A 144,179-nucleotide genomic window follows, 5' to 3' on the forward strand; every position below is an offset into this window, starting at 1 on the left:
CTTCGACTTGGGTTAAATGAATTGGAGTCGCCACCGACCATTTTAAAACGAATTTAGGCGGGCCGGGCACCATCTTACCTGATTTGCGTTTTACCAGAAATGTGTCGGGCTCGGGAGTCGGTTACGGTCAAGGAAGGATTAGCACCCTTGAACCGCCCTTTCGGTACCAATTAATTTATCGGTTGTCTTTAATTGCGAGAAATTAGAAACTTAAATTAAAATTTAAAAACCGATTCAGATTACTTACCTTTGATCAGTTGAAAAAGACCCTTAAAAAATGAAAGTGTTAGATTTGTAAAGAAGCGCAAAACCAACTTAAGATAAAAAATGCATAAACACGAAATAAATAAACAACATAAAAAATGATAAAGTCAAATAGAAGGGAACAAAATAAATAGAATGATAAAATAAACAAAAATAAAATAAAATATATAAAAAAGGACCGAATTGAAATAACCAGAAATCAGAGGGTTAATTTGCGAAATGCAAAAAAGCATAAACGGTGACCAAATTGAATAACTTGAAAATCCAAAGGCCAAATTGCATGTAGTGACCGGATTGTAAAGCGATTCAAACTCTTAGGGATGGCGGAGAGAGTTTAACAATCATATAATTGCACAATGGTCCCCCGTATATAAAAGGTCCAAAAGACCAATGCTCAGTTCATTTCTCCCATTCTCAGAACTCTCATCTCTCCAAACGAGAGAAACACTCTCAGGCTCTTCCTCAGCCAATGGCCGGCCGCAACCCGACACCCCGGCCGCTGCAAGCGGCGGCCGGACAAACTGAACCTCAGCAAAATACTCCCTTTAACCCCGTACACCCAAATCCGAGACCTAAAACACCAAAACTTATCCCTACCAGCGTGGATCTAGGTGTAAAGTTTCGATTTTTACCCTTAAACCGTCGGTGTCCCTTCGTTTACCCAAGTTCTTCGGCTTTGTGGTTGGTTCTTTGATATTTTATGTGTGGCTGGGTCTTTTGCGTTTGTGTTGACGTGATATTTTTGGGGTTTTGCTTGCTTGTGTTGATGGCTTTTGTTTACTGTTGGTATCTTGGTTTGATGATGTTTCGTTCCAGAAAATGGTTCTTGGTTTTGTTGTTCTTGCGTTTGTGGTTCTTTCTCGTGTTTGATGTGTTGGTACTGTGGATTCGTTCGTAGTTGGCTGGTAACCCTCCCCCGTACTGCGTTGGTCGTGGGTTTTTTATAACCCCCACCGGCCGTTGGGAGTCCCGACGATCTCGGGATCGTGGTTGGTTGGCCGGGGATTTCGGGATGGGTCAGTCCCGATCCCCTCGGCCGGAAATCTCGGCGACCGGTGTGTGGTGGCGTTCAGGCTTCTGGTAACCTTGATTTGATCTTGACCGTTGGATTGGGTCAGATCCAACGGTCCAAGATCGGCCGCGGCTGATAGCTCTTTGTGGGTTAAACAAACCCTGATTCCCTTGCTATGTTGGCCGTTGATCTCTTTGTTGATCCAACGGTCCCCTGTTGTGTGGCGCTGACATATACTGGAACCCTAATTTGACCTCTGGGCTGGATCAGGCCCGTCTGACTTATTGGACTGTTTGGACCCTGAAAAAAACATAAAAAGAAAATAATAAGAAGAAAATAAATAATTATAATACTGATATAATATAAATTATATAATACATATATTTCAAAAATATTTTTTAAACTATATATTATATTTAAAAAAAGTTTTCAAAACTATATTATATAGTTTTCAAAATGTTTTAAAAATATTATATAAGTTTTAAAAAACGTTTTTAAAACTATATATTATATAATTTATTCAAAAATGTTTTTAAAACTATATATTATATAATTTATTCAAAAATGTTTTTAAAACTATATATTATATAAGTTTTTAAAATGATTTTAAAACTATATGTTATCCATATTTTCAAAATGTTTTCTTTTTAAAAACTATATATTATATATATATTTTCAAAAACCGTTTGCAAACCATATAATATATATAGGTATATATGTATAAAATAATAATAAAAAATATGGACGAAAATTAGTGTCTACAAATAGTTCATTCCAACTCTTGTTACCATACCAAAATATTATTTTTAAATCCACAAAACATTAAAACATCAAACTGTAATTTCTCTAAAAAAAACACTTGAAAGCACGATTCTTTGTTTCAACAACGTACTGCTCGTAGGGATCTTGCGATCTCCTTTTGATCAGATTACCCATTAATGCATATGATTCCATATAACTATTCAAATGATATTAATAGACTATTTGAACACATGCAATGAATACCATATTAGTCTCTATCAAATGATTCTTTCTTTTAAAGTCATAAATCAAATGTAGATTTTAGAAATAAAAGTATACACTGCATCAATACAATTAGACAAAACACCAACAATCTTCCTTAATTTAAGTATTTTCTAAACAACAGCTCCCGCTACTCTTATTATAAATAAATGCAAAGAAATTAAATACAAAATTCAATGTCTCTTGATGAGAAATACACCGGAATTTCATCAACGTACGATACTCTGATCTGATTGCAGGAAAAGATGTTCAAAAATAAACTTGAAAAAAAGAAAACAGACTCGATTCAAGGATAGATAGATATATACGACCGCTCTTTCATCTGATTTATGAAAATAAATAATTCCTAAAAAAACTATGTAAATAAATAAAACCTTATCAACTAAACCCTTAACCAAAGTGTTTCAAGAAATTAGTAAGGCAATACAAATTCAAAGGAAGAATTTAAATTCGAATTTTGAGACTAAATTGTTTTGTTAGGAGGGATAAACATGAACAGTAACTAGGCACGAAAGTTTCAAGCTCTAGCTAATGAGTTAATTTAATATTAAAATCAACCAATCCTTGATGCTCAAAGCTAACTTTATGTTTCAATTTCTTCCCATGGGATTGTAATACCAAGGTGCAGTATTTTCCTGAAATCTTGGTTCCACTTGTAGTCCTTTCCCTGTAAACTTCTCAAGAACTTCCATGAAAGCAGCATCACGAGCTTCAACCCAACCTCTCTCCTTGACCCAGAATTTGTGTTCCTTATCAAACAAAGCAGCCTCTTCTCTCCTCCATTCTTCCTCTTTGGATATCCTCTCTTGCTCTTTATCTTCAATGGCCTTCAACATTCTCTCCAGCAAAAAATCTTGTGAGTCCATCAACTTTTTCATCTGTGACTCCACCAGCTCCTTCACCTTCGTTTTCCATCCCTTCTTATCAATGGCTGAAACATCGCCATCGTGGCCATTGTTTTCGGACGACGATGAAGTCTCGATTTCAGATGCATCGGAGAAACTAAGGCTGCCGCTTGGTTTCTCTTCCTGCAAGGAACAATATTGCTGACAATTCCCTTGGTTCATTGTGTTGTTTGAAAACTGACAAAGATGAGTCCTTTGGGAAAAGTTGGCTGAACTTTGATTTCTTGTTTCACCGTAAAGGAGTTCGAGTTGTCGGAAGAATCTGTAATTTTTGCCATCTTGTCTCCCAGCTTTACGTTGCTTGGTTTTCTTGTAGTATTTGTAGAGGTTCTCGAATTTCTCTCTACATTTCTTCCCACTTCTCTGGTACCCATATTCCTCCGCCATTATTCTATAACTCAAGGTATACAACAAAAAAATCAAACACGTGAAAAAACCCTAAAAGCTAACACAAATCTTAAAACCAAAAACAAACCCTAGTTTCAGAATTTAAACCAAAAGAAGAATATACCTAGATACTTCATCCCACAATGGTCCTTTTTGATTGGCCTCCTTGAACTTGGAATCGAGTCTGATTCTGATCTCAAGCAGAGTGAGAGTCTCTTGCCTCGGCCATCGGCTGTTTCCACCATTGATATTCGTATTTCCCATTTCAACTCCGTATAGTGTTGCACAAGGACCAGAAGCTGAACCACTCGATAAATGATCATGGCCGAACCTAAGCAAACCGCTGGGCATTGCCATCCCGGAGTTCAACATGAAGGGTTCATGATGGTATGGAGTTAATGGAGCCATGTTTATATGAGCTAAGAATGGTACAGAAGGTTGAGGCAGGGTCGCCGGTGAATGGGTTGTCGTAGATAGCGACCGCCGGAGTTCGGGCAGGCCGTTCTGGTCTCCCATTTCCATCAGGTTATCGTAGAGTGAAAATGAGTGATTCTATTCTGAATGGGAAGAGAGAGTGAAAGGAGAGATTTTGTTTTCTTTTTTGATTTTTTCAATTGGGAGACAGGATCCGAGTCTACCGCAACTTTCATCACTTGAGCTTTTCTGTCTGTCTCTCTCTCTCTCTCTCTCTCTCTCTCTCTCTCTCTCTCTCTCTCTCTCTCTCTCTCTCTCGGGTAATAGAATTGTGGAAAGTATACGTAAATTCAGAGCCAATGAGATGTCGAAAAATATCCAACCATTGCACGAGGACGGATGAAAGAGCCAGAAAACTGATCAAAGGACGCGTGTTGCAGTGCTTTCTATTTGTTTTTTGACCCACCATGTGCAGGCAATGACTCTTCCACATTATCGAAAACACAAATTATTTAAATAAAGTGCTAAAGTGCAGAAAACGTCCCCCACCTATAAGACAATGCTTTTTAATTCTCCTAATTATTAAAAGTTATAAACTAATCCTCTAATTATTGAGCATTGCTTTATTGAGTCATTTGACTATTAAAAGTTATAAAATGATTATTTGACTATTCATATGTTCCAATCTCGTCAATTTTTATTAAAAATTTGATGACGATATGAGTTGTACGTTAGCATATAATATGAGATATGATAGTCGTTTGAGATTTTAGGATCATATTTTATCATATCACAATTAGTAGGTTAACCTCCAACTCAAAATGCCGACAAATCTTAATATAAAATGATAAGTCTAGAACATATGAATAGTCGTATGATAATTTTGTAACTTTTAATAGTCATGGGACTCAACAAAATAATATTGTATAGTCAATAGACCATATTAAAAACTTTAATAGCCGGTGACTCAATAAAATAGTATCATATAACCGATGACCATTTATGTACTACCTAAGGTATATTTAATTTAATGATACTTAAGGTGCTTATTTAAAAAAAATCAATTATGATTTTAAAATTTCTTTTCACTCAACTCTTAAAGAAAAAAATTAATATGAACTTTTAACATATATAATTAAATGTTGATATTTTAAGAAATTGACATTAAGATTTCTAGTGTTAGCGTAATAATATATAATAGATGATGATGTGATAGATAGACTTAATTTATTTTTTTTAATTAAATTCAAGGCATAATTATTTATAAATTTTTTTTTGAAGGTTTATTCAAGTTTTTAGAAAAAATAAGAATTATTTTAATTTAATATATATACATAACTAATATAAAAATATTAAAAATAAAAAATAAATTACTAAAAAATAAAAATACTAAAAATATAAAAAGTAAAAATGTATTATAACCTACAAAATAATGAATTACTAAAAAATAATACTAAAAATATATATTACATAAAATATATACATATAACATATAAACATACACAAATTAAATATATTCTTATGGTCGAATTAACAAAATCAACATAATTGTAATTTTGTATACATTCAACAATCACTACAAATGAATACATTTTCATATCATACTAAAAATGCTTTTACTATTATCCAATCATATCATTAACATTTATACAAAATATCCTTACTAGATCAATTGAAATTAGAGATGGTAACTTGCCGTTGAGTTGGGCTTTTGATCAATCCGATTTGATTTGAAAATATATGTTCTCCATATGAATTCGACCCAACCGAACACAAAATAATATATAAAATAAGAACTTAATTAAAAAAATAATAGAGAGCGCATATTATTGCAATTACCCATAAATTTATTTGAAGAAATTACACTATTATCTCTAGATCGTATCCAGGCGGAGTTTTTAACCCTCCACCAAACTTTACAAAATCCTTTACAAAATTTGATCGACTCGATCCAAATTTAATTTTTTAAAAAGAAATATGACCCTGTCAATTTGGTTCAAGTTGCCATCCTTTATTGAAATTGACATATTTTACATCTAAATAATTAATATTTTATCTATTTTTAAAAGCAATCAAGCGACCCAATGATCAAAAGAAATGTTTTCTTAAAGATCTCAAGTACGAACAACTACCTCGAACAACTACCTCTATAGAATGTGTATTATCATCGAATAAGAGAATTTATGAATATTCAAAAGTTAAACGCAATTCAACTTACCATAGTTTTTAAACAAGTACACGAACATTTCGGTTTGATTTTCAATTTGGTGAACTTTTTCTTCTCAGCCCTAACTATTACTTTACCAAGTGTTAAATGTGTGCTAAACAAAAGCATAGATCATTTGTACATCGTAATAACTGATATCTTTGCTTTTGGATGGTGAGCATTGGCATCTATCCAAAGCAGCGGCATAAGCTTTTGGCTCACTAGGGTCCCTTCCCTTCAATTTTATGCCATAAATAAACATGCAGAAAGAAAACAAAATATTTTGATTCCAACAAGGGTCTTACAGGATCCAACATTTTAAATGTAAAAATTCCTTCCTGGTTATAAAGCTTGCTTGTAAACACCACTACAACATTAAACTGCAAATTTGAGCTCCTCAGGACAAAGTGTTGTGCAAGCCATTGACTTCATAGTTCACCATTTGTATTAAAGCTGTCGGCATTAAATTTTAACAATTAGAAACTTTCCTAAAACCAAATCCAAATTGTTTCAGCTCGCTAAAATAAAATACCATGGATTCAACAGAATAAAGCATATCTACCTTATCAGTGCCTACTCTTCATCAAACTTTATCTTCTTCGGTGCAAGCTGAACACTGCCCACCTGCAAAAACTAGCACATGCAAGCGACACAATATTGGAAAATCTTGTGATTGATCAAATTAGAATTACAGACAGAGATGCAATATTTGGGCTTTTGGCACTTGGCAGACTACGAAGTTATATCACAAACAGCCAAACTACACCCATAACAATGGTGGTTGTCACAGCTAAAATAGAGGAAGTGCATGGTTAAAATACCCCTTCAACTAAAATAGTAAACCACATCTTCAATTAAATGGAAGATTGCATTAAATATTAGATTGCTCTCCCTTCATAATAAGTAAATCATCCTTCCAAAAGGGAAGGAAAAGAAGCATACCAAAATCTAAAACAGGATAAATGTCAAGTTCTTTGTCCATGTTCATCTTCCATGTCAAATCCATGAAGGATTGGACTAAAGTAAATTAGCTCTAAGCAAGTGCTATAATACTAAATGATCAATCATCTTCAAACTATGTTTTCCTAAAGATTGTCCGATTTCAGCGATACAGACTAAAGCAAGTAAAGATTCAGATGCATATTCTTACAATTTCTGGGCACTCGTAATCAATGCCAGCAGCCTCTATCCTCTTTCTACGCCTTGCATAGTGTTTTAGGATCTTCTCCACAAACTTTTTATGCTCTTCTAATGTTCTTACCTGTACAGCCAAACATAAGTTTTTTTTTCCTTCGAAAAAGAATCAAACAAATCAACTAGCCATTTAAACAAAAATATGCCAGACAAGTTCCCTAATATGATGATTACCTTATTATGCTTCTTTCGTTCGATTTGCACATAGTCCACAGGCTTGTATTTATAATTGAAACCTCTCCATCTGTATACCAAAGAACACAGAAAGGCCAATTTATCAAAAAATGCACAGAAAATGGCAGCAGTAATAATCAGATATCACCTGACAAGCTACCTTCCAATTCTATAATTTGCTTGGTGGGCCGATGTATATACAAATAAATTACAGTAAATAAAGCATAACGTCTGCATGATTATGTTATGTTTCCGGGTCAAATAAGAGAGAATTTTAGGGATTTAAGAAGTGTAGAGAGAAATAGATACAGAAAACTTGTAATTCATTCATATGATAACCCTTAAAGGATTGGTACACATTATTTATACTCAGTACCATCTGTCATAATAGCAATCTAACAAAATAACGGTTTGAAGATGACTCACCCTCCAAACATCTCTCCTAAAATGATTCTATCCAGCAAGCCCAACATAGAAGCCCACCTGAACTCATATGGGTTGAGTATTAAAACCCATTATCCTTTCCTTTGCCCAAGTCTTCAATACCGTCTCATACTCTTCCTTTTTTCCCCGATTCCAATCCCCAATTCCTCAAATAGGATCTCAATCCCTAGCATCCCTCTCAATCTCTAACTTCATTCGATCTTCCCCTAATTGCTGCTGTGATTTCCTAATTCTTCCCTTCACCATTTCCCCCAAATCAACACTATCCAACCCTAACTTTCCTGTCATCATAACAATACCCCCTTCTCCAGGCGATTCTTGTCCCCAAGGATCGAACTGAGGAAATTATTGTCTCAGTACGATATAATCCTCCCATGTTGCTTCATTTGATCCCATATTTGTCCACTGAATGAGCAGTTGAATGACTGCTCGATTCTGTCTTGTAACCACTCGCTGATCCAAAACTAGGGCTGGATAAATCTTCAGTTGTCCATCTGAAGCGACCTCTGGAGGATCGATCGAGATAAGTCCTTTGTCTCCTACTTTCTTCTTAAGTAAACTGACATGAAAAACTGGATGTATCTTTGAATTTGCTGGCAACTCCAGTTTATAAGCAACCTGACCCACTCTCTGTTGTATCTTGTAGGGTCCAAAATAGCGAGCAGCAAGCTTCAAATTTTGTCTTAGGGCTAGTGATGTTTGTCTGTATAGCTGGAGCTTCAGGTAAACTTCATCACCAATTTGAAATTCCCTATCTGTTCGATGTTTGTCACTCATTTGCTTCATTCTATTGGTAGCTTTAAGTAATTGCTCTCGTAGTTATGCATTTAACGGTTCCCTGTGCTGCATAACATTCTGCACTGCCTCCACTCTAGAATCTGTTGTCCATGTCACATTAGGAGCTTTATATCCATATAAAGCTTCAAATGGTGTCATTTGAAGAGCAGAGTGGTAATTAGTATAGTACCACCACTCAGCTTGAGCTAACCATTTGGACCAAGTCTTTGGTTTCAAAAAACACATACACCTTAAATATTGTTCTAAACACTGATTCAACCTCTCTGTCTGGCCATCTGTCTCAGGATGATAGGCAGTACTGAATAAAGTAGTTGACCCCAATTGCTTCATTAATTCTTGCCAAAACAGACTAGTAAAAGACTTATCCCTATCAGATATAGCCACCTTAGGAGGACCATGTAACTTGTAAACCTGATCAAGATAAACTCTAGCAACCTCCACTACTGTATAAGGATGAGATATTGGCATAAAATGAGCATATTTAGTGAATTTATCAATCACCACCAAAATGCAATTATATTTTGTTGAAACTGGCAAACCTTCAATGAAGTCCATTGTAATCACTTCCCAAGCATTGTTTGGAACTGCAATAGGCTGTAATAATCCTGGTTTAAAAACATGTTCTATTTTTGTTCTCTGACACACATCACTGCTGTATATGTTCCTGAACTTGAACTTTCATCCTTGGCCAGAAAAAATAAGACTTAATTTTCTGATAAGTAGCTTGAATGCCTGAGTGACCTCCTTGTGGTGAATCATGCAAAGCCTCAATTATATTCTGCCTCAATTCCCCTCTACTGCCCACATAAATTCTATTTTTGAAATGCAAAATTCCTTTCAATAATTTCCAGTCTTGTAATTCATTTGGATTAATAACCAGAATAGGAATTTTTGCTTGGGCTATAACATCTTCTTCATAACTCTTTTCAATATCTTGTATCCAAGTAGGAGTTATAACAGTAACTCCCATTTGAACAAACTCACCAGAATCCATTTGCTGTCTAGAGAGTGCATCTGCAGCTTTGTTAGACTTACCCTTTCTGTACTGAATAATATAATCCAACCCTAATAACTTTGTAAGTCCCTTCTTCTGGATAGTTGTAGTTAACTTCTGATCAAGTAAGTATTTTAAGGATTTATGGTCTGTTTTAATGACAAAAGATCCACTCTCCAAATAATGCTTCCAATGTGAAACTGCCATCAAAATGGCCAAATACTCCTTCTCATAAATTGAAAGATCTGCATGCTTAGGACCCAAAGCTTTACTCAAATATGCTATAGGCCTCCCTGCTTGAGAAAGAACAGCTCCAATCCCTTTAGAACTAGCATCAGTTTCCAGAAAAAATTTCTGCTCAAAATTAGGCAAAGCCAACACAGGAGCATTACACATAACTTTCTTTAGCTTTTCAAAAGTTGTTATGGCTTCCTCTGACCAACAAAACCCATCCTTTTTCAACATATTAGTGAAGGGCTTACTCAGTTCTCCATATCCTCTTATGAATTTCCTATAGTAACCAGTTAATCCAAAAAATCCTCTTAAAGCTTTCAAATTCTTAGGCAAGGGCCACTGTTGTATAGCTTTAATTTTGTTAGGATCTGTTGCCACCCCATCAGCTGATATTAAATGCCCTAGATATTCCACTTGTTGCTGTCCAAAGAAGCACTTACTCCTTTTAGCATATAACATGTTTTTCAACAGAACCTCCAATACAATTCTTAAATGTTGTTTATGCTCTGCCAAGCTAGGACTATAAATCAATATATCATCAAAAAATACAAGAACAAACTTCCTTAAATATGCTCCAAACAAGTCATTCATTAAAGCTTGAAAAATAGCTGGAGCATTAGTAAGACCAAAAGGCATTACTTTAAACTCATAGTGTCCTTGATGAGTCCTAAAAGCAGTTTTATGAATATCTTCCTCCTTGATTATAATTTGCCAATATCCCGACCTCAAATCAATTTTTGAAAAGAACACAGCCCCATTCAATTCATCTAACAAATCCTCCACTATAGGAATAGGAAACTTATTTTTTACTGTAGCAGAATTAAGTTTCCTATAATCCACACAAAATCTCCAAGTTCCATCTTTCTTCTTTATAAGTAAACATGGAGAAGCAAAAGGGCTTTTACTCACCTGAATAATAGAGGAGGACAGCATTTCAGTAATTTGTTTCTCAACTTCAGCCTTATGATGATGAGCAAATCTATAAGGTCTCAGGTTTACTGGTGGTGTCCCCTGTTTAAGTATAATTGCATGATCATGTTGCCTACTAGGAGGCATTCCCCTTGGTTCTTCAAAAACTTCTTTAAACTCTTCTAGGAGTTCTTGTAATGGTAGAGGAACTAAGTTATCTTCCACTTCAGCACTTAGCAAATAAAGCTCCCCACTTAGTTCAGTGTCTTTTTCTGCTAACTTTTGTAATTTTTCTCCCGTGATGGATCTGAGTAAGGGTAGTTTTTGAGACCCTTTTATAACCACAGTTTCTCCATCTTTCTCAAAACTGATGGTTTTAGTTTTAAAATCCATCATTATAGGGCTAAATACTTCCATCCAATCTACCCCCAAGACCATATCACTACCTCCCAGAGATAACACTCTGAAATCATGCTGGAAATCATAACCCTGCATCTTCCAACTCACCTTATTGCTTCTAGCCGTACTAAACAGTTTCTCCCCATTAGCTACTGTAATAACTAATGGTTGGGTATGCACCAATTCAACCCTTCTTTGGCCATTGAGGAGTTACAAAACTATGAGTGCTACCACTGTCAATTAGCACATTAATAGGTTTTCCCTTGATAAAACCTTGAATCCTCAAAGTAGTATGTCCCACGCTCCCTGTAATTGCATTTATAGAAATTTCCAGAATTTCTTTAGCTTGATCTTCTACCTCTCTATTCTCTTCTTCTGTTAAACCCTGTACAACAGAATCAATAGGTTCCTCTTCCTCCATACAATTCAGCTGTCTAACTTTGCACTGATGCCCTGGAACAAATTTTTCTCCACATTTAAAGCACAAATTGTTGGCTCTCTTGTATTCCAACAAATTCTGTTTTTGATTAGTATTAGGAGGAACTGACTTAGGTAAGAAACTCCTATTGCCACTGTTCTGTTGACTGTTTTGAAGGAGTATAAGACAAAAATTTACTAGGAGATTTGTACTTCTTTCCTTCAATCTCATTAGCTAACTCATATAGTTTAGCTTGCCTATAAGCTTCAGCTAAGTTCTTAGGCTCCAACACTTTCACCTTATGTTTTAATTCCTCCTTCAGACCACTAATAAAGCTGGACACAAAATAATTCTCCCCCAACTGCATGTTCTGTTGCAACAAATAAGGCCTTAATTCTTCAAACTTTTCTTGATACTCCTCCACACTCCCCTTCTGCATCAACTTATTGAATTCTTCAATAATATCAGAATAATTTCTATCACAAAATCTGTGACACAAATCAACCTCAAATTCATGCCATGTCACTTTATTCTTCTGCATAATGTACACATCAAACCACGTCTCAACCTTCCCAACTAAATACATAGCAGTTATTTCCAGTTTCTGCTCCTCATGTATTCCGAACAGATTAAAAAATTTCTGACATTTCCTGACCCAACCCCTCGGATTATTGCCTTCAAACAATGGTAATTCCACTTTTGGTCTAGGTAATACAGAACTAGGATTCCCAAAAGGGGTTTTACAATAGTTTCTAGTATCAACATGCTTATCTCCTCCCCCCTTACTCTCACTAGAACTACCCATAATCTTCTCTTCTTGCATCTTCTGATTAAAAATTTGAGGTCCAGTAAACCCCACAGGTTTAGCAGCTAATATCCCCAGCTCATTAGGTTGAAAAGTATACTTCTCATGCTCACTAAGAACCGTAATCAAACATGGTTGTTTACCTCCATTTTTGTTCTGTTTTTCAGCTACTGTTGGTTGACTCTTCACTGACTTAGGTGAATCTTTCTCCTCAGCTGCTTGATTGACCAGCTGTAGGATCCTCTGTAAATACCCCCCTGTTTTCAGTCATTCCATCCTCCAATTCTTGAATCCTCCCTTCCAGCTCTTCTTTCTGCTCCGCCCACCAAGAAGGTAAAGTCTCCTCCTTAGCCTCCACTGCTGATTGTTCTGGTACTTCTGTGATTCCAGTTTTTTTTTCATTTTTCTTGTCTTTCCCAGCGTGAAAAATTGCTTTTGGATCACTAAAACTCAGCTCTGATACCAATTTGTTATGTTTCCGGGTCAAATAAGAGAGAATTTTAGGGATTTAAGAAGTGTAGAGAGAAATAGATACATAAAACTTGTAATTCATTCATATGATAACCTTTAAAGGATTGGTACACATTATTTATACTCAGTACCAGCTGTCATAACAGCAATCTAACAAAATAACCGTTTGAAGATGACTCACCCTCTAAACATCTCTCCTAAAATGATTCTATCCAGCAAGCCCAACATAGAAGCCCACCTGAACTCATATGGGTTGAGTATTAAAACCCATTATCCTTTCCTCTGCCCAAGTCTTCAATACCGTCTCATACTCTTCCTTTTTTCCCCGATTCCAATCCCCAATTCCTCAGATAGGATCTCAATCCCTAGCTTCCCTCAATCCCTAACTTCATTCGATCTTCCCCTAATTACTGCTGTGATTTCCCAATTCTTCCCTTCACCATTTCCCCCAAATCAACACTATCCAACCCTAACTTTCCTGTCATCATAACAGATTAAAACCAAGCACTATAAATTTTCTGAAAAACATGATCGGACAGGAAACTGACGTTATTGAAAAGTAACTCATTGCTTACAATCTTGGATGAACATGCTCAGGAGGAATAATATGGACTTGCAAGAGATGCTCAAACAACATATAATTATGCATACAATCAGCTACAACTTCAGCCACCTACAGCCAACAAGAATTATTGTCAAAAACCAAAATCACGAAAAGCATAATTTTATTAGACATCAAATAACAGAAACTGTCTATGAGTCTATGACCTGTGGATTCTCAAATTCGATGAAACCATAGTGCTTTGATTTTCCTGTCTGTTAAGCATCAATGAAAGATTGCAGAAGAGAGAAAGCAAACACTTGGTAATTATATTGTGAAATGTTAGTAAACAATAAAAACCTTGAAATGACAACATTATATCTATCAGATACCATATTCAATTAAACAGCAGAGAAATTCACAAACTTCAATCATGAAATTTCAGAACCAAAGAAGCTACAACTCTAATATTCAATCGTTATTAAAAATCAAACAAGGGTAGGCATTTAACGCCCAACAACATATAAGGTCCTCATTCTAAAGCATTTTTCCCAAAATGTACTCACAAATAAAAGAAACCCCCCTGTGATCCATGAATGCAAATATGCTAACAAAAACAGAAATGTAAACGGATGCACATAACAGTGAAATTGACGCAATTGCTTAAGAGTTAAGACCTTTTTATTTCTTGCGATTCTCAATCTCTTAATGGCACCAAACTGCTTAAAATAAGCTGCAAGAAAATACACAGTTATCAATAATTTAAAAAAAAAGCTTATGCAACTATTCCCTTCTTTTATGCAAAATTCATTTACCTTCCATTTCTTTCTCATAAAAACCGTGTGGTATTCGACCAATATATAAGACAGTAGCTTTGTTTTGTAGGGGTTTGGTTTCTGGAATCTCAAGCGATGGATCGCCTTCCAATGGCTTTTATTCACATATATATGGAGCAATCAAACCCAGTTTAGGGTTACAAAAAGCAAGGAAAAATCAAATCAGATAAAAAATTAATTCTAATAACAAAAACATACTAGGAAATCCGAAGATGCAGTTTTGGAATCAGAATTCAGAAATTGAGAAGAAGCCTTCTTTAAAGCTTTCTTCGACGCTTTCCTCACCTTTGCCCCCATCTACTCAAAACCCTTAGTTTTTTTTTCTTTTTTCCTGAGGCTGCTGTTTTTGGAAAGGAAAAAAATATGCTTATAACTAAAACCCTACCACAGGAGCTGCCGGGAAAGATATGTGTGTGTATATATACCAGGCTAAGTTTCATGAGCCCTATACTACATTTTATTAAGGTTCAAGCCCATTAATACTTCGGGCCTTAATTTATTCTCAGTTCTTCCATGTCTTCTACAATTATTTTGGGTTGATTTAGGGATGAATATTTCTTCATAATGTAATGAGTTTTAACCTGATCCGCGTATTTGAAAATTTGTGTTTAGTTAAGTTTTTTTAAAGTTTAGTTTAGGTTTTTTTAAGAGTGAAGTTAGGTGAAATTTTAATTTTGGATGAAAAATATTCTGATTCGATCTAATGTAATATTATAATTATTATTTATATAATTAAGGATAATTATAATAATACTTATTCTTTATATTATTTTTTCAAATTATATCATTATTTTATTTAATAAAAATAAATTATATATATGTTGGTTGAGTATGAGTTTTGACCTTAAAATCGGATTGGATCTCAAATCGAGTGGAACTCTTCTAAACCAAAATAATGTTTAATTTTCGGGTCAGTTTTAGATATACTAAAAACCCAACCCATCTATGACTGTCCCTAATTATATTGGATTTGAAAATACATTAATATAAAACTAACAATAATAAATACTTTTTTTTAAGTATACGAGTAATTTTGTTTGAAGGGTAATGTAATAATCCCAGAATCAATCAGTACAATTATCAAATACTAATTCATATGGAAAATCAAGAATTTTTCTTTCAAATACAAGCGAAATCTTGCATTGCTCATTATTTGGCACAAAAACCTTTCCAAACCCTTTTTACACGAAAACAAACCAGCAAGTATCTATATTTCCTCATCATATACAGCACATGAAAGATCTTCCTGCGATGGGGAACTCAGGGAAGTCGTTTCATGGACAGACTGTTCTTCTCATTCGTACCGAATGTTTCTCCATTGTATGTAGACCAAAAGGAAAGTCCACCCTTGTGTGGCATGTAATACTCGAAGCAGGTTTCGGAAAATCTGAGCCGCTGCCTTGGTATGCTCATTGACCTTGCATTCGCTTTTGCAGATTCTGTTGCAGCCATATATGTTGGAAAAACTGGGGAACTTGGAACTGAAGTCTCGTCTCCGGCACGGCAGAACGATCTTCTTGGAAACGAAAATGGCGAGTTGAAGTCTCGTCTCCGGCACGGCAGAACGATCTTCTTGGAAACGAAAATGGCGAGTTCAGTCCGTCTAGCATGTCTTGCTTTTGTAAATTTCTAAATCGAATATGAGGTAGACCATGTACTTCCCCCATGTACCCGAGTTCAAAGTTTTGTTGGATGTCAAAATCATCACACTTTCATTTCTATTTCCCTCGTCATTTTCTTCTGCTTTCACAAAGCTGCTCCTTCCGGTTTCTTTGATATGCATGGATTCATCAAGCATTCGAGTACTCGCTTTCTCCTGAAGGAAATGAGACGATATCAATGGCAATGAAGCATACGATGTGTACTCAATAGCAGAATAAAGTTTACTAGAAAACACGATAGAGACGAAAAATTACCCGATGAGAACACGAGTATTTCTTCATACGCTCTCTTTTGGCCGTTGCTTCCTTCCTTCTTAAGGATATGGCTTCAGCTTCTTCTTTACAAACCGCACTGTCATTCCAACCCCTTTGACTACAGTAATCATGCTGGCCACGACAAAATGTCTAGCGATTGAACTAAAGTGTGAAATTTAGAACCAGAGATCATACAAGGAAATAATGAAGCACATTATACATGAATTTTTACAGCAAATATCCTCATCCATGTAATGAAGACCAGAAAAAGAACAGTAAAGAAATGGTTTGGTTTGAATTATCAAACATACTTTAATGATGTCCTTGTCCTGCAAGGCTGCAACTCATCTTTTTGTGTGAGGCTCTGATTTTTCCTGGTGTCTGGACAAACAAGTTTTGGTGTAGAAATGCCCTTCTCCTTTATCTCTGGGTACATTTTTGTACCAGATTGCAAGCACTTCATAGTTTTCATTGCTTGATGTCGCACAACTTGGCCGCGGATGATGGCTTGGAGTTTCACCAGTCCCCCTTAGTGCCCGTAGGGCTTTCCTTGCCTGCTCAACAGCAACATCAAAATCATATCAGTCCAAGTTGAAGAACATCTAATAATGACAACAATTCCCACAATCAAATTCAACATGATCGAAAAAATGATTTTAGATAACAGAAGAGCAAGGAATTCAAAGGTAAGCTGACCAGATGTGCCCGGAAAGCGGCTTGGATCTTAATAGCAGCTCGATTCCTATCCTTTGTTGTGAAATGATGGAAAGATTTAGAGGCTCCCACAAAACGGACAACCTCTGCCGCAGCTTGTGCGGCTTCAACCGCAGCTTGTGCGGCTTCAACCGCGGCCTTGGCTACAGCGGCAGTAGCGATGGCGACGTTCAAAGCATGCTTTCGTTTCTCCTCCGTTGCTTGACACAATGATCTCCGCGGTGGTGCCGCCAGTGCAGGCTGGTATTGCTTGAGCTTCAGTCTTCCAAAAATCCATCTACACCTCTTTGATTTCTGGAAAATACAACCCAACTATTTACAAACAACAAAGAGAACAAAGAGAACCAAAAAAGATGAATCAAAGCTATCAATTATTCAAAAAAGGAACAAAAATTAAGGGGAAAAAAAGTAGGCCGTGAATAAACCTTTTCAGTTTTTGGTTTTGCATCAGAAGCGAAAATCTTCTTCACCCAACTAAACCAGCTCCTTTTCTTTCCCATTGAAAGAACTCATGGAAGCACTCTAATTAACTCCATTCCACATCATCTTTTGTACTTGAACTCAAACCTTATTTTAATGAAAATAAGAATCAAACCCGGAATTGAATATACACTCACAGATGTGTGTGTGTATATATATACACTCTATAAACTGCATCAGAATGTTACAAGAATCCTACTTATCCATAAGCTCAATCATAAAAACAAAAGCATTATGAAGATTAAAGAAGAAGCAAAGACAGCGCTGAATTAAATTCTTTGTTTCATGATATTGACATGACTGAATAAAAAAACACAAGGACAACTATGAGCGTGTATATTGATAATCCAAGGGGGTCTTGGTCATTGCTCTCGACTCTTTAACTTAGTATATTATTATATAAATTGGTTTTGATGAAGCTAAATCATTGCGGGTGATGTGGCAAATGCAGGCAGTTTGATGAAGAGTGAGTCATGATGTTTAAAGACGGAGGGAGGGTGTGTGTGTGTTCACTTTCTAATCCCAACTGTCGTTATCACGAAACTGCCCCATCGCCTCTTCAAATGTCTGTTTTCAATGGAACATGTCTTTAGACTCGCATGCTTTCACTTTCTTCATGGAAACTCAGCACATTGGCTCATCACCACCTTTCCCTTTACATAATATCATAAATCCAAGAATTCTAAAGAAATATATATCATAAATCCACCCCCATCTGCCTGTTGCTCTTCCAATCCTTTCTAACTTCCCCATTTTCCCTTTTTACTCTACATTTTCTTCAAGTTTTGTTAATTTATTCCATGCTTAACTAAGAAATAAGTGCTTAAATATAACCGGCCCTATTATCCAAATTCTTAAAATTTTTGTCTGACTTTATTATTATCAAGAGATGCAGTATTACAAGTGATCACTTTAAAATTATTATTTATTTGGAATTTAGTTCTTTATATTGAAATATTGATTCAAACGAACATATTAAATTATTTTAGTAGTAAAAAAATAATTATTTTACTTAAATATTCTGAGTTCAAACATATATATTGATAGAATATGTACATGTTGTCAATGGTTAATTTTTTTTTAACTAAATATTGTATTATAACTACTTTGAAAAATATCGATATTTCGAAAGAATGGTTTTGAAATTAATATTAATTTGTTTTAACATTCAAAATTATAAATATATATAATTATTGTTTTAAATTAGAATAGCATAACATTTAATCTTTTAATTTACTATTTTTTCACAATGATCCTTGAGCTTTTAGCCACCGAATTTGCATTATACAACACGAATTTATCCTTCCTTTAACATCGTTACCTTATAGAGGACTAATACAATTTCGCCGGGTGGATTTAACTTTAAAAAAAATCTTTATTAAAAAAAAGGTAAATTTAGATATTTTATTTAAACAAACATTTATCGGTATGGGATACAATTAATTTTAGTTATTCTTTGCTATTGAGGCTGACAAAGCTTCCCATGAACAATATGTGTAAGAAAAGGACGCCACTTCGTTGTCGTATGCAGCATGGGTTAGGAGGAATGAGACATCCATTGATCCATGTTCAGCACGACTTTGGCTAAATTAATCTTGAGTTGGTTTTTTTGTTTGTGTTAATTCTAATATGATTCTATATGGATTAAATTCAAACTTGATTCGATTTTAATTCAATTTATTTTAAGTTTTAAATTAACCCTAAACACTTGTTCGAAATATTTTAAATTTTATTTAAGTAGTCGAGTTAAGATGAAGTTTTGCGGGTCTAACCTCGACCCTGTCCGGTAACAAGTGAAGGGTCTCGAGGGATGGGCAGGATTTGACCTGTTAAATGAAGTCGAGGTGAATTTAACTGTAATTTCCATTGACCCGTGAAAGTAATACAAAATAGAAGTGTTGCAGTCACTTGTTTGGCAAATATTAGCCAAATGGAAGGATTAATTGATTTCTAATCGTGAATTAAAAAAAACACTCCAAGTTGGAAAGCAGAATGATCCGTGCCTAAATTCTAATGCTTCCATGAACGTGGATCAATCAGTCATCTGTTTGCCATCATTTGTCTCTTTTTTATAACACCAAAAACTGATGATCAACAACATTGAAAACTGAATAAAAAAGCCACTTTCTAACATTAATGTATGTCTTCCCTTGACTGCATGCATTGATTGTATGGAACAACTGAGTAATTTAATGGACGTGATGTGATTGTATATCGTTTTCGTTTCTGGAATCGTCTTCAACAAATTGGGCTGCCCTTTGATAATCATACCGAGGAGAAAAGGTTCGACGATGTTAATAAAAAATTATTTTTAATAATCATATCAACTTATGAACAAATAAAACAATGACAGAGGGATGCATGCCTATGAAAGAAAACCCTAGTTGAGATAAATTTAATTATTTAAATTTAACTCAACTAAACTCTTTTATATTATTTACATGCTTGAACTAAATTATAACAAAAGTATAAATTGAATATCAACTAAATTATTGATTTTTAGTCGAAATCTACATTTATTAGATTGTCAATTGGGTCCGTAGAGTTAAAGAGGCCCAGGGCAGACAAACTCACCTTATTGGGAAATATGCAGAGTCCAGGAAACTTTTCATTGGCCCGTAATAATGGAATTTGGGTTTATGTGGTTTTCAAGCCTGAGAATTGAATACTTGGGATGAATGCATCATTGTTAACTGCGAAGAACCCCCCCCCCCCTTTTTATATGCTTTCAGCAGAGAATGGAGATGGATCATTCGAATTTATTAATAAATTAGTAATTTCTGTGGGATCTTCAAAACACTATTATCCGAATTTTTCAGAACACTACGTATGCATGATTTTGTGACTACTTAATTTTATAATTGTTAATTTGTATTAATAAGTGGCACGAATTAAGTGGTCTATGTGGTAAAATAATTATTGTTCTTTTTTTAGGATCGAGGTTCAAGCACCGAGAATGTCAGGAGTATGAATGTTTAAGGTTGAGAATTACCTTTGAACCGTTGTACTTACCCCGTATAAGTCAAAATAATTTGTATTAATAAGTGTAAGGTGACATGATAACATATATAACACTCCAAATTAAGGAGATAATTCAGATAACATAGACGATTATTGCCTCAATACCGATGCTTCGATTGATAGTAACACTGGTTTTGCCACTGTTGGAGGAGTTATGCGCACAAACGAAGGGATATGGCTTGGCGGCTTCCATAAGAGTTTGGGAATAACCACTCCATTGATGGCTGAGCTCTGGGGCATTTTTACCGACCTCCTTTATGCTTGGAACTATGGAGTTGAAGCTCTACAAATCCAATCCGACAGTTACCAAGCAATCCAGTTGCTCTTGGACTCAAATGCTTGCTCCTGGACACTGTCCCTCGTTCGCGCCATCAATTCCTTGTGTGCTCGTAGCAGGTAGACGAATTTTATTTGGGTTCCTCGTGAGGAGAACATGATCGCAGATGGTATGGCCAAACTCGATCAACCACGTGATTTCTTGCTGCACTCTTTCCACACTGCTCCAGACTCAATTCTGTCGACTGCTGACCGAGATGTCCAGGGGCCCTCTATATCAAAGTTGTTTGTAATTAGTTAGGCGTATGCCTTCTTTCCGATTCAAAAGAAGAAGATTTATATCATGTAATTTATGTACGTGATACTCTTTTAAAATAATATATTAAACATTTGATTTAATTTTATTAATATATCGGGTATTGTTAATATTTTCTGTAAACAATAAAATCCTCTCTTATAAATAATATTTCACTATCATTTAACATACATAATTAGTCACGATACGTATTCTCTCGTTATAAACAATCGTCGGTAATGGATTAAGATTTTTTTTTGAAAAGAAAACGATGATTCAAATTAAACATTTTATTTTTATCCTATTTTTCCATGTACACAAGAGTCGGGACATCTTCATCTTATTCTCAATTACAATATTAGTTTGAAAATAAAAATTTCGTACTTCATTGTTGGAGGAAATCAGTTGCGTATCTATCTCGATAAATATTTATTTTGAAATTTAAATTTTTTATATTTAATGTTAATTTTAGTGATTGTATTAACTTTAAAATTTTATACATGTTGACTACATTTAAAAATAATATATTATTAAAATATAAATTTTTATTCTTGAAAATATTTTTAAAGTTGTCATTAAAAGGAATTAAAACTCGGGCAACTTGAGTCTATGTCTCTTTTGTCATTAAACCGGGCAGGGTATGCCTTTTTATTGCTAATTTTATATAGGGTGGCCCACGACCTGGGGGAATTTTCTAGGGATAGTCTCGGTTTAAACCGAGTAGATCCAAGACTCTTCCATTTCATTCAATCGGGTTAGTTTTGGACGTTTCCCACATTATCCTGGTTAGTTTGGTCATTATTGGAAACCTAATTAACATAAAATATTATCTTGGGCCAAACAAAAGATAAGGCAACACTTGTACCAATTGAATTAAAAAATATAAATAAATGTAAAAGGGACTGGTATTGGCGGCAATTCTAAAAGGCGGCGAAGCCAGTTTTGAAAGTAGAGTGTTCGTTCCATGAGGCACGTTTCCAAATCAAAGTATTCGAAATCAGTCGAATAGACCAATAAACCCACACCCTCTAATCAAAACTACAAAAATTCTTTGGCTTAATAACGACTACTGTACTTTTGAAATGCGAGGGTATAAATGCAAATGCCACGAAAAATAGGTGTCGGCATTAAGAAAGTCATTTTTTTTTTGCTTTGCTGGCTACTAAAGCAAACGCGCTAATTTCTAGATGGTTCCTACCAAATTAACATGTGGCAGCCGCGCCAAAAACTCAGAAATAAAGTTTAGTCAAATTTTGTTGTAACATATTTATACTAATATTTAAATAAGATTTTGGTCGTTTTGGATGGTGCTCCCACTGTTTGCTCTACGGAAGTTAACAAAATTCTTTTAGGTAGTTTTAAAAAATTCTTCTTTTATTGTAGAATATGTCTAAATAAAAACAGTTTAATATAAGATTAAAAAAAATATTGATAAAAATATTAATATTTTTGGTAGAGCGTTACATAAGATATTTTTTTTATCGAAAATATTAATATTTGACGCTAGTTAAAATGTTATTTTTTTCTACTTAAAATGAATATTTTTGATATTAACATTTTCGGTAGAAAAAAATTTAGGTAGCGCTCTACCGTAAATATTAAAAAAATATTAATATTTCCTTTTGCGTCTTTCTTTAACCTTATATTAGGCTGCCATACAACAGAACTACCCTTATAGTAGAGGTGTTGGTCTTTTCTGACCATAACTTATCATTTTTAGTTATGTTTTATCGTATTTATTATAAATTATACTCTTGGTCATTTCTCTAGTAAAGAGTATCATAGCTACCAGTGTTTTTGGACTCTCGGTGCAAATTTTTTATTGGTCTTATTTTCGGTTTTTTATTTTCCCTGAATATATGATTGTTGTTTTCCCGATACATGGTTACTCTATTCGTTTGTATAAGACGATTCATTAGTTATTTCCCTGAATATATGATTGTTGTTTTCCCGATACATGGTTACTCTATTCGTTTGTATAAGACGATTCATTAGTTATCGTATATATGTGTCGGATGAAATTGATATTAAGGAGAGATCGCTTTTTCTTATTCTTAAAGTATCACTCCTTCATGATGCTTGGAGTCGTTGGTGTGTTCAGTTTATGTACGTTGTTGCTTCACTTGTTAATGATTTTATTTATTTTTGATAGTCACAACTGTATTTGTTTAATATGTAATTAATAAAATATTTGTTAATATAATTTTCGATAAATGAAATCTCTTAGTTATTTTAAAAAAAAGATTTTGAGTGCTTTTTATCTCAAGCTTTATGTAGTTTAGGCCCAAGCCATGTGGTGGGGAAACAATTCCCATATAACGTTGCTGTGGAACTATTTTCTTAAATAGAACAATCGTTATAGTATTATTAGAAATTGTATAAATAATTAAATGATTTTATAAAAATATTTAGAAAATGGAGCAATTTTGGTATAATAAAAAAAAATAACAAAGTAAAAATATGAGCAGATGATTTTCCAAGACTATGAACATAGTTCTACCGCTTTACTTCTTCATGAAGTTGTCTGAATTATAAAGTTAATTCTTTCATATCAACAGATGATTATAATATTTTAAACGTTCAAGTAAATATGATATATTAAAAAATATTATTTCTTTGAGCACATCATATTAATACATGCTTAAAATTTAATCAACGTATTTTAAATATATTTGACATTATATCTAATTTAACAATGAAGGTAAAAGATCTACACTGATAGAAGGAATCGATACAATATTGATAATTGAATGATTTAATTTAAATTTTTTAAAGTTGGATTAATTTAGAATATAAGTTACGCTTGGAATGTATAATGGAATTAACAATGGCGATAGCTTGTTTTATATGCTGGAAAAGTGCAGAAGCATCTGAATTACAAACAGCACTAGGCGCGTGAACATATGACAACTTCCACTGCGGATGACTCGGTCCTTATCAACGAAGCAAAGCACTAAACAGGTCCAATCTTGTAAATTCAACGAAAACCACGGGCAATTAAGAGACTCGAATTGTTTCCTTAAATTCTCCTTTGAAACCGTTTCTTTAAACATATACAAAGAGAGAAAAAAACTTTCCTAGTTATCATAACTTTCCCCATATAATACAACAACATATCCCCTTCAAATTCCCGCAACTTTTCAACCAATCAAAATCCCTCAAGTTTCAGATCATATTTTCTGGCTCAAATTATACATAACCCAGATTTTTCTTTTCGATTCTTTTCGGTTTTGGTGTCTGAAAACGCCGGTCAATTGCCACTGCGTATTTTTTTGTTTTTGTTTTTCTAGGTTATTTTTTTAATAATTTTTTTTGGTATTCTTAGCTTTTTCTCTGGGAGATTCTGGTTGTGATTATGAATAATAACTGGAGAAGACAAAAAGGTGAAATCCATCATCAAGGAATGCAGGGGACAAGGTCATACAGCCGAAAGCCATCCCCAGGTATTCTTTTATTTTTCTTTTTTGTTTCTTTGTTTTTCTCTTTAAGCTCGTAATCTTTTTAAGTCTTTAATTGTTATTTCTTTTAAAAGAAAACCGTATGTCTTCTTTTTGCCGCCTCTTGAGTTTTATATTCTGGAATTTGTATTTCCTGAGCTTTTAATTCGGTATAATGTATTAAAAAGCTTTGATCTTGAAGCCTTAGTGCTAATTAATTATGTTCTGTTGCTTTTAGTTAAGAGCAGAGCTGTTAAAGCTTTTAACATATTTGTGTTTTCATGAGTTATAATGGTTTGTCTGTTAAACTAGTAATATTTTCTCTGGGTTTCTCGTTTTTTTTTTGTTTCTTTTATATTCTCTTGAGATGTGGGTGTTGTGAGTTTGTAATTTAATCAAATTCAGATGGTTGTGTAGTGTAATTTGCTGCAATTTTCTACTATTTTTATTTAATCAAGTATTTGTTCTGAAAGAATGTTTATGGAGAGCATGGGTGCGAGGGTAAAATTGAAGCATAATTCAAGGAATAGTTTAGTCTGGAAATATATATATATATAGGGTGATGTTCCTTTTTCTTGAGGATTTAGGAACTTGCTTAAGTTCTAACCTTTTGTTGCATTTGGCAACAGTTGAGTGCCAAATGCATGAATTGATATGGAAACCCACTCTGGCATTTCATTTGTTATTTTGAGATCAGGATGTGAGAATTTTTCCATATGAACAATACATTTCCTGAAAGAGTATGTGGAATTATTCCACCAGCAGCACCCAATATGCTTGGATCTTTCTTCTCACCAATGTGCACATGGCGTTGAGTCCAAATTTGTTCAGCTTTTGCTTGTTTATTCGGTTCGGATGTTGTTTTCTAATTTTTATCCATAAATAGCTTACCAATTTTCAATATCATTTTTGATGTCCTTTCTGGAAATTGTTGAATTTTGTTTGTGTTTCGTTACTTCTATGGTGGTTGATTATATATCTGACATTCTTTAATCACGTATCCCAGCAACCTGGCAGCCTACTGTTCCTTCATGGGAGAAGAAGTTTTGCATTCTGGTAGGCTCTGTTCCGTGGCGGAAGCTTCTCGAAACCAAGAGATCTATGTATCTTTATGACAACGTAGTCCAGTGGAATGACTCGGCTGGTGAGGAGGCATTCCATAATGCTAAGAACCGATTTTGGGCTGAGATTAATGGCCTTCCTTGTGACATAAGACTCCCCGATCCAGATAGTTACATTGATAAAATCGATTGGGACTCAGAAATTGATCCCGAGCTGCTTCTGGACTTGGAGAGAGAGCCCACGGTCCCTGACGAGAAGGATAAAAGTGATCACGTTGTGATTCTTGGTAATTCTCTTCTTTTGAATCAACCATTTGTCTGTGGTGGTGGTTGGGGGGATGCTGAAGAGGGTGCAGTGAAGGAGAATAACATGTCTTTGAATTGGAGAAACAATGACAACGAAAATTCTTGGGAGCCCAATAATGGCTACATGAAAGATTCTGGATATGGGAATTGTTGGAATAACTCCTGGGAATGGAACCAAAGGGGGAACCACTATAATGGTTGGGACAATAACGACTCCAGCTATGTGGACTATAGTAGAACTGGAGATTGGGGAACATGGGATGTTACTGGAAGAAAGAGAGTAGACGCTGATCAGTACATGTCGAGGTATAAAACCACGAGATTTCATGATGATAACTCGCATAATAAACGAAGATGGAGGAATCCAAGGGGGAGGCAGAGGACAAATTTTGCGAATGAACAGCCAACTGTCAATCAGACACAGTGGAACTCGGTGAATTATTGTGGCTGGGCCAATTAAACCATGATGAATTCGGCTGTGCACTAGAGACTATGGAAAATAGGAAGAGGCAAGATTTGTAAGTATAAAGGTATAAGCATATATATAATGCTGTAGATGTAGGTATCGATATTATTTGATTTGTTATGTTTGGGAGTGGATGGTGCAAACAAGGACCAATTCAGCTTGGCGGAGCCCCTATTATGTTCAGTTTATCTCGCAGTTTTGTAGTTTGTTTCTTTAGGTCTGTGTGAGGTTTTGAATTCTAGTCTTTTGAGAGTGATTGTTGCCTGATATGCTTGTTTATGCAAACGTATTGATGTATATATATCATTGGCATTCTATAGCTTCTGTTTTTTCGGAAATGGTAGCACTTATGGTTAAACTGTGGGTTTGAAAGGGCTTTAAAAGTATTCAAAACTGAATGACCTTTCTTAGCTGTGTGCTGTGTATGATGAAAAAAAGTGGTGGTTTCTTCCACCTGAATCTTGGTTTAGACATTACTTTAATGTTTTCCTTGTCAATGCTGTGCTTTATCCTTCCACTTTTAGGACACTTTTTTTTCATCTTCTATGCTTTTCCAGTCTGATCTTCTGAAAAGTATAATGCCGGAAGATGCTAATTTATGGGCAGTGATTACTTTAGAACTCTAACTATACCCAACAAACAAGGGAAGGATTTCTCTCCGGGAAGCTGAGATCTTGAGTGAAACCAATATTGAGAAAATTGGTCTATATTGGCAAAAGGACATTATATTTAATGGAAATGACAGCTATGCCATCCGCCATTAACCAGATCGTGGGTCACTTGTGTTCATAAAAGTAAGATGGGAAGTGTAGCTCGGGTTTCTATTTTCAGAAACATATGTATGAATAATGTTTTGATTGTAGGGTGTACAAGCAAGCAATGCAAGTTTAGACAGTAAATGTAACATCCAAATCCAGTCTAAGTGTAGTTATGTAACATTCAAATCCGGTTTAGACGTTACGATCGGATCATGATTCATGAGTGTCATTAATAGTCTTTTGTTCAGTATTTTCACCCAGAACAGAATTTAGGTCGGGCTATTCAGGCCTGTTATCTCGTGCTAACTTGCCGGGGTGAAACATGTACCTTTGAGACTCCTACTGCCAGACTAACATGCTGGTGCTTGCTTTGATTCTACTTACGCCAGGAACTCCTTGCTCGTTTGCTACAATAAAGTTTGGCCTTTAATAGATTGATGGCTTTGATTTGATTAGCAAAGTAGCTCCTATCACCTGCACATGAAAGATGATTCTGAGGAACAATGAAGAGACGAAATATGGATAATGATCTATGAATTCCCAGAGGAAATTAAACACCTGAAGATTGAAAAGTTAAAGCAGTATGGAAATGTTGAACACAGACTGTATATCAAACTCAGCTTTGTTTATTTCCAAATGACAAAGCGCGGATGAAGAATCAAATCGTGATAACTGAATTGGAGGTCAGGAGTTGTTCCGAGTAAAGGTGGAGCAAACTAACCTCCCGAAAGAAAACCATAAGCATATCAAATTTGATAGTTGCTGACTTGTTCATAGAAAGGTTCTTCTCAACCATTCTATCACCCTCGCTTCTTCGCTCACTTGATATACATGCTAAGGTGTTCAGCTCACACCTGAACGCGAACATCATCAACAAACATGCCTATTTATAGGCTATGATTGTCTATGTATCTATCCAATTTGACCATAAAGACATTCACACATAAGCAGAGGCAAAATCCCGAAGCCATATGATTCTTCCATTGAAAAGGGTCAAGCATTCGACGTTGAATTCAAGAGAGAAGAAAAGGAAGTGTGGGGGTCGAAACCTCGGATTCTTTTCCGGGGACCAGCTGTAATAAGGACACATGCCCCCTCCATCTCATATGGGCTTCTAAGGAGCTTATATACCTCATATTTATTCCAACAAATCATTAGTAACCAAAGATGCATCATATGTTGCTCAAAGAGGCTGTAATTAACGCCATCTATCTCGACTAATTGTGCAATCAGCTTTGCTTCTTCAGCGTTGCAGAAATAAAGTGAAGACTGAAGACTGCTATAATTTACTGAAAACCTTCAGTTCATTAGAAGATATAAAATCAGACAAAGCCTCTCTCTGGTATACACCACCTGCTATTTTAGATATTTGAGAGCATCAAGCACTTGGACAACATCGGCCAACTTGACAAGAATTTCATTGGATCTAGCAAGGTCGTTCATAGATCGTTATCGTGTACCACCTCTTCTTGCAGTATCCTCCTTGCTTCTTCACGTTCCAAGGCAGTCGGTGCCAACATTTCGGCTCGGAGAATGACATCTTCAATCTTCTTTTTCAATGGAAATAGACCTAATGCAAGTAGTGATAAAACGATGTTAACTCAGAACACGGAAAACAAAGATTGCAAAGAATTAACCAAAAGTTAAAACCATGGAGGTCTCTTATGGAAGCTGCTTTCAACCTAGTGTTGGGGGCAACCTACTATCTTACCTCCCCCTACCCTATTACATATGGGAACAAGGGACAACCATTTTAAAACCACAAACTCTTCCGATGAATTTTAATTGAAATACGCCATAAATGAGCAGCATTTAACATAACAGAACAATTAAACCTGAGACCCACTGAGGGCAGTCTTGGTATTATATACTTAAAAATCAGTGACAGCAACATGCAATCAGTCTGGAAACGTGGATAATACAGTAAGGCATCGATTTGAAAAATCGATGGTACAGTGCATAATACTACTTGAGAAAACATCGAAAAGTTACAAATTAAATGTTGAAGCTACATAAGCATCATGGGGGCATTTTATTCTCAGTTTCCCCCCTTTTTTCAGCTTTAAGGTCTATAAACTAAAAATATGTATACAAGGGCAATAAAGGTAAAAATCAGAGTTGTTAAAGGATCTTTTAGCCGAAACCCAATTCGAATTATAACACTAAGACAAAATCCTGCTCAAATAAAAGCCATCAGCCATCTTCTCAAATAAAAGCCTCCTTTTCAAAATTAGACAAAATCTCCGATGTATCCCAGCAACACAATGAAGAATTGTTCATCCATGAGTGCGATTATACCTTTTTGATTCTATAAAATGTTAATCAGTCCTTTATCCAAACAGATAAAATATGGAAATTGACCCCCATGGCATTTGTAAAAGGCACCTCAAGAAAAATATACATATACCTTCACAAAAATTCTAATACAGAATGCATCAAGTGAACTGATTCAATTGCAAGTCCGACGACTATATTATGACAATAGGGTTACCTGAGTAGGAAGGTTATGAAGCTTTGCTACTTCTTTGAAGAGAAGCGATGTTACGCCACTGGTAGCATACCGCTGGTTTGCGTTGTGCTTGATCACAAGACCTTTATGCATTTCTGGTCGATGGTGTTCCTCGTGCTTATTCATGAAATTTGGATGAACCCCATGGGCCATATCAGCAGGTACTGTTTGAGATTAGGGAAAAAAAGGAAAGGATTAAAGAGAACATTGAAACAGTAGATGATAAATGCAAATATGTGAAACATAACACCTGAATGCAAACACAACCAGAAATTTGACAATTTATGTTCTGCCAAGCAACAGTCCTGAGTCAATCCATTACGTGTATTAAGATTGCATTTTTTTCCATATTAACATATGTTACTTAATCTCATCTTACATGCGAGTCTTCTACATATTTCAACACAAGCATGGCTCTTGGTATTCTTAGAATACTAGGTAGGATTATGCGCACAACAATATTTGATGTACCGGTAGCTGAACTTTAAGAGATTAGAAAATAGAAAGCCATTAGAATCAAAATGGTAAGGTAATCAAGAAAACAACACCCTTGAATGAGTGGTCCCTAATTCAACCAGTTTAAGGGGTTCAAACAGGATGCACAAATATTACATTTTTTTTTATATTTTTTATAATAATTAGAGGCCTCGTTAAACCTCCTTCATAATCATCAACATACTCAACCATATGTCAACGAAAATTGGAAGGAGTAAAAGAGTACCTCATGATATATTAAATAATCAAACCGGTACACCTTAGAGGAAAGAACGCACCAATCTAGATACAGACACCAAATCAAGAAAAATCAGAAAACCTCTAAAAAACCCCCTCAAACAGCCAAATAAAACAAGGACAGCCCTATCCGATACCAACTCATACCTATCCCGAGCCTCACATCACTAAAAACCAAAATAACCGAAAGCAACACCCAAATCCATTGATGTGAAAAAAACATAACCGACTCCAAGAGGTGAACCATCTACATATTTGGAGAAGCAACACATTCCAATCAATTAAAAGTCCTTCAAAAACCGGTAACAGACCAAAGCCCAAGCTACATCCGAGACACTTAAGCAACCTTAGCCTTTTGCTTGCTCTTTTTAGATTCGCGAGGTTTCTTTTTCTTCCCGAGCTTTGGGCCCTTCCCAATATCTTCTCCCTGCAATCGAATTGAATCACCTATTGCCCCATTAGAAACCAATAGACCCATACTGAGACCGTCTTCCGGGGCACGAGACTCCACAACGTTTTGATCTGATCGATCGAGGGCACTAGGTAAGGAAGACTCCGAAACTGATCAAAACGTTTTGATCTATAAACACTTAAATTTTCCTTGTTTTCATTATAATCATCAATGCATATTGATATTTTGATTGATTTATAAACCAAACCAACGAGTTAAATGATCATACAAGCTTGAATGAACTGTAAAAAAAATCAAATTATTTATTTTGTACATTATTCAAGAAAATAAACTAAGTGTGAACTTAATTGAAGTGGTTCTCAAGTTTCCACCAATAAACTATTATTGATTATGCATTAATATGTAAAAAGAGATGAAAGAATATGATTTTTATAATTTTAAGTCTAAAAACTTCTTGTTAATAAATAAAATAAAAATAGAACGTAAAAAATATATATTATTTTAAAGGTATTATTTTTGAATAAATTCAAAAATAAGTCATCAGGATGTGATTCATAAATAAGATGAAAATTCTCTTATAATTAGGGCAGTAGTTGTATGAGAGGAGTGGGAGGAGAAGGTGGTGGTTTCACCTTGGTGAGTGTTTGAAAACAATGGGTTCAAATTAGGGGCGGATGCATTAAGTCTCGATAGAAGTCAAGTGCATCTCAATTTTTTTTTTGAGAAAATGATTAAATTTATCTTAATGTGTCATGGAAAAAAGAAAAAAATTAAAAACTTTGCATACCCATTATTTTTAATTTTTTTTTTTAAATTTTGGACTTTCATTTTTAAATTTTTAAATCCGCCTGAGTTTAATGGAGAAGTGGTGAAAAGAGAGGTAATGAAGATAATATAAACATTGATTTTATTGACCGTCGAAATAGGTTAGCGTTTAAATTGTCGAAATAACTTTATTGACCTGGTATTACTATAATATTATTATTTGACGTGATATTATATTATATTATTTTTTACTGTTAATTAATTAATGATTTTCATTTAAAAAAATTATTTTGACCAAAGCTAAACTATTAGTGGCTAAAAACTAAGTAGTTGTTTCTCTTCGTGCTTTGCATGGAAAGGCTAGCTCACGCAATCAAAACAGAAATAATAAAGGGAAGTTGGAAACCTATATATTTAAATTCACTTAGCCCTTGCATATCGAACCTTCTTTTTGCTGACGACCTCATTTTATTTGCAGAGACAGAAATAAAACAAGCAGATATTATCCAAGGAGTTCTCCAAGAGTTCTGCTGCTACTTGGGTCACAATGTGAGCTCAGCTAAATCGACCGTTTACTTCTCCAAGAACATACAAATTCATAACCGGAGGATAATAAGTGGAAAGCTTGGCTTTGAGGAAGTTGATAACCTTGGTAGATACCTCGGTGTTCCAATCATCCACGCCAGAGTAACTAAGGGTACATACCAGAAAGTAGTGCAAAGGATCAAGGACACTCTTGACAAGTTGGAAAGCTAGAAACCTTTCTCTCGCCGGGAGGATCACTTTAGCAAAGGCTACTCTTACTGCAATACCTTATTTTACTATGCAAACAACAAGGCTGCCTGATTGTACATGCAAGGAGATTGAGAAATTTATTAGAAACTTCATCTGGGGTAAATCCCAGGAAGGAGGAGGGATACACCTAGTTAGTTGGCAAAAGCTGTGCAAGCCCATGAAGGAAGTCGGTCTCGGAATTAAAGAACAAAGGAAGCAAAATGATGCTTTTCTCATGAAAATAGCATTCAAATTTGTGACCAGGAAGGACGATCTGTGTATTCAACTCCTACGCAGTAAATACAAAGTCACTGAAACCTTACCAGATACTTTGCAAAGGAATAAGAGCCCACACCTGTGGAAGGGTTTAAGCAAAATATGGCCTACTTGCAAAGGGAACATTACATGGATACTCGGAAACGACAAAGAGATCGACTTTTGGAAGGACAACTGGATACCAGATCTTGGTCCGCTCAGAAACTATCATAGAAATATCAACATTTCGGACGACATAAATATAAAAGTAAAGGGTATGAAGGATGGTAACAGTGACTGGAATTGGAATTTGCTAAAACAAATCATTGACAACAAAGCTCTTCACCACATGATGGCTATCCCTCCCCCAATCTGAGAAGAAGCAAAAGATACCCCAGGATGGGGAAAAACGGAGAATAAAAAATTCACAGTTCTCTCAGCGTGCAATGCCATTGCTGGAAATACTTCTGATCAACAAGAAGAAATATGGAACATCTTGAATAAACAACAAAGCTGGCCGAGGATCAAGACTTTTCTTTGCATCGTCCGCAATGAGAAACTCCTCACTAATCAAGACATTATATGAGCCCGTGTGAAGTTTAGGGGGTTAAGCAAGAAGGATAAGAACCCGTGACAAATGATATGATTTTGGCTTTGCATCCGTAACTTGGAATGTCAAGGAGAAAATCATAAACCATAATCACTCTCTACGCTATTATGACCATTCACTTTTCACTCAAAAGTTCAATTAGCCATATCCAATAGCAATAGGGTTGATGGAAACGGAATATGTTGTTTTCTAGACGCCATTATTTCCTGCTTGTTTAATCTGATTTTCTTTCAGAAGATATTAATACAAATTGTCTAATCCGCACAATATTTACCGACTTAGACCGATCCAACTTGAATATACAAAGTTCCTACTTCCATATATATATATATATTAAAAAAGAACGTATTGACCAAATGCCTATTTGTGTTGTTATTCTCATAAAGGGAAAAGTCAAAACGACCCCTACTCCATATGTCCATAAAACAACACATATTAAAGCAACTTTGAATTGATTATACATCAGCCACATTTAAGTAATGTTGAAAACTTTCCCATACAAAATATCAAAGAACCGGTAGTTTTGCTTCAAAGTTCTAATACCTCAACTAACAGGAGCATTCTCAAAATATGACATAGCTCTACCCATGCCACACCCCGCGATGTTCGCATGAAATACTCCAGCATTCTCAAAGTTATCTCTTCATTTGTAGAACTCAAAGTCCGTGTCAGGCTTCTTCACGTTTGTTCTGTAACCCTTTTCAAAGTCCTTTGGAAGTATAACGTATCGGTTCTTGCGCACTGCATGCATTCCGGCTTCTTGGCAGATAGCGGCAATCTGACATCAATCGAAGTGGCATGCAAAATAATGAGTTAAAAATATTTACAACCAAAGAATGCAGAGGAATACATAGAGGAAGCTTTGATAGTATGCCACAACTAACCTCTGCAGCACAAATTTTATCTGGCCGAGAAACATAATCTTCCAAATCTACCTCATCACTTAGGTTCATTTTAGCAGTGCAAACCTGTGAGGGAAAACATTACCTTAGGAAAATAAATTGCAACGTTTACTATTCACAATCTAAACCAGACAGAGAAAGGAAGAAAAAAATACACAACTGAAGAGAACCATGAATCACACACAGATAAGAACTTGAACTACAATAATGACATAGGCATTTGATTTTTGCTTGCCTGGAAAACAAGCCTCTTCTGCCTTCTGTCAGGCAAAGGAAACTCAATCTTTCGGTCAAGCCTTCCAGGACGAAGAAGAGCAGGGTCCAAAGTGTCGGCTCGATTAGTTGCCATAATGACCTTAACATTCACAGTCTGGTCAAATCCGTCCATCTAGAAAAGTTGGGTGCCCAAGCAATAGTTCAGAAAAAAAGATCAAGTAATTAAAAGACTAACTTCCTTGTATATGTTGAAGGAAAACACTATAAGTAACATCTTTATTGATATATCTGTTATTCCTCATCATATATACCTGATTCAGGAGTTCCATGAGGATACGCTGAACTTCTCTATCAGCTCCAGTTTGAGCATCAAACCTAGCAGTAGCAATGGCATCAACCTCATCAATAAAGATTATAGCTGGAGCATTCTCTTTAGCAAGACGAAAGACATCACGAACCATCCTTGGACCCTGAGACAGAAATGCCTAAGATATTATTATCCATCAACAGAATATGGTAGCAGCCAATATTTGATAAAATCAGTATTAGGGGAAGTCAAGTCAATTTAGAGAACTAAGTACTGCATTAAATAAGGGGTGATGAATTTGTTCATGACAATTAGAAGAAACTTGACCATTAGATCTCCTCACCTCACCCAAATATTTCTGAACGAATTCAGATCCGACTACTCTAATGAAGGCAGCTGTTGTATGGTTAGCAACAGCCTTTGCAAGCATGGTTTTTCCAGTGCCAGGGGGGCCATAGAGTAAAACACCACGAGGAGGATCTATCCCAATCTGCTTATAAAGCTCATGATGAGTCAACGGTAACTCCACTGCCTCACGAATTTCTTGCTTTTGGATGTCACATCCTCCAATATCCTAAGAAAAGAAAACAAAGTCTCAGATGCCAGAACCAACATCAAAAACATAATTATTGTCATTTTCATTCCAAGCAAAAACATATGTACTCAAAGAGAGACTGTTAATTTACTACAGCCGAATTAATAGTACACAAAAGGACCAAGATAATAGAACACCCAAACACATTCAACAGAAATGAGGCAACTAAACCACTAGCATGTAAATTGTTTTTAATACAATCATACAAGAGAAATGATGCAAAGGTTCCCTTGAAATAAGTAGGAGGACATCATAGCATTTTCAATATAATAGTAAATTTGCAAGATTACAATAAACATAGACAACTATGAATCCTACAAGATACACAAATTATCATACTGTTTGTTATAAAGAAATAACTACTAACACGACAAGCATATTTAAAATGAAATAAATCACTATCATTCAAACACATGCTACATGTGAAGTATCATTGTTAAATATAACTAATAAAAACTGGAACACTTGGGTGATAAGCACATCAGTCCTACACAAAATGATCTTACATATTCATGAATCCTAACAATTTAATCCAGGAAATCTAGCACAACTGAAATTGCAGGGGATAAGGCAATATGATGCCTACATATAATTAAAAAGGAATATATAAAAAAATCTATGAAAATTTCCCCAAATAGCATTTGAAATTCACTCCATGACATATTCCAGCTTGAGGCCTAATCTATGTCTATTTGGCTAGAGAGCTCAGAAAGAAAGAAAAAAACTTTTTAAATATATCCAAAGCCTCAAACATCAAAATTATGAATGTTCAATACAATTTCCCCAAATAACATTAAACTTTCCCTCATCTAATAAATCTCATATGTTGACTCTGGCATATAAATAAGCAGCAAAAACGACCTAATTTTTTTATCACATGTTCAAATAAATTATTTAATCAAGTACTCAATTTAAGAATTGAGGCGACCGAAAAAAATGAAGGAATGAACCTGGTACTGAAAACAACCAGAAACCCCAAGTTTTAAATTCCCCTTTCCCATCAACTTACCCAAAATCCCCTTAATTAAATAGAAAGGAAGCAAAACCCTAATTCCAAGTAACTCATCGTAAATTACAAAACCTTAATTCCAAGTAAATCATCGTAAACTGAGAAACCCTAAATCCAAATGAATCAATCAAATTCCAGACTAAAAAGCAGAATTGAAATAAAAAAGGATAAGATGAGAAACTAACGGTGTACGTGACATCAGGCTTTTCGGACTGGCTAAGCAAAGAGATACTGGAATCGGCCTCGGGAGGCAAAACGTCGACCAGAGCATTTGAGTGGCGGTGAAGAGCCACCGAAGCTGACGGCTTCAGCAGCTCTCTGTTAATGGTACTCAATATCCTTACATAATAATTGGATCCCGTGGTGGAGCCCACGATTCCATTGTTTTGATCGACCATCTCCATGAACTGGCCTATGACCAGGGGCACCGACTGGATCCGCTTGACTTCCTCCTGTGCCCTTAAAAGCTCTCTCTTTAGATTCTTTTGTTCATCTTTCACATACTCTTCTTGGATGTCTATGAATTCCAACTGCCTTTGAAGAGATTTCAGGCGGCAGTACAGATCGTCTTCTTCGGCACCCGTTGGGTCCACCGACGGATGCTTTCCATGGTCGGGTCTTGTGGTGGGAAACGGCGGCTCCGCAGAGAGTTTGGGTTTCGCCATCATCGCTGAGGCTGCCATTAGTTCTCACGTACTCGGAGTTTGGATTGAAGAGCAAGAAAAGGGAAAATGTATCTAAAGAAAAGGATAAAAACATAAAAACCACCACGGTATTCTAACTTCTAAGGTCATTTATGTAGTTCAAGAGGTATATTAAAACGGCGTCGTAGCACTTTTTTTTATAATTTAATTATTGGTAAATTTCAATCAACACCCTCAAATTATAATTCAAATTCTAAATTGATCTCTAAATTTTAAATTATTTTAGTTAAATCTTTAATGTTATAGTAATCGATAAGTTTTGTAAGTATAATTATTAGTTTGAGTCTTAAATGTAAGCTATAACATAAAATAAAGAATATTAATAAAATGGACTTGACATGTTAAAAAAAATTTAAGGTTTAAATTTAATATTTAAAGTTTAGAATTTATAAATTATAGTCAGGACATAGGATATTAATTTTGAGGATTTGAAATTAAAATAAATTTTACGAGCTTTGTACCAAATAACCGTTCATTCTAAAAACATATTTGTTCAACTAAAAAGCAACATTTATTGTTTAAATAGAAAAATATTTTAAAACATTTTCTTAATCTTTATTTCATAATCTTTTTATACAATGTCCTAGACTACCCAACCTCTTCCCATCATGACCATAACACTCAATCTCAATATCCTTCAGTATAGTCTATTAACAACAATATAAATTAAGTTAAACTTAATCGGGTAATTAATTTCAATTTGAAATAAACTAACCCTGAGAACATAATAAAATTGTCACTAATTACTATTGGTGATGAAAAACAAATGAAAATTTCGATGTTGGTTGATAATTTTAAAATAAAATTAGAGCAATTATAAAGCTGAAATTCGAGCCTCAAGCTTACTAAATCAGAGCAATTTTCTTATGGCTGTGTTACAATGAGCGTTTGATGACTAACGCTGAACATGCTCGCCGTCATTTCACTATGGATGGTAGCTGTCTGATTTGCTCGGCTCCTGTGGAGGACATTAATCATTTATTGCGTCGCTGCCCCTCGGTGATCTTCATCTGGTCTGCGTTAGTGAAAGAGAATAAGTTGTCTGAGTTAATAGAAATGAATCTACACGATTTGAAGGCATTGAATCTTGGGAATGCTGCTGATTTTGTTGGTCATGGTGGGATATCCTATTTGGAGCTATCGTGTAGAATACTTGTTACAAAGTAATTCTATTGCTTTCAACCCCCTCCCCCCCGGGGGATGATAATCATTCGGTGTTAGATCGAAGAGGATTTATTTGGGCATCGACGTGCAAGGCGTTGCTTGAGGAGAGGTCAAAACAGCCACCGTACTATGATTCTAATGTAAGGTCAACATGCTGGAATCGTCCACCTATTGGTGGGGTGAAGATCAATTCCGATGGAGCTTGGCATAGGGGGTTGGGTACTACTTCGTGTGGAGGCATTGTCCGGAATCATGAAGGAAGGTGGGTGGTGGGTTTTTCAAAATTCATCGGCATACGCCCAGCATCAAATGTATATGCCACCTGTCAGTTTTCATCATAAATTTCTAAGTACTAGAAAACTTAAAAAGAAGGAAAAGAAAAGCAGAATTCTAAGAAGCCCAGTACAAATACTAAGAGATTGAACGGCAAAGTTTGATCCAGACATTAAATGGATCGCTCTAGTTCAGACACTGATGGCACGAAGTTGTTGGAAGTAACATAAACATATTATACAAGGTCTCTTAGCACAGTACAGTTTGGATAAAAATATTTTTCCAAAGGATGGCCTTGGTTATCATCAACAGCACATTTTTAATAAAAGATATCAGCCATGATGGGATAATGCCTAGTCATAAAGTAATTAGCCACTTGAATGCACGGCTTATGAGCTCTTATTTCATATTCTTTGTCTAAAATTAGAGGGAAAGGAAAAAAAATGACTGAAATCAATGGTCAGCGACTGCAAATAAAGAAAAAGAAATCAATTGGTTAATATTTTGCAAATACACTAACCCGAATTCCATACGAACGTAGAGATCACTAGGGGGAGAAAAACTCAGTTAAAACTGACTTAATCAACAAATTCAAAATTTTCGGTTTCGGTCAAGTCAGTTCTTTTGGAAATTTTGGTTCAGGCTTCGGTTAAAATGGTTAAGTCAGTCAGTTATTGGTTATTGAATTTCATAACCGAACTGACCTACTAAACCAACTGAATATATTTATATAAAATAAAAATTTAACCCAACCTAATTTACAACCCCAACCCAAGAATGCAATAACCCAATTCCAAAAAAGTTTACCCAATCCAACCAGCCAACTCAAACCAAATTTATATTAAAAGGAAAACAAAAGGTTAGTTAACCAATTTAACCGAACGATGTTATGTTGGTATGGTTAGGCCAGTTAGTTCGATCATAGTTAGAGGATGGTTGGTTTGGTTATTTATAAAAACCGACTGACTTAACCGATTGCTCATCCTGTGTTTGGTTCACAGAATGTAAGATTACCAGTGGGAATAAAAGATTACCAGGGAATAGGATTACTAAGAATGTTGTATTTTATGTTTGGTTGGTTTAGCAGGAATATAATATTACCGTGTTTGGTTAAAGGAATAAAAGATTATTGGAATGTATATTTGACCAAATTATCTTTATTATATATTTGTATAATATTACAAATTGTAAAATATTTATATATTTTCTTTAAAAAATTAAATTCATAATATTTATATATTTTTTTTACAAAATTAAAAATATAAAAAAAGTTTAATGAAAAGGTAAAAAAAAATTTAACCTCTGAACTTTATATAAAATTTTAATTATAGTTTTTTTTTGTAAATCTAAAATAATTTAAGGATAAATTTGTAATTTAACCTTCGTAGAATTTTTATTATTCAATGACAGAAGAATGATATTTTTGAAAAAAAATAAAAATTTAAAGACATTTAGTCCAAAACGCCGATAATGTTACAATACCTAAGGGAATAGAGGTAATGACATTCCCGGTAATATACCCCAAAAAATCTACTATTGGTAATAAAACATTACCGGGAATTAGATTCCCGACCAACCAAACATGGGATGGGAATCCCACAATCCTTGAATCAAACACTCCGTTGGATCACAATTAGAGGCCAAGAATTTGAATGGCTCAACCACAACAAAACTTTTGGAGTTCAAAGGATGTGGGCCATTTAAACTCTAGATTATGATATTTAAGACCTGAGGTTGAACCATTTAAACAAAACAACTCACGGGCAGCCATGCACTCCACATTTCACCGCCTTGTCGAAAGTTTACAACTGTCTTACAACATTTCTCAACTTAGTGGGACTATTGATTAGACTGATAAATTTTCAAGATTAGGGTCATTTGCTGCAAATAAAATGGCAAATATGCAAACCTGAGGGGATCCTTCAGTACGATTCCACTTCTCAACATGGCTTATTATCCTGAAAGATCTCCATTTCATCAGAACGCTACTCTAGAGTTCGAAGACGAAACTCCAAAAAGGAATCAGCATACGTAAACCAGGACTTGCCTATGAGATGTATCATTCATGTAGAATATGGGTGGAGATGTATCCAAGCAGACTGCGTGGAATTGGTTATTATCAGCACAAGTTAATTTTGCAAAAGATGCAAAATCATGGTTTTTTATGGCTTCTTCCATCTGTAATGTGCGGTTTGGCACAACTTCCTATTTCAGTTCAAAACAGTAACAAGAAGGCATGAATCGGTACAAGTTCAAACAATCTCAAAATCTTATTTCAATGATTAAAATATCTAGCGAATTTTATTTTGGTTTCATCCAAGCAAATTGCTTAGTAATTTTAAAAATAAACCAAAAAGCACCTTTGCTCTATGCTGTAAAAGCAAACTTGTTTCAACACTCTCAAGCATTCCAGCAGTGCTATTTTTCCTTCTGCCTTGAACTTACCTATAGCCAGAAAAATGGAAATTAATACCAAAAAATCAATCGCCCATAGTAAACTTTAATAGGATTTTTCTTCCTCATTAATATTCAGGTTCTTAAAAAAATTGTAGTATTGCAAAACTGACAGTAGTTATTGGGAACATTTCCAGAAACCTGTTGGATAGATGCAGATCAAGAGAATACAAGACCCAATGTATCAGCACGAAAAGGATTAAATGTATATTTATGTATCGAAATAACTAAGTGGAAAAATAAGTAAAAATAAATACAGAAATATTTATGCATGAAAAGGATTAAACGTATAGTTATCGTATGGCACAGATAATTTATCTATGCATGAAAAGGATTAAATGTATATTTATGTATCAAAATAACTAAGTGGAAAAATAAGTAAAATACTCTAGATGCAAAGCTTGGGAAGACATTGATCTTTCTCTCCAATGATCAAAACAAATGCAAGTCAATTATTGGTTTTCATACACTTCCTGCATTTTAATACAACTTTGAAAACTAGTAGTCTCAGCAATCAATACTACCAAACTATCAGAAAAGGGTGCAGATCCATTGAGACAGAATTTAACAAAATCTAATTGTAAGAATATTTTGTGTTTCTTGTAGGGAAAAATTATCTCACTGAATAGTAGAGACTGTAAGCCTATACTTGGAAGAATGTGAAATATGAGGATTGGAATAAATACTCACCACGGCAATGATGATGAAAAGATCGTCCCAGTGTTTCTCATCCACTAGTTGAACTGCAAGACTATCACTCCCATCCTCCTCCTAAACGTTTCAAATTAGAAGAAAATAGTAGCATTGGTTACCCAAACAAGGCTTCCCTTCTTGATGAAAGGTGAACTGTTAAATACATACAGAAATGAACTGCTAAACACATTCAGAAATAACTTACTTTTCCCATAATCCACTTAACAAATCCACCAAATAAACTGCGACAAGCACTGCCTGAACCTTGCCTATATGCTTTAAAAAAAAAGAATCAATAAAAAATCACTTGAATTAAAAATAAAACTCTTTCATCTCTGTAAAGTGAAAAAGGTCATACCTAGCAATAGCAGAAAGTTGACTGTCATCTTCCTCGACATTCATAAGCTTTGCAAGCGCAAAAACTGCATCAAACCCAAAACCATTAGTCCTATAAACTGTATTGATCATCGAAGGAAAAAAGGAAAAGCAAAAGGAAGATTAACGGGTATGTATGCTTTCATGTAAATACAGTACCAAGACAAGCAAAACCAGCAGCAGAGGAAGCCAATCCAACAGCTGTAGGAAAATTGTTACAAGATGCAATGTGGAGATGCAGTTTCTCCCAATCTTTCTTCTCTGTCTTTATCCCTTTCTCTTTATCTTCAACTTCCCTAGCCCGTTTTCTGATTTCCCTCAAACAGTTCTGGTACCTTCCTCCGGAAAGGGATATTTCCTATAGTAACCAGCCAAAAAAAACCCATCATTCAATTAACATTTATAACATTTTCCTTATTTAAAAAAAAAAAAATTGTATAGAGTAATTTACCTTGCCATTAAGCCACAAGCGATCTTATTGGAAAACAGGGCTTACAGCGACGGTGGTTGTGGTACAGAGATGAGCAGGATCGAGAGTGACGCTGATACTGTCGTTGACAGGCAAAATAAGAGTCTCGTTCCTCTTTCCCCAATACTTTATCACTGCTATGTTGGTGGGCGTCTGAGCAGTTTTCATCAACACCCATTTCTTCCCCCCCCCCCCCATTTCGGATCAGATCGGATCTCTTTTCTTTCTGAATTGCGACGCGAGGGAGGATGTTAAAACACGTGTAAAAAATACATCATTACTTCTTATTATTAACTATTTCAGTACTTTATATTTATATACAAATTGATTACATCAGCTAGCATACTAACTAATGTCTAACCAACTGCTAACTAATTAACAAATCTACTAACTAATTTCTAACTTCTCAAAACTCCCCCCCTCAAGTTGGTAGTCTAAAGACATCTTTGACTCCCAACTTGAAAATTAAATACTCATGCTGTTGTGCTCCCAAGGCTTTGGTTAAAACATCTGCCAATTGATTTGTTGATGGAACATAAACTGTGCTGATCACCCCTTTTTGTATTTTTTCTCGGATGAAATGACAATCTATTTCAATATGTTTGGTTCTCTCATGGAAGATTGAGTTTGCTGCTATTTGCAGTGTTGCCTTACTGTCACAGTAAAGTCTAGCTGGTTGAAGTTCATTTGCACCCAGCTCTACTAACAGACCTCTTAGCCACACAATTTCAGCTGCCACCATTGCCATGCTTCTGTACTCTGCCTCTGCTGATGACATTTCTATAGTATTTTGCTTTTTTGACTTCTAAGAGATTAAAGAATCTCTCAGTTTAACACAAAATCCAGTATCTGACATCATTGTCATCAAACAAGCTGCCCAGTCAACATCACAAAAAGCTGTTAGCTGACATTGTCCTGCAGAAGACAACAAAATTCCCTAACCAGGATTCTTTTTATATACTTAACCACCCGAAGAGCAGCTTCCAAGTGTGATCTTTTTGGTTGCTGCATAAACTGGTTTAAATGGTTACCACAAAAGTGATATCTAGTCTTGTATGAGTGAGATATATCAACCTTCCTATCAACCTCTGGAAGACTTCTTTCTCACCCTACAATACTTCATAATCTAACTTCTCTTTATCATTTTCAATCAAATCATAGCCAGTAGAAGTAAGCTTTACATTCTGTTCCATAGGAGTACAAACAGGTTTTGCATCTCATAATCTTGTTTCTTCTATTAACTCTAGTGCATACTTCCTTTCGTTCAACAGAATTCCTTCACTAGATCTAAGTATCTCAAAACCAAGAAAATACTTAAGTTCCCCTAGATCCTTCATTCTGAAACTAGCATGCAAGATAACTTTCAACTCTTCTATCATGGCAGCATTATTTCCAGTAATCAACAGATCATCAACATATATAAGCATGACCACTATATTTGTTCATTCTTTCTTTGTAAAAAACGAGTAATCAAACTTACTTTGAACGTATCCAGCATCAACCAATGTGATAACTCCTTGAAAATGTCATATTTTGGGACCTTTTCACTTAAGTTATTGAATGTCTAAGAGCCCATTTAGGACCATTTAGATGCATTTAGGAGCATATAGTTGCATGTGGTGGATTTCAGTTTGCCGTGGCATTTTATTTTTACAGCGGTGCTGCTTTATGGGAAAGGTACTTGTCTGATGATGTGCAGGTGTTGAAAGCAAGGAAAAGAGGATTTAAAATGCCGTGACATAAGGATATTGATGAGCTAAATAAAAATGCAAAGTTCAAATGGCATTTCAGGAGCGTACAAGGAGAGAGAAGATATTTTCTAGCCAGTTGTCCCGGATTTTACGCATGCTCTGCACGAGATACCCACCGCAGCATTTTGGCGCTTCAACCACCGGTTCTGTTGATGACGTTGCCTAGTCTGACCCTGCAGATCCTGTCGGTCCTAGGGCGCCTGTAGCGGGATTATGCCGGTCTCTAGCCAGCTACCTAGGCTGTATCATTGCCTAGTCTGCTCGACTCCCAAGAAACTCAACCATGGTTTTGGGGTTTCCTAGGATGGTTAACACCAAACCTTAGGATTTCGTTTCCCCTATAAATAGAGGAGGAAGCCATATTGAAAAGGACTTTAGTTCCAGCCACATTTGATCTTAAAAAGTTAGAGAGAGAAAGTCTCATCTTTCTCCGTCAATCCCACTTGCCGTGGCATTTCTCTTTGACTAGCAGAAGGGAGTGGTGTTCTGAGCATCCGAGAGGAGCTAGTCCGCTGGGAGCAGTCCTTGGTGGCCGAGGAAGGCATTTGGTAGTGCACGTCGAAGGCTTTCTCTCCTCCCCTTAGTCCTTGCTTTTATATTTTGTTGTTGGGTTGTAAGGAACGAATGAATCTTGCTTTGTGCTTGTTGATTTTGAGCCCCACCATGAACTAATACTATTTGGTGGGAGTTCGCATGGTTATTTAAGTTGTTATTTTAATGAATGGTTGTTGTTTCATGCTCTATTTTGTTTTGTTTATGATGCTTAAAGTCTTGAGGTTGTAGGAGCTACGAGAGTAGCCTTTCCTTATGAGGGTTCATGAGGTTCGAGAGAATGCCTTGGCAATTTATCTTTAGTCTTCGAGAGAAGCTAGGGAGGAACTACATAAACAACGGGTTCTAGATAGTAACTAGGCCTAATCCACCTTAGAGATAAGAATAGGATTTCATTCGACTAAAAGGAGTTGTGTATAAACGATAGGTTAGATTTTAATGATGCCGCAAAAAGGTATTGCCGAGACATATTCTATTAGCTGAGTCAATAGGATCACTGCTTGGGTTTATGCCAATCGGTTTTGCCAAGGCATCTTTAGTCTGTCGAGTCCCTTACTAGAGATAGCATAGGGCACATCAGTAGACTCTGTCGGGCAGGGTAAGCATAGAATAAGCACCATTCAGAGAAATAAACTTAAGTTTTCCTTGTGTCTCCCATCACTCATTTCCATTGCTGCTTGTCTTGTGAGAAAGCTAAAGTCCTACATATATTAAATCTAGTATTTTCATTTTTATTTTGCCTTGACATTTCTATTTGTTTTCACGTATCACAATTTAATTTGCCACGACATATCCATCTGCTACCACACTATCACCACTCCATTTCCACTATGTCCATTCCATTTTGCCACTGCATTCTCATCTGTATATACCATAACTAACTTTACTTAGGTGACAAAGTAAAGTGCCTTGACAAACCTATTTGATTTCCCCAATTCCCTGTGGAGACGATACTCTACTTATCACTTTATTACTTGTTCGATTGTGTATACTTGCACACATATCCGCATCATATTTTAGTACTCACAAACAGCGGACAAGTTTTTGGTGCCGTTGCCGGGGAATTGCAACTAAAAGTTAAATTGATTTGTCATAGCTTTTTTATATTACTTGTGTAAATTTTTTTTCTTTTAGTTATCTTTGCTTTATATTTTCTTTAATTTTTCAGATTTTTTCGAGTTTATGACCAGAAGCAACCCTGAAGAGCCATTGGAACCTATTGATCCTAAAATTGAAAGGCTCTTTAGACAAAGAATATGAGCACAACGTGTCAATATGTACCAACTCGAAAATCAGGGCATTGAATATGAGGGTGATCAACATGCCGAGGCAAATCCAAATGATGGGAATGCAGCTAGGCCTCGGGCTATTCGTGATCATTTAAATCCAATCTTAGAGGATCTCAACCCTGGAATTGTGGCACCCGATATTCAGGCAGCCCATTTCGAGCTAAAACCTGTCATGTTCAACATGTTAAACTCTATAGGGCAGTTTGGGGGCATGCCAAATGAAGATGCCAGGCAGCATATTCGTAACTTCTTGGAAGTGTGCGATTCTTTTCGCCAACAAGGGGTGCACGAAGATGTTCTGAAATTAAAGCTATTCCCATATTCCCTACGAGACAGAGCAAGGGCATGGTTGAGTGGAGTTCCAGCGGGTTCTATGGAGTCGTGGACAGATCTGTGCAAATATTTTTTGCTGCGGTATAATCCTCCGAACATGAACACCCAACTTAGGAATGATATTGCTTCATTCTGTCAAGCTGATGACGAGTCGATGCATGAGTGCTGGGATAGATACAAAGCATTGCTTCGCAAGTGTTCAAACCATGGTTTTCAAGATTGGACACAAGTAGTGATGTTCTATAATGGAGTAAACGCACCCACGAGGATGATGCTAGATGCCTCGGCAAATGGGACGTTACTGGATAAATCACCAGCAGAGGTATTTGACATCTTGGATAGGATTGCTACCAATGATTATCAGTTTCCCTCAACTAAGTATGGGTTTGGGCGTAAGACACATGGAGCTCTTGAGCTAGATTCTAATGATGCCGTGTCAGCCCAACTTGCTGCCATTACGAACTTGCTAAAAAATTTACAAAGGCCAAGTGAGGTAAGGGAAGCGAAGGCAGCCTGTTCAGTTTGTTTATTATGCCAAGGCAATCACAATGAGAGTAATTGGCCAACCAATCAAGAATCCATCAACTTTGTTGGCAATTTTAATCGAGGCAATAACAACCCCTATTAAAACACCTATAATCCTGGATGGCGTCAGCATCCAAATTTTTCTTGGGGAAATCAAGGAAACATCATTGCTCAACAGCCAGCTCGTCAGCAGAATTTTAATGATTCCCAGGGCTATCAATCGAATATGCCATGGCATAATCAAAACAAGGGAGGGCCATCTTCATCAAATACTAGTTCTTTGGAGGCCACAATGCAAGAATTCATTGCAACAACAAAAACAATGCTGCAAGACCACTCGACCTCTATAAAAAATCAAGGAGCTCTACTCCAGAGCCATAGTTCATCGTTAAGGGCACTAAAGAGTCAAGTAGGTCAGATTGCCGCGGCATTACAAGAACGCAAACCCGGACATTTGCCAAGTGACACTGAAGTCACCAAACCTCATAGCAAAGAACAATGCAATGTGCTAACTCTCCGAAGCGATACACAAATTAATATAGAAGATAAGTCTGGGGGAAAACCAAAGGAAGATTCACCCCCACAACCAGTCAAGCTGATAAAGAACTGCAGGAGGAAGCACCGAAGGAAGAAGATAAATCTGAGGGTTCATCAAGTAACAAAGCTGAGGGGGCAAATAAAAATGCCACGGTAACTTCTGTTCGCACCCCATCATTACAAGAAGCCAGACCCCCACCTCCTTTTCCGCAAAGACTGAAGAAACATAACGAGGATACTCAATTTAAAAAATTTGTTGACATTCTGGGTCAACTGCAGATCAATGTTCCTTTTCTTGAAGCAATGGAACAAATGCCCACATATGCTAAATTTCTAAAAGAAATCGTCACCAAGAAGAGAAAGGTGGAGCAGTACGAAACAATTGCCACGACAAAAGAATTTTGCTCTTCCTTAAGCAAGCTACCACCAAAAAGACGTGATCCGGGCAACTTTATCATTCCATGTTCGATTGGAAACAAATTTGTTGGAAAAGCACTGTGTGACCTTGGCTCAAGTGTAAACTTGATGCCTAAGTCGATTTTCGTAAAACTGGGGATAGGAAATGCGAGACCTACTCCAGTCATCTTGCAACTTGCCGATCGTTCACATATGCGTCCAGAAGGGTGAATTGAAGATGTCATCGTGAGGGTTGAAAAGTTCGTTTCCCTGTCGATTTTCTGATTCTGGACTGTGAGGTCGACGCCACAACACCCATTATATTGGGGAGACCTTTCCTAGCCACCGGTCGTATTCTCATCGATTGCGAGAAGGGCGAGCTAACCATGCGAGTGGCCGATCAACAGATCACTGTTAATGTTTTCCGATCTCTCAAACACATGGATGATTATGAAGAATGTCAGATCATTTTTGAGGTAGACACTGAAATTACAAAAGAGGCAGATCAATTTTGCCACGACAATTTCATTCAGCTAGATATTGATGAGAGGCTCCTTGAAGAGCCGAATGACTTTTAATCCGAGGAACAGCAGGCTAGCTTCCTTAAAGCTAGCCAAGGTACGCGCTTTAAACCTTTGAATTTTGAAAAGTTTGTTCCTCCTAAGCCCTCATTACAGCATGCACCTACCCTTGAACTTAAAAATTTGCCACAACATCTTAAATATGCTTATCTGGGTAGTAATGACACTTTGCCTGTGATTATTTCCTCTGACCTTACTCCTAACCAAGAATCTAGTTTGCTAAGTGTTTTGTCACAGCATAAGAAAGCGTTAGGGTGGACGATGGCAGATCTCAAGGGAATAAGTCCAATAATCTGCATGCATAAAATTTTGCTGGAAGAATGCCACGGTAATTCCATAGAGCCATAGCGAAGATTAAATCCAATCATGAAGCACGTTGTGATGAAAGAGGTTCTCAAATGGCTCGATGCTGGAGTGATATACCCTATTTCGGATAGTTCGTGGGTCAGTCCCGTCCAATGCGTGCCTAAAAAGGGAGGCATGATCGTGGTAACGATCGAAGGAAATGACTTAATACCTACTCGCACTGTCACTGGATGGCGCATCTGCATGGACTACCGCAGGCTTAACAAGGCCACCAAGAAGAATCATTTTCCTTTGCCATTCATCGATCAAATGCTGGATCGACTTGCGGGCAAGGCATACTATTGTTTCTTGGATGGTTATTCAGGGTATAATCAGATTGCCATAGCACCAGAGGACCAAGAGAAGACGACATTCGCGTGCCCGTATGGCATATATGCTTTTCGAAGAATGCCTTTTGGACTCTGTAATGTCCCGGCAACTTTTCAGCGTTGCATGCAAGCCATCTTTTCTGACATGGTGGAGGATTTTTTGGAAATTTTTATGGATGATTTTTCTGTTTCCGGAGACGATTTTCAAAAATGTCTCGGTAATTTGGCAAAGGTACTGAAGCGATGCGAGGAGGTTGATCTCGTACTAAACTGGGAAAAATGCCACTTCATGGTGACTGAAGGTATTGTTCTAGGACATAAAATTTCTGCAAAGGGCATTGAGGTCGACAAGACTAAGATCGAGGTGATCGAGAAGCTTCCCCCACCAAATTCTGTCAAGGGCATTCGGAGTTTCCTTGGCCATGCTGATTTTTACAGACGATTCATCAAGGATTTTTTCGCACTATCCAAGCCTTTGTGCACCTTGCTACAACAGAACCAACCCTTTGTGTTCGATCAGAAATGCCATGGCACATTCAAAGAGCTGAAGCAAAAACTTATCTCTGCACCAATTGTAGTTCCCCCAGATTGGACGGCCCTATTTGAATTAATATGTGATGCAAGTGATTTTACCGTGGGAGCTGTGCTTGGGCAGTGTAAAGGTAAAATCTTTCATGTCATATATTATGCTAGCCGTACCTTAAATGATGCACAATTAAATTACACAACCACTGAGAAAGAATTACTTGCCTTGGTATTTGCATTTGACAAATTTAGGCCATACTTGATAGGCACCAAGGTTATAGTTCACACTGATCATTCAGCTATAAAATATTTAGTGAACAAGAAAGATGCTAAGCCTAGACTGAATAGGTGGATATTACTTCTGCAAGAATTCGACTTAGAGGTAATTGATAGGAAAGGTACTGAAAAGGTTTCTTCATGATGCCAAGTTCTACTTTTGGGACGAGTCGTACTTATTCAAGCAATGTGCTGATCAAATGATTCGACGGTGTGTCCCCGAAGAAGAACAAAGCGATATCTTACACCATTGCCACACATCAACTTGTGGAGGGCATTTTGGAGGTTTGAGGACTGCTGCAAAGGTCCTCCAGTCAGGTTTTTATTGGCCATCATTATTTAAAGATGCCCACGCATTTTGCAAGGCGTACGACAGATGCCAGCGCACTGGAAATATTTCTAGACGACACGAAATGCCACTGCAAAATATTCTGGAGATTGAGCTCTTTGATGTTTGGGGCATCGATTTCATGGGATCATTCCCATATTCCTTTGGAGATTTATACATCTTGCTAGCGGTGGATTACATTTCAAAGTGGGTTGAAGCAATTGCTACGCCGAGAAACGACTCAAAAACTGTGCTCAAGTTCCTTCATAAGAACATTTTAACTCGTTTTGGAGTCCCAAGAGCTATTATCAGCGATGAGGGCACTCACTTTGACAACAAGTTGATTGTCAAGGCATTACAGAAATATGGAGTGCGACATAAGATTGCCACGGCGTATCATCGGCAGACGAATTGACAGACTGAAATCTCCAATCGAGAAGTTATGCAAATCCTGGAGAAGGTGGTTAACCCCCGAAGGAAAGACTGGTCCCCAAAGCTTGACGAAGCATTATGAGCATATAGGACAGCATTCAAAACACCTTTAGGAATGTCTCCCTTTAAGATGGTATATGGAAAAGCCTGCCACCTCCCTGTTGAACTAGAGCACAAGGCGTACTGGGCAATCAAAAAGTTAAACTTTGACGAGCAAATTGCCGGAGAGAAACGATTACTTGATCTAAATGAAATAGAAGAGTTTCGAGTGCAAGCATATGAAAATTCCAAGCTCTACAAGGAAAAAACCAAAAAGTGGCACGTCAGAATGGTTTTGCCACAGCAATTTCATATGGGTCAGAAAGTACTGTTGTTCAATTCTAGGCTCAAGCTCTTCCCATGCAAATTAAAGTCACGCTGGTCTGGACCATTTGAAGTTCACCATGTTTACCCTTATGGTGCTGTTGATATCAAGAACCTGGACGATGGATCCATCTTTAAAGTCAATGGCCAGCGCCTAAAGGCTTATCAAGGAGTCCCACCTGCACGTGACAAGTCGGCGTTGCTCTTGCAAGACGTTGACACTGGTCCGGCATCTTAAGGATGCCGTGGCATTTTTAACTTACATCTGTACATAAATTATTTTTGTTTTGCCTTTATTTTAATATTTCTCATTATTCAGTAATTATTTTCATTTCATATTTTTGCCAGGGAATCCCACGCACTAAGCACGTGAGGCGTGTTGACGAAGTTGAGAACACTTTGGGCGGCAAAATGAAAAGGAAAAAGGAGGGAAATTTTATTTTGACTTTTGACTTATGAATGAATTTTTTCATTTTGTTTTCTTTCTCGCCCTACCCCACCTCTTATCTATTCCCCCCCAAAATATTTCCATTTAACTAGCCTACCCCACTTACTTTTCACTTTTCACTTTCTCTTTTTACTTTCACTTTCTAGTTTCCTCTTCTCATTTCCAATTGCCGTCGACCACCATAACAACCACCTCAAAAAGCTCTCTTCCTTCATTTATTTTTGCAGTCTCACGATGGTGCGCTCACGACCAGCCCCACCACCCTCACCACCACGCTTTATCGACGAGGCTGCCAAGGAACGCTATCAAACCATAAATAACCGACGAGTCTTTTTCGAGTTGGGCTTTGTCTTCTCCGAGGCGGAGAACGCCGATTTGGGCAGCGAAGTGCTGGACGTGGTCACTAAGCATAAGTGGCAGAAGTTTTCCAAACATCCTGCCCCTGTCAAAGCCACAATAGTGAAGGAGTTTTATTCTAACATTACCGAGCCAAATTAGCATGCCGTGATGGTTCGCGGCATTTCTATTCGTTTTACTCCTACCGCTATTAACCGTTATTTTAAACTGCATGTTGCTGATGACCACCATGCGAGCTTTGCCCAAGAGGCCGACCATGAAACTTACCAAGGCATTCTGGAAGACTTGTGTCTTCCCGGTACTCAGTGGAACGGTCAGCAACTGAAATGAAAGACCGTGGATAGGGATCAACTGCTCCCCCATGTCAAACTGTGGAACTATTTCATGAAGCACAAGCTTATGCCAACCTCCCACAATACAACTGTATCATGCCAGCGGATGCTTTTGCTGCACTCTATCATCACCGGACGAACCATCGATATAGGGAAGATTATCGTGGAACAGGCTCATCTATGCCTAAATCGACAGGAAAGTGCCTTGGTATTCCCAAATCTCATCACTGCTTTATGCCGAAAAAAGAAAGTTCGAGAATAAATGTTTGATGAGATTTTACCGGGCATTGCTGGACTCAACAAAGCGAAAATACCTATGTTGCTGGGCTACAAGGAAGCCAAAGGGAAGGAACACGAGGTAACCACATCTCGCGTTGCATTATCACCAGCATGTTGGGCAGCTGTCCGACAAACTGATGGTCTATTTTGCTTATGCCAAACGACGTGATGCCTTTCTCACCAGTGCCCTGATGGAGTTCCTCCCGCACACTAACTTTACCATTCTCCCTTTTCTTGATGAGCTCGTCCCATCGCATGGAGATGCCGAGGCATCTGCAGAAGTACCTCCACCCGCCCCAGCTGCTGCTCAACATTCATCGAGTAAAGACAGTCCCCAGCGAGCTAAAGCAGAGGAGCCAGTGGACCCTGATCCGATCCACGCAGTTTCGCCTGATGTAGACAGAGAAGCCAACCTCCAACTTGTTAATTTCCTGGAGCCTGCCCCATTTGTTGAACTGTTCGCAGAAGAACATCCAGCAATGCCACCACCTGATGTACCGATGGAAGCAGCCAACCCTGAAGTATCATAACCTACTGAGTCGGCCGAGGAGTCACAATCGGAGATGCCACAGCAAGCTCCTTTGCGTAGGAGCAGACGTCACCTACGAAAGGCATCTCAACATCAGGAGCCCCCGCTCCCAACTATTCAAGAAGGCCCTCGCACTCCTCCAGCTGCACCAGCTTTTGACTCCGAGCATTCCAGCCCCGCTAAGCTCCGCAAGCGCACTCGTCGTGCAACTGCTGCACTACCACCATGAAGCCAAGGTACCTTGCATTGCATTGCATTCATAGCATGTAGTTTTCATTTTTCTTAGATTTAGTAAGCATTGGGGACAATGCTTCTCTCAAGTTTGGGGGAAGTAGGGTTCTCGCATCATTGTATGATAGTATTAGTAAAATGAATATGCCATGAAATTAGTAAATATAGAATTAGTTTTCTGGAATTAATTGAGGATGCCCGATGATGAAGAATTCTTGATGGCTAGGATAAAATGTATATGACTGGTTGAGGATGATAGAACCAACTCTAGGACTTGCTTCTTTGAAACCCTTGAACACGAGTGTATGTTTTCCATGCTTGAGAAACTTAGAAATTTTTTATAAGAGAATTCTTAAATGTCGTGGAATAAAACTGTGAATGATGAAAACTCCGCATAAAAAAAAGAAAAAAAAGAAAAAAAAGAAAATATAAATTATAAATAAATGCCTTGGCATATCTGTAGAGGAACACTCCGCTATGTCTTGGCATATGAGTGAATGAAAGTAGTCACAGGATGACTCTACCTGACTAGCTCGGGGGTGAAAGGTATGCTCCCTTTCATCTAGAGTGTGGGATGGTAGAGTGATGGGCTGACTCTCCTCGTAGCAGAAGTAATCAAAGAAAACAAAGGGGAGTAGTAATTTGAAAATGTCATGGTAAATTGAGAGAGCTTGAGTAGAAAATTTTTAGGTTTGTTAAGCATGGACTGGATACAAACACGCACACACCCACATAAAGAATCTTGCCCTAGGTGACGGTACTTGATTTCTCAAACTAGTCTAGCATGTTGAAGCCATATGAGCTGAGGGCTGAAATTTTATCCCATATAACTATTCTGCTTTTGAACTTGTCATGGTATTTTTGTTTTGCTTATCACTATCCATTGCTTGAGGATAAGAAATAGCTTAAGTTTGGGGGTGTGATAACTCCTTGAAAAGGTCATATTTTGGGACCTTTTCACTTAAGTTATTGAATGTCTAAGAGCCCATTTAGGACTATTTAGATGCATTTAGGAGCATATAGTTGCATGTGGTGGATTTCAGTTTGCCGTGGCATTTTATTTTTACAGCGATGCTGCTTTATGGGAAAGATACTTGTCTGATGATGTGCAGGTGTTGAAAGCAAGAAAAAGAGGATTTAAAATGCCGTGACATAAGGATATTGATTAGCTAAATAAAAATGCCAAGTTCAAATGGCATTTCAGGAGCGTACAAGGAGAGAGAAGATATTTTCTAGCCAGCTGTCCCGGATTTTACGCATGCTCTGCCCGAGATACCCACCGCAGTATTTTGGCGCTTCAACTACCGGTTCTGTTGATGACGTTGCCTAGTCTGACCCTGCAGATCCTGTCGGTCTTAGGGCGCCTGTAGCGGGATTATGTCGGTCTCTAGCCAGCTACCTAGGCTGTATCATTGCCTAGTATGCTCGACTCCTAAGCAACTCAACCATGGTTTTAGGGTTTCCTAGGATGGTTAACACGAAACCTTAGGATTTCTTTTCCCCTATAAATAGAGGATGAAGCCATATTGAAGAGGACTTTAGTTCCAGCCACATTTGATCTTAAAAAGTTAGAGAGAGAAAGTCTCATCTTTCTCCGTCAATCCCACTTGCCGTGGCATTTCTCCTTGACTAGCAGAAGGGAGTGGCGTTCTGAGCATCCGAGAGGAGCTAGTCCGCTGGGAGCAGTCCTTGGTGGCCGAGGAAGGCATTTGGCAGTGCACGTCGAAGGCTTTCTCTCCTCCCCTTAGTCCTTGCTTTTATATTTTGTTGTTGGGTTGTAAGGAACGAATGAATCTTGCTTTGTGCTTGTTGATTTTGAGCCCCACCATGAACTAATCCTATTTGGTGGGAGTTCGCGTGGTTCTTTAAGTTGTTATTTTAATGAATGGTTGTTGTTTCATGCTCTATTATGTTTTGTTTATGATGCTTAAAGTCTTGAGGTTGTAGGAGCTACGAGAGTAGCCTTTCCTTAGGAGGGTTCATGAGGTTCGAGAGAATGCCTTGGCAATTTATCTTTAGTCTTCGAGAGAAGCTAGGGAGGAACTACATAAACAACGGGTTCTAGATAGTAACTAGGCCTAATCCACCTTAGAGATAAGAATAGGATTTCATTCGACTAAAAGGAGTTGTGTATAAACGATAGGTTAGATGTTAATGCTGCCGCAAAAAGGTATTACTGAGACATATTCTATTAGCTGAGTCAATAGGATCACTGCTTGGGTTTACGCCAATCGGTTTTGCCAGGGCATCTTTAGTCTGTCGAGTCCCTTACTAGAGATAGCATAGGGCACATCATTAGACTCTGTCGGGCAGAGTAAGCATAGAAGAATCACCATTCAGAGAAATAAACTTAAGTTTTCATTGTGTCTCCCATCACTCATTTCCATTGCTGCTTGTCTTGTGAGAAAGCTAAAGTCCTACATATATTAAATCTAGTATTTGCATTTTTATTTTGCCTTGACATTTCCATTTGTTTTCACGTATCACAATTTAATTTGCCACGACATATCCATATGCTACCACACTATCACCACTCCATTTCCACTACGTCCATTCCATTTTGCCACTGCATTCTCATCTGTATATACCATAACTAACTTTACTTAGGTGACAAAGTAAAGTGCCTTGACAAACCTATTTGATTTCCCCAATTCCCTGTGGAGACGATACTCTACTTATCACTTTATTACTTGTTCGATTGTGTATACTTGCACACATATCCGCATCATATTTTAGTACTCACAAACAACGGACACAATGCTTTAGTCAACCTCATGTTCCACTGCCTAGACGCTTGTTTAAGGCCATAAATGGACTTCTGCAGCCTACACACCATGTTCTCCCCTGGCTGCAGAATCTTTGAGGTAGCTGCATGTAAACCTCCTCAAGCAAATTGCCTTGAAGAAACGCATTATATACATCCATTTGAAACAATGACCAACATTGCAAGGAGGCAAGCGTCAAAACAGTTTGTACCGTGACAAGCTTAGCAACAGGCGAGAAGGTTTCAACAAAAAGGTTTCAACAAAATCCACACCTTCTCGTTGATTATACCCCTTTACAACCAAACGTGCCTTGTAACGTTCAATCTCACCATTGGATCGAAACTTGACCTTATACACCCACTTGCATCCAATGGGAACCTTACCCGGTGGTAAAGGAACGACACACCAAGTGTTGTTTATTTCTAATGCTTGAATCTCCTCTTGCATGGCAGTAACCCATAAAGGATCTTTAATGGCATCATTATAACTAGTAGGCTTAACAATAGAAGTGGAATAAAGAAAAGATTGAGTGTGAAGTGATAGATGAGAATATGAAATATGATTTGAAATGAGATAATAGGTAGAAGTGGATGATTGGCAAGAAACATACTCATTTAACCATAGTGGAGGCTTGGACACTCTAGAGGACCTCCTAATAACCGAATCAATAGGAACAGTAGAAGAACGGGAAGTAACAAATGTAGGAGACACTTGATCACCAACACTAGGACTAGATGAAGAAGACGAATTGGAAAGATTATTATGTGCTGAAGACGCATCTGACATAGGCAAGTCAGTGACAAAAAACTCTGAATCGGGTATAATAGGTTGAGAAGGAAATAACCTAGACGCCAATTCAGGTGAATGAAAAGGAAAAGAATGCTCATGAAACCTAACATCCCTACTAACAAAAAAGGTCTTAAAAACAAGACTAAACATCAAATAACCCTTTTGAGTATCCGAATATCCCATAAAAACCGAAGGAATAGCTCTAGGGAAAAACTTATCACGAGGCTTAGTATTAGTAGCATAACCTAAGCAACCAAAAGACCTTTAAATGTAATAAAGAAGAAGGCTTATGATGAAACAGTTTATATGGAGATTTCCAATTAAGAACAGCAGAAGGAAGCCTATTAATTAAATAACAAGCAGCCAAGACACACTCTTCCCAAAACTTAATAGGTACCCGAGACTGAAAACGAAGTGCACGAGCTACTTTTAATAAATGTTTATGCTTCCTTTCAGCTACCCCATTTTACTGAAGAGTATCAACACAAGAGGACTGATGAATAATCCCAAAAGAAGAGAAAAGAGAAGAACAATCTTTGCTGAAAAATTCAGACCCATTATCACTACGAATGATTTTAATAGAAGCCTCAAATTGAGTAAAGACCAAAGAGAAAAACTTCCTTAAAGAGACAATAGCATCTGACTTAAGTTTCAGTAAATAGACCCATGTCATTCTTGTACAGTCATCAACAATTGTCAGAAAAAACCTATGACCACTATGAGTAGAAACTCTATATGGGCCCCATAAATCCATATGAATCAGATGAAAAGGGAGACTAGACCGAGACTGACTAATTGGAAAAGATAACCTAGCTTGTTTGGCTAAAGGAAAAACCGAGCAAGAATGAATTACAGAGGAATCCAATTTACAATCACTCAATGACATATGATGCAATTTGAGAAAAGAAGCATGACCCAATCGAGCATGCCAAATAGAGGTTTTATTATTAACAGAAGACATACAATGAGTTTGAAAATTGAAAGGTACCTTAGAAGCAATACTAAGAAAAGAACCAAGAGACTGAAGAATATACAAGCCCCCTTGTTTCTTACTAATCCCCAACATCTTGCCATTAAAGAGATCCTGAAAGATATAATAATCAGGATAAAACTGAACAACACAATGTAAGTCTGTTGTCGGCTTGGAAACATATAACAAATTGTGAGTAAATGAAGGAACATATAGTACATTTTTTAAATAGTGAGAAAAATCAAACCAATATGAACCAATATGTGTTATAGGAACAGTTTTACCATTCAGAAGATGAACAAATCGTGAGGTACATGCAACAGGATTACTCAAGCATTCAAAACTAGACAACATATGGTCAGTAGCTCCAGTGTCAAGAATCCAGGTAATTGAATTACTTTTAGAAACAGGTAAATCACCATGAATCATACATGCAAGTTAGCAGCAACAACATCACCAGAATCATGAAGATCCTTGTTGAGGAGCTCCAGCAGTCGATTATACTGGTCCGTAGTAAACATCAGAGCCAAAGAAGCAGGCAACGAGGAAGACTTAGAATGAGTATCATTCTGATCAGAGTTAGCCACCATAGCAGAAGAAGTCTTCTTTGCCTTTGTGAACTTGAACTCAGGAGGGAAGCCATTGAGCCTATAACATTGCTCACGTTTATGGCCACGAATCTTACAAAAATCACAGACTCCGTTAAACCTTGCACGACGAGGATTAGAAGAATTGGAGTACATCGTCGTCGCATCAGAAAGTGGTGAAACGCCAGAAGACATATATCTTTGTGACTCCTCCTGAACCACCACTGAATATGCCCGATTAACAGAATGAAGCGGATCCAGAAGAAGAATCTGGCTCCGAATCGCATAATACGTCTCATTCAGTCCCATTAAAAACTGAAATAATCGTTGTTGAAGAACATGATTCAAGGCTTGCAAAGAATCGACACAGTTACATGAAGAGACATGAACTAAGGCACTGTACTCATCCCAAAGTAACTTCAGGCGCGAATAATATGTGGAAACCGATGAATCACCTTGAGTAAAGAGAGCAATCTCTCGATGTAAAAAGAAGATTCGTGAGCCATCAACTTTGCTGAAACGCTCCTTCAAATATTTCCAAACAAGTGCAACAGTGGAAGCGAATACTATTCCCGCAGAGAGGTCAGCACTTACAGTGTTCAAAATCTATGAGAGAACGATTGCATTACACCGATCCCATTGCGATCGCAAAAGTTCAGCGAAATCATCCCGAGCATTATCACCGTCAACGAACCCTAACTTGTTCTTTGCTAGTAACGCGATTCGAATAGAGCGGCTCCAGAGATTGTAATTCTCAATTCCCGTCAGCTGATGCGAAACCAGTACAGTCCCAGGCGTGTCCGACGGATGAAGGTAAAGAGGATGCGTGAAATCAATCGATTCCATAGAAACTGAGAGAGAAAAAAACATTGAAGAAAGAGGGAAAAAATTAGAAAGGTCGAGCCCCCACACGAGACCTTTCCTCTGATACCATGTTAAAACACGTGTAAAAAATACCTCATTACTTCTTATTATTAACCATTTCAGTACTCTATATTTATATGCAATGCGATTACATCAGCTAGCATACTAACTAACGTCTAACCAACTGCTAACTAATTAACAAATCTGCTAACTAATTTCTAACTTCTCAACAGAGGAATTGGAAAGGAACTGAACTAATGGCTTTGACTCGGAAAAGGAAAACCCAAACAACTTGTTATAGAAACGGTGGGACTGGAGATGAACTAGAAAGTGCGCAGCCAATTAAGACAATATTTAGAATAGTAAAATATAGAATTTCAAGTTCGGAGTCTGTAATCGCAAAGTTTTAACCATTTTTTCGACTCAACAACTACTGGTTTGATGCAGACTTGACCTGAGATTTGGATTTATCGAATTTTTCACGTTTTAGGATCTTATAAATTTAGCACCATCTCCATTTTCACAAGAAAATATAAATAAACATTTCAGGAGACTGAATTTTATATTCATTGATCCAATCTCCATCTATTTCTGTTGTTTTCTTTTCTTCGTCTTTGGCTTTCTCTTTCGGGTACCTTGCAGCCAGTTTTGGTGAACAAAAATCCTATACCGTGCCTCCTATTTATAATTTTCATAGATGTATTTCCTTAACCTTTATACTGACAGTTTTCTACTTTGGTTTTTGCGGCATTGTGAAGTTAAGTTTATTCGGAAATAATTATAGTCAAAACAAAATTCTTCTTCTCTTGCAGTCAATTTCTTCTTTGGAGGAACTAATCAGTCCAAATAAGCGTCATTAATTTAAAGATTAAAAATATTGTTTTACTGATTGAAGTTTAAAAATTATGCATTGTAAATACTTTTAATATTTTTAGGCTTAATATAAAAATAAATGTCTAAATTATATTCAAAATTAATTTTGGTATACTTATTTAGGTACTTATTTTTGTATTAAATCATATTTTTTATATAATCAATTAATTTTAGGTAAATTACACACTACTCACTGAACTTTACTCTATTTCCTATTTCACTCACTGTACTTTCACTTTTTTTTTTCAATTTGCTCATTGAACTTTAGACATTAAACTTTTCTGGTCACTCAACCGTTTACTCAGTAACGGGATGCTTACGTGGCTTATTTTAATAGTAAAAATGTCACGTTTACTCACTGAATTTTACCCTCTATTCTATTTCAATCACTGTACTTTTAATTTTTTTCAATTTTAATTTACCAACGTCATAACGCCGTTAGAAATTTAACGGTCAAGTGACAAAAAAAGTACAATGTCTAAAATTCAGTGAGCAACTTGAAAAAATTGAAAGTACGGTGAGTGAAATAAGAGAGAGAGTAAAATTTAGTGAGTAAGCATGTAATTTACCCATTAATTTTATGCACTAAGTTAGTAGTCCAAGAAATTATTGTTATTCATAGAGTTCTCAGTTTCGAACACCCGAGATTAGGGATTTAAATTGCGATTGCTACAGTATTTTCAGTCGCGTTGCGTTTATTGCGATCGTGAATATAACGGATGTTATTGTGGTCATTGCTGGCATCGAAGTCGTAAACATTTTCCAAATGAGTTGATTTTTTTAATAAAAACTGATTTTTTTAAAACAAATTTACGGGAAAATAGTGGAATAGCGATCCACTCTTGCCCGCTATCTGTTAAATTATGGTCATGAGCCACCGCTATTGGTGTGATTCCGCTGCACACCGCTATTTTCTGAGATGGCGATCTCGGATACCGCCGCGGCCGCAATATAGCGATCGTGATACCACTATCAGACTGGAGGTTGCAAGATATTTAATGTTCATTATCAAATAGTCGAGAGTCTTTAGAATGGTACTACTACTTATAAACCCTAAATTAATAAATAATAATAATAATAATTTAATTATAGCATATAATCTCATAAAATTTATATAATAATTTAATTAAATAATATATTAAAAGTATGATACCAAAAAAATATCTTCTAACGTTTCGATGAATAATAACTTTATTCTTTATTTTTTTTAAAAATATTTTAACCACTAATTTTTTTAGAAGTAACTAATTTTATACAAAATAAGAAATATCCTAAATTACAATAAAGATTTACAGTCACAATCGTAAACTAAGCACATAATTAGGAAAAAATTATAATCATTAAAACAAAACTAGCAACTTAAAATTACACAAGGACCATACAAGGAAAGATTAGATCTAACCAAGAAACTTGAACAAAGAACGATACAAACAGATATGATCGCATCGGTAAACAAACTACAAAAGGGGATCAAGATATTGAAAGACCACCAGTAAATCACAAATCAGACTTGAACGACGTGAAAAGCTATTCACAAACGCAAATCATGTATCTAAATCCAATTCGATGGTCCATAGCAGAAAAGATGAATAAGATATCATATAAGTGTCATCTTGATCAGTTGTAACAATGTTAAATCAACACTTGCAAAAAAGATAAATGAAAAAACAACCAAAGAACCGAAAAAATATCAAAAAACATAAGAAAAAGTGTCATAAAGACATATGAAAACGTCAAATAATTTTATATATGTACTTTGACTCAGACCTAGAAGTCGTCTTGATATATTTATATAGATCTTAACTCCTAAGATATAGGCTATCTCACCCAAATTTTTCATAGAAAAAGAACTACCTAACCAAGTCTTAACAAATTGTAATGTAGGTATATCATTTTCTATGATGAGTATGTTGTCTACATATAAGATTAGAAAAGAAACAATGCTCCCACTAGCCTTTTTATAAACGCAAGATTCATCTTCGTTTATGATGAAACTAAATTCTTTGATTACATCATTGAAATAAAGATTCCATCTTCGAGAAGCTTATTTTAGTCCATAAATAGATTTTTGTAGCTTACAAACCTTTCCAGTATTTCCTGGAGTGACAAAACCTTCTGGTTGTGTCATATACACATCATCTTTGAGTTTTCCATTAAGGAAAACAATTTTGACATCCATTTTGCATATTTCATAATCATGGAATGCAACTATTGTAAGCAAGATTCAAATGGACTTAAACATAGCTACAGGGGAGAAAATTTTGTCATAGTTTACACCATGAACTTGTCGAAAACCTCTAGCGACTAATAGGTCATTGTATGTTTGTACATTACCATACATGTCAGTTTTATTCTTGAAAACCCATTTACACCCTATAGGTTCAGGTGGTTCAACCAAAGTCCACACTTGGTTTACTGACATGGAATTCATCTTAGATATCATGGCTTTAAGCCATTTCTCAGAGTCTGGGCTAGACATTGCCTCTTGATAATATCTAGGCTCATCTTGATCAATAAGAAGAATGTCTCCATGTGTGGTAACGATAAATCTAAATCTCTCAGATACATGGCGTTCTCTTGTAGATCGACACAGTGATTGTGTTTCTAAATTAGTTGATTGCTCCTCAATAACTTATGAAACATGATCAACTTCAGGTTTATTAATATGTTGTTCTTGAACTCCTCCAAGTTCAATATTTCCACCATTCCCTTTCTTTAAGAGAAATTCTCTTTCGATGAAGACTCTCGTTCGAGCAAAAAACCAATTTATTCTCGTTAGGGTTGAAGAAATAATATCCCTTAGTTTCTTTAGGATATCCAACAAATATACACTTATGAGATTTAGATTCAAGCTTTGTAGACATATGATGTTTGACATAAGCTGCACAACCCCAAATATTTATAAAATACATATTAGGACGCTTCTAAGTTCATATCTCATATGGTGTCTTTTGAATCGATTTAGATGGAACATGATTTAGTGTGAAAGCGGCTGTTTCAAGTGCATGTCCCCAAAAAGAAGTCAAAATATCACTATAACTCATCATCGATCAAACCATGTCTAACAATGTTCGATTTCTTCTTTCAGAAACTCTATTCCACAGTGGTGTCTAGGTGGTGTAAGCTGTGAAACAATCCCACATTCTTTTAGGAGTTCATCAAATTCTATGCTTAAGTATTCTCCACTTCGGTTTGATCGAAGTGCCTTAATACTCTTGCCTAGTTTATTATGTACTTCATTTTTAAATTCCTTAAACTTTTCAATGGCTTCATATTTACGACGCATAAGATAAATATACCCACACCGATTGAAGTCATCAATGAAACTATTGAAGTAATGGAATCCACCTCTGGCTTATGTATTCATAGGTCCACATACATCATTATGTATTAACCCCAATAAATCACTTTCTCGCTCGTCTTTACTATTAAAATGAGCCTTAGTCATTTTCCCAATAAGCAAGATTCGCAAACATCATATTGTTCGAAAATAAATGAATCTAAGAATTCATCTTTATGGAGTTTTAATATGTGTTTCTCACTTATATGACCTAAACAACAATGCCAAAGATAAGTTTTATTTGAGTTGTTTGTTTTTTATCTTTTAGTATTTATGTTATAAATGATATTTTCTTGATCCATAATATAGAGACCATTATCCAATTGTGTCAAACCATAAAAAATATTATCGAGATAAAAATAATAACAATTATTCTTAATAATAATCTCAAATCCAATCTTATCCAAATAAGAAATAGAAATGATGTTCTTAGTCAAACTAGGCACAGAATTACAATCATCTAAATTTAAATCAAATCCACTAGGCAAAGATAAAACATATGTCTCTATAGCTAATACAACAACTCTTGCTTCATTTCTCACTCGTAGGTCTATGTCTCATTTAGCCAGATTCCTTTTCTTTTGTATTCCCTGTGCAGAAGTAAAAATATGAGAACCACAACTGGTATCTAATACCCAAGAAGTAGATGTTGACAAATTAACATAAATAACATAAATACCATAAACAAATATTTTGTTTGCTTTTGTGTTCTTGACCTCTTCAAGGTAAACATGGTAGTTTCTCTTCCAGTGTCTGGTCTTGTCTCAATGGAAATATTTTCCTTCCTTGCTAACTCCCCCTTTGGGTTTTAATGCATCATTTTCTTTGGGCTTGGCCTTACCATTGCCCTTAGACTTTGCCACTATCTTTTTGTCTCCCTTTCATTTGTCCTTGAGGACCATCAAAATGGGCTTATGTCCAACATTTTACATGTTACTTTAGCAGTTTGTAACATGCCAAGTAACTGTGGCAAAGTCTTGTTAATTTCATTTGTGTTAAAATTAAGGAAAATTTGATTGAAGCTATCCGACAATGATTGCAAGATAACATAGGTGGCCAATTCATCTTTGAGAGGAAATCCTAGTTTTTCCAACGTTTGGATGTAACACATCATCTTGATGACATGAGCTCCTACAGGAGATCCCTTCTGCCATTTTGCATTGAAATAAAACTTTAGAGGTCTCATACCTCTCTTGACGTGCTTACCTTCATATATTTCCTTGAGATTTTGAATCATCTCATATGCAAACATGTCCTCATGTTGCTTCTGAAGCTCAGGAGTCATGGTGGTAAGCATTTGACATCCAACGTCTAACATATCATCCATATGTTTCTTAAACTTGTCTTCGTCAGCTCTAGAAGCATTAGTTGTCGGTTCATCAGGAACGGGTTCTTCAATGACATATTCTTTCATTTTCTATCTGAGAATAATTCTCAAATTACGGAACCAGTCAAGAAAGTTTATGCCATTAAGTTTCTCCTTCTCAAGGAGTGATCGCAATGATATTGTGTTGTTTGCCATTAAATATACAACAATGGAAATATTTAAAGTAAATAATTTGCTGAATTTAAAATTTATAAATAGGTCTTTATTTACAAAATGTTCTCACTATTTTTTTCAAAATTAAAAAACCTATTGTTTCAATTTCGAAAAAAATATCTCGAAAGTTTTTCTAGTGAGTGAGGATCCATATTTCACCCTCTTCCTAAATCAACTTTGGCTTTTCTTTTAGGAGAATGATTATTTACGTAAGTATCACCTTACTAATTACATCCCATGTAACTCCTTTATTTGATGAACAACTCTTGTTCAAATCATGTCATGAGTCATCCATTTGGTGAATAACCTAGCTAAGTTATTATCAATATTTCAACCGGTGAATATCACTTGCTTATTCTTCGCGTTTAACTAAGATAGGCTTATGTGGACGATTAAAATGAACTTAAATTATTTAGAGAGATTTCATAATTATCTCATCGATGTTCATTTTAATATTAGACCCTTATTGATTTCATCAATATATTTAGCAAGATACTATATCAAACATTGTATTGCATACAACATAAACGTAAAACATTAAATAAAATGCAATGGTTATAGCCCGGAAGAAATAACTAAGGTGATCCCAAACCAATGGGAGAACCAATAATACTAAATACTAGGACTACTTCTCAAGCATCTTCTCGCCTTTAGTCAATCCAATCTTTTGTTCTTTTGAATCTTCATTTGATTAAAATTTTAGAAACTCGTTTTTCATGTGATTACATTGAGTTTTTTTTTTCCTCAGAATAAAGGATTAGGCCAATGGTTGCCTTTTTGTAAAAAACAAACAAACAAACAAACAAACAAACAAGAGATGTAAAAGATAGATATGTCAATCCAAAGGAAACAACACGTAGAACGCCAAAATAAAATAATGAGAAAATTGATTAAAAAAATACGAAATCGAACAAAATTACTCAAAAGCCTAATCCTTTACGCTATCTTTCAAAAGCAAACCAACAAAAAAAACTTTTATCTTTTTGGGGGAGAATTATCGATACTAGATATCCCTACACGAGCTTTAATAAAATTGTTAATTCTTGAATTATTTTTTATGATTTCTGCTATTAAAATCATTTAAAAATCCATCTTTACTCGGAAATTTTTAAAATAACTTTTGGAAAAAAATCAGATGTCAATTTGAATAATAAGTTAAATTTAAATGTTTAATTAAATAAAAAAAATATTAAACCACACTTTAAATTTAATCCTAAATTTGAGTATAAAGAAATATACATATTATATATATATATATTAAGAATATCAATTCAATATGGTAATAAAAATAGCATGAATCAATTCAAAAAAAGAAATAACATGAATCAAATTACCTTAATATTTAAGGAATTTATCTTTGAATTTTTGGATTCGAACACTAGGTATGTATACTCGAGGATCTAGAATTTTTTTTGAAGGTGGGCACACATATATTAATAATATAATATTTTTATATTTAAATAGATACGATAACATTTCAAGATGGACATGATAAGATTCCAGGGTGAATACATATTAATAGAAAAAACTTCGAATTTAAGAAGAAAATTCGAATTCTAAAAGATTTCGGGGTGGACACATGCTCACTCTAACAATAATGTACATCTGTGACTGTGTATGTAAGGGTATTAATGTTCCTTGTGAAAGAAATACAAATCTTTGAACATATATTAAGCTATATTTTCTAGATTTATAACAAAAGCATAGATTGATCAACACTAAAATTTGGAAATAGTCGAATGAAGCAAATAATTTCCTTATTAAAATAAATTTTTAATTTAATTAAATAGTTTTTTTTTTAAAAATAATTTAATTAAATAGTTGAAGATAAAAAAAGATCCCTCCCAACCCGTTCTTGTATTTTCCATTGCACTCGTCTTTTTCTATTTATACGTCTAAAACCTTATATATTCCCTAAACAATAACTAAAAAACGGAATGCTCGGCGAACCCCTCCTATTCTTACTGCATGATCATTTAATCCCTCCTATTCTTACTGCATGATCATTTAATCCCTCCTATTTTTTAATTTAAATGAATTTACATAGTTTCATAATAAATTAATCTATTCTGAAAAATATCAAACATGGTTTTTATACTTTTATCTTCGAAAATAAATTTTTATTTTTATTTACTTGCATCTTTTAGTTTTTATGACTTTTTAAAATTTCATATCATATATTCACGCCATTTTTTTAGAATTAAATTTATTTTAAAAATTATGGTAAAGAACACAAATGATCCCCGAGACCCCGACTACATGGTGCTAGTTTGTTGAGTCTCATAACTATTAAAAGTTACAAAATAGTTATTTGACTATTCATATGTATCAATTCGTTATTTTTCATAAAAAATGGCAGTCGCCTGAGCTAGACATTAACCTGTCGAATGAGATATGATAAAATTATATTTTAATTATGTCTATTGGCATTATCGTTGCTTTCAAGCACCAGTTTAATGACATAATATAAACGAAGATTCAATCCATAAAATACAACTCAAATGATTTTAAAATTAGATTTTATCATACTTAGTCAACATGTTAACTTTTACCTTATACGACCATCAATTTTTTTAATTGAAAAGGATGAGTTTGAAACAATTGAATAGTCGAATGATCATTTTATAACTTTGAATAATTAGTAGAGTCAACAAAATAATTCCATGTAGTTGAAGGATCGTTTTATAACTTTTAGTGATCAAAAGGACTTAATAAAATAATGCCCTATTATCAAGGTACACTTGTGTACTTCACCCTAAAAAGTACACGTTTAATAGTACTACAAAAATCAAACTATATAACTAATGAGGGTTAGTTCAAGTGGTAAGCAGTTTGATATCGCTTAAACAATATCTCAAGTTCGAGTCATTGTGTATGCAGAAAAATCCTGTTGGGAGACTCATCCACTAAAGCTAGGTGTGCGACTTGAGTCGGTCTAGATTAACCAGGATGAAGCTTTGAAACTTGAGGGCAACAAAAAATCGAACTATATATACAAACAATGATCACATGTCATATATATATATTAAAATTCATATTTTTACGCACTTAGTGGTAAAGAAATTATTATTATTCTTTGAAGTCCTAAGTTCAATCATCAATAATGATACAGATGTGAGTATTCAATATCAAATGATTGAAAATTATCTTCAAATAATTATTGGCTTGTAATTACCTAAATTTAATAAATAAATAAAAACTCATAATTTTTCATATGTTTCAAAATTATTAGATCAAAATAAAGATAATGTTGAGATTAAAATATTATTTTAATTTAGAAGATTATAAGATATTTACTTCTTTTAATGATTATCATTTCTTTAAAAATATTTACTTCTTTTAATGGTTATCATTTTTTAATGTTTGTCTCATTGTGTTAATCTAAATTCATGTAAAAAATCTAGTTAACTTGCAAAAATATAAAAAAGAATTAGCAAATAAAATATATTAGTAGTATATTAATAGATTTACATAATATATTAAACTTTGTTTTGTTTAGTTTTATAATGTGTGAAAAATCTAAGAATGGCTTGTTATAATTTAATATTATAATAAAATCAATAATTATTAGTTCTCACACTAATTAATTTTAATGTCAATTAAGCATATATATATATATTTGTAGATAATACATGGAAAAATAAGATGAAAACCATTTTCGATGAAAATTATAAATTCACAAGACTTATTAAAAAAATACAATATGTATTTTTAATTATCATATATTGCTTTTTTTCTTATTTACAAATAATTCTAAACAGATTCAATGGTAAATTACGAGCTTACAGAACCCTTGGCTTCCTCTCCACCTTATCTTTTCCTCCACCTTATCTTTTCCTCCTCCTTATAGTCTGGTATTTCACACATTCGAGTAACCCAATCCGAATTTTGCCATATCATATCCTAAACCCTAATTCTTTATCTCCCGACCTCCCATGGATGCCGAGCTTTCTGCCCCGGAAATCGCCCCTCAGTCGCTCTCTACCTCTCCAGGTTCTTCTTCTTTATCTTCTTCGAATTTAGATTCGAATGATGATTCTAGTTTGATAACTAGTTCTGTTAGCGAACATGCTTTGAAAGCCGATGAAAATGGTAAAATTGGTGATAACGAGAATGATGTGGGGACAGCACCACAGAGGCCATTTTTTGGCTGACCCTTTTGTTAGCGATGTTAGCGATGCCCCTTTTGTTGGCTCTGATGGTTCAAATGATATTTGGAAAGACGACTCGCTTGAGGGTGGTGATAATGGTTTTGAGGAATTTAGAGGCAAGGATACGATGGAGAAGCCTGATATTGGAAGTGTTGTTAACGGGGATAAGGAGGACAAGGTGGAAATGGGCTCCGTTAGTGAAACTAACCACTCTGTTTCATCAATGGAAAGCGGAGAGGAAGGTAGAATTGGGATGGTTAAGAACAATTTGGTGACAGGTGATGGAGCTAAGCTTGTCAATCCTATGATTGCGGAAGGAGATTATAGGGTGGTTGAAGCTGATGTTCCAAAGTTTTCCGGTGGAGAGGAGTTGGCTCTTGATGCAACACCTTTAACTGGAGATGCTTTGGGCATTAAGACGCATGAGATCAAGGAGCCAGAGGTAGTTCCAGTTGCTGGGAATGCGGGCTTGGACAGTGGTTTTAATAAGCTTAGCCATGATAAGACAACCAATGGAATTGAAACTTCCGAGGTCTTGGCCCCTGAGAAGACTTCAGAAATCGATGCTGAGAGGAAAGCTGATTCTGCTAGTGGGAGTCTGCTTGGTAAAGATGATTCTGGAACCGAGCTGAATGACCTCAACAAGGAGGCTGGTATATATATGTTGGAACAAACATCTCCTAATAAAATATATGGAGGGGGTAGAGATGGAATTCAGCCAGTGGATCATTCTCCTCAACCTACTGAAATCATGGCAGCTCATGAAATGGAGAATTATGATATTGATTCTCAAAACAAAATATCGGTAACCATGGCAGTAGAAGAATCTCATTCACCTAAGTCTGTGGAACAAACTACAGTTTCTGAAGAAGTTGGTTTTGAAGGTGAAATGGAAGTGAAGCATCGTCAGAGTGAAGGCCTCGCAATTGGAGGCTCAGAATCTGATGAAGAGACTGAAAGTATGTTCTTCGAGGATGCCGAAGCTGCTAAGCAATTCTTGGAAGAGCTAGAGAGAGGATCTGCCATTGCTTCTCACTCTGCTGATACTTCTCTTGATCATTCTCAGGCAAATGATGGTCAGATTGCCATTGATTCAGATGAAGAAGGGGATACTGATGAAGAAGGAGAGGGGAAGGGGTTATTTGATTCTGCTGCTTTGGCTGCCCTCCTGAAAGCAGCAACTGGTGGTGGTTCTGATGGCAGTAATATTACTATAACCTCGCAAGATGGCTCCAGGCTTTTCTCTGTTGAACGTCCTGCAGGTTTGGGATCCTCACTGCAAAATGCAAGATCTGCATCTCGACCAAACAGGCCCAACATATTTAGTCCTGCTGTAACAAGTCAGAGAGACTCCAACAACTTGAGTGAAGAAGAAAAAACAAAATTGGAAAAGTTACAGCTTATAAGAATCAAATTCTTAAGACTCGTTCAGAGGCTCAGGCTTTCAACAGAAGATTCTATAGCAGCACAAGTTCTTTATAGGCTGGCACTTGTTGCGGGGAGGCAAACTAGTGAACTGTTTAGCATTGATTCTGCTAAGAGGAAAGCTCTGGAGCTTGAAACAGAGGGTAAAGATGATTTAAGCTTCTCCTTAAACATACTTGTGCTTGGGAAGATTGGCGTGGGCAAGAGCGCCACAATAAATTCAATCTTTGGTGAGGTGAAGACCTCAATTGATGCATTTGAACCTGCCACGGCAGTTGTGAAAGAGATTACAGGAATGGTAGACGGTGTTAAATTGAGGATCATTGATACCCCAGGTTTGAGATCTTCAGCCATGGAGCAAGGTTCCAATCGCAAAATCCTGGCTTCTATACAACAATTCATAAAGAAGTGTCCCCCTGATGTTGTTGTCTATGTCGACCGGTTGGACAGCCAGACCCGGGATCTTAATGATCTGCCATTGTTAAGGTCAATCACTAATTCTCTTGGCTCCTCTATCTGGAAAAATGCCTTAATTGCTTTGACTCATGCTGCTTCTGCACCCCCTGACGGACCATCTGGTTCCCCTTTGAGTTATGAGGTGTTTGTTGCCCAACGTTCCCATGTTGTTCAGCAGTCTGTTGCTCAGGCTGTTGGCGATCTACGCATGATGAATCCAAGTTTGATGAACCCTGTTTGTCTTGTTGAAAATCATCCGTCATGCCGAAAGAATAGAGATGGCCAGAAGGTTCTTCCTAATGGTCAGACTTGGAGACCACAACTATTGTTGTTATGCTACTCTGTCAAAGTCTTATCTGAAGCAAATTCTCTCACCAAGCCTCAAGATCCATTTGACCATCGGAAGCTCTTTGGTTTTCGTGTTCGATCTCCTCCTCTTCCGTACTTGTTATCTTGGCTGTTGCAGTCTCGTAGCCATCCTAAACTCTCCACTGATCAGGGTGGTGAGAATGGTGACTCAGATATTGACATGGTTGACTTTTCTGATTCGGATCAAGAAGAGGACGAGGATGAGTATAACCAACTCCCACCATTCAAACCTCTAAGGAAAACGCAGTTTGGTAAGCTTACCAAGGAGCAAAGGAAGGCATATTTTGAGGAGTACGATTACCGTGTGAAGCTCCTCCAGAAAAAGCAGTGGAGGGAGGAGTTGAGGAGAATGAGAGAGATGAAGAAAGGAAAGCCTGCAGTTGATGAATATGGTAACATGGTGGAAGATGTTGATCAGGAAAATGGTGGCCCGGCTGCTGTACCAGTTCCATTACCTGATATGGTCCTGCCACCTTCCTTTGATGCTGATAATCCAGCGTACAGGTACCGGTTCTTGGAACCAACTAATCAGTTCATGGCGAGGCCAGTTTTGGACACACATGGTTGGGACCATGATTGTGGCTATGATGGTGTTAATGTTGAACATAGTCTAGCAATTGCCAGCCGATTTCCTGCTGCAGTATCTGTGCAACTCACCAAGGATAAGAAAGAGTCTAACATCCATTTGGATTCTTCGGTTTCTGCCAAGCATGGTGAAAATGGATCAACCATGGCTGGCTTTGACATCCAAAATGTTGGAAAGCAATTAGCTTATGTTGTAAGAGGCGAGACCAAATTCAAAAATCTCAAAAAGAACAAAACAGCTGCGGGATTTTCTGTCACTTTTCTAGGTGAGAATGTTGCAACTGGACTCAAACTCGAGGATCAGATTGTTGTTGGAAAGCGGCTTATGTTAATTGGTAGCACTGGGACTGTGAGGTCTAAAGGTGATGCAGCATATGGTGCCAATCTAGAAATGCGGCTCCGAGACGCTGATTTTCCAATTGGCCAGGATCAATCCTCTTTGGGTTTGTCTTTAGTCAAATGGAGAGGGGACTTGGCATTGGGTGCCAATTTTCAGTCTCAATTCTCCATGGGACGGAGCTCAAAAATAGCAGTTCGTGCGGGACTGAACAACAAGATGAGCGGACAGATAACTATTCGAACAAGCAGCTCGGATCAACTTCAGGTTGCACTTGCTTGTATTCTTCCTATTGGCATGGCAATTTATAAGAAGATCAGACCTGGGGTTAGTGACAACTATTCGATGTATTAGTTCATTCGATCAGATTGTATTTTGAGGCATTGCTTAGTTTACTTGAATAATATGCTTTAGATTACTTTTGAGCAATAAGTACTGGTTTGTTGGGATATTCATTTTTATTGTTTAATAAATGTTGTTTGGACATGGTAAGTTATTGTTTTTATGAATATGAACTTTGCCTTTTAGCAGAGGGCATCTCAATGTCCAGATCTTTGTGGCCATGCACATGTTTGGTGTTTTGTGATGTTGGTTCTCTGCTTTAATGTGTCGAATGCTTGTGCCCTTTGAGCGAACTGCTTTGTTCGGTTTTAGAAAGAAAATGTAATGAATGTAATCATATTTTGATTTTTAAAAACCAATTCCCTTTACTAATTTGGTTTAACAATATTTTGTTTTATAATTAAAGAGTGTTCTTTTATAGAACTACAAGTCCAAAATTCCAAAGCTACCAAACAGTCGGCTAATTGTAACACTTGAATTTGATTTGAAAATAAACCAAGTAAAAGGCAGATGACCTTTTTGGTTCCTTTGATTTACCGGTTTAATCATTTTAGTCTTGCATTTTTTTATTTTTTCTTCAAAGTTTCAACTTATTTATCAAATTGACTAAAGCGTGATTAAATGATAAGTTTTTGTTTTTACAAAATAAGAGTCAGTTTGTTTCACTGAAAACAGTTTCTGGAAAATGAAATTTGGAAAATGAATTACATTTCTCAAAAATATTTTCCAGTGTTTGGATGGTACATTGTAAAATGTTTTACACTGTTTGATTAATTTTTCTGAAAACAGTTTTCAGAATCTGTTTTTAATAAAGAAACATACATATACAGATAATAATGATTCAATAGTCTTTCAACCGTCATTAAACTCATTTTCCCTTGTAAATTTGTAACCGTAATTTAGGATTGTACTAGTAAGACGTGTTCATGCCTTAATTACAGACTTCCTCTACGATAGCTCAAGATTTTGCCAACTTCGTAATATTTTCAAAAATGTTATGTGAAGAAAGAATTTGGGTTGGGACCAATTATGTAAAAAAAAAATTCTTTTTTATGGTATTATATGATAACATGTAAATTTACCAGTCACTCTCATTCCAAATCGTATTATGGTGAGTGTTAGTATGTTACTAGCATGATTACAATGCTATTATAATGGCATTGAACATATATGACAAGACAGAAGGGTTTCATGAAACAGCTCCAAAACCATTAGATATTTATTCTGGAAACGAAAAACAAAAGAAGTTATACGTGTATAAAATTTGGAACAAGCCGGACTATGTTTCATTAACATTCGCCAAATATAACATGCAAGGGAAAAAAAACATTTACTAGAAATTTACAGCCAAATTAAGTGTTATCCATTGGAATAACACTGCAACTAGTTTTGCTAGGTTTTCAGAGATTCTTCTCCGGCTCTGCTGCACCAATTATAAACTTGAGCGGCCAAAGGACAAAAGTAGACGGAGTACCAAGATTACTGACTGGAATTGAAACTGAATCATCTGCCTTTGAGAAGAAGACGTTGAACGGGGCTCCGCCAGGTTGGAAGGCAAGAAAAGCAGGGTTATTGTCATGTGATGATCAAAAGAGCTTTTGCTCATATTCCTGCAACTGTTGGTAGATAGCTACCAATCGCAAAAGATATTACGACGGTCTTTTTTCCCTCATCCAAATAATACCATGTGATATCCCTATGGTTTCAATTAAGTGGATGAAACAGCGACATAAAATGGCTTCCATGATATTAGGTAATCTACGCCGGGGCTGATAAATATCTTGATTTATATCAACAGACGGTCTCCGTTCTTTCACAAACTGATAGCTTTGGGGAAGTCTCCATCCTTTAGATCTCATCAAGAAAGCTATTACAATAACTGGAGCCTTATTATGAACATGCAGCAGAATACACGCTGTTATTGATGAGAATTGAGAAAACCAAAGTGACTCATTATGAAACTATAAAAAGAGAGATTATATTCAGTAAATGCTTCTCATCACCTAAAGAGAGGGTGAATTATTAAATTCTGCTCAGGCCAATCTCTTGAAATATGCAAAGGAAGAAAATCGATACGTGAAAGAGGGAATAACAAAGCCTCGCACAAATGACGTGATACCAAAATTAACCTTTCAACCGCAAACTGAAACTTCGTTATGAAACACAATGGTTACGCACCTAAAATTGTATTGCATCATCAAATTGTAAAATTTTGTCATCTTGCAGACAGTGATAGGTAAATGAATTCTTGTAGATATTTTGACAAGCAGGTACAGTCTGCAAAGAAATATTGTAAACAATATAAGAATATGCCATAACTGTAAGCTACAATTTAGATGCCTAAGAGCCACCAATATGTATTTTAGCAGACGCAGCATCAAACAAAGAGGAGAACAAACTGCACAATGAAAAACGAAAATGAATGGATCTTGACACCATCAATCCTACAACATTCCCATGACGATCCTTCCAATCGCATCGCTGTTAGCATTGGAAGTTCACAAACTACTGGCTTGCTTAGTTGAACGGTTATGATTTTCAACATCAAAAACATACTTGTGGACCTGTTGTAGTGCAAGTCCACAATCCCAATTTTTCCTCAGCCCTATTACACTTTACAAAGGAAACCTTATCACAGTAGTTAAAATAAAGTTTGATGCATATATCTATCTCAATTATGATGTATTTGATTCAGTAACATTCAAGGTTTAACACAGTATTAACCATCCACCCTCATCTTCAAACTATCATTATATGCTTACCTACATAAACAAGTGGCAATGTTAATTATCCTATTTTATAATTCAAGATACAAAATCTTACAACTTCAATTTACGACTATTCTACCCTCATTTTCTCCTTTTGAAGGCTAAAGGACCTAAAAGCAACAGAATTGCTCTTACTACTGTTTGACCATCAGATCTTTCAGTTAATTTGAGGCCTCAGTTCGATAAATTGCACTCATACAACCTGTTCTGGTGTTGCCTCAAATCAATATCACACATTTGATATCAAACTTCTTCCCCATGTTTCCAAGTTATCATTAATAAACATGGTGTTAGCCTTATTCACAAATAGAAAACACCAAGGAATATTCTCCATTATCCCAAGTAAATCCATTGGAGCTGGATAGTACTCCTATTAACTTAACAGTATTCCCAAAGAGGTAACCAATTTTTCATCCACACCCCTAAGCATACAGATAACAATAGGACTTCCATAATTGGTACTACAACTGACAAAGGAATTTTCTAGATCAACAAAATTACAAGATCTTACTCCTATAGGCTTTGCTTGTTATTAAGTATGGAAAACCTGCTAATCTAATCTTTACCATCAAAATACAGAAATCCCAAAATGTTCTTTCTTCAAATACGTAAAATAGAGAAATCCCATCAAAGTTCTTCAAGTAGCAGCATAAAAACCTCAACATACATCACAAAACCTAATCCAAAAATTTACGCTTTCTTGTTCCAATTAGCTAACAATCATAAGAAAACTTTTCCAAATTATTCTTAATCCCAAAATCCATAAATTTAAATCAGAATAAAACCATAAGCAGATAGTATTAACATTCGCAAACAGAAATAACAAAAAAAAACGAAAATGAGGAGGAAGAAGGAGGTTACATTAAGGACACGAGTAAATTCCATGAGTCTTTAGAAGCTCGGAGCGAGAGGCGTTATCATAGCTACCCAAATAGAGAAAGTCAGGCATGATCTCCGATGGGAAAGCACTGACTTGAAGCGATATCTTGTCGGAAGAGACAGGAGTTCTATGCCCACACATCCCACAAACTTCCCCTTCCTCGTACTTGTGATAGTGCCCACGGATTCTCCCTCTCCCTCTCCCTCTTCTTCTTCCTCATCCCCACTCACCAACCAAAATCAAACAAGTACGAGTTTTAGACAATACCCAGATCGAGAAAACCAACAAAGCTAAAGACCCAATCTTTTTCCGTTGGGAGACGAAGAGTTTCAGTGTGGAGCAAGGGACGGAAAACGAAGGAAAATGACTTGCCTTTTTTCCAAACGGTAAGTCATTTTTCCGTGTTTTGCTTTGAGATTTCCTTTGACCGTAAAATAAATTATATTGACTTTCTTATTTTACGATAACCAAACACAGAAAAACGGTCCAACTAAACGAACCCTAAATTGACGAGTGATTTTAAAGGGCGACTCCCCCCTCTCTTGTAACAAATTAAAATTTGAGAATGATTATTATATTTTAAAATTCGAATAATATTATTTAGCTATTAATTAATAAAATCGTATATCAAATATTCAACTCTATTACAAAATAAATTTTTAAAAAAGTAATGAAGGTGAATATCCAGAATTTAAATATAAAATTTGCTGTATAATAGAAGAAGTTATATTGATTGGAGTGTAGATGAGAGAAATTTACATGGGAAAGAAAAAGAAGGGATGTGAGATTTTTTTTTTGAGAAATAGTGTAGTCATATATAAAAAATAGTGGCTGAAAAGTTGATGTGATAAGATATAAATATAATGTGAATGTGGGCATGCGAATCCTATGCGATTTTCTCGATATATCACCGGTGACTGGTAATATTATCGATCTAACATCGGTCATACTATATTTTCTGATTTAACACCCTTAGCAGTAAAGCGCGCCTCCTGTACCGCGCTATACGATGATTTGGCGTCACGTGGGGTATATCACGCCCCCTGCACCGCGTTATACGGTGAGCTGGCGCCACGTGGGTATAGCGCGGCCCCTGTAGCGCGCTATACATGTATATCTGACACGTGGAGTATAGCGCGGTGCAGGGGCACGCTATACCCCTAATTCACGTCCCTAACCTCCCTATAAATACTCCAATCCTCAATCACTTTTATCACACCAAATTTTCTCAAATTCTCTAAATTTCTCTCAAATACTCTATTTTAAGGTATATTTTATAATATTTTTACTATTATGTTTTTACTTTATTTAATATTTTACTAATATAATTCTTTTGCAGATATATAATAGAAGGCAGTCTACTTCGCTCGGATGGAAATCATATATCTCTACACTTTGCTGATACGGTAACATTTTAACGTTTTAATTTAATTTAAATTATTAGTAATATTTAGTTGATTCATTTAATGCATGATTATTAGATTAAGAATTAATTTTTGTAATTATTTATTTTTAGGAGAAGGACCGTGTATTAGATCATTTTATTAGGAATCTTAAGTTAGTGATATCCAGCCGTGTCTTGCCGTATTTAGTAGAGGTTGGATTCGGTTACATAGGTAGATATCATGGTCACTGTAAGATAGAGTCAGACCTGATTTCTGCTTTAGTAGAGCGGTGGAGGCCGGAGACCCACACATTCCATCTTCCGGTGGATGGAGATGTGATATCGGGGATAACTTCCGGTTCTTGGACTGCTTTGTGTCGGGATAGTCTAGGACGTGTCCCGGAAAATTTTATCGGATGTAGGATACCGTTAAATTGGTTAGATGCCAATTTTCGGGAGTTGAGCGCAGACGCCTCTGAGGATAAGGTTAAAATGTATGCACGAGCATGCATACTGCAGCTGATAGGAGGGTTGCTGATGTCGGACAAATCGCGCAACCTAGTTCACTGCATGTGGTTGCGACATCTTAGCGACTTTCGTCTCGCCGGATCATTTAGTTGGGGCTCGACAGTTTTGGCTTTGCTGTACAGGGAGATGTGTGGAGCCACTGACTACAGGCGTAATGCTATCGACGGATGTCTCTTGCTGCTGCAGTCTTGGGCATGGTATCGATTGCCCTTTTTATGTCCCGTTGTGAAGAACCCATTCGTATTTCCACTACTTCTGAGGTAATTATAAAACTGATTTTGTATATTAATAATTTTATACAGCGTATAACAAATTTTTTTCCTTGAATAGGTGGTCTACTGATAGAAAAAATCATCAGGAGCTACCTGATGATTTAGAAAAGATAAGGATGCTAATCGATCAGAAGGCTGGCACACAGGTATGAATTTTAATGTTTAAAAATCGATTTTAGATTATAGTTATATAATTAGATTATTATTTTGATAAAAATTATATATTATTTGTTTTAGTTTGAATGGGTGTCATATTCTACTGATGATGTGAGGGCGGTGATCCCACCTGAGTTGAGGGGTCCATTAGATGTTTGGATCACGATGGTCCCTCTGATCTGTTATGCGACCATCGAGTGGCACTCCACTGATCGCGTGCTCCGACAGTTTGGTTGTTTTCAACCAATTCCGGAAGCACCTCGCAATATGGACGAGTTGCATAGCTTAGATAGACGCAGCAAGACAGATACAGATTGGCTGGTGAGGCATCATGGGTGGGTCGTGTTGTGGGAGGATCGACATCGGCGTCTTCCACGTAGAGAGCCCATATTTACTGACTTCCTGTTGTATGCTAAGGATTATTATGAGTGGTTCAACAATAACGGGAAATCGTTTCTACTTCCCGAGGATGCACGAGGGCAGACATTTCCATGACGTCGATAGAGACGTTCACCGACACAGCACTATCATCCCCTGACTCGTGGACGGAGAGCAGGTGCTTCCGGTTCATCCTCAGCTGCACAAGCAGGACCTTCCTAGCAGCTACCGCAACCATATATGATTCCGCAACCATATATGATGCCGCCATCACCTTTCCATTACTAGATGCCACCGCCGCCTTCACCCGATTTTATGACCCCGCCACCGCCACTGTCACAAATGACCCCTCCTGGAGGCTATTATGGGTCTATGTTTGTAGACCCACATTAGGGTTCATATACTAGATATTTGGCGGGTTCAGCCTCATCACCCATGGCCGCAGCACAGACACCGCCTCCTGTACAGTTTTCACACTCAGCGATGTCTGGGTTTTATGAGTTTTCCCAGTTTTCGCAGGCCGGTGGGATGGTCAGTCATACACCTCCAGGGTCCTTATTCTACGGAGGTGCTTCATCGTCATCAGCTCCTCATGTACCTGCGCAAGATGACGACGACGACGACGACGATGATGGTGATGATGATGACAACGAGGAGTCAGAACCAGTGATACGAAGAAATCCTTCTCGAGACCGACAACCACCGCCCTGCAGAACACATTCGCCTCGCAGGCATCGATAGATTTTGTTTTTTATTATATTTGTATTTACTTTATTTTGTTAAATTGTATTTTTTTTATTTCTCATTTAATACTTACTTTATTTTGTTAAATTTTTTGGACTTTTTTAATGTATTTCAGTTCATTTTTTTATTACCATTTAATATCAGTTATTGTAATTTGGTTATCATTTACCATTTAATACTTATTGTTATTAGTTTGTTAAAATTTAATGATTGTGTTTATTTTTTTAATCTTCATCGGTGATTATCAAATGATATTAACTTGAAGTAAATGCAAATTAAAGTAGAAGAATTATTATTTAACAATAAAATACATCATTTCCTCATCAATTGTTACTTGATGACAACAGAAGTGGACATGTTTTTCTAGTGTGTTCTGGGTTTCTACAATGCCCACATCTTCTGTCTTGTCTAGATCTTTCTCTAATATCCATATCGCAATGAATTCGATTGGATTTTGGACGACCACGCTCCCTCAATAAACTCGGATTTGGTACAATCGGAAGCCAATCTTGAACCTCATCAGGGTCTTTGTCATTACCTATGGGGGGAAACTCAAATTCGTATACCTTAAAAACTTTATATAGTAGGTATACGAGATCCACAAAATGGTTATAGTCTTGACGTGTATGCAAGCAAGCTGCTATCACATGAGAGCATGGATACTTCAGAGCTTGAAAAAACCCGCAGTCGCACGTTCTGTCCCTTAGATTTACTCTTAATGACACAACTTCAATCCCTTGAAGAGGTCGCGGTAACTCTGTGACACGAAACATTTCATGCCTTCTAGAGAAGCTTGTTACAGACATTCCATTTGATGCAACATTTTTTTTTCTGTAGATCTGCAACTAATTTAGGGTGATAGACATGGCCGCCTTGCATCCAGGTTTGAGCTTGTCCCCCGAGCTTCGCAAAAAGCGCCCCCAAACAAAAATATGTAGTCTTTACCAAAGCCGCTATTGGTAAGTGACGTGCACCATTTAAGGTTGAATTGATTACCTCTGCTAAGTTGGTCGTCATGTGTCCATATCGATATCCACCATCATATGCGTTCGTCCACATTTCTTTATTGATGAGGCTGATGTAATCATATTCTTCCTCGTTCTTCGCCCGCAACTCTTGAAATATTGATTCAAACGTTCGAGGAAGTAGTTCGTAACCTGATCAAAAAATGTATAACTTACTAACTTGCTGTCTTTGCAAAATTAAAACGATCGAAAGAAAACAAACTTGCTAAGTTTCACTTACCCATCCGCACAATTAATTGACGCTCATAATTCTTCTTGTACCTTCCATGGTAGTTCGCTGCAATGTGTCGAAGACAATACCTATGTTGGACAAAGGGTGGTTGCCACATTGGACCCAAAGACTCCATTACTGCTTTGATCCCAGCTCCGCGATCTGAAATGACACATATGTTTTCCCTCGTGATAACATGTGCCCGTAAATTTCGGAGGAAAAAAGCCCAAGAAGCTGTATCTTCTCCTTCGACAAGAGCAAAAGCAACTGGAAGAATGTTGCGATTGCCATCTTGGACAACTGCCAATAATAAAACTTGCTTGTATTTTCCATACAAGAAAGTCTCGTCGATCTGGACCACATGCTTGCAGTATTTGACAGCATTAACGCACTGTGGGTAACTCCAAAAAACCCGGTAGAATTGGCATCGATCGCGAAGAACTCGATCATTATGGTATGCATATGAGGTTTCGAAGTCCACAATTGTCCCAGGATTCAACGTTCGCACCAGCCTAAACCAACCTGGAAGTTCGTTGTAAGATGCATCCCATTCGCCAAGAAGTTTGACAATGGCATTTTGTTTTGCCAACCAAGCTTTTTTATAGGAGACAGTGTACTCATACTGCGATTGTATAGCTGAAATCAACATTGCAATAGCTATATGAGAGCTTGCTTTGACCATGGGCATGATGGCTTGACATATCACTTCAGAGTCTAAGTTGGGATGATCTTGGTTGACCCCTCCAGCACAACATGTGTGAGGACCGTTGTATACTGTTAGTTCCCATCTGTTGTTTTTCCTCTTCCTCTTTGATACGCGAACCACCCAATTGCATCCGTTTTCTCGCTGAGCACAGTAGCATACATATTTTTCGGTCGTGGAGCGGTCTACTCTGGACTGAACAGAATTACGGATATTGAAATTTTTGATAGCCATCATCGCTTCTTCTTTGCTTGAAAACTCCATGCCTAAAGATAACTCACCATTATTTATTGATGAGTAATACCCATAGTCACCGAGATGAGGCATATCCGCAAATTCTGGCCCGCACATTGCACCATAATCAGCTTCATACATGTGTGCGAGAGGGTCAGTTTGTGCCACATTTCCTGGAACTTCATCATCATCGAAGTTGAATTGTGGTGATTCTGGGTCAATGAATAGTCTAGTCTCAGCACCATCCGCACCAGGCTCACGAAGCGATTCTTCTGGTGGAGATGATGGTTCCTCCATGCTCTCCACATTTAGGTCGAATAACCTACTACTTGCACGTATTCCCCTTGAACTGGAAGGCATATCGACATTGAGATCGAAAAAGCTCGCAGTCGAATGCCTCCCCCTAGAGATTGAAGCCATCGCGTCAAATGGAAACTGCACAGATGGTTGCGTCGATGGCATCTCCATATTAAGGTCAAAGGGATTTGCAGATGAATACCTTCCCCTTGAACTGGACGCGATGTTGCCATACGGATTGTTCGTGAACCTACCTCGGTACATATCGTAAGGAGTTGCGGATGAATGTCTCCCCATTATGGCATTAAAATCATTACACATTACTGTCGTCGGGCTGTCAACTTGATCAACTTGTTCAGTCAGCCCATAGTGGGAGCTTAATGATTGACCCCGAACAGCACGCACTTGAACAAAATGTGCATACATCTCAATAGCGACGTCTGAATAATTACTTTGAGCTTCAACCATCATTTCAACATCATCATTGTTCGAAAGTTCAAACGCTGTATAAGTTAATCGCAACAATGATGTTGGAAATCTATACTGCAACGACGACACTCTTCTACTACTTCCAACATGAATCTTCCTCGAAATCTTCGTTATCAGCTCCTTAAGAGTTATGTTTCTCTTGAATGATATTTTATCACGCTCATTTGATATGAAAACAATGCTGGTTTCATCTTTTCGAATTTCACCATCATAATAAACAAAAACTGAAAGTCGCGTCATTATTTGAGTTTAAAAGTGCGGCACTATTAAATCTGAAAAAAAAAATAAATGAAACAAACCTGATTTAATAAATTATATATGAACGAACATATAACACAATAAAATTTTTACACATCAACGTAAATAAATTAAATAATATAATTTAATATTATTACCTGCACCGCAAAACTATTTCGACGTATGCTTCCGCTTTCCAATTTTACAAACACAAAAATTAATGGAAAATAATTAGTATAATATTTTTTTTCAAATAATCATAATAAACAATAAATATAATAAAAATTTATAACAAAATTACCTTATAACGAAAAATCGCACGAACTTCTAAACAAAATATGAGAAGATTGCTAGAATTATTGACTCGTTGACGGAATTATTGTATTAATTTATAAGTTGAGAGGAGAGATGTGAGAAATTAACCGGTGGAGAATGGTATTTATAGCGAGGAAAGTTATACAAAACGCGGTACCTGATCTGCGCTATATAAAATTATGTCAGAGTAAAGGTATGTCGCGGTACCTGCCCCGCGCTATATAAAATTATGTCGGGAGTAAAGGTATAGCGCGGTTCCTGATCCGCGCTATACCCCTAAGTGGCGTATAACGCGCTGCAGGGGCCGCGCTATACCCACGTGGCGCCAGCTCACCGTATAGCGCGGTTCAGGGGGCACGCTTTACTACTAAGGGTGTTAGATCGAGAAATATAGTCTGACCGGTGTTAGATCAATAATATTACCGGTCACCGATAATATATCGGGAAAATCGCCCGAATCCCGTGGACTGTGGCATAGGTAGGGATGGCAATGGGTCGGGTCGGGTCGGGTCGGGTTTTTGGGCCACCCGACCCGACCCGAGAAGAAAGGGTTCTCCACCTGTGACCCGACCCGATAAAATTAATGTTTCACCCGACCCGACCCGAATATATGACTTAGAAACCCGACCCGACCCGACCCGAAAAAAAAAATTAATTCAATGAAAACAGTGACTTAATTGAAAAAAATTATATATGGAGGGATATTATTGTAATTATCCCTAAATATATAAGATAAAATTATATATATTTTTCAGGTCGGGTCGGGTCGAATTTTTTTATCCTAAACCCGACCCGACCCGACCCGAACAGTGCATTTAAAAAAAAACCCGACCCGAACCCGAATTTTTTTTTAAAAATCCGACCCGATCGGGTCGGATCGGGTCGGAACCCGTCGGATTCGGGTTGAGTTGCCATCCCTAGGCATAGGCCCCAACTAACCCGTAGCCCTCTACTTCTGCAGGTTTCCATTTTGGAAATTGGAAATTGGAAATTGGAAATTGGAAATTGGAAACCAATATCTACTGACCACTTTCATTCAACTCCCCCGCTCTTCCTGCAATGCAAAATCTGTGGTATGGTTACATCTCCTTTCACATAATGGGAGCATTTATGATTAGGGTAATTTTAAGATACCATAATCTAGTTTTAACTTAAAAAAATAATAGAAATGGATATATTTGAAAATGTGATAAAAGATATAATGTCTTATATTGACATAATTTAAAATATTATTTCTTAAATAGTTTTAGTTGAACCGAAAATATTACAATATTATAAATAAAGTAACATTTTCAGTTTAATCGAAAATGTTTGAAGAATATTAACATTTTAGTTTACATTCAATTTAAAACGTCGCATTTTCTATTGTATTTCAATTAGGTCTATTTTCATCATTTTCTATCCTTAAGCTAGGTTACCATTTCTTAGACTTTTCATTATGATTCATGATAAAGAAAAACTTAATTATTAGTTATAGATAATTTGATTTTCAAAATTAAATAATATTATTAATATTCATAAGCGAAAATTGAGTTGAAAATAGACGCAATTTGTGGGTTGAGTTAATATTAAATAATGTTATTAATTTGAATTTATATGAATTTAGGAAACCATCTAAATCAAAATAACTGAACTTAAAATTATAATATTTTAAAGGTTCCAAAAACAATTATATTCAAATTAATAACATTAGATTAATTCAAATGTCATAAAGGGTTGAGTTAATATTAAATAATGTTACTAATTTGAATATAATTGTTTTTGGAACTTTTATTCCTGTTAATTTAAATAATGGATTAACCTATTATTTTGTGTCCAGTGACTGCTTTGATTCCTGTTAATTTAAATATTATGTTCTTAATTTTTTAAGCATTTCGATATTTGATCCTGGTTAAACCATGGGTAGAAAATGAGTATGATGTACCATATAATACCACTTTTAGCATATTAGTATTGATTTTGAAAAACCTATTATTTATTATATAATATATATATATAATAATTAAATCATAAAAAATAAATCAATAATTCATTATTGATTTATAATAAATATGTGACGTAATTTTTTTGAACCAAGAAATATCGGCTTATTTTTTTGGATAAGAAAAAAAAAATTCCAAGGGACACAGAACATTAACTCTCAAATTGAAAAAAAAATAAAAAACTAAAATGTAGGATTTTCTTTAGGTTTTTTTTGCCCCAATACGACAGGTGGACATATTATTTGGCCTAATAGGGTATCTCAAAAATTATTTTAGGATCTATAATATTTTTTATAGTGTAAGGCAAATTTGTCACTTTGAGGTGACTAGTTTTATCAGATGTAATTTTTCATTCCGAGCCTAATATTTTAATATTTTATTTGAAACTCATTAGCTCGAAGTGACGAGTTTTATTAAAAAAATCAAGATTATTAATTTTTTTTTTCAAAAACAAAATACATGGAGGTGACAAATTCCTTAGGCTTAAAATTTTATAGCCTTTTATATTTAAAAAAGAGTCGTTGGAACTCGTCACCTCGAGGTAACCAGTTACAACGTTCATTTTCTAAAATTTTAACTATAAATAGGAGTTGAGTTAGTTTATAGAGTTATAGGAGAAGCAAAAATGCACTTGCGAGAATAATATTTCAAGCAATTTTTGGAAGGTCATCTTTGATCTGATTACTCTTCAGATGATTCAGATTCAAGCTCGTCTTCATATGAGAAATGAGTGAAATAATCAATAAAGTCTATTATTGATCAACATGAGAAGTTGAAGAGGGATGGGGAGGAGAAGAAGAATAAGAAGAAAGAGAATAAGAAGAATGGAGAGTTAGCAAGTCGACGCAACAAACGAGTCATCGAAAGGAATGAGAACAAGAAAAATAATATAAAAATTGAGAGAAAAAATGTTTATTTTGTTGAGAAAATGTTTTAAATAATGTATGAATTTGAATTTAGATAAGCGTAATAGTTAGCAATTATATATGAAACGTAAAAAACTGAAAAATATCATTGATATTAATAAAATCGGTACAAATACGATTACAAAGGATTTATCGGCATGTTCGATATCTTGGGAGATGTGGACAATGCTTCCTATTGTGGCCTTCACCTCTGCAGTGGCCATATAGCTTTGGCAGACCTTGCTCTATTTGAGGGTCATCCATATCAGTATAAATTCGAGTAGATTCATGACAACCCCTCAATTTCCTGCGTAATTACGGATTGGGAAACCATTATTCAGAGACAGTAGGTGGTCAATATGCATCAATCGGGAGGTACTTGAACTCACAACTATATATGTTAAGCATAATATGCAAGCTATAACAATCATCAGCGTAAATGTATAAGTCTAGAATTACATGTATACATGCAGCAACTACGTGAGCTCATGGGTATCTAAAGTCTTGAAATCAACCACAATCACATCATCTTCTATTCAAATTACCAGTATATATGGTAGAAGTCTCACCCTCATGTGGTCGAACAAGTGTTTGGACAATATAATCAAATTCTAGCCTAGCGAAATTACGAACATGCATTGATATTGCATGTTGTTGATTTTTGTTCATTACTTTCTCCAGATCTAGAGCCCAATTTCTACCTTTATTGAGCATTGCCTCTACCTGGTCACTTTTGTTTGTCCAAACTTTACTCAGCTTAAAGTACGTCTCTCGAACAATACTTGCCACTAGAAGATGTCTAGTCCATTTTAGCACTAAATTGATACAATCGACAAGATTTGTTATCATATGACTGTAACGTCAACCTTGATCATCATATATTGTGCCCATCGTTCCCGAGGTATCTCGACTACAAAGTTATACACCTCTTCTTCATACTTTCTCAAATTTTCCAGTCTTGCATGGAAGCTCGGTTACAGTAACGCATAGCCTGGAAAAATAGTTAGGTGTAAGTATAATAATTTTAAATGAAGACCAAGACTAAAAAATGAAATGTGAAACTGAATAAGTTACCAATGCTAATAATCTATTTCTTTATCTTTTTATTCTTGAACCTTGTAAAAGCATTTGAAGCAATATGATGTATGCAATACGCAGGGAATGTATGAGGAGGCGACCACCTACTTCCCGATCTGTCAATCGTATCCAACAACTCAGTCGAGTGATATGAGATCATATAAACCCCATATTGGGTGATAACATGGGAGCATAAGTTTGACAGAAAGAAATTCCATGTTTCCTCGGACTCATTTTTTACAATGGCGAAGGCAATGGGGAAGATGTTTTTGTCACAACCTGTGCAACAGCTACCATAAGAACATGTTTGTATAAGTTGTATAGAAAAGTATTATCCACTTGAACCATCTGTTTGCAATAACGATGAAAACTCTCTTCTTAGGGATAATTTGTCCATCAAATGTGGTTACAGGATAAGTGTAGGAGCGAACAATGGTTCATGGGATGAAATATTCCATCGCGTGCAACAGATGGGGCAGCTCATTGTACGACTGATCCCAATCACCATAAAGCAGTGTTATAGCTTTCTGTTTGGCCATCTAGAACTTGTAATAAGACAAAATATAACCAAATGTATTCTGTATTAATGCCACGATCATTGATACCGGGATCCTTAGATTTTTCTCGACTAGTAGCTTCACGTAAACACATATGACATAGGAGTCTAAGTGCTTGTAGTCTTAAATGTAGGAGCTTAACCTGTAACTGTGTTGGTTGTGGAACCTTATGACTTCCCACAACATCTTTCACTCTAGTTATGAGACACGTATCCTCCACTTACATCCGATATTGTTGTTAATACATCTGAAAAAATATGTCTTATGGTCAGACTCTATAACGGTGAATTTTATATGAGCTTTTATACAAAACTCCTTCACAGCCAGTTGAGCATCCTTTTTACTCACAAACTGTGAACCAACTCCAAGTTCCGTCGATCCTTTATCTGTGGTCCCCCAGTGATATCAAACATATCAGAAATTACAGGATTCATAACTACATGACGACATTGAAGCATTTGGGGGTGCAAACTTTCTACTTGCATGATTGTTGGTGGATGTTCCCAAACTGGCAGAGAATTCTATATTGCTTGGCTATAAGAAATGGATGCCTCCCAAACATCACCCTCTATGTCTATGGCTTGTCCCTCTGAAGCAGCCTCAGTGATATCAGATTCATCGATTATTGGTGTGTCATCGTCCTTTGTAATCGGAACAAAAGTTTCATTATCCTCATTAAAATCAACAATGATTTCACCGAATCGCCCGATGAGGTTATATACATATTCAGATGGGCATGCTTCTGCGTTCACCGGTGCAGCAGTTGAGAAAGTAAGAACAACTGCAGTTTCAATAATACTCTCAATCATCTGATTACTGGAAGGTTGATGAAGATCAAAATAATAACTACTTCGAAATCATCATAGAGCATGATTACTCCATATTTTGTTTTTGATTTTCATCTTCATTTGCCCATGAGTTGTATTTATCGGGAAAATCATGTTCACGAGACTTTGTGACATGAACTTAACACCATTTTCAACTTCAACAACTTGGCCATTTGGGTGGACGATTGCGAAAAACGTTTTTGCCATAGCTTTAGAGAGAGATTAATTTGTGCTTGTTCAAAAAAATTGCAGCAAAATAACGAGGCTTGTGAAGATTCATCAGAAGTGGGCCAATTTTAAACAAATAAGGCCCCTCATTAATTACCATCCAAAAACTCTCTAGTGAAATATGATCTTAATCTTCAATATTTTAGCTACTTTTCAGAAGTCATTTATTACAACAATAATGCACCGTTTCAACTACTTTTCAGAGGCTATTTAATGCATAATTCAAGTAACTATTCATAAAACAGGTGAAAATAGTGTTGTATTATCATCTTCTGCAACTTCTCAGTGATATATCAACTCAAATCAAAAAAAAATTCAGTGTTGAATTGTCACTTCAAATCATAAAAAATGTGTATTTTAACCAGGCCAAATTATTCACTACTTCAGCTACTTTTCGGTGCTCAATTAATGCACCGCTTCTGCTATTTTTCAAAGGTCATTTATTGCAGCAATAATGCACCATTTCAATTATTTTTCATAGGCCATTTAATGCATAATTCAATTAACTATGATATTGAAGCCAAAAAAAGAAACAAACTATAACACCTTAAATCTTTCACTTCCAAAGCTTGAGTTTTTTTTTCAAACATGTCCCAAAAAAATCCAACTACACGAGTTGAAGTCCAATATAGAAACAAGAGTTCTACTCGAAAGTAATATAAGAGTATCTTCCATATATTATAAATTTCTAGTATCATGCATAAGGTTTCATCTAAGCAATGATGTAGACCTTGTTGTATGATTGAGACATATTTTTATTACTCTTAGTCTAATATCGATTTGTTTGCAGAGTTCGATTATCTTGACCTTGATCGTACCATTGAAGATGTTGATTCTAGTTCGAATATCCCACCAACTCAAACAAATGACCAAGAAAAAATATAGATGATGGAGACCCAGAAGCATGATTCCAATTCGTACGTGAACGATAACAACAAAAAGAATGGGGAATTAAAGAACTTAATCTTACTTCTGTCGAGTCTATTGATTACCTTTTCTAAAAAATAAATTCACTTAATTATATTGAAAAAAGTAATATTTTTTAATAGAAAGGAAATATTAAAATATTAGGTCAGGAATAAAAAAATTATTTCCCATAGAACTCGTCACTTGCATTGTAGAAAATACCGTAGATCCAAGTTTGCCATGCACTATAAAAAATACCGTATATCCTAAAATAATTTCTGGAGTGCCCTATTGGGCCAAATAATCCGCCCACTCATCGTATTGAGCCAAAAAAAACCTTTTATTTATCCTTTGTACAACAACTATGGAAACGATGATACACCACTTGTAAAGGACCAAGCGAAAAAATAATGGAGGCTGAAGAATAAGAACAAAGATAGATAAAAAGCTATGGGGGATCAATCCACTGTCTGTCTTATGACGCCTGAATCTTAACACATCGGGGAGTCTTTTCGATCATAAACGATCTATCAGTGTGTCAGTTGTTAGAAATATCATTTGCCTTATTCCTCGCTCGTGGAATAAACTGCAAAGAACGTGCAAAGAAAGCCTCAACTCGCCTTCTATATCATTGAGCTTATCACCAATCGATCTAGACCCATTAAAGAAATCTTCTCAATTACCATCCACGAGTCACCTTCAATAATCACATTTCAAAAAACCAGTTACACGACAAGCTGGATTGCATGCACAATTGCTCTTGTCTCCACCTGAAAAACTAAGGTAATTCTAAACATCTCTCTTTGACTATAACCCATAATTTAACTGTTATTATTCTGAATCATAACCTTTAACCAGGCTCGATTTTGTGCATGCAAGAAATGATAGTCAACATTTATACTGTTGGGGAAGGAAGGGGCTTCTAACAAAAGAGGACCTGCGATGAAGGGCCACGGATGCAAGTGTTGGCAGTAACAATGGTATATGTTGTAAAGTGATGTTTCACCGAATCATTATGCATAACTGGCAGTAATTGCTGAGTCATCAGGCGATTATGGAAAATTTTGGAAAGGTAACAACTGTTAGCCTAGCTGTCAAATGACCAAAATATCTTGATATTTGTGGACTATTCCTATTAGTTGAAGGATTGACTATTTCGACCCACAAAAGGAGGATGGAGTCACACTTTTCACAATCTTTCTTCTTTACCAAATATTTTGTTCTACAAATTCTCTCACTCTTCCAAGCCATGGCCACCTAAAATCTCGACTAGGACGTGTAGCAGCAATTGGGGGAGCACTGTCGTGTAGCAGCGACGATCGATTGGAGCTCTAGTTTAGTCTACGTCTCTTTGCTTGAAAAAGGGAAGTGATGAATATTAACTTAGATTATTTCTTATATTCAGATATTGTTGGCCTTTGAACTTAAGGTGTACAATGAAATGATTTTATTATGAATATTGCTTATGCTTTGTGTTCATGCAATGACTATTGGCAGTATAAGTTTCTATATATTTATTTTCGTAATACCAATGCTGCAAAAAAGTAGTATGTGAAATCAATAAAATTTATTTCTAAATATTACCAAAGTCACGTGCATAAAGATAAGTCTATTTCAAAATTTCTTATAAATCACATACAAATATCAAGATATTTTGGTCATTTGACAGCTGCTACCCAGAAGTTGTCAACTTTCCAGAATTTTCTATAACCGTCTGATGACTCAGCAGTTGCTGCTAGTTCTACATAACAATTCAACGCAACGTCGTTTCACAGCACCACATACAACATAGAGCATTGCCACATTATTAGCTTACCACATTCAACAAAAAACTCAAGTTTAACCTAAAATATTCCTAATATGATCCTAATGATGCTAAAGTTCAAGCTTAATCTAGATAAAAAGATCCTAAATGATAACTCTTTTGGAGAGTTATCAAATACCTATGTTGCTATCTGTAATCAACATATCAATGTGCGAACTTGAGATCGAATGTAACACATCATACATTTGTTTTCAATCCAAACACAAGCCCCCATGAGTTTCATAGGGTTCAACCTCTACTCCATACAAGAAACCATAAGACTTCATAATCTTTTTTATTCTCGAATTTTGTAGCTGTGTTTTCATTAAAAAAAAAGGACTACAAAAGGGTTTGCATCTCTTAGCAGGTGCTAGAAACGTCGAAACATTCAAGGCATCCCCAATTATCAAACGTTTCAGCTTAAAAGTTTTATTGTTTCTGGCTGGCCCGGGGACATAGGCCTAACGATCTATCAAAGTTTCTAGTAATATTCTAAATCGGTACACTCGGACTCACTGGAATGCATTCTCCTGTTTCTTAAGTGGATTCTCTTTCTCCGCTGAAAGCATCACATCATCTGATCCTCCACGTAAAACCATATCTTTTGTAATAAAAAGAAACGCTTTTTCAACCCAGGATTTGGTTTGACTACCCCCTGCATGTTTAGGAGTAACAATATGCTCACTCTCTTTATTGGCCATGGGACTTGTCTCTCCCACAATATCCTCTCACAGTCATGGGCTCGATGGGACCCCCTCCTCCGTGGTGGAGCCCTGATTGAAACATCCCATCGAGACCAAGATCCGATTTATCTTGTAGAGAACATAATGGGCAGAAAGTCCCTCAATGTCCTAGCTTTCCACATAAAAAACAAAATAACTGGAGCTTTTCATATTGGAACATAGCATACACAAATGAGCCATTCGATAAGGCCAACTTTTTTCTTCTTTTCAACGGCTTTCGAATGTCGATACTTACACGTACATGAATGCAACCTCTATAGCTCGAGGAGATAACAACATCATATTCAATAAACGAACCTATAAAATTGCCAAATTTTTTAACAACTTGCTCCGATATATATTCCACCGAAAGATCATTCACCAGCACCTAAATGTTAACCCTATCCAGTGCACTAACATTGGTCGTCCTCTTTTTGCAAGCGATACATAATCAAAAGGTAAGAATTAAAATATCAAAGATTCTTCAATTCTGTCCAATTCGTGTCGACCTCATGATCCAACCGAAACAGAAAACAACTCTACCCAATAAACACGTAACGTAACTTAAATAAAAGGATCATATGCACATAAAACATATCTAATTTATGTATTCGGTTCTAACAATTTATTATTTGTTTTAATGCTTTTTACCGAACGGAACTTGAAAATAGATTACATTATTTTATTACATTTTCCTTTCGGCTAGATTAAATTCAAAGTGAAGATTAGTCAAAATTGAATAGTCAAAAAGTTTAATTGAGACTGGAAGTGACGAGAAAATATTTGTTTTAAAAAGACATTGTTTGGTATCCTAATTCCTAACAAAATAAAACAAATGAAAAGAGTAGGTCTATAAGACACCCGCCCTGAAATTACGTGGGGCATGCAAATACCTGAAACTGATTTATTAGGTGGATCAACTACCTGAATATCAGTCTTGTTTTAGATTTATTCACTTTTAACAACCAATTTTTTTTTTAAAAAAAATTACATTTACCCATTTACCCATTTACATAATTAATTTATTAAATTTTAATTGCTTACATTATCAATGGTTCTTCTTTATACACCGATTCTAGAAAATAAACAATATTTTTAATCTCGTTTTATTTTAACTTGTATTTAGATCAATATTTAATACTCCCTTCGTCCCATAATTTTTTTTTACTTTTAAAAAGTTAAAATTTTTAAATTTTGACTTTGATTATTTTTAAATATTTTAAATAATTAAACTTTATAAAATATATATTTGAAAACTATTCGATTGAAGGTTTTTAAAATATTTTTTTACATATTTTTATCAATTGTAAATTTTAAATAATAATTAGTCAAAATATAAAAATTTACTAAAAAAGTCAATGATGGACAGTTTTTATGGAACGGAGAGAATATCAAAATCATCGATAATTACGAGTAATTATAATATAATTTTTTCAATTATTATCTTAGTATAATTATTTATATTTTATTTATTAATCAACTAATCTAGCTCAATATTATAAATGCAATGAGAACCCCACCAACTCAATTTGCTCCATACACAAGCGTCCGAATTCAAACTTCTAACCTTATTCAAGGGATATAATTCCTCATCTTTATGATTTTTGAATTCAAATTAAATTTATTTTATTCGAATCATATTCAATTTAAGATAACTTTACAAAACATTAATTATTTTAATATATCATCTTAAATAATTTTGTATTATCTCTAAAACACTATTTAATTTTCTTATTATTTCCTAAAACTAGTATATTTACACTGGAAAAAATATAACTTTACCCAAAAATCAACCTAACGGTTAAATATTACATGTTAGGGACACTTTCTCTAAATATTATTGATGTAGACCTTTTCTAAAAAAGTACGGATCATGAGGCACGCATTCGCAGAGTTTTGCTCGAGCTGGTGCCACGGTGGAAAAGCGTGGATCATAATCCGCGCCTTCGTGGGGTTTTATCCGAGATGACGTCACGGTGGTAAAGCGCGGATCATGAAGTGTGCCTTTACTAGGATCAGACACATCGTAGAAAGCTTAGATCATAATTTGCGCCTTGCAATTAAATCACAACCGTCTCGCCTTAAATACCGCTGTAACATCCTCAATATCAGGCTAGTGACCTAAAGGTGAATTTTGAAAGCATTGTGTTCAATTTCGAAATAAGTTAAAAGTTTAGAATTTTAATTGGAGAATTTTGAGGTTGGAGTTAATAGTAAAGTTTGAAAGTAATAAGGGTATTATGGTCTTTTCTAAGAGAAATTTTTTTTATTTCTCTTTTAGGGGATATAAAAACGTGGGAAATGAGGGAAATGAGTTTCCAGAGTTTTCTTCTTCTCCTTTCTTCTTCACTCGTAGAAGCCAAGAGCAAAGGTGAGAATTTTTATTAGTTGATTATTATTTGAATTCTAAGTTGGTTTTGATTCTTTGGAAAGTAAGAAAGCTTAAAGAAGTCTAAAGATAAGTGAAAACTCAAAGATGAAGAGGTTAGAAGAGATTAAAGAAAATGGGGTTTTAAGTGAAATTTTGAATAAGAAGGTTTAAATGAATTTGGAGGATGAATTTGACTTGTCATATATAAGAATAAGAAGTTAGAAGTGTTAGAATTAAGTTTGAATAACATGGAAAATTGAGTATGATTATTGATTTCCATATGAAAGATGGAATTTTGAGGTTAAAGATGAGATAAATGAATATTAATGAGTTTAAGTATGTATATGTAAGTTAGGAATATGAAAGGGGTTGAAATATGAAGGATTTAATCCAAAAAGAATGAATTTTCGGGTTCAAAAAGAGGATTCTGGGCAGAGTGCATCGATGCATATTCATAGTGCACCGATGCATCAAGGTTAAAACCCAGAAATTGTTTGAAGGTGTATCGATGCACATGTAGTGCATCGATGCACTCTTTTAATCTAAAAACTTCGAATGTATTTTGTGCACCGATGTACAAGTAGTGCATCGATTCATCGGTAGGGAATGCATCGATACACTGTGCAGTGCATCGATGCATACCTTCATTAAAAGATGAAATGGGCTTTTCTTTTAGCCTAAGAAGTGACAATTTAGAAGATATCAATTAGTATACTGATATGTATCAATGTATTATTATGATGTAGATATAGAATGAAGCTTATTCCGGAATAATCTAAGGATTAAGATTGATTCAAAGCAAACAAGGCTAAGGTGAGTGCACATTCTCTAGTATATGAGGTTCAAGGGAAAATAAGACTTGTGATAAGTCTATTTCCAATAGTGAAAACATGAATTCATAGAAGTATGTATTTGTTATGATTTATATGTGTGAATGAGTATATGTGTTATTGATATGAATATGGTAAGTAAAAGGGATTAATGGTGATGATAAGAATAATAATAAGGATAATGAAATGATAGGTATATGTGAATATAAGTATCGAGGTGTTTTTGTATGTATTGTAAGATTATATGTTTATGTGATAACATGATGAGATGACAATGATTTACATATCATATGAACACATGAGAAATTTTATGAGCTATATGAAAGAGAAAGTATATGTGATATGTGAAGGTGAATCATATGTTTATATGAATATGAACTCATATGAGAATTGACATGAACTACGTGATTACATGTATATGTGAATGAAACCATGAGCTTATATGAATATATGATATGGTTACATGAATACGAAAAAGGATATAAAAGATAATGCCCATGTTATGTGTCATGAGAGCTAGGGGTATAGTTGGCATGCCAAGAGTCGAGGGTCTATGTGGTCCTTCGGGACATATATGTATTTTTTGGAACATGTGTGAAGTCTGATGAGACACATACTTGATCATTGGCATATGTATATGATTCTTAAGGAATGATATGTGGTCATTCGGGACATATATGTATTCTTTGGAACATGTGTGAAGTCTGGTGAGACACATACTTGATCCCTAGTATATGTATATGATTCTTAAGGAATGATATGTGGTCCTTATGGACATTATTATATGGCACTACGGTGTAATTCTACGCGGCACTCCGATGCAATTATATGTGGCACTTCGGTGCAATTATATGAGCTGTGGTGACAGCATTAGTGCACAACCTCTATGTACTCGCATATCTTTAGTTCTCACATATGTATCATGGTCTATTAAATAGATAATATTAATAAAAATGAAGATGATATTATAGTTGCCTGGGTGTACGTGTTTTATGATAGTATATATGGTATATGTTATATGATATACATGAGTATAGGTTAATGTATATGTGAATGAGTATAATTGATTGAAATGATGATATAATAATAAGTTTATAAGATATATGATATGGACATAAGAGATCATAGGAACATGAGATAAGAGATATGAATGATAATGACATATATGTATGTATATATATTTGTTACATGTAAAAGTATGAGTTGTATGAAATGATAGTAGTAATTGTTTATGTATGATTATTAGTTACCGTTTACCTTATATGTTTATTGCCTCACTAAGTCTTTGACTTAGCGTGTAAGTGATTTACACGTAGGTTTCGAGAAGAGTAAAGAGCAATGTGGAGCAAGACAGGTCAGTTCTCCTTACTAAAGGTCAGATCAGAAAAGATGTGAATAATATGTATTTTAGTATATAAAGTTTTAGTTGGCATGTTTTCAAAAGAATATATTGTTTAAGCTATGAACAGTTTTATAAATATTTTGAATAGTTATATGTAAATAAATAAGTGAAATATACACGCTCTGATTGGTTTTGTAATAATGAAAATGTCTTTTATGTAAATTAGTCATTTATATGTTATAAAAGTTTTAAATTACTCACTATTTTATACAAGTACATATTTTAAAAGGTCAATGTGACACCTCGGATTCGTATCCGGGTCGGATACGGGTTGGGGTGTTACATTTAATGGTATCAGAGCTACGGTTTAGCCGATTCTAGTCATCAATCGAAGTAAAAAGTGTTTTAAAAAGTATACATGCCAACATAAAGTGAATAATTTCTTATCTGATAGTGTAAGGAGTGTATTGTCTTGCTAATAGAACTAAAATGTTATGTTATATTAGATGTATGATCATGAGAGCTTCCAAAGTGAAGCACAAGGCAATAGACTGAAGGTAATAGCATTCACCTGCCCTGGCCAGGCAGGGAGAAGAGCGAAAAACCTCAGGAAGTGCCTGTATAAACTTAGGGAATGTCTTCACCATGTTGAAGAATATTCTGATGAATTTTCAATTTATACTTTTTTTAACTCATAAAATGAATGTATCGAATTAGTTGAAAAGTTAAGAGCACCCGAGTTCAAGGATGGATTTGAGAAAGGTTCTGTTGTTCTAGACCTATGGTTAGATGATATGATAGAAGGTTTTTATTTCTCCAAAGATGAGAAATTAAATTGAGTAGTTTCGTTACTACTTTGGCAAGTTAGAGTATGGCGGATAAATGAAGCTTGAATATATGAGCTTGAAGCAAGGAAATTACCCATGCATGTGTATGTAAGTAAGTTTGATAAGTTAAGCAGATTTATTGTTGAATTGATTCTAATTAAGAAGGATAAAAAGGATACATGTGATTGATTGTTTAAGGCTTGTGCCTTAAATTAAAAGAGTTTTACTGGTTTTGAAATTGTTCTCATTTCAAGAAATGGTTGATCGTGATAAAGCTCTAGAGAAAGCTAAGAATAAAAGGATTGAAAAAAAAAATCTCAGATGATTAAGAGAATTAATGCTTCATAGAATTTAGCACCATCAAAGAAAGGTAGAGATTCTGGTTCAACTTTAAACCAGACATGAATTAGTTGTATTCTCCGTCAGAGAATCAAATCAGATGAGAGTTCGACAGACTCCAACAGTAGGTTTGATCTTGAAAGATTAAACAAAGAGTTAATTGAGAATAAGTCAGGGTTAAAGACAACCCTAGTGAATTGGGTTAAAAGCTCTTTTAGAAGTCATGTAAGTCGAAGCAGAAAAAGTATTTTAAATGGATTAGATGAGTACTGAAATCTGGTGATTTTTGAAACAAGTGGAGAAAACATAAGTATAAGAATGGTAAAGAATAAGGTTTTGTGCAAGTAAAGTTGACTATCAAAGTAATGAAAATGTGATAAGGAGTGATAGTTAAGGATAAATATATGTGATATAAAAGAGCATGAGAGTATGAAGAACATGATATGGTTTAGTTATGTATAAGACAATGCAGATTATAAAAGGATAAATGGATAAAGACCAAGGAATGGATTAAGTGTTTTGCTAGAAATTAAATAATGTGAAGGATAAGAAGTATTTTAAATGTATCAAGTGAGGTAGATATTGTTTTTGTATTTAAGATGGAAAGAGTTAGCGTGGACTACCAAGATTATGGGACGGAATGTATTGGAATTATAAGATTTCAAGAAATGGTGGGTTATGATAACCAAATATGAAGTGGATATGGATACAATTGTATATATATATATTCTGATCATAGAAATATGAAATAGTGAAGCAAGTGAGGATTCATATGTTTGAGTAAAACTAAGGATTGATAAGAAGAGTTTAAGTATGAGTACATCAATGATCAGTTTATAAATAAAGGAAGTTATAATGTTAAGCTTGAACAATGGAAGTGACATGGTGTATGAGATTGAATGTTTATTTGATTAGTTGAGTAAACTATTGTTGAAATAATTTTGACTGCAAAGAATATATAGGAATGGTTCGATGAAAGTTTACGTTTTAGATTTGAAGAACCGATGTTGACTAACAGAGTTATAAGATAGTAGTGTATTAAAGTTAAAGGATTATAAGATGATTTCAGGGTAAGCTAATTAAGTATGGTGTGGATTGAAATATGGTTATGTATTTTAATCATTGAAATGAAAGGTAATAAAGGAGACAATGCATAATACTGTATATGAATGAGAGTATGTGTTCAATAAGTAAATTACACTGGGTTGATTTTAACTGAAATGATGTTTATGATTAATTTTATCAGGGCTTACGCCCTAGATTAAAAAGTTGTTATTAATTAGCTGTAATGACATGGATGTTAGAGTTATCAGATTTGAAGGAAACATAAAGTAAGTTAATCAAGTGAGATATGAATTTGGATGTGGTTGTGTATTTTGATCATATATATATGATATAGGCAAGGAGATAAATATTTATGTGTTTTAAAGAAAGTTTTGAAGGAAGAAAATACAAGCAAGATACGATAAGAATGAGGTTCTGTATAAGTGAAGTTGATTAGTAAAGTTATAAAGATATAATAAAGATTGGTAATCAGAGATAAGTTTAAGTGATAGGAAAAGAGTATGTGAACATGAAAGAAATATATGATTGGTGTATAAGAAGATTTTGATTTAAGAAGAAAATGAAAGGATGAAGTTTAAAGAATTAGATGTGATAAAGATTATGTTGAGATATAGGTTATAAGTTTAACAAGAAGTAAGAAAGGTATGTCAGGTAATATGAGAATTTGTTTAGTTATGCAAAGTGTATGTTTAATCAGCTATGATGAAGATTTAAGGTTATGTTTCTTGGTCAAGTGGATGTAGTCAGAGAAATGAAGAAAAATTTATATGTATTAAGGAAGTTTTGGAGTCAGTCAAGTAAGGATGAAATAAAAGTTTGGTGATTCTTGAAAGACAATTGAAGATTGATAAGGAATTTGATTGATTTATGAGTTTGGGTAATAAGAATTAATGTTATTGCCTATCTGATAAGTGACATGATAGGAGATATAATTAAAAAGGTAGTCGAATAATTGAAAAGATAAGAACCAAGTTATTAATGATGATACAAAAGATTAAGTTCAGAAAGCAACATGAGAACGTTAGAAGATATGTTCTTCTCAGGATGTGCAGTGAAAATTCAGGGACGAATTTTCTTTAAAAGGAGGGAAGATTTGTAACATCCTCAATATCAGGCTAGTGGCCTAAAGGTGAATTTTGAAAGCATTGTGTTCAATTTCGAAATAAGTTAAAAGTTCAGAATTTTAATTAGAGAATTTTGAGGTTGGATTTAATAGTAAAGTTTGAAACTAATAAGGGTATTATGGTCTTTTCTAAGAGAAGATTTTTTTATTTCTCTTTTAGGGGATATAAAAACGTGGGAAATGAGGGAAATGAGTTTCCAGAGTTTTCTTCTTCTCCTTTCTTCTTCACGTGTGGAAGCCAAGAGCAAAGGTGAGAATTTTTATTAGTTGATTATTATTTGAATTCTAAGTTGGTTTTGATTCTTTGGAAAGTAAGAAAGCTTAAAGAAGTCTAAAGATAAGTGAAAACTCAAAGATGAAGCTGTTAGAAGAGATAAAAGAAAATGGGGTTTTAAGTGAAATTTTGAATAAGAAGGTTTAAATGAATTTAGAGGATGAATTTGACTTGTCATATATAAGAATAAGAAGTTATAAGTGTTAGAATTAAGTTTGGATAACAAGGAAAATTGGGTATGATTATTGATTTCCATATGAAAGATGGAATTTTGAGGTTAAAGATGAGATAAATGAATATTAATGAGTTTAAGTATATATATGTAAGTTAGGAATATGAAAGGGGTTGAAATATGAAGGATTTAATCCAAAAAGAATGAATTTTCGGGTTCAAATAGAGGATTCTGGGCAGAGTGCATCGATGCATATTCATAGTGCACCGATGCATCAAGGTTAAAACCCAGAAATTGTTTGAAGGTGTATCGATGCACAGGTAGTGCATCGATGCACTCTTTTAATCTAAAAACTTCGAATGTATTTTGTGCACCGATGCACAAGTAATGCATCGATTCATGGGTAGGGAATGCATCGATACACTGTGCAGTGCATCGATGTATACCTTCATTAAAAGATGAAATGGGTTTTTATTTTAGTCTAAGAAGTGTCAATTTAGAAGATATCAATTAGTATATTGATATGTATCAATGTATTATTATGATGTAGATATAGAATGAAGCTTGTTCTGGAACAATCTAAGGATTAAGATTGATTTAAAGTAAACAAGGATAAGGTGAGTGCACATTCTCTAGTATATGAGGTTCAAGGGAAAATAAGACTTGTGATAAGTCTATTTCCAATAGTGAAAAACATGAATTCATAGAAGTATGTATTTGTTATGATTTATATGTGTGCATGAGTATATGTGTTATTGATATGAATATGGTAAGTAAAAGGGATTAATGGTGATGATAAGAATAAAAATAAGGATAATGAAATGATAGGTATATGTGAATATAGGTATGGAGGTGTTTTTGTATGTATTGTAAGATTATATGTTTATGTGATAACATGATGAGATGACAATGATTTACATATCATATGAACACATGAGAAATGTTATGAGCTATATGAAAAAGAAAGTATATGTGATACGTGAAGGTGAATCATATGTTTATATGAATATGAACTCATATGAGAATTGATATGAACTACGTGATTACATGTATATGTGAATGAAACCATGAGCTTATATGAATATATGATATGGTTACATGAATATGAAAAAGGATATAAAAGATAATGCCCATGTTATGTGTCATGAGAGCTAGGGGTATAGTTGGCATGCCAAGAGTCGAGGGTCTATGTGGTCCTTCGGGACATATATATATTCTTTGGAACATGTGTGAAGTCTGGTGATACACATACTTGATCCTTGGCATATGTATATGATTCTTAAGGAATGATACGTGGTCCTTCGGGACATATATGTATTCTTTGGAACATGTGTGAAGTCTGGTGAGACACATACTTGATCCCTAGTATATGTATATGATTCTTAAGGAATGATATGTGGTCCTTATGGACATTATTATATGGCACTACGGTGTAATTCTACGCGGCACTCCGGTGCAATTATATGTGGAACCTCTATGTACTCGTATATCTTTAGTTCTCACATGTGTATCATGGGCTATTAAATAGATAATATTAATACAAATGAAGATGATATTATAGTTACATGGGTGTACGTGTTTTATGATAGTATATATGGTATATGTTATATGATATACATGAGTACATGTTAAGGTATATGTGAATGAGTATAATTGATTGAAATGATGATATAATAATAAGTTTATAAGATATATGATATGGACATAAGAGATCATAGGAACATGAGATAAGAGATATGAATGATAATGATATATATGTATGTATATATATTTGTTACATGTAAAAGTATGAGTTGTATGAAATGATAGTAGTAATTGTTTATGTATGATTATTAGTTACCGTTTACCTTATATGTTTATTGCCTCGCTAAGTCTTTGACTTAGCGTGTAAGTGATTTACACGTAGGTTTCGAGAAGATTAAAGAGCAATGTGGAGCAAGACAGGTCAGTTCTCCTTACTAAAGGTCAGATCAGAAAAGATGTGAATAATATGTATTTTAGTATATAAAGTTCTAGTTGGCATGTTTTCAAAAGAATATATTGTTTAAGCTATGAACATTTTTATAAATGTTTTGAATAGTTATATGTAAATAAATAAGTGAAATATACACGCTCTGATTGGTTTTGTAATAATGAAAATGTCTTTTATGTAAATTAGTCATTTATATGTTATAAAAGTTTTAAATTACTCACTATTTTATACAAGTACATGTTTTAAAAGGTCAATGTGACACATCGGATTCGTATCAGGGTCAGATACGGGTTGAGGTGTTACATTTAATGGTATCAGAGCTACGGTTTAGCCGATTCTAGGCATCAATCGAAGTAAAAAGTGTTTTAAAAAGTATACATGTCAACATAAAGTGAATAATTTCTGTTCTGATAGTGTAAGGAGTGTATTGTCTTGCTAATAGAATTAAAATGTTATGTTATATTAGATGTATGATCATGAGAGCTTCCAAAGTGAAGCACAAGGCAATAGACTGAAGGTAATAGCATTCACTTGCCCTGGCCAGGCAGGGAAAAGAGCGAAAAACCTCAGGAAGTGCCTGTATAAACTTAGGGAATGTCTTTACCATGTTGAAGAATATTCTGATGAATTTTCAATTTATACTTTTTTTTAACTCATAAAATGAATGTATCGAATTAGTTGAAAAGTTAAGAGCACCCGAGTTCAAGGATGGATTTGAGGAAGGTTCTGTTGTTACAAACCTATGGTTAGATGATATGATAGAAGGTTTTTATTTCTCTAAAGATGAGAAATTAAATTGAGTAGTTTCGTTACTACTTTGGCAAGTTAGAGTATGGCGGATAAATGAAGCTCGAATATATGAGCTTAAAGCAAGGAAATTACCCATGCATGTGTATGAAAGTAAGTTTGATAAGTTAAGCAGATTTATTGTTGAATTGATTCTAATTAAGAAGGATAAAAATGATACATGTGATTGATTGTTTAAGGCTTGTGCCTTAAATTAAAAGAGTTTTACTGGTTTTGAAATTGTTCTCATTTCAAGAAATGGTTGATCGTGTTAAAGCTCTAGAGAATGCTAAGAATAAAAGGATTGAAAAAAAAATCTCAGATGATTAAGAGAATTAGTTCTTCATAGAATTTAGCACCATCAAAGAAAGGTAGAGATTCTGGTTCAACTTTAAACCAGACATGAATTAGTTGTATTCTCCGTCAAAGAATCAAATCAGATGAGAGTTCGTCAGACTCCAACAGTAGGTTTGATCTTGAAAGATTAAACAAAGAGTTAATTGAGGATAAGTCAGGGTTAAAGATAACCCTTGTGAATTGGGTTAAAAGATCTTTTAGAAGTTATGTAAATCGAAGCAGAAAAAGTATTTTAAATGGATTAGATGAGTACTGAAATCTGGTGATTTTTGAAACAAGTGGAGAAAACATAAGTATAAAAATGGTAAAGAATAAGGTTTTGTGCAAGTAAAGTTGACTATCAAAGTAATGAAAATGTGATAAGGATTGATAGTTAAGGATAAATATATGTGATATAAAAGAGCATGGAAGTATGAAGAACATGATATGGTTTAGTTATGTATAAGACAATGCAGATTATAAAAGGATAAATGGATAAAGACCAAGGAATGGATTAAGTGTTTTGCTAGAAATTAAATAATGTGAAGGATAAGAAGTATTTTAAATGTATCAAGTGAGGTAGATACTATTTTTGTATTTAATATGGAAAGAGTTAGCGTGGACTAACAAGATTATGGGACGAAATGTATTGGAATTATAAGATTTCAAGATATGGTGGGTTATGATAATCAAATATGAAGTGGATATGGATACAATTGTATATATATATATTCTGATCATAGAAATATGAAATAGTGAAGGAAGTGAGGATTCATATGTTTGAGTAAAACTAAGGATTGATAAGAAGAGTTTAAGTATGAGTACATCAATGATCAGTTTATAAATAAAAGAAGTTATAATGTTAAGCTTGAACAATGGAATTGGCATGGTGTATGAGATTGAATGTTTATTTGATTAGTTGAGTAAAATATTGTTGAAATAATTTTGACTGCAAAGAATATATATGAATGGTTCGATGAAAGTTTACGTTTTAGATTTGAAGAATCGATGTTGACTAACAGAGTTATAAGATAGTAGTGTATTAAAGTTAAAGGATTAGAAGTTGATTTCAGGGTAAGCTAATTAAGTATGGTGTGGATTGAAATATGGTTATGTATTTTAATCATTGAAATGAAAGGTAATAAAGGAGACAAGGCATAATATTGTATATGAATGAGAGTATGGGTTCAATAAGTGAATTACACTGGGTTGATTTTAACTGAAATGATGTTTATGATTAATTTGATCAGGGCTTACGCCCTAGATTAAAAAGTTGTTATTAATTAGCTGTAATGGCATGGATGTTAGAGTTATCAGATTTGAAGGAAACATAAAGTAAGTTAATCAAATGAGATACGAATCTGGATGTGGTTGTGTATTTTGATCATATAGATATGATATAGGCAAGGAGATAAATATTTATGTGTTTTAAAGAAAGTTTTGAAGGAAGAAAATACAAGCAAGATATTATAAGAATGAGGTTCTGTATAAGTGAAGTTGATTAGTAAAGCTATAAAGATATAATAAAGATTGGTAATCAGAGATAAGTTTAAGTGATAGGAAAAGAGTATGTGAACATGAAAGAAAGATATGATTGGTGTATAAGAAGATTTTGATTTATGAATAAAATGAAAGGATGAAGTTTAAAGAATTAGATGTGATAAAGATTATGTTGAGAGATAGGTTATAAGTTTAACAAGAAGTAAGAAAGGTATGTCAGGTAATATGAGAATTTGTTTAGTTATGCAAAGTGTATGTTTAATCAGCTATGATGAAGATTTAAGGTTATGTTTCTTAGTCAAGTGGATGTAGTCAGAGAAATGAAGAAAGATTTATATGTATTAAGGAAGTTTTGGAGTCAGTCAAGCAAGGATGAAATAAAAGTTTGGTGATTCTTGAAAGACAATTGAAGATTGATAAGGAATTTGATTGATTTATGAGTTTGGGTAATAAGAATTAATTTTATTGTCTATCTGATAAGTGACATGATAGGAGATATAAAGTAAAAAGGTAGTCGAATAATTGAAAAGATAAGAACCAAGTTATTAATGATGATACAAAAGATTAAGTTCAGAAAGCAACATGAGAACGTTAGAAGATATGTTCTTCTCAGGATGTGCAGTGAAAATTCGGGGACGAATTTTCTTAAAAAGAAGGGAAGATTTGTAACATCCTCAATATCAGGCTAGTGACCTAAAGGTGAATTTTGAAAGCATTGTGTTCAATTTCGAAATAACTTAAAAGTTCATAATTTTAATTGGAGAATTTTGAGGTTGGATTTAATAGTAAAGTTTGAAAGTAATAAGGGTATTATGGTCTTTTCTAAGAGAATATTTTTTTATTTCTCTTTTAGGGGATATAAAAACGTGGGAAATGAGGGAAATGAGTTTCCAGAGTTTTCTTCTTCTCCTTTCTTCTTCACGCGTGGAAGCCAAGAGCAAAGGTTAGAATTTTTATTAGTTGATTATTATTTGAATTCTAAGTTGGTTTTGATTCTTTGGAAAGTAAGAAAGCTTAAAGAAGTCTAAAGATAAGTGAAAACTCAAAGATGAAGAGGTTAGAAGAGATTAAAGAAAATGAGGTTTTAATTGAAATTTTGAATAAGAAGGTTTAAATGAATTTGGAGGATGAATTTGACTTGTCATCTATAAGAATAAGAAGTTAGAAGTGTTAGAATTAAGTTTGGATAACATGGAAAATTGGGTATGATTATTGATTTTCATATGAAAGATGGAATTTTGAGGTTAAAGATGAGATAAATGAATATTAATGAGTTTAAGTATGTATATGTAAGTTAGGAATATGAAAGGGGTTGAAATATGAAGGATTTAATCCAAAAAGAATGAATTTTCGAGTTCAAAAAGAGGATTCTGGGCAGAGTGCATCGATGCATATTCATAGTGCACCGATGCATCAAGGTTAAAACCCAGAAATTGTTTGAAGGTGTATCGATGCACAGGTAGTGCATCGATGCACTCTTTTAATCTAAAAACTTCGAATGTATTTTGTGCACCGATGCACAAGTAGTGCATCGATTCATCGGTAGGGAATGCATCGATACACTGTGCAGTGCATCGATGCATACCTTCATTAAAAGATGAAATGGGCTTTTCTTTTAGCCTAAGAAGTGACAATTTAGAAGATATCAATTAGTATACTGATATGCGTCAATGTATTATTATGATGTAGATATAGAATGAAGCTTGTTCCGGAATAATCTAAGGATTAAGATTGATTCAAAGCAAACAAGGCTAAGGTGAGTGCACATTCTCTAGTATATGAGGTTCAAGGGAAAATAAGACTTGTGATAAGTCTATTTCCAATAGTGAAAAACATGAATTCATAGAAGTATGTATTTGTTATGATTTATATGTGTGCATGAGTATATGTGTTATTGATATGAATATGGTAAGTAAAAGGGATTAATGGTGATGATAAGAATAATAATAAGGATAATGAAATGATAGGTATATGTGAATATAGGTATCGAGGTGTTGTTGTATGTATTGTAAGATTATATGTTTATGTGATAACATGATGAGATGACAATGATTTACATATCATATGAACACATGAGAAATGTTATGAGCTATAAGAAAGAGAAAGTATATGTGATACGTGAAGGTGAATCATATGTTTATATGAATATGAACTCATATGAGAATTGACATGAACTACATGATTACATGTATATGTGAATGAAACCATGAGCTTATATGAATATATGATATGGTTACATGAATACGAAAAAGGATATAAAAGATAATGCCCATGTTATGTGTCATGAGAGCTAGGGGTATAGCTGGCATACCAAGAGTCGAGGGTCTATGTGGTCCTTCGGGACATATATGTATTCTTTGGAACATGTGTGAAGTCTGGTGAGACACATACTTGATCCTTGGCATATGTATATGATTCTTAAGGAATGATATGTGGTCATTCGGGACATATATGTATTCTTTGGAACATGTGTGAAGTCTGGTGAGACACATACTTGATCCCTAGTATATGTATATGATTCTTAAGGAATGATATGTGGTCCTTATGGACAATATTATATGGCACTACGGTGTAATTCTACGCGGCACTCCGGTGCAAATATATATGGCACTTCGGTGCAATTATATGAGCTGTGGTGACAGCATTAGTGCATAACCTCTATGTACTCTCATATCTTTAGTTCTCACATGTGTATCATGGGCTATTAAATAGATAATATTAATAAAAATGAAGATGATATTATAGTTGTCTGGGTGTACGTGTTTTATGATAGTATATATGGTATATGTTATATGATATACATGAGTACAGGTTAAGGTATATGTGAATGAGTATAATTGATTGAAATGATGATATAATAATAAGTTTATAAGATATATGATATGGACATAAGAGATCATAGGAACATGAGATAAGAGATATGAATGATAATGACATATATGTATGTATGCATATTTGTTGCATGTAAAAGTATGAGTTGTATGAAATGATAGTAGTAGTTGTTTATGTATGATTATTAGTTACCGTTTATCTTATATGTTTATTGCCTCACTAAGTCTTTGACTTAGCGTGTAAGTGATTTACACGTAGGTTTCGAGAAGAGTAAAGATCAATGTGGAGCAAGACAGGTCAGTTCTCCTTACTAAAGGTCATATCAGAAAAGATGTGAATAATATGTATTTTAGTATATAAAGTTTTAGTTGACATGTTTTAAAAAGAATATATTGTTTAAGCTATGAACAGTTTTATAAATGTTTTGAATAGTTATATGTAAATAAATAAGTGAAATATACACGCTCTGATTGGTTTTGTAATAATGAAAATGTCTTTTATGTAAATTAATCATTTATATGTTATAAAAGTTTTAAATTACTCACTATTTTATACAAATACATGTTTTAAAAGGTCAATGTGACACCTCGGATTTGTATCCGGGTCGGATACGGGTTGGGGTGTTACAACCGCCCAACCCCCCATCCCCTTATAAATACCCCCTCATCCAACACTCATACGACACAAAAAAACTCTATATTTCTTCCTTTTATATATCGTTCTATTAAGTTTTAAGTAAGTATAGTTATTGGTTTTAGAAGCTAATTTTTTTTATTATATTTTAATCATTTAATAGTGTATTATTTTATTATATTTTATTATTTTTATTACTTTTTACAGTTATAAAATGATATATGGGTTGCTGCATTTAGATGAGAATCATATATAGAGTCATTTTGCCGATACGATAATAATTTTAAATTATATTCTTTTATTTATTATGAATGTTTTATTCATTTATTTTTTTAGTATTAGTTTATATTTTAATTTGTGTGTTATTTATTTAGTTAGGTGAATGACTGTATATTAGATCCATTTATTCGTAATGTTAAATTAGAGATACCGAGTCGTGTCTAGCCGTATTTAGTTGAGGCTGGATTTGGTTACATAGCGAAATATTAAGGACTCTGTAACCTTGAATCCAACCTTATTTATGCACTGATTGAGAGGTGAAGATTAGAGAAACACACATTCAATCTTTCGTGTGGGGGGTGCACTATTATACTGGAGGATGTTTCCTTATATTTGGGGCTTTCGGTAGATGGGGATATTATTTAGAATGTGGCGGATGGTGATTGGCATTCCTTGTGCAAGGAGTATCTTTGAGGTATCCCGCCTAATTCCAACTGTGGTTGAATATTGTTATCATGGTTGGCTAGAAATTTTCTGCGATTGAGTGACGAATGTTCCGAGGAACATACTTAAATATATGCCCAGGCTTGCATATTGCAAATCATAGGAGGGATCTTGATGCCCAATAAATCTCGTAACCAAGTTCATTGTATGCAATTGCTTCATCTTACAGATTTTTGAGTTGCCAACTCATTCAGTTGGGGCTCCACGAATTTGGCATCTCTGTATATAGAAATGTGTCGAGAAACTGATTATCAAAAAAATTCTATCGGTGAATGTCTCATTCTTCTACAATCATGGGAGTGGTATCGCATGCCCTTTTTATATCCGATCGTGAAAAACTCGTTAGTCTTCCCGTTATTGTTGAGGTAATTTCAATATTGAGTTTGTATATAAATATTTTTTTTGAGTATAATGATTTTTTTTTCACACTGAATAGGTGGTCATCTACAAGGAAAGATCATCGTGATATACCAGACGAATTGGAAGAAATTCGGATGCTCATTGATCAAAAGGTTGGTACAGAGGTATATAGTTTCAATGGGCTACTTATTCTACTAAAGAAATGAGGCGTTGCATCCAACCTCACTTGAGTGACCCATTAGATGTATGGATGGTGATGGTACCTCTGATATCTTATGATGTTTTCGAGTGACATCCTATTGATTGCGTGCTCCTCCAATTTGTTTTTGTACAATCTATTCTTGAAGAACCTACGAATCTCGATAATATGCATAACATCGATAGACGGGGATAAAATGAAGTCAACTGGCTGATGAAGCACAACGAGTGGGTAATGACCTGGAAGGATCGACGTGGATACATTCCCCATAGGGAGACTATTTATGTGGATCATTATTCGATTGCAGATGACTGTTATCAGTGGTTCAACATGAACGAAAAGTCGTTCATACTTTTTGATGAAGCAACAGGCGGGAGCATTCATCGGCATCGAGAAAAACATCCACTGTCGCAGCATTATCATCCCCCGACTTGTGGATGGAGAGCATGTATTTCCGGCTCATCCTCAGCTATAATATCAGAACCATCACAGCAACCACCAGTTTATATTCCACATCTATTTTAGATGCCATCGCAACCATTTCAAATGGCACCGCAACCGTTTTCAATGCCACTTTAGCCATTTTAGATGCCACCACTACAGGGTTTTATGATACAACATGGCAGATATACTTCCATGTTTATAGATATAGTGTGGTATTCATATGTTGCTTAGTTGGCGGGTGATGTTTCACCAGAGACATAGACACCTCCAGCTCAGTTTTCGCATTCATTGATGTTGATATTTTTACAGTTCTCTATGAGTGATGGGATGGTTAGTCATACACCTCCAATGTCCTTATTCTATGGAGGTGCTACATCATCATCCATCCCTCGTCAACAAAGTGTAATTGCTACAGCTGTTGATAATGGTGATGAGACTGAAGAGGAAGAGTAACTTATACGAAAAAATCCTCATCGAAATAGATAGTCATGTGGAACACATTCAAGAAACAAACTTTGATAGACTTGTTTTTATTTATTTTATTTCTTGATGTTTTTATTTAACTATGAATTTTTTATTTATTTTGTTTCTTAATGTTTTTATTTAATTATGGACTTCTTATTTATTTTGTTGCTTAATGTTTTTATTTAATTATATATATTTTTATTTATTTTGTTTCTTAATGTTTTTATTATTTAATTTTTGAATTGTAACGATTGTATTTAATGTTTCTATTTAATTATTTTTATTATTTATCTTGTAATGTTTTTATTTAATTTTCATATGAGTAGCTCATCACTTGAGTAGCACATTAATTAAAAGTAAATGAAAATGAATAACACAATTTGAGGCTTTATAAACAACAATTACATTGTCATAACATCAACTGTTATGTGATGATAAAAGAGATGAACATTTTTTCCTATTATGACCTAGGTTTCTATAATGCCCACATCTTTTGTTTTCTTTGGACGTCTCTCAAATATCCATATCACAATGAATTTGAGTAGATTTTGGACGACCTACCACCCTTAATCAGAACAAATCTGGTACAATCAGAAGCCAATTTTGAACCTCATCTGGGTCTTTCTCATTACCTATCGAGGGGAACTTAAATTCATATACCTTAAATACTACTAAAGGTCGGTATACAGGATCCATAAAACGGTTATAGTCTTGACGAGTATAAGAGCAAATTGCTATGACATGAGAGCATGGATACTTCAGAGCTTGAAAAAACCCACAGTCACATACCTGTCTTGTATATTAACTCTGAACGAGTTAGCTTCAATCCTTTGAAGAGGTCGAGACATTTCTATGACACGAAATAATTCATGGGTTTGAGAAAAACTTGTTACAAACATTCTATTTGATGCATCAATTCTTATTTGTAGATCTACAACTAATCTTGGGTGATAAGTATGGTCGTTTTGTATCCAAGTTAGAGCTTGTCCCCCGAGCTTTGCAAAAAGTGCTCCCAAATGAAAATAAGTCATTTTAACCAAATTTGTTACTGGTAGATGACACCCCCCTTTAAGGTTAAATTGATAGGCTCAATCAAGTTGGTTGTCATGTGTCCATATCGATATCCATCATCGTATGCATTTGTCCACATTTCTTTGTTGATGAGGCTGATGTAATTATACCCTTGCTCATTTTTTCCTCGTAAATCTTAGAGCATGGACGTAAACATTTGAGGTAATAGTTCGTAACCTTAGCGTCAAATGTAGTACTTACTGTTAAGTTCTCATAAAAAATGAAAATGATTGAGAAATGAAATTAGACATTGTGACGTACCTATGCGCACAAGTAATTGACTCTCATCATTATTCTTAAACTTTTCATGATAATTTACAGTAATATGTCGGATACAGTACCAATATTGTACATAGGGTGACTGTCACATTGGACCCAAAGACTCTATTACTGCTTTGATCCCAACTCCGCTATCTGAAATGACATAAATTTTTTCCTCGTGACAACACATAAGCGTAAGTTTTTGAGGAAAAAACCCCAAAAATCTATATCTTCTTATTCAACAAGGGCAAAAATAATTGGAAGAATGTTGTAAATATCATATTAGACAACTGCTTGTAACAAAACTTGCTTGTATTTTCCATACAAGAATGTCCCATCAATTTGAACCACGGGCTTGCAGTATGTCACATCATTAATAGACTGTGGGTAAGTTCAAAAAAATCGATAGAATAGGAATCGATCGCGAAGCACTCGATCATTGTGGTATGTATGACAAGTTTTAAAATCCATTATTGTCTCACGATTCAGTTTATTCACTACCCTAAACCAACTTGGTAGTTCGTTATAAGATGAATCCCACTCGTCGTGAAGTTTTTAATGGCATTCTGCTTTACCTTCCATACTTTTCTATAGGAGACGGTATACCCATATTGAGATTGTATAGCGGAAATCAGTACCACAATAGTTATATGTGAACTTGCTTTGACCATGAGCATAATGGCTTGGCAGATAATGTCAGAGTTCAAGTTGGGATAGTCATGGTCGATCCCTCTAACACAACATGTATGAGGACCTTTTTATATTGTTAGTTCCCATATGTTATTTTTCTTCTTTCTCTTCGATACACGAACCATTCAGTTGCATCTATTATCACGTTGGATACAGTAGTATACATACTTTTTAGTGGTGGATCGGTCGACTTTGGAGTGAATAAAATTACGAATGTTATAATTATTAATTGTATTCATCGTTTCTTTGGATAGAAACTCCATTATGATATATAACTCACCATCATTGACTGATAAGTTAAATCTGTAGTCACCAACATTAGGCATATCTATAAATTTTGGCCAATACATTACACCATAGTCAGCTTCATAAATGTGTGTTGGAGGTTTCGTATGTACCGTATTTATGGGAACTTCATCTACATCATCATCATTGGAGTCCATGTTAAACTGCAGTGACTATGGCTCAACGAATAGTCCAATCTCAGGACCATCCGCACTTGGCTCATGAAGAGATTCTTCTGGTGGTGATAAAGGTTCCTTTGTGATGTCGATATTTAGGTCAAACAAGATGGTAGTTGAATGTCGTCCCCTTGAACTTGAAGGCATCGTGACGTACGATTTTTGAACTAAATGTTGTGTCGTAGACATCTATATATTGAGGTTAAAGAAGCTCGCAGTTGAATGTCTCCCCTGGAACTTGTAGGCATCGTGTCAAATGGGTACTAAATATATTATTGTGTCGAGAGCATCTCCATATGCAGGTCAAAGAAATTGGCAGATGAATATCTTCCCCTTGAACTGAAAGTGATGTTGCCATACATATTGTTCGTTGATCCACCTCGGTAGAGATCGTAACAAGTTACTGATGAATGTCTCCCTATTGAACTTGATAAGATTGTATCAAGATGTGGCTTCCCATTAACGAGTTAAAATCATTACACATTATCGTATTTGTGGGAACTTTATCGACATTGTCCTCAGAGTCCATGTTAAATTGTGATGATTCTGGCTCAACGAATAGTCCAGTCTCAGCATTATCTGCACCTGGCTCACGAAGAGGCTCTTCTGATGGAGATGATGATTCATTTATGATACCAATATTTAGGTCGAACAAGCTGGTAGTTGAATGTCTTCCCCTTGAACTTGAAGGCATCGTGTCGTACGGGTTTTTGACTGATTGTTATGTCGCATATATCTCCATATTGAGGTAAAAAAAGCTCGTAGCTAAATGCCTCCCCTGGAACTTGTATGCATCCTGTCAAATGTGTACTGAATAGATTGTTGTATCGATGGTATCTCCATATTCAGGTCAAAAAGTCGGCAAATGAATGCATTCTCTTTGAACTGGAAGCGATATTGCCAAACGGATTGTTCGTGAGCCACCTCGGTAGAGATCATAACAAGTTACTGATGAATGTTTCCCTATTGAACTTGATAGGATGGTACCACGATGTGGATTTCCCATTAACGAGTTAAAATCATTACACATTACTTGAGTTAGATTGCCAACTTAATAAGCTTGTTGAGACATCCCATAGTGAGAGCATAATGACATACCACAAACCACATACACTTCAACAAAATATGGCATACATTTATGTATCAGTGTCTGAATTTTGATTTTGAGCATCAACCATCATAGCAACATCGTCATCGTTGGAGATTTTGAACGTTGTATAAGTTAATGAAAATAGTGCAGTTGGAAGACTGTATTAAAGTGAGGACAATCTTTTAGTACTTCCAACATGAACCTTCCTTGAAATTTTAGTGATTAGCTCCTCAAGAGTGATGTTTCTCTTGAAGGATATTCTGATTGAAAGATTTGATGCGAAGACAACGTCAATTTCATCTTCCCAAATTTCTCTATCATAGTAAAAAATAGTTAAAATACGTCTCATTTTGAGAGTTTGAAAGATTAAAAGTCATATATCTGTAAAAACAATAGCTGAAATAAACTTAATTAAATAAATAGTATACGAATTAAAATATAAACTAATACTAAAAATTTAAAAAAAATACAATAATTTAAATAACATAATTTAATACCGTTATCGTATTGACACAATATCTCGAGATATGATTTCGCCTTCCATTTTACAACTGCAAAAATAATACAAAATAATTAGTACAATAAAATTTGATCAAATAATTAAATATAAAATAAATATAATATAATAAAAAATAATTTTACATTCTAAAAACTATAACAAAATATACTTAGCTTGATAGAATGAATAATGTAAAAGTAATTTTGTGTGATTTGATGCTTGCATTCGGGGGTATTTATAGGGGAGGGGATAAGTGAGATAGTTGGCTCAGATAATAATATAGTGCACAATAATTAATGAATAATGGAAGGTATGCCTCATGATCCACATCTTCTTTGCATGTGTCAGATTTTCCAACGAAAACGCGCTTTATAATCTGCTCTTTTGTTACGTGACGCCAGCTCGGACAGAACCTGCGAAGACACGCTTTATGATTCGTGCTTTTCTACTGTGATACCAGTTCGGACAAAACCTACGAAGACGTGCCTCATAATATGTGTTTTGTACTAGAGCAATAATATTTAGAGAAAAAATATCTTATATTTAATATTTCGTTGTTATGGTGTTATGTGGGTAAAATTGGCGGAAAAAAATATTCCAAAAAGTCACTCCTTGTTACTGTCTTTTCACTTATGTCTCTTATAAGTCGTCAATGAAGCCAATTGAAACGCCATACCTCCCCGTGCTCCGAAAGCTAAACCCCACGTCCGAGTACCAATGGAAAACCCATCGTCCTCTTTCTCTAGCTTTCAGTCTTACTTCAGGGCCCTGGCTCAGACTCCAGCTCGCTTAGCTCGCCGTGCGCCTTCTGTTTCTTCCTCTTACGAAGAGCTGAGTCGGGTGAAGGGCCGTTCCGGCTCCGCCATGCAGAGGAGCCTCCGATGGTATGATTTGGTTGGTCTGGGAATAGGAGGCATGGTTGGATCCGGAGTGTTCGTCACCACCGGAAGAGCCAGTCGCCTCTATGCTGGCCCTGCCATCGTAATCTCTTACGCCATTGCCGGCCTCTGTGCCCTCCTGTCCGCCTTCTGCTACACCGAGTTCGCTGTCCATATGCCCGTGGCCGGCGGGGCTTTCAGCTACTTACGTATCACATTTGGGGAGTTCGCCGCATTTCTAACCGGAGCCAATCTGATAATGGAATACGTGATATCGAACGCAGCGGTTGCGCGAGGTTTCACCTCCTATTTGAGTGCCGCGATCGGTGTATCCACGGCAAAATGGAGGTTCACAGTTGGTGGACTTCCGGAAGGGTTCAACGAAATCGACTTGGTGGCTGCTGCCGTCGTGTTAATCCTCACTCTCATAATCTGTTACAGCACGAGGGAAAGTTCAGTGTTGAATATTATACTCACCGCATTACATATCCTTTTCATAGTCTTTGTGATATTGATGGGTTTTTGGAGAGGCGATTGGAACAATTTCACTCGTCCAGGAAACCCCAACCATCCTTCAGGCTTCTTCCCCTACGGACCTTCCGGCGTCTTCAATGGGGCAGCCATGGTTTATTTGAGTTACATCGGATATGACGCCGTATCCACCTTGGCTGAGGAGGTCCGTAATCCTGTCAAAGATATTCCCATTGGAGTGACGGGTTCCGTGATCGTAGTTACCTTTCTTTACTGCCTCATGGCGGCTTCCATGTCCAAGCTCCTCCCCTACGATATGGTACCATTTCATTTTTTTAGATTTTTTTCCATTATTGATGAAGTATTGGGTTTGGGTTTAATCGGGCGTGGCGATTGAACACGCAGATCGATGTAGAGGCGCCATTTTCGGCGGCGTTCAGTGGGAGATCGGATGGCTGCGAGTGGGTGTCGAGGGTGGTAGGGGTGGGGGCCAGCTTCGGGATACTGACGTCGCTATTGGTGGCGATGTTGGGGCAGGCTCGGTACATGTGCGTCATCGGACGTTCCAGTATGGTCCCCGCTTGGTTCGCTAGGGTCCACCCCAAAACTTGTACGCCTGTCAACGCCTCCGCCTTTCTTGGTACGGATTTCTGTTTCTTTCCTTTTGATTAAAATAATTATTACAGAATTTTCAATTAATAAACTCTTATAGATGAGGGTTCATTGGGCTCTGTGTGCTTTCCCAATTTCCATTGCCTTTTGAGTTCGGCTTCGGCTGTTGCAAATCGTTTCTATTTTTTGTTCAGGCTGTTGCATTTCGAAGACGAGTAAAAACCTTTATTCATTTTATGTAATTAAAGCTTATCATTAATTATTATGTACATGAGTAATAATTAATTAATTTTGGTACCAACTTGACCTAACCACTCATTAGATAGCGCCACGTCATTAGCTACGTGGTTTCTCGAACGACATTTGGACTCCTTTTGTCCCAACTCCTAACTCGTTGATGTTGAAATTTATGAGATTATAAAGTTTTGTATTTTTCCTGTGTATAATGTAAATTACCGTAGGTTTAAAGTTGTGTTTTTTTATCCTGAAGTAAATTTGTTTTAGTAAAGAGTATACAAGCAAAGCTTTTGTGTAGGGCAGGCATGTGATAAGGCAAAAAAACATGTAATAAATTAGGAAAAGAGCAGATGATAGACATTATTGATTGACAACTTCTGCAGAACCTCTTTCATATCTGTTTTAAAGATTTATTCCGACCCTACATTTCTTCAACCATCTTAAATTGTATAAGATAAAATCCCCTTCAATTTGAGCCCATGATAGAAAGTGACCTCTGTTCACCCCACTTGAAAAGCTACCCCACAATCAGGATAGATCGAAAGGGCAACTGAGGAGAGTCGTTTTTTAAAAAATTTAAATTATTATATATTTATTCCATTTTTTATTGATAATTTATTTATTCTTAATAAAATTTTAGAAGTTGTCATCCCTAACTTTCCGTTCCTATCCATAATGACATGGCCTATGACCTGGATGCATATGGTTCATAGGTTTTGGGGTTTACATACGTTGTAGGATGGATGTTTTGACTTACTTTAACATGTGTGGTGTTTTTCTCTCTGTTCCGGTTGGCCTTTTCTGCTTTTATTACCTTTATGAGATATGATTTTGCAGTTAACATATCAGTATCACAATTAATCGTATCGACTTGACAAGTTGCTCATTCAATTCATGACTTCCTTTTTTTTCATTTTCAGGAATTTTCACAGCCGCGATTGCCCTGTTCACTGATCTCAACATCCTCCTTAACCTCATATCCATTGGCACGCTCTTTGTCTTCTATATGGTAGCAAATGCCGTCATCTACAGGCGATATGTCGATATCGGGACGACAAAGCCATGGCCTACTTTATCCTTCCTATGTTCATTGTCCCTCACTTCAATCCTATTCACCCTATCGTGGCATTTTGCAACCTCGGGTAGTTCTAAGTCCTTTCTACTCGGCCTATGTGTCGGGATCGCATCAGCCATATCGTTTGTTTTCCGTTACATGGTACCGCAAGTGCGGAAACCCGAATTTTGGGGTGTACCTTTCATGCCCTGGCTACCATCTATATCAATCTTCTTGAATATATTTCTGTTAGGGTCTCTGGATGGACCTTCGTATGTCCGATTCGGGTTCTTCTCGGCCCTGGCGGTGCTTGTATACGTGTTATACAGTGTTCATGCTAGTTTTGATGCGGAAGCAGAGGGATCATTGGGTGAAAAGAATGGGGAAATGATGAGAGAATCGGTGGAAAGTGAAGAGCCTAGTTACAGAGTGTAAGAACTTTGGCTCACCTTTCTCCTTTATTGTCCTTGTACCCTCTAAACATCCATTTTTGTATGGCGTAGACTTAGAGAAAGGAAAGTGATATATAATATGATTTTGCGGAGACCAATAGGTGCTGCTCCTTTATTTTGTACGCTGTCATGCGTCCACTATTACTTGCTGGCTTGCTGCTGCTTCACCTTAAATTAGTAATTTAAGAAAAAGCAAATTAAGCCAAGCAGTGATAAACAAGTTTTTTCCACTTTGTAGATGAGATCTTTATTTTTATATAATGCATAGAGAAACCTATAATTGATAAGGGTTTGTTGAACTTTGATCGTACTGCTAGTTTTATTTTATTTTATTTTTAAGGATAAGTGTCAAATTAATTAAGCTTTGGAAAACGTTTGGAATCTTGGAAAATGAACCCAGGAATGATACAAGAAAATCAAGTAGAAGATTAGTGATGGGCCTTGATGATGCATTGCCTTACCTATCTTCAAAGATGTAATGGATCCACAACATTAACAATAAAGACAATTTGGAAGTATGCATTTTAAAATTAAATCCTTTTTGTCTACCAGGTGATTGGGTCAAACAAAAATTCCACAAAACAAATATTGTCTTGTCGGATCTATTTGTCTATTTTATATGATTTTCTTAAAAAGAATTTATACGTTTAAAATATCAAGTCTTATATCTATGTTTGACTACATGTCTAATATAAAAATCGAACATGAGATCTCGTATGATTTTATATCTTATCCACTTGGTCTGCCAGCCCTTCCAAGCTCTGATAAATGGTCAAATAGAAAACAGGATAACAAAGATGAAGATATTATTGAAAGTGTGATCTGTTTGAAAATAGTATCATTCAACTTATTTATCCGTCAGAATTTCACCAAATCGTCTTTCACTTCAAATACATCATGAAGTAGATGAAGACTAGATGAACACATAGATGGACTAAATAATATAAGATTAGATTCAGGAATGAACGTAGGATATAATGTTAGGGAGTGAATGATTTTAAGGAGACGAACTTACAAGATTTTAGAGCTGAAAATAGATTATTAATAGAAAATACAAGAAATTAAGTATATGAAAATTTAAAATTATTAAGGGATGAAAATCCCGCCAACGATCTCAAACCATTGATACTATACCTAATCTATCTACGCTATAGTAACCTGTGGACCAATGGAGAACCCCCAAAAAAATTTATATAAACTGGGCCAATATAAACATAATTTTTTTATCTAAAATAATTTATAATAACAATTATATATATACATGAATTAAATCTAGAAAAACATATATTAAATGGATCAATATAATTGTCTTTACACAATTCATGTGTTTTTTGTTTAGGGTTAAACTAACTATTTGGTCACCCGCCTATTACTTAATTTATGTTTTTGTCACTCAACTATTATATTTGTAATATAACCTTACATTTTTTCTTCTATTTTAATTACTTACCATTAAAAAATTAATAATGGTGTTAACATGACATTTTTTTAATTATTTTTCAATCATGATATGACATTATCTTATGATGACACGTCAACATCACTGCTAAATTTTTAAAGACGAGCGACCAAAACAGAACCAAAACGTAAATTAAGTGTGATTTAAAATAAATAATAATTATGTGACCAAAATAAAACCTAATAATTAATAGGTGACTGAATTAGTAATTTACCTTTTTAGGCATAGGGTGGGCCATGGATTAGGTAGGCTTAGGCTTTTTTTTTTAATTAATATGGGATAAGTACAAAATAATATATGTTTAAAAATAACTTTCAATCATTTAACATCGAATGCTTACACCTCTTGCTTTTTTAGTGGTAGAATCCGAGACCTTAAAGAAAAATAACAATTTCTTTACTACATAAATCATTTGGTTCGTGCATGTAGGCCTAGGATTGGTTACACCCTGCTTTGTACTTATTCCAATTGTATTATTATTAAAATAATCATTTCTTTTACTCAAATCCTACTTGGTTAGTTTATTTTTTTATTATTTTTGAAATTGTTTAAAGTGAATATGTGGTAATATTTATTAAAAAAGATTTAATTATTGATAAATTACACATACTATGCGGACATAGTTGCTCTAATCCAAGATTACTAGAGAGAACAACATTCTCTTTTACCAATGAGATCACTTAATAAGTTCGATCGAAATAATTTTAATATGTGGATAGTTCTTTTTTTTATTTTTTTTTAAATTTACAATAGACATTTATCATAATTTTATCACTTCTTATAAAAATATCAACGTGATTTTCTAATTTTGTTTCTTATAAAACTTTTAAAAGATATGATGTTCAAATTAACAAGTTTAACATTATTATATTATCGCGCTTTTTCTGAATTAATCACTTGTATGTGGTATTCGATTTATTGACCGACTAATTCATATCGAGTACTGCAGAGGTGAGAGCGACCCTCCCAACCCAACTTGTTCCATTCCCAGACATCAGGGTTCGAACTCCTGACATTGTTGAAGGGACCTAGTGCCTCATCCTACTGGACCAATTGGTTGTTGGTAATATATTATCATGTTAATTAATACTACATCGAATATTCAATAATATCACATAATAATAATTAGTAAAATACTAATAAATTATTTTTTAACGGCAATTAACTAATATAGTAAATAATGAAAATAAATAAATTATTTATAAAATTTTATATAAACTGTTATTTATAAAAACATAAAATTATATAAATCAAATAAATATGAAGTAGAAAATGAAAAGATATTAACTGAAAAAAAAGAATTTAATCTCAGTACTTGATTTATTCAATGATTCTAAAAAAAATTAAATTTACACTAGGTACAAGTGGATTATAACTCTATATATAAAAGAGTACAAAAGGATAGAACACCTCAATAATAATATGAAATATCAATTATAAATATGAGTTTTCAATCATTATTAATTAAACTTGGAACTGATTAACCATTAATCGAAAATTTAAATGATAGTATAAATAGATAAAATATTAAAAATAATATATATTTTTATAATTAAATGATTTTTTTGCATAGGACTCAAAGCCTCAACTTTACTGGTAATTCGATTCCTAAATCTATTCTTTTAGAAAAGAAGCAAAACTTTTATATTTAAAATTATAATATAATTATATAAAAAGTATAATTATATTTTAGTAATTATATATATGTAAACATGTTTAACTGACAGAAAATAATATATTATACTTTTTTATCATGTTTGATAGTTTAAATTATAATTATATGATTACATTAATTTAAATTTTTTTAAAAATATTAATTATAAAATTGAAAAATAATTATAAGTGCAATTTCAACGATACTAATAAATTACAATAGATCGGGTATCGGTGGTTATTCTAATAAAATAAATTACAAGGCAAACTACACATTTAGCAATTAAACAATTATTTTTGTTCTGTTTTGATACTTAAATTTTACTTTTTTTTAAATCATACCTAATGTTTAGTTTAGGTTTCAGTTAAAAAATTAACAAAACTTTTGACGTGATATTTAATTTATTTTTTCAATGATAATGTGACACTACCTTGTAGTAATACATCGACATCTATTAAATTTTTAATAGCGGATACCAAAATGAAACATAACTAGACGTTATGCATGATTTTAAAAAAATAATAAGTATCAAAAATGAAACATAATTAATAATTTAAATACTAAACATGTAATTTACCCTAAATTATATTGAACTGTAATATTGGTTTTGAAATTGATCCTTAACAACCGTTACTCTTTTCGTAAAGAAAAAGAGGGGTAGATGATATCAGCTTTCAGTCTGAATAGAAGCAGGGAATAATAAAAACCATTAATTACTTAAATCCACAGAATTGAAAGTGTGACGGTGGAGAAATAAAGGGGTGCTGATGGGAATTTACTGCTTTTCTGTCTGTTTCTGTAAATACAACCGTTACTAACCTTTTTCCGTTTGGCATTTTCCCAGTCCACTTTGAAATACAAAAACAGAAAATCCTCCGCCTTCGATCAACACGTGTCTTCTACCTCTTGGTTTTATGGTTTCAGTTTCACCACTCCCTTTTTCCTCACATATTTTAACTTTTAAACAAATTTTTAATAATTAAAGTGATTATAAAATAATACGTTATAATTTAAAAAGATTTAATGGTTGATAATGCATAAATTTTATGATATAACTATTTGAATTTATATTTTTAAAATAATAACACTTATTTTAATTAATATAATCATTTAATGAGTTCAAATGAAAAAAAATTAATCAAATTTAAATTCGGGTCTACATTGTTTCTTAAATAAAAAAATTCACATGCAACGTTTTTGTTTATTTTTGGCTTTATATCAGATACGTGTATAAATGTATAACTGAAATTTAATTATGTAATCACACCTAATAAAGTCCAACAATTAATTAGTCTAATGAGAAGAGGTACTAGATCCTTTAAATAAGATTAAGGATTCGAACCCAAACGATTGCGAATAGAGTAAATTGGGTTGGGAGGGTCACCATTACATTTGCAGTATCCGATCTAAATTAGTCGATCAATAGATTAGATACATGTGGTTAAACAAAAAAAATCATACCTAATAAATTTTAATTATTTATATTTATATTATATGAAAAAACTCTATATTTTATATATAGGAATGAATAAAATTTATTTGGCTTGAAAATTTTATTTCTTTTAATTTTTAATCGTTTAAGTTAATTTGAATTTTAATTTCGGTCTTTGAGTTCAATTCAATTTCGGATTTATTAAATCGAAAAACTAAATTTTACAGTTTAATCATTGATTTTCTTTATCACCAAAGTCGTTTGGTTCGTACATACATTATTATATTATAGCTATGTAGCCTAAATTCCTCTTATTCAAAATATTTGTTTAGTTGCCTTCCGGGTTCTCAAGGCTTCACCTTGACTAATCCGGATCGACCCTGGTCGCATACCTGACTTTGGTGGGTGAGTCTCCCAACAAAGATTTTTTGCAGACACAATAATTTTTTTAATTTAATACCTCAACTTTATATGATTTTCTTATATCTTCAATTACCATTTATTTTAAGTTTATTTTGATCAAATTTAAATCACATGCTCCACTAACACTGTAAAATACGTACATTACTTTAATTCTATCAACAAGTCAAAAATTTTATTCTTTTATAATTTAGTCCTATTTTATTTAATATGGTCATTCGATTGATTTTTTTTTATAAATTTTTTCCTTCCATCAATTTATATGATTCATTTATACTCTAATCAAATTTTTATTATAAAAAACCTTATTCAATAATAATATTCTAAATATATTTTATAATTTTAGATGTTAATTGATTTATTTAAATAATATTGCAAATTTTACTTACACGTGTGAAAAAGAATATGAAAAATATATATAACTTATATGATTAGAGAAAATCGTTTAAATTGAAATCAATATGTTGTATAATATTATAAGAAAATACAATCAAATTTAAAGAGAAACATGAACCACTTGACTCGATTTGACTCAACTTAAATTTTATAAACTCGATTCGACAAAAAAAAATTAAATTAAGTCATTAAATTTTAAAACGATTATTTTCTTGAATAAAACTTTTATACGTAAACTTTTGATTAGATGTACAATGTCATATACAGGGGCGTGGTTGAGCATGCGCTAAGTGCGCGACGATGTAGGGCCTCAAAAAACAGGACCCCGAGATAGAGTATATATATCAGTTGTTGCCATTAAGAAACAAAAAAATAGGTATATAACAGTTGTTAGATCATTGTGCCCATGACTTTGTTGATCCTAAGTTCGAATCTCGTTAACAAGCAAAATTATTTTTGGGAAAAACAAGTTCAAATTTACACAGGCCCCCCATAATAGAGTATATCAATCAGTTTTTAAGTTAATGAAATTAGTCATTTATTATTTCAGAAAAACAAGTTCGAGATCTAATGACCCCTTTACAAGAATTTGCACAGTCTCCAACAATTTAGCCACGACCCTGGTCATATATAAATTTTAATTTAATGTATTATATATATTACAGTGTCATGATCTTCTTCTCAAAATATGTCTGATAAGATGTGTCACATTATTATTCCTAAATCTCAAGATTTTTTATTTTTATTTTGATGTCTGGTTAACGCATTGTGCCACCCTTATAGTTATAGGCAGTGGCGGAACTTTATGGGGGTAAGGAGAACATTGGCCCCTATTAATTATTTTTTTAAGTATTAATTAATATTATATATATATATATATTAAAAATAAGTAAAGAAAAAATTTACTAGGCTCCTCTCAATTTAAAAAATGTATTTATGAAAATTTTTAAATAAAATAATATACTATAATAAATTTTTAATTCCGTCCTTACTATTTTTCTTCCTTTTTAAAGTGTGAGATATGATATTCTTTTACCATCTAATATCGTAGCGTCCTTATCACGAGTTCATATACATGATTGGTTCACTCTATCTATCCTAAATGTTGGGACGTTTGATGTAAAATAGACAAATAAGAGATCACTTCAATACCATTCATCACAAAGTTATTATCCTTTTTCCAAAGACATATCTAATAAAATATACAATGTCATCTCCTTTAAACTCCATCATATTTCCTCTCCTTTCCAGTGTAGCACTAATAGACTATTTCACTCTTATGGACAATCTATCTCATTCTCTTGAGCATGAAACATGACTTATACATAGAATTTTAATTTTAATTAAATTTCTAAATGCTACTAAAGTCTTTACATATAAAATTGAACTTAACCAACGATAAATTTGTGTTTAATAACAGTAATAATAATAATTTTTAATATTATTAAAAAGTTTCATTGAGTTGGTGTCATTATTTAATTGAATACTAATTCAATTGAAAAATATCAAAAATAAAATAATATATATATATAATAATTAATACTATTACATAAGTGTTTTATATCTTTTCGTACCATTAATATTTTATCTGAATAATATGTGGTGATTACAAAATGTTTATTCAGAAATTTTCAACTTATTGATAACGTACACACCTTGTTGACACAACTATTCGAACTTGAATTATCTAAGAAGAACAACATTCGCTTTTGCCACCGAAACCTCTCATTATATTCTCATACTATTAATATTTAAATGAATCAACTGAAAATTACGGTTACTCCTTACACATCAAACACATGAGTGGTGGATTTAAACATAACTCCTTAATTTATTATTTGTTGAATAAACTTTATAACATTACTATTATTGTTATTATTATTTACCATTCTTACCAAATTATTGTTATTGACCACTTTCTACCAACTCATTGTTAAAAAAAAAAAAAACTGTGTTCTGTCACTGCCCATTTTGCCTATAAAAGTGTAGGTAGACAGGCTGAAAGTATCCATCATTTTCCTCTATTCCAAACAATGGCCACACCTATCAAGCAAGAGAGTTGCACAGAAGAGGATGTTAAGCCTTGCATCACTTCTCTCAACTCTATTGTTAATATCCCTATGAAAACTGAGGACGGCTTAACCTCAAATCCAAGTCCAAATAATCTCCCCATGAAGAATGAGGAGGGCCCAAACACAAATCCAACCCCAAACAATAATGAGGTATCTTATATATATTTTTCTTTATATAGTAGATTAATCATGTCAGTTTAACCAATTTTTTTCTTATGTTAAGATTAATCGAGTAAATCAGTTAAATCGGAAAAAAAACTACAGATATACCTAGCAACAAATTCACTCCGATCTATCATTTTTTAATGATTTCATGTTTTTAAGGAATATCATAACGGAGATGTCAGAAAGAGGAGTTTTGCGGAGAACGTTGAAGAAGAAATCGGAAAACTCATGGACCTGAATCTCCGATTGACTTCGCTCGGATCACGTCTGAGGGATCGTCTATCCTCAAACCGCTGCCCGGATATCTCGTCGGTATCGATATCTACATCGTCATGCATGCCAGTGAACAACCAAGATTCATCAGGTGAAGAAGTTGAGTGTAGCGACACAACGCCGGAACTGCCGTCACTTATTGTGATGGGATGTTCTAATTGTTACATGTATGTGATGGTATCTGAAGCCGAGCCCAAATGTCCCAGATGCAACACCTCTGTTCTCATCGACATATTTCGCCCGGTAGGCAAGAAACCAAAGAAGTTTTAGTTTATTTGGTTTTAAAGATGTTCTAATTTCAGTTTTATGTTCCGAACATAAGACAATATAATATGTTGCTATGTTTGTTTTCTATTTCCCTTCTCTCAAGTAGTTGTGAAAAGTGTTGGTTTGATAGTTTTATCTATCATACTTTGCCATCAACGATAAACGTTAGTTCCATTTTGGGACTATGAGATTAAAGTAAACTACTTTGGTCATGTTGTTCAAAAGAAGTTTTACTTGATATGAATAATGTTTGTTAATTAAATGATTAAGATATTAACCATTTAATTAACATTTTTCATTCTTTCTCATTTCTCTTCTCCGTACCAAACAAATCCTAAAAGAAGTACGATAAAAATTGGGGGTTAAAAAGATCATTTCAGTGTTGATATAATTATTCTAGAATAATACAATAAATAAAACGGTTGCAAATTATGAATATAGAAAATAAAACAAACAACAAGAGATATACAAATTATGAAATTATTTTACAAAAATAAAAATATGACTCCAAACTGTAAAAGCTTCGTTTTCATGTTCTTTTTCTGTTGTTAAAATTATATTTACAACTTCAATCACATAAATAAAAAATATTTTAATTGACATTAAAAATATTATGAGCTTTGTCGATTAAAATTCGATTTGATTGATATCATTATTGTTATAATATTTAAAAGATTGTAATATCAAGCATGAAATAACTTTTAATTGAAGACTTAATTTTTTTTAAGTAATTTAAATATTTTATAAAAAAATAGTCAATTGTTCGTCATAAAAACCGTCAATGGGCCTCACTATAGACAAATGTTTTATATTTTAGGGTAAATTACGCATTTAGTATTTAAATTATTAATTTTGATTTTTTAGTACCTAAACTTTTGATTTTTCAAAACATACCTAATATTTAGTTTTTATTTCATTTTAGTCTAAACTTTTGATTTTTCAAAACATACCTAATATTTAGTTTTTATTTCATTTTAGTCCCTCACCATTAAAAACTTATCTTGTTTAGTACCTAAACAATCAATTTTGATCCGTTTTAGTACTTAAACTTTCAATTTGTTTCAAAACTTAACGTTAAATTTTTAACAGGGTATTAAAATGAAACAAAAACTAAACGTTAGGTATGATTATAAAAAATTGAAAGTTTAGATACTGAAACAGATCAAAACTGATAGTTTGGGTACTAAATGCGTAGTTTACCATATTTTTTATTTGATTTCTTTTTTTATATAGAAAATCACTAGTTCTATTAAAAATAGAAAATATCCAAACCTATAATGAAAATTTACAAGCATAACGGTAAACTTAAAATATAATTAGGACATTTCCCTATTACCATTGACACAAAAACTAAACACCTTGATCACGTAAGGATCAAAGAAGGAAAAATGTTAAAAACCTAACCAAAAAACTAAAACAAAATAAAGATACAAACAAATCTAACTGCATCGCCAAACGAATCACAAAAGGAGATGAAACTACTGAAAGACCACTGACAAGTCACAAATCAAAGTCGAGCGACATGAGAAAACTATCCACGAACGTAAAATGCGTAACCAAATTTATTCGAGGGTCCAAAGTAGGAAAGATCAACATGATAATAAATAAACGCCATCTTGATCAATCGTTAGTATATCAAATCCAACCCTAAGAAGAAGAAAAAATAAATAAACTAAAACAACGGAAAATAATTACAATTTTCATTCCCAACACTTCTAACATCATTACAATTGCATTCCCATTTATGCCGTGTGATTATTAATTATGGTTTGTAAGATGTATAGATTTTAATTCCGTTTTAACATTATACTAATTAATTTCTGACTACAATTGTACGAATAAATTAGTTATAGTTATAATTGTAGTTTAGAAAACCAGATACCAAAATTAAAAAAAAAAGTATAATTTTGGAGCGGATATGAGTAAAAGCAGAGAAGTGAATAGTGTTCGATAATATAATTATTCGACACACTATTATGTAAAGACATGAAAAATGCTCCAATACTCAATTATGTAAACTAAATACCGCAAAACAAATCTAACGTCAACAAAATATATTATTATTTTCAGAGAATTTGAATTTGAACAATTATATGTACAAGACCTATACACACAGTTATAAATGTTGGAAAAATGGTGAATTTAATTGATGAATTTAATATTTATATTAAATTCATAGTCCTTTTGACTATTAAAAATTAAAAGATAATTTTTAATTTGAATATTAGTAGGATAATTACTCTTTTAATAAGTAAATGTAAAAAGATATTTTTTATCTTTTTAATTTTGAATATTAAAAGATAATTATATACTTTTATATATTTTAAATTAAAATAATACATATTTAAGTTTAAATTGTAAAAGGAGTTTTATCTTTTGAATATTTCAAATTAAAAGATATTATTATATGTTTAAAGTTAAATATTAAAATATATTTGGTTGTATTAAATCTCTCTTTGAAATCCTCTATAAATAGTAAGCAAACCTGTTAAGTTTTTCATATCTGAGAATTCCAAAACTTTTCTTCTCTTGAAAAATATTTTTTTCTCTCCTTAGAAAATATTATTTTTCTTCCTAGTTTTCCAGTAATAGTCGAAGGCAAGGATCGTTCGTGATATGTAGATATTATTTTTCTTCCTAGTTTTCCAGTAATAGTCGAAGGCAAGGATCGTTCGTGATATATGTAGATGTGCTACTTTAGTTGATCATAGGTTGTTGTATCCTGGGAGATAGACGACCAAACTCGAGCACCAAAGGAGTGACCGAAAATATGTCTTAAGGAAACTATGTAGTGACAGGCTTCAACTGATTCCGATCTCAACTAATCAAAATAAAAGAGTATTTTTCTCTCCATTTAATTTTGATTTACTTTATGAAGTTTAACTTATTCGTTTGATTTTCTCATGATTGATTTCGTCTCAGATTGTTACTTCGATCAACAATCTTAAGATAGTAAACTTGTTCTATCCCTTTAACTTTTATAATGATATTTATTCATTATTATTTTTCTAGATCATTCTCAGATTAATGCACACTAATTTTTCTAACCATCTTAAGACATATTTGATTTTTTTTCTTGTTTTCTGAGATGGTATAGAACTCGTTTGAGTTTAATACTTGTGTATAAAGGAAGTGCCAAAAATTTGGCAAAAAAAATATTGGATGAAAATCAAGAGGAATTTACACCAAACATAAGTTTCCTTCAATTTTTGAACTTATGAATTTCAAATTCTTTGAGGAATATTTTGAATTTAATTTTAATGTGAGATATGCCTCTATTAAATTTTGTGTAGGGATTTAAGGAATTGGATTCCAAAATCTTTGCAAGATCTTAGTGTTTGTGCACTTTATGGGGCACACCTTGAATCTTGATGGATTGGGTTTTGATTAACAACGATGAAGTTAATAATGATGATCAAAAATTCAAGTTTTGGTTGACAATGATGAAGTCAATTAGGTAGGTGAAATCTGAATATTTTCCTTTAATTCGAAACATTTCGAAACTTCTTCTTCTACATTTCTTTTAATCTGAAACGGTTCAGATACCGTGGGAAAACAAGATAGAAAATAAATTTGTTTTAGGAATTATCATGCCGTCTTAATGGGTTTGCTAAAATCTCAAAGTGGACAAATCTGTGTAACAAAAATTGTTGTGAAAATAACTTTGGTTATTGATTTTGTTTCATTTGATTCTGTTTGATAACAAAATTGAAAATAAACAAGAATTAATTTTATGTTTATTGGAATCTTTGATTTCGTATTTGAAATCAATTGGGATTTTAATTCTTTCGTGTAACAGAATTATTTGATTTCTATAGAAATTGTTGGAAAGTAACAACTGTGTTACTGATTTAATTCAAAATTTTAGTTCATGACTAAATTCTGCTGATAAAATAAATCAAAATTTAATTCTGGTTTATTGTGGGAATTATTATTAATTCTAGTTTCGTATGTTAAACAAAGTCGTGATTGTTGGTGGTTGTGAGCCACAGTGAGAAACTTGTAAAATTCTATTTCAAGATGTGATAACATAAGATGTTATTTTATTTGGTCATGGTGAATTTGACCAAATGTGAGATGATCATTTTATTATTAGAGAGAATGAGGTAAACGTTATTACCGGATCTTAGAAGTATTATGACTTCTTATGTTGAAAATACATCTTGAATGTATTATGTGATACATAATATAAGGTGTACAATTGAGCCAAAGATAAGAAAAGAAAGATGCTAGTACTAATGAATTATTAGTGACCAAATTCTTAAACTCTGTAATAATGCGTAGAAGAGGGGATAAGAAATGCTTTATTATCTCAATTGATGATAGAAAAAATATTGCTATGTGTATTTGCTAAAAGAGAAAAAGTGATGTTATATAGAAATTTGTTTTCTATAAACATGTAGTTGAAAGCCAACTTAATAAATAGATTAAGATGGTAAGAAGTGACAATAATGGTAAAGTGACATCACTATATTCTCCTAAAAATAAATGGAGTAGCAAAGGGGAATAATTGAACAATGAATGTAATGCTAAGAAGTTCTGAGTTGTCACAGAACATGTGGGGGAGAGAGAAGTTGTTCTGTCAACTAATTATCTTTTAAATAAGGTCTCTAGGAAAGGAAAAAAGGACAAGACACCGCATGAGTTATGAAAAGGTTGAAAACATGTGTCATATAAACATTTGGAAATATGGGGTTGTCTTGAAAATGTAATGGTCATATTACCGAAACAAATGGAAATAAATCCTAAATGATAAATTGTATTTTTTTTAACTATCCTACTATTTTAGAAGGATAGACCAATGCTAGTTGGAATTTAATATTCAAGATATCAAAAGCAGAAATGAATATGTTTCACGTTGGAAGGAAAAATTGTGTTATGAAAATCCTTATGAAAACAATTATAATTAAATTCATGGTGAAATCTGAGTTTGAAGCTCTAGATAAGTCTGGAGAATAAACTAAATAGCTTCAGAATTTCTCAGATGATATTCTTAAATAACTTAAACATGTGCCCACATTATGCTTATACTGTGACTAGCAAGTATAATGGTAAGTCAAAATATATGCGTCGTCGATATAATATCATACACAACTGGTTTCAAATTGAGTTATCTCTGTTGATTTTGTAAGATCAAAGGATAATATTACAGATCCACTAACCAAAGGGTTATATCAAGATCAAGTTGAGAAAACATCTAAAAGAATGTGACTAAAGCCCATAAAATTTAAAAACGTTATGTGAAGGAAAAACCTACCTTGTTAACTATAGATCCCAAGATCTAGGTTCAAAGGGATAACCTAATTGCATTGCCCGTGTAAGATCAACATGGGGGTTTCTAATCCTAAGTTTGTTTCTATGATGTAAACAGTGTCAAATTGGTATAAGCTAAGCAAAAGCTTTTAATGACCATTGTGTGTTACAGTGAGCCGAGCAACATAAGTCACCTAAGTGAGAGTGAGTGGGGCCGTTTCAAGGAGACTATGGGGCATAGTTCTCTCAAACTCTTGCAGAACCAGGTTGTCCATCGCTTTAAGGATATATATGTGAAAACTAAATTCTTGTCAGGGGGATAGTTGTGTGAAGTACGTCATTATTTACACAAATGAAAGAACATTTCAAGTATATCACATCTATTGTTTAGCCAGTAAAGTAAATATACTGTTACAAGGGAAGGTTCAAAGGAGGACACATACCTATCCTATACAACTATCAATCATAGAGACTATCACCACATCATGCCAAAATGTTTTTGATTAAATCATCAATTTCATTCATATGGGGGATTGTTAAAAAAAGGTGCATTTAATTGATGATGTAATACCCTAAATTTCAAGTTAGCAGTTCGAGTCAACCGAAACCTATAAATTGAGCCCATTAGATCTCTTAAGCTAGTTTAGACTAGTTCTTAAGAGTATTGGGCCAAAGGTAGGCCCAAGAATTAAGGTTAAGTGGTGATTTTAGAATGAGTTTTAAAGGTGAGGGACCAAAAGTGTAGTTTACCCATTTCTCAAATTAAATGATAGAAACCCCTTATAATAGAGTATTTCACGTGAAAACCCAACACCCCAAAAACTATCTTCATTTTCTCTTTTCTTTTCATTCTCAAGAGCAAGCTCAAAGGATAAAGCTTTTTGAAATCCAAGCCTAGTTAGAGTTAATCAAGGTAAGAAATCTAATCTTCATCCCTTAAGCTTCATTTCAAACCGTTAATCTCTAGTTTTGGTGTTGGTTTTTAAAATTGGGGTTTTAAAGGAGATTAAGACATTTAAGCTTGTTCTAGTAAATTTTAGTTAATTAGAGTGTTCTTAACCTTGTTTTAAGCTTTAGATAAGTTAATAAACCCTTTTTCCTACCTTTGGTTAGCTAAAGAAGTGGGGGAAAGCTTAAAGTTAAGAGCTAAAGAGAAAGTACCTCCTAGTTGAGTTTGGAGAGACTTTAGTAGCAAGAGGGATCGAGTAACACATTTACATCTTCTTTATAGTAGTTGTAGATCATTAGAAATGAGTTTTAGCTAGAAAGTTAAGTTTGAAGCATGCTGAGTAGATTTCCATGGTAGATTCTTCATAAAGATGTTTTAGCATATTTTAAGCCTTATTTATGATCCCTATAATCATATAAGATTTAATAACTAATTGGGAAACCTTAAGGTAGGGATTTTAGAGAGTAAATGGGTAAATTTTGTACCCAAATAGGGCATTTTAGAGGGTTGGTAATATCGATAATGATCTTGAAATAAACTTAAAATTCAAGAGCTTAAACGATCAGGACCCTGAGTTTCTTTAGAAAAGCTAATGAAGTCGAAAGTATAAACTCATTCCGGATATATATCCTTAGGGAGTACACAAGGCACTTTAAGCTGACTAACTAAGGCCAAGACCTCAGACTAGCAAGGGGTAGGTTAGTCAAGAGTGTGGTGTCTGATATAGAGAATTTCGGGGGCCACATCTTGGTAGACTAGAGGGGTGTGTGATCTCTGAGATACAGAACTATCAACTGCACCATGATGAACAATAGAGTAGAGAGTGGGTATACAAGTATACTCACTAAAGAAAAGTTGTAAACTTGATAGTTTTAGCCTTTCAGTGATATACATTTAGTATGGTTTAGCTGTTAGTGTGGCAGTAAGCTATTAGCTCATCGTTTGAAATTTGTTTCCTTAGGCAAATTAGGTAGAGCAGTAAAGTGGTTGAGGTCCAGACCAGAGCAAATCAGAGTACGTCTCATCATTTTTAAAGGGCATGTATATTTGTAAACATTGTTGTCCAGTTGAGTCGTAGATTTATTTTAAAGTTGTTCTGTATTATTTTGAAATGTAAATATATATTTTGGGAGTTCACCAGTGTAAAGTTATTTTATATGCTTATGGATTTTTTTATGAAAAGGGTTTTCAAAATAGTCGTTTTTAAGTAAAAGAAATGAGAACAAGTTTGGTTATCCACTTTGGTGGTTTCGTGTAGCACTCTAATTGGTTGACTTTGTATCGTACTGGTTTAAGGTGTTACATTTAGTGATATCAGAGAAATGTTTAGGTGTTCGTAGGACCTGCAGATCAGTGTCAGTAAAAAGTTTATGAATATACATGCCCCTAAAGCGTTATGTTATACTTTTATATCTGCAATAGTAGTAGTAATTCATTGTTTCCTTTTTAATGTCAGATTTTAGATATGGATGAGAGCCCAGATCGTTGTAGAGAGGGTAGAGACGAGAGTAGAACTTCTTTAGCCGGTGATTCAAGAGATGAGTTTATCCCAGACTCCGAGCATGGAGACGCAGGGGTCGATGAAGCGACATTCTTTAAAAATTTTACCTCGATCTTGAGGCGAATAGTGAGAGCCATTCCCCAGACGCCAGCTACCCCACATATCCAGCTAGTTCCTCCAGTAATAGCCCCTCAGAAAACCCTAGTAGAGAGGCTTCAGAGGTACCGAACCACCAAATTCTTTAGGTCAGGAGATGATGATCATGTCGTAGCTAACCAGTGGTTAAGAGAAACCCTTAGGACTTTTCTTCAGTTGTATCTCACTCTCAAAGGAATGTTAGAGTCCATCATCTCCCTACTAAAAGGTGATGCGATAGACCAGTGAGAGACTATAGAGAGGTCGTTAGAGCCCAAACAACCCACCCGGGATCAATTTTTGAAAGAGTTTCATTAGAAATATGTTGGAGAGGCTCACATGAATACAATGAGGGATCAATTCTCTCAGTTAACCCAAGTGAATATATAGTATTTGAGTACGAGGTTGAGTTCCTCCAGTTCAGTAGATATGTGCAAGAGTTGGTTTCATCAGAGTATCATCGTTGTAGAAAGTTCAGAGAAGGTCTTCGTCTGGACATCCTGACTCATTTGGCCGTTAATCCATCGCGAGTCTTTGCCGAGCTAGTTCGTCAGGAAAATGTAACAGAGAGAGTTGTGGGAAAGAAAGTCACAGAAAAAGGTGACACCTCTAGTCAAAGTAGAGAAATGGTCGAGTCAGCAGAACCATCCCAACCATCCAAGAGGTCAAGAGAGTCTCAGGAACCTTGAAGAGCCCCAGCAGGCCAGTCTAGTTGATCAACGTAAGGTGCGAGTGGGAGTATAACCAGACAACACAGGCGACCATTATCTATAACACCAGTGGCTAGTTTTAGAGGATCTTTGAGCTCGTCTTCTCAACCCAGTTTTTCCCTCTGTGGTAGGAGGCACCCAAGAGTTTGTAGGCTTAGGACTGGGGGTTGTTACCAATGTGGGTCCCTGGATCATTTTCTCAAAGATTGCCTAGAAACTCATGATGTAACTTAAGTATCAACTAAGCAGTCAAACTCCGATAGTTCAGAGGGGCAGAGGATCTCAGAGATGAGGGAGTTCTTTTGGTCAGGTTGGTAGGGGTGTAGTTCAGTCTGGAGCTAGTGCATAGCCTAGAGTTACGACCCGTCAGTTTGTGATTAGAGCTCAAAAGAAGGACGATACAGCTGATGTGATCTCAGGTAACCTTACCCTATTTCCTATTTTGGTTATTACCTTAGTTGACCCAATGTCCAACCCATTGATATTAGATGTCCAAGTGGTTGAGATTTATCTTAGATGCCTTGTTGAAATTTTATGGACGAAATTTCTAATTATGAAAGGAGAGTTGTAATACCCTGAATTCTGGGTCAACCTAAAACCCGTAAGTTAAGCCCATTAGATTCCTAAGCCAGTTTAGACCATTTCTTAAGAGTATTGGGCCTAAGGTAGGCCCAATAAATAAGGGTAAGTGGTGATTTTAGAATGGGTTTAAATATGAGGAACTAAAAATATAGTTTACCCATTTCTTAAATTAAATGATAGAAACCCCTTATAATAGAATATTTCACGTGAAAACCCAATACCCTAAAATCATATTCATTTTCTCTCTTATTTTCCTTATTATCAAGAGTAAGCTTAAAGGAGAAAGCTTTTTGAAATCCAAGCCTAGTTAGAGTTAATCAAGGTAAGAAATCTAATCTTCATCCCTTAAGCTTCATTTCAAGTCCTTAATCCTAGTTGTGGTGTTGGTTTATAAAATGGGTTTTTAAAGGAAATTAAGATATTTAAGCTTATTCTAGTAAGTTTGAGTTAATTAGAGTGTTCTTAACCTTGTGTCAAACATTAGGTAAGTTAGTAAACTCTTTTTCTTACCTTTGGTTAGCTAAGGAAGTGGGGGGAAAATCAAAGGCAAGAGGGCTCAGGTAACACATTTATAGCTTCCTTATACCAGTTGTAGATCATTAGAAATGAGTTTTAGCTAGAAAGTTAAGTTTGAAGCATGTTGAATATATTTTCATATCGTAGATTCTTCATAAAGATGTTTTAGCATATTACTAAACCTTATTTATGATCCCTATAATCATATAAGACTTAAAAACTAATTGGGAAACCTTAAGGTAGGGATTTTAGATAGTAAAGGGGTAAACTTCGAACCCAAATATGGCATTTTAATGGGTTGGTATCGATATTTCATGAAGTAGTATCTATACTGTTCTTGAGAGAAGCTTAAAAATCAAAAGTTTTGAGGAGCAATATCGATACCCGTTTAAGGAGTATCGATACTGAGGGTTTGGTATCAAGACCAAGGGACTTGAATCGAGACTAGGATTCTAGAATGCCATTTTTGTATCGGTACTCTAGGGAGTATCAATACCCAAGGTTCCAGTATCGATACTCCCACATGAGTATCGATACTTCCTTTTCTTTCAAGATAATTTAGATTGTTGGTATCGATACTGAAGCAAGAGTATCGATACTATAAGGCTAGTATCAATACTAAGACAAGGTTTTGGGTTGTAATTCAAGAGGAATTATATAAGCAAGCGAAGTTTTCCAAAAGTTTATAATTACTTCCAAATAAGACTATAAGTGAGAACAATAATAAAGTTTAATCCAAATGTAGAAGCATGAATAATTAGGATGAAATAAGACTAGCCTTGTTTTAATACTCGGGAAACGACCAGGACACCCGAGTTCCTTTAGAAAAACTAGCAGAGTCGAAAGTATAGATTCAGTCCAGATATATCATTAGGGAGAGCGCAATGCACTTTAAGCTGATTCTTAATGGTGCTGTTTGAGGGAAAGGTGCAGTTTGTCTATGGTGTGTAGGGAATAGAAAGAAAAAGGATTCTTTGGGAAGTAATGCCGCGGCATCACACGTTGCTAAAGCAGATTGAAATGCCTTGGCATTTCTGGCGCAGAAAAAGACAAAAAGATATTTCTGCATAAGGACAGCTGGCACTGGACAGCTGTCTCTGCACGTGAAGGACTGCTGTAACCGCATTCCAGAGCTTCCAAAGGACCACTTCCACTTGGAGGATAAGGTTCATGCACAACATGTGATTCTAGGGGTATGAGGGGTATTTTGCACCCAACAGTCTCATCACTACCCCTAGATATTTTTATTATATATGACACCTCATGGGAGAGAAGAAAAAAAGGACAGAGAGCACACGCATAGAGCAGAAAAAATCACATTTTTATTTCTTCTTCCTTGGGATATTCCTCCATTGATAAAGCTCCAAGGAGTGGCAAGCTAGGCGCCGGAAGGAGCTAGCGAGCTAGGTGGTTCATGGTGGCCGAGAGGAGACCTCCAGTGGCGCGTCGAAGGCTTCTTCTCACTTCCCTTTTGCTGCTATTTTTCTATTAATTTGTTGGTTGTTGGAACGAATATTTTCATGACTTTGTGTTTGGATATTTCGAACCCCACCATGAACTAACTTATTTGGTGGTGGTTGGTTGAACGATTGTTTAAACTTTATTTTTTAGGGTATATTTAAGTTTATTTTGGGTTCTTTATTTGCTTTGCTTATGAATGCTTCACCATCTAGGCTTGTAAGAGGCATGGAAATGTCCATCTCTTAGATGAAGGTTAGGTATTCGGAAGAATCCTAAGCTAAAAATACTTGTAAGTATTCGGAAGAAACGCAAGATAAGATCCTCATAAGCAATGGGTTATGGTATTTTCAAGGGGCTTTGAATCGGCCTAGGAATATTATAACTTAATCCCTTAGATCTCGGAAGAGACTAGGATTTCAACGACTAAAAAGGGTGTCTTTATCAATAGGGTAGGCTGTCCAACATCGTTGAGTGAGAGCAGATGCCTTGACATCCTATTCTGTTAGGTTCTTTTGAACACCTTAGGAAAGCCCTGTCGAGTAAGTAAAGACAAGATAGCTTAAATATACTTGAGAAATAAGTTTAGCAACCTTAGACCAATCCTTACCATTTATTTCATTGGAAGCTTGTCACGTGAGGATTATTTTCTTCTTATTTTATTTATATTTTTTACTGTCTTTACCATTTCTCATTGCCTCAACATTTCACCATACTCAACATTAAAACATCCATCATTGCCACTGCATTTCCATTTGCTACACCATCAATCCGCATCCACCAGCATACACATATCCATTGCTGTGACATTTGTACATATCAAGACTAACTATACTTAGATTGAATATTGCATTGCTTTGGTTAGAGTTTTGTGATTTCACCCAATCCCTGTGGAGACGATACTCACTCATCATTATATTACTTGAGCGATTGTGTATACTTGCACATTATTTGCGTATATTTTATAGTACTCACAACACACGAACAAGTTTTTGGCGCTGTTACCGGGGATTGGCAGCCTGAAGTTATTTAGTTTTGCCAGAGCATTTTATTTTGTTTTGCATTTTTTTTGTATAGTTTACTTGATATTTTTGTTTTATTTTTCAGGTTTATTTAGTGTATGCCTAGAAGAAATTCTGAAGAGCCTTTGGAACCAATAGAACCTGAGATTGAAAGACTCTTTAGAAGAAGAAGACGTGCTCAAGGAAATATGTATCAGATTGGAAACCAAGGTATTGGTCAAGATGACGGAAATCAGAATGCCGCGGCATTAAACAATGCTGAACCTACTATCAGGCCTCGTGTTATTCGAGATCATTTAAATCTGATGTTGGATGATCTGAATCCTGGGATTGTGGCACCCGAAATTCAAGCTGCACATTTTCGAGCTGAAACCAGTCATGTTCAACATGTTGAATTCCATTGGGCAGTTTGGGGGTATGCCAACTGAAGATGCCAGGCAACACATTCGTAATTTTCTGGAAGTTTGTGATTCTTTCCGCTAAGAAGGAGTGCATGAGGATTTTCTAAAATTAAAGCTTTTTCCGTATTCATTGCGTGACCAAGCAAGGGCTTGGTTGAGTGGTGTACCAGCCGGTTCGATGGAATCATGGGCCGATCTTTGCAAGAGCTTCTTATTGAGGTACAACCCACCAAACATGAATACGCAGCTAAGGAATGAAATATCATCTTTTCGCCAGGGCGACGACGAATCCATGTATGAGTGTTGGGATTGTTACAAGAGTTTGCTTCGAAAGTGTTCAAATCATGGTTTTTATGATTGTACTCAAGTAGTCATGTTCTATAATAGAGTCAATGCACCCACGAGGATGTTACTGGATGCCTCGACAAATGGGACATTGCTGGACAAATCACCTACGGAGGCGTTTGCTATATTGGACAGAATTGCTAACAATGATTATCAATTTCCTTCCTCAAGACTTGGGAGTGGGAGGAGAGCACCTGGAGCATTCGAGTTAGAAGCCAAAGATTCGGTGTCCGCTCAACTCTCCGCTATTACTAATATGTTGAAGAACTTACAATGTTCCACTGATGTGAAGGAAGTGAAAACAATTAGTCTAGCATGTCTGTTATGCCAAGGCAATCATCACAAGAGAGAATGCCCAACCAACCATGAGTCCATCAACTTTGTAGGCAATTACAATCGAGGCAGCAACAATCCTTACTCAAACACTTATAATGCTGGATGGCGTCAGCATCCTAATTTTTCATGGGGAAATCAAGGAGCCCACAATGCTAATCAACCTACTAGGCAGCAGAATCACAATGAGCCTCAAGGTTACCAAAATGCTATGCCATGGTATAATGCTAACAAAGGAGCTTCATCTTCAGCGAGCATAAGTTCCTTAGAAGCTACAATTCAAGAATTCATGTCTATTACGAAGACAATGCTGCAAGACCATTCTACTTCAACTAAGAATCAAGGAGCTTTACTTCATAGTCAAGGCGCCTTACTTCAAAGCCATAGCTCGTCTCTGAGAGCTTTGGAAGGTCAAGTTGGTCAGATTGCTACGACATTGCAAGAGCGTCAGCAAGGACGTTTGCCAAGTGATATTGAAGTCACTAAAGGGCCTGGAAAAGAACATTGCAATATGTTAACTCTTAGGAGTGGAACACAAATCAATCGACAAGTCAAGGATAGTGGGCCACAACAAGATGATTCTAATCCCACTACTGAAGCTGAATTACAAGATGATAGAGTTTCTGAGAAGGACAAGGAGGAGGATTCTGCCAAGGTACCAGATTCTGATGCTAAGGCAAAAGAAAATTCTATTCCTACAGCTAAGGAAGCTAGACCTCCCCCACCCTTCCCGCAAAGATTGAAGAAGCACATTGATGAAGTTCAGTTCAAGAAGTTCGTAGACATTCTTGATCAGCTCCATATCAATATACCTCTCTTGGAAGCTGTTGAACAGATGCCGATGTATGCCAAATTTCTGAAGGACATCTGTACCAAGAAAAGGAAAGTAGAGACTGTTGCCACGGTAACAGAATTTTGTTCTTCATTGAGTAAGTTGCCACCAAAGAGAAATGATCCGGGTAGCTTCATTATTCCTTGTTCAATTGGAGCTAATTTCGTTGGAAATGCTTTATATGATCTTGGTTCAAGTGTCAACTTAATGCCGAAATCGATATTCTTGAAGCTTGGCATAGGAGATGCAAGACCCACCTCAGTTATTTTACAACTTGCCGACAAATCCCATGTTAAACCTGAAGGGAGAGTCGAGGATGTCATAGTAAGGGTGGATAAGTTTGTGTTTCCAGTCGACTTCTTAATTCTGGACTGCGAAGTTGATGCCAAGGCACCAATCATTCTGGGAAGACCTTTCCTAGCCACTGGACGTATCTTGATAGACTGTGAAAAAGGTGAACTCACCATGAGAGTGGCTGATCAGTGTGTGAGTGTCAATGTTTTTAGAACGCTCAAATATGTTGATGACACTGAAGAATGCCAAGGCATTTCTGAATTGAACTCAGTGATTGAAGAAGAGACTGGACATCTTTGCCAGAACAACTTCATTCAGCTAGCAGAAAATGAATATTGGGTGGATGATGAAAGCTTAGTGGAGTCCGACGACTTTCCAATTTTGGAGGAGCAATCTAGCTTAGTACAAGTTAGATCAGGTATGAATTTTGAACCTCTGAATTTTGATGAATTCATTTCTCCTAAGCCTTCATTATTGCATGCACCAAATCTAGAGCTTAAGACTTTGCCAGGGCATCTTAAATATGTTTACTTAGGTAGCGATGAGACTTTACCGGTGATTATTTTCGCTAACCTTACTACTAACCAAGAGCAAAGTTTGTTAAGTGTTTTGATGCAGCATAAGAAAGCAATTGGTTAGACTATGGCCGATTTGAAAGGCATTAGTCCCACGATCTGCATGCATAAGATTCTGCTAGAAGATTACCACGGCAATTCAATTGAACCACAAAGAAGACTCAACCCTGTTATAAAGCAAGTGGTGATGAAAGAAATTCTGAAATGGCTTGATGCTGGAGTGATCTACCCTATCTCCAATAGCTCATGGGTGAGCCCTGTCCAATGTGTTCCGAAGAAAGGAGGCACGACGGTGGTTACGAATGAGGATAATGAGCTATTACCCACTCGCACTGTGACTGGATGGAGGATATGTATGGACTATAGAAAACTCAACAAAGCTACGAAGAAGGACCACTTTCCTCTACCTTTCATCGACCAAATGTTGGATCGATTGGCCGGCAAAGCATTCTATTGCTTTTTGGATGGGTACTCGGGGTACAATCAAATTGCCATCGCACCAGAGGACCAGAAGAAGACTACATTTACTTGTCCCTATGGCACTTTTGCCTTTAGGAGGATGCCTTTTGGACTCTGTAATGCCCCGACAACGTTTCAGCGTTGTAAGCAAGCTATATTTTCAGATATGGTTGAGGATTTTCTAGAGATCTTCATGGACGATTTTTCTGTTTGTGGGGATGATTTTGAACAATGCCTCGGCAATTTAGCAAAAGTTCTCAAGAGATGCGAGGAGGCTGAGTTGGTCTTAAACTGGGAAAAATGTCACTTCATGGTGACTGAAGGTATTGTATTAGGCCATAAAATTTCACACAAGGGTATTGAGGTGGACAAGGCAAAGATTGAAGTGATTGAAAAATTGCCACCACCAACTTCGGTCAAGGAAATAAGAAGTTTTCTTGGACATGTTGGATTCTATAGAAGGTTTATCAATGATTTCTCCAAGATTTCTAAACCCTTGTGCACATTGCTTCAACAAAACCAACCCTTTGTGTTTGACGAATTATGCCTCGGTGCGTTTACTGAGCTAAAGCGACAACTGATCTCGGCACCCATTGTAGTCTCTCCCGACTGGACATCACCATTTGAGCTGATGTGTGATGCAAGCAATTATGCCGTAGGAGCTGTTTTGGGGCAACGCCGAGGTAAAATCTTTCATGTTATTTATTACTCTAGCCGCACTTTAAATGAAGCACAATTGAACTACACCACCACTGAGAAAGAATTACTTGCTGTAGTATTTGCTTTTGATAAATTTAGATCTTACCTAATAGGCACTAAAGTTATTGTTCACACTGATCATTCGGCTATAAAATACTTAGTGAACAAAAAGGATGCCAAGCCTAGACTTATTAGGTGGATTTTACTTTTGCAAGAATTTGACTTAGAGGTGGTAGATAGAAAAGGAACTGAAAATCAAGTTGCTGATCACTTATCTAGGCTAGAGAATAATTCTGAATGCCATGACACTGTAGATATCCAAGAGGAATTTCCTGATGAGAAAATTTTATATGCCGCGGCAATCCTGTGGTACGCTGACCTTGTTAATTTTCTTGTTAGTGGAATTGTGCCTTTTGATTTGAATAGTCAGGCTAAAAAGAAGTTCAAGCACGATGCAAGACATTATTTTTGGGATGAGCCATATCTGTTCAAACATTGTGTCGATCAGCTCATTAGACGATGTGTACCTGAAGAGGAGCAAAGTGATATTTTGTACCATTTTCATTCGGCCCCAAGTGGAGGCCATTTTGGTGGAGCAAGGACTGCTGCTAAGGTCTTGCAATCATGCTTTTACTGGCCAACTTTTTTTAGAGATGCCCAAGCATTTTACAAAGGATGTGATCGATGCCAACAGACTGGAAACATCTCCAGACGACATGAGATGCCGCTGCAAAATATTTTGGAGATAGAGCTGTTTGATGTGTGGGGCATTGATTTCATGGGACCATTCCCATCTTCTGAAGGAAAATTATATATATTGCTGGCTGTGGATTATGTGTCAAAGTGGGTGGAAGCAATAGCAACTTCAAAGAATGACTCCAAGACCGTACTCAAGTTTTTGCACAAGTATATTTTCACTCGGTTTGGAGTACCTCGTGCTATCATCAGTGATGAAGGAACCCATTTTGATAACAAGTTGATTGCTAAGGCATTGCTGAGATATGGAGTTCGACACAAGATTGCCACGGCATATCATCCGCAGACAAATGGCCAAGCTGAGATATCTAATCGAGAGATCAAGTAGATTTTAGAGAAAGTGGTGAACCCAAAGCGAAAGGATTGGTCGCCAAAGTTGGATGAAGCACTTTGGGCGTACAGAACAGCATTCAAAACTCCTTTGGGGATGTCACCCTTCAAGTTAGTGTATGGTAAAGCTTGTCATCTCCCGGTTGAGCTTGAACATAAAGCTTATTGGGCTATCAAGCGATTGAATTTCGATGCTCAACTAGCTGGGGAGTAGAGATTATTAGAACTTAATGAAATGAAAGAGTTTAGAGCAGAAGCATATGAGAATGCTTGGATATACAAGGAGAAAACCAAGAAGTGGCATGACCAAAAACTGATACCACGGCATTTTCATGTTGGGCAACAAGTCTTGCTTTACAACTCTAGACTTAAACTCTTTCCTGGGA

The 144,179-nt window shown here is 35.0% G+C and overlaps 7 protein-coding genes and 3 pseudogenes across 7 annotated transcripts; 3 read left to right on the forward strand and 7 right to left on the reverse strand.

The window, feature by feature from the left end:
* Positions 1–2,888: 2,888 nt before the first annotated feature.
* On the reverse strand, positions 2,889–4,147 carry LOC120153836 (trihelix transcription factor PTL-like). Its single transcript, XM_039165708.1, has 2 exons — positions 3,716–4,147; positions 2,889–3,595 (listed from the first exon to the last, which is right to left on the reverse strand). Exons 1-2 carry the CDS (start codon positions 4,111–4,113, stop codon positions 2,890–2,892), a joined length of 1,104 nt encoding a protein of 367 aa, XP_039021639.1. The 5' UTR covers positions 4,114–4,147; the 3' UTR covers position 2,889.
* A 2,439-nt stretch (positions 4,148–6,586) lies between these two features.
* On the reverse strand, positions 6,587–14,754 carry LOC120153650 (uncharacterized RNA-binding protein C1827.05c-like). Its single transcript, XM_039165560.1, has 9 exons — positions 14,627–14,754; positions 14,408–14,522; positions 14,270–14,325; positions 13,820–13,867; positions 13,627–13,724; positions 7,580–7,649; positions 7,362–7,472; positions 6,774–6,835; positions 6,587–6,664 (listed from the first exon to the last, which is right to left on the reverse strand). Exons 1-8 carry the CDS (start codon positions 14,723–14,725, stop codon positions 6,785–6,787), a joined length of 648 nt encoding a protein of 215 aa, XP_039021491.1. The 5' UTR covers positions 14,726–14,754; the 3' UTR covers positions 6,587–6,664; positions 6,774–6,784.
* Positions 14,755–15,973: 1,219 nt separating this feature from the next.
* LOC120153772 lies at positions 15,974–17,939 on the reverse strand. Its single transcript, XM_039165654.1, has 6 exons — positions 17,803–17,939; positions 17,484–17,625; positions 17,041–17,352; positions 16,656–16,898; positions 16,345–16,476; positions 15,974–16,244 (listed from the first exon to the last, which is right to left on the reverse strand). The coding sequence occupies exons 2-4, from the start codon at positions 17,556–17,558 to the stop codon at positions 16,689–16,691; spliced, it is 597 nt and encodes a 198-aa protein (XP_039021585.1). The 5' UTR covers positions 17,559–17,625; positions 17,803–17,939; the 3' UTR covers positions 15,974–16,244; positions 16,345–16,476; positions 16,656–16,688.
* A 6,309-nt stretch (positions 17,940–24,248) lies between these two features.
* On the forward strand, positions 24,249–26,715 carry LOC120153701. The gene is made up of 2 exons (XM_039165608.1): positions 24,249–24,573; positions 25,574–26,715. Exons 1-2 carry the CDS (start codon positions 24,486–24,488, stop codon positions 26,392–26,394), a joined length of 909 nt encoding a protein of 302 aa, XP_039021539.1. The 5' UTR covers positions 24,249–24,485; the 3' UTR covers positions 26,395–26,715.
* Positions 26,716–27,437: 722 nt separating this feature from the next.
* Positions 27,438–30,877, reverse strand: LOC120153751 (annotated as a pseudogene).
* A 2,751-nt stretch (positions 30,878–33,628) lies between these two features.
* Positions 33,629–37,003, reverse strand: LOC120154189 (26S proteasome regulatory subunit 6B homolog). The gene is made up of 6 exons (XM_039166006.1): positions 36,430–37,003; positions 34,984–35,214; positions 34,645–34,803; positions 34,353–34,505; positions 34,100–34,183; positions 33,629–33,993 (listed from the first exon to the last, which is right to left on the reverse strand). The coding sequence occupies exons 1-6, from the start codon at positions 36,925–36,927 to the stop codon at positions 33,859–33,861; spliced, it is 1,260 nt and encodes a 419-aa protein (XP_039021937.1). The 5' UTR covers positions 36,928–37,003; the 3' UTR covers positions 33,629–33,858.
* A 1,344-nt stretch (positions 37,004–38,347) lies between these two features.
* Positions 38,348–74,340, reverse strand: LOC120153691 (annotated as a pseudogene).
* LOC120153690 (translocase of chloroplast 159, chloroplastic-like) lies at positions 68,641–72,670 on the forward strand. Its single transcript, XM_039165602.1, is given in 2 exon segments — positions 68,641–68,984; positions 68,986–72,670. Coding segments are annotated over 2 exon segments (3,741 nt in total). The 5' UTR covers positions 68,641–68,777; the 3' UTR covers positions 72,520–72,670.
* On the reverse strand, positions 73,771–76,544 carry LOC120153693 (annotated as a pseudogene).
* Positions 76,545–115,482: 38,938 nt separating this feature from the next.
* Positions 115,483–118,561, forward strand: LOC120153774 (cationic amino acid transporter 7, chloroplastic-like). The gene is made up of 3 exons (XM_039165657.1): positions 115,483–116,469; positions 116,556–116,790; positions 117,920–118,561. The coding sequence occupies exons 1-3, from the start codon at positions 115,519–115,521 to the stop codon at positions 118,486–118,488; spliced, it is 1,755 nt and encodes a 584-aa protein (XP_039021588.1). The 5' UTR covers positions 115,483–115,518; the 3' UTR covers positions 118,489–118,561.
* Positions 118,562–144,179: the final 25,618 nt, after the last annotated feature.

This window comes from Hibiscus syriacus, unplaced genomic scaffold, assembly GCF_006381635.1.
Source record: "Hibiscus syriacus cultivar Baekdansim isolate YM2019G1 unplaced genomic scaffold, ASM638163v2 tig00111105_pilon, whole genome shotgun sequence".
Taxonomy (NCBI): domain Eukaryota; kingdom Viridiplantae; phylum Streptophyta; class Magnoliopsida; order Malvales; family Malvaceae; genus Hibiscus; species Hibiscus syriacus.

Excerpts from the sequence above, each read along its gene's own strand:
- LOC120153701 (XM_039165608.1), top strand. The coding sequence starts at position 24,486 with ATGAATAATAACTGGAGAAGACAAAAAGGTGAAATCCATCATCAAGGA. Across the intron at positions 24,574-25,573 it reads CAGCCGAAAGCCATCCCCAG|CAACCTGGCAGCCTACTGTT; the intron begins GTATTCTTTTAT and ends CACGTATCCCAG.
- LOC120153836 (XM_039165708.1), bottom strand. The coding sequence starts at position 4,113 with ATGGAAATGGGAGACCAGAACGGCCTGCCCGAACTCCGGCGGTCGCTA. Across the intron at positions 3,596-3,715 it reads TTGTGGGATGAAGTATCTAG|AATAATGGCGGAGGAATATG; the intron begins GTATATTCTTCT and ends CTTGAGTTATAG.
- LOC120154189 (XM_039166006.1), bottom strand. The coding sequence starts at position 36,927 with ATGGCAGCCTCAGCGATGATGGCGAAACCCAAACTCTCTGCGGAGCCG. Across the intron at positions 34,506-34,644 it reads TCATGGAACTCCTGAATCAG|ATGGACGGATTTGACCAGAC; the intron begins GTATATATGATG and ends CAACTTTTCTAG. Across the intron at positions 34,184-34,352 it reads AGAAGAGGCTTGTTTTCCAG|GTTTGCACTGCTAAAATGAA; the intron begins GCAAGCAAAAAT and ends TTTCCCTCACAG.
- LOC120153774 (XM_039165657.1), top strand. The coding sequence starts at position 115,519 with ATGGAAAACCCATCGTCCTCTTTCTCTAGCTTTCAGTCTTACTTCAGG. Across the intron at positions 116,470-116,555 it reads AGCTCCTCCCCTACGATATG|ATCGATGTAGAGGCGCCATT; the intron begins GTACCATTTCAT and ends TTGAACACGCAG. Across the intron at positions 116,791-117,919 it reads CAACGCCTCCGCCTTTCTTG|GAATTTTCACAGCCGCGATT; the intron begins GTACGGATTTCT and ends TTTCATTTTCAG.
- LOC120153772 (XM_039165654.1), bottom strand. The coding sequence starts at position 17,558 with ATGGGAAAGAAAAGGAGCTGGTTTAGTTGGGTGAAGAAGATTTTCGCT. Across the intron at positions 17,353-17,483 it reads CAAAACCAAAAACTGAAAAG|AAATCAAAGAGGTGTAGATG; the intron begins GTTTATTCACGG and ends TGTATTTTCCAG. Across the intron at positions 16,899-17,040 it reads CCGCTTTCCGGGCACATCTG|GCAAGGAAAGCCCTACGGGC; the intron begins GTCAGCTTACCT and ends GCTGTTGAGCAG.
- LOC120153650 (XM_039165560.1), bottom strand. The coding sequence starts at position 14,725 with ATGGGGGCAAAGGTGAGGAAAGCGTCGAAGAAAGCTTTAAAGAAGGCT. Across the intron at positions 7,473-7,579 it reads AACGAAAGAAGCATAATAAG|GTAAGAACATTAGAAGAGCA; the intron begins GTAATCATCATA and ends TTGGCTGTACAG. Across the intron at positions 6,836-7,361 it reads ATTACGAGTGCCCAGAAATT|GTGGGCAGTGTTCAGCTTGC; the intron begins GTAAGAATATGC and ends TAGTTTTTGCAG.